The 144,179-nt window shown below is 36.7% G+C and overlaps 3 protein-coding genes across 3 annotated transcripts; 2 read left to right on the top strand and 1 right to left on the bottom strand.

Annotated features, from left to right (window-relative positions):
* The first annotated feature begins 13,587 nt into the window (after nucleotides 1-13,587).
* On the top strand, nucleotides 13,588-15,200 carry LOC139141660 (tripartite motif-containing protein 3-like). Its single transcript, XM_070711247.1, has 2 exons — nucleotides 13,588-13,594; nucleotides 14,467-15,200. The coding sequence occupies exons 1-2, from the start codon at nucleotides 13,588-13,590 to the stop codon at nucleotides 15,198-15,200; spliced, it is 741 nt and encodes a 246-aa protein (XP_070567348.1).
* A 7,608-nt stretch (nucleotides 15,201-22,808) lies between these two features.
* Nucleotides 22,809-115,127, bottom strand: LOC139142821 (syntaxin-binding protein 5-like). Its single transcript, XM_070712985.1, is given in 27 exon segments — nucleotides 22,809-25,649; nucleotides 26,218-26,339; nucleotides 27,122-27,246; nucleotides 27,949-28,153; nucleotides 29,567-29,675; nucleotides 32,174-32,271; nucleotides 33,516-33,653; nucleotides 34,657-34,779; nucleotides 37,243-37,359; nucleotides 38,090-38,131; nucleotides 41,427-41,607; nucleotides 42,182-42,407; nucleotides 43,430-43,749; nucleotides 44,686-44,888; nucleotides 45,432-45,472; nucleotides 46,068-46,135; nucleotides 49,162-49,318; nucleotides 50,885-50,957; nucleotides 52,693-52,847; nucleotides 53,893-53,974; nucleotides 54,900-55,107; nucleotides 60,329-60,392; nucleotides 61,514-61,648; nucleotides 62,405-62,505; nucleotides 62,880-62,961; nucleotides 114,655-114,752; nucleotides 114,849-115,127. Coding segments are annotated over 27 exon segments (3,552 nt in total). The 5' UTR covers nucleotides 114,990-115,127; the 3' UTR covers nucleotides 22,809-25,511.
* A 14,484-nt stretch (nucleotides 115,128-129,611) lies between these two features.
* LOC139142820 (dapdiamide synthesis protein DdaC-like) lies at nucleotides 129,612-143,329 on the top strand. Its single transcript, XM_070712984.1, has 4 exons — nucleotides 129,612-130,286; nucleotides 140,160-140,342; nucleotides 141,997-142,129; nucleotides 142,653-143,329. Exons 1-4 carry the CDS (start codon nucleotides 129,741-129,743, stop codon nucleotides 142,949-142,951), a joined length of 1,161 nt encoding a protein of 386 aa, XP_070569085.1. The 5' UTR covers nucleotides 129,612-129,740; the 3' UTR covers nucleotides 142,952-143,329.
* Nucleotides 143,330-144,179: the final 850 nt, after the last annotated feature.

Genomic DNA, 144,179 nt, shown 5'->3' with positions numbered 1-144,179 from the left:
TTGCATGGATGTGGCTGAGAAGTTTGTGCACTGGCATCTCTGCTACACGAATAAAGTGCGCCGCGTACCGGAGTTCAAATCCAAACCATGCGGGTAAATTTGACATATGGGTTTTGGTTATTTTTCAGCGGGGGGGGGGGGGGGGGGGGGGGTCATCAAAATTCTACGTCTGACAAAGGGGATGGTCATCATTTTTCGCGAAAAATGCAGGGGGGGTCTATATTTTTTTGAACACCGGCGACAAGATTTTGCCGCCCCCCCCCCGGCCGTAAAAAACTGAACGTCCCCTAAAAGAACAGGCTCTTTTCGTTTCATTTCTCCAAAAGGAAAGGATCACTAAATTGGTAAAGTTGGCTCGACCAATGCTACTGTGGTGGCCCACAATAAATTAATACAGAATAATATGTAAGCTGCGTTTGAATGCTATCTTTTTGGCAAGTATATAATTATCTGCATGATCTGTGAATGCACTGCAACATTTACTCTGAATGTGAATATAAATTCCTTCTTATGAAAACAAAGGGGGTTTTAGTCTCTAAAACCTCGTCAAATTTGTATGTGAGGATAGTTGGTAGTGGATATCAGACGTTTTCCTCTCCCGGAAACTTTACTGATATTGAATACGGGAAATAATTATCAAGCTAGGTAACTGTGCAACTTAAATTTTTTGGAGGTCTTACATCCACTACGAAATACATGAGCGAACCACATTTGTTACACAAGTTTGATTCAAGAGGCGTTTTTATTTCAAATGTCATGTTTGGAATATTTCATGTGAGTCAAGTGGCCCAAGCTCTCATGGTTCAGCACACGTCAGTGGTATAGGCAAGTGTATCATGTAAGCTTGCTTGTGTAAGCACTCATATACTGCTAGATGATGGCAATGCTTGTTTTTCCTCTATCAACGTTAGGACCAGCTATTTGTTACTAGTATGATTGAGCTAGTCAAGCAAAGATACATGCAAGGTCAGAATTGCCATGAGGCTGAGAGTCTGACCTGATGCTGTGTTGCAATTGAGCTGCCTCTAAGGATGAAAGAATTAGTCATAATTTGTAGATATATAAACAATAATTTCATAATGCCAGAGCAAACAATGACCTGACGTCTACTGTAAGTTTTATGTTATCACACACAATTCATGGTCATCTCTTCAAGTTAAAAATATAATTCCTGGCACAGCTGATCAGATTGCTGTAATCAATGAATTCAAACTGATTGTATCACAACATAATGACGAAGGGCTTTGCTATGGAATGGTAGTGCTCGGCCTATGTAGAGATAGTCTGTGTGTTAACAATGTTATGTGGCAATCTTGAGTCACTCAATGACACATCACACCAAAAAGCATTCTCCAAACAGATATTGTAGCATAGCATTTATAAGTCTAACCTAGCTAGAGAGTCTCTGAGTAATAAACTGCGGCACCTATTGGAATGGCTGCCAGTCCGACTCCTAACTAGGTTATAATTATCCACACCGTGCCACAATCTCTGTACAGAGAATGACAGCAAAGCTAACATGCATCATGTTTGTAGCAATAAAAGACACTGACATGTAAGGGTATCATAATAGTATTTTATACTTTACACTGCAGCCATCCAATAAAATCTGTACAATGAATTACCTACAAGCTTTCCACCAAACTCTCTTTCTTTTTGTTACAACATACAAAATAAATTACAGATATTGGATACAGATAAAACCAAAAATAAAAGTGACAAGAAAAAAAGGAGCTGTAAAAGTTTGTAAGTAACTAGACAATAGCAGTGGTTCTGAATGTAAGAGCTGGGGAGAGGGTTCATCGGTGTGGGTCACGACTTGTAATGACTTCTAAATGCAAGACAATTTGGTAGAAAGCGAATCATTGGCGACAGCAAAGCGGGCATTGTAAATATGGGTCTCAACACATGATAAAACTTTACAGAGTTGTAATGGTTTTGGTGGGTTTTTTTGTAATCTTGAAGAAGTGTAACAGCATACTTGTATGCAACCCCTCTGTTCTTTATGTTTGCAACGGTCCAAGACAGACATTGTGGTTGCATTCTGAGTTGATTTTCAGCTGCAAATAAGGGATACACCCTTTCTTGTGAGCAGCTGTAATCATTTCTGAAAGACAAAGCAGTAGAGGATTGTGGGTTTTTTCAGCAGAAGATGGATTGATTGACATCTAGTGTTCACAATCTGGGAGATGGTTGTGTCACAGTTCCGACATAGGACTGTTTACACAGTACAGGAGTTGGTTGCGTCACAATCCCTACATGAAAGGACTGTGGTGAAGTTTATCAACCCATTGAAACACTTAAAGGGAATAGTTTAAATCCAAGCCTTTGCAGCCAAGTTTATCATCTGACAAAACGCTTTTCAATTTATTCCTCTCTAGGCAACACAGGACAAATACACATAAATACACGCATACACGCGCACACACATATTTAGAAATGGTAAAAAGCATACAGTACATCGTTGAACACAAAAAACCCAGAGATCCTACTTGAGGGAGAAGTGATCTTCAATTCCAAACTCAAATAAGCTCCAGCCAGGAATGTACAGAAATTGATATCAAATGTCAGTTTGGAAAGTCTCAACTTTTACCAGGACCCAAGGCAGACACTACGCACAAGAAAAGAGAAAAAGAAAGGAAATATTGAAAGAAATTTGTCAGCTACTGCCAAAAATAAACCAAAACACGGGGAAGAAAAACTTTTTTCTAGCATGGTTGTTTTGTTTTGGTGAAAGAAACACTCTTAATCAAAGTACACATTAATTAAAGACCAATACAATGGGCAACAACACTTGCCTTGAGCAAAGAAGGCTACAGAAATGTACAAATAAACAAATGAATTGGTTTTGAAAATTGCTACAAAATGACATATTGCATTGATACACAGTAACCAAGTCATTGATATAAGAGTTGTACTTGGAAATGGTCAAATGAAAGGAAAAGTGACTAAGTCAATGAGTGGTGTTTTCATTTTGCAACTCTCTCAGCTACACTTTTCTTACTTCAGTAAATAACACTATGGCACAAGCTCATACCCTTGGTAGTCGTAATAGACACAAGCGCTAAAACCAGGAAAGTGCCTCTAAACAAACATCACATGTACAATGTAGTCTTTAAGTTAACATGATAGAGGATGTCGTTGTAAGTTTTATGAGATGAGAATGACATAAATGAATTGTGAAAAGTAATCAAAACAAAACATTGCACTCATTTGTTTACACCGATATTCCTTCACCTGTACTTTTGTAAGTTCATGACCTTTGACCTATGGGCATGACCTTTGACCAGATATTTTAAATTCAAAACCTTCATTAACCAAAGTACAGTATAATACAAAGAAAGCATTTTGACCTGTAAAACTCAACCACTACATAATTTACAAATGTAATCTTGGTTGGCTTGCATTTTGTTATTTCTACTTTGATTGTCTTCTTTCTACTTTCACAGATGTTATTCGAAAATCCAAACCATACCGCGAGAGGTAAAGGAATGGTAGAACATGAATTTTACTGATGGAAACGACTAATAACTGAGTTTTTACACCTTAGAGAATGAATTGTAGCTCACGTGTATTGAAAAGAAATCCCTGGATTTGAGGCACCTTATCTGAATTGTTAAAGAATCAGTCTTAACCAGTCGCATCAGTAAACAGTAAGGTAAATTGAACTATTATCTTACAATTTTACACAGACTTAGAGGGTCCTACATGAAAATGATGAGTTGATTAGGGACTTTGTGTCAATTTCATTGCTTCATATTACCAATGACCTAGGGGGCTTCCACAGAAGTTGAAACACAGTAAATATACCGACATGAGGAATACTAGACTTTCATCGCAAATGATAATAGTGTACATGAAAATCTCAAAACTGAAAGTAAGCATGAAACATATACCACCTGTTTTTTTCGTTTCTTTGAAAATTGCAAATGCTAAAGGTTTCTATTTGCAATGGTAGACTAGGCCCTTTAACTACTTCAATTTGTACATTTCAAGAAATCGTATAAGTAAATATATCGTGTAGACTACGCATGACTTCTGGCACATATATACACATAGTATCTGTAGTCATCTAAAGCAATTTAGAATACTTTCTATTTTCACCCAATTGAACAAACATAGACACTTCCTTTTTTTCTTTGCTGAAATTCTCTAGATATTGTCTTATGAACCTTATATCTCTGCATTTTTACAGACATTTTCAATATCAAGACACTCAAACACATGCACGGGGCATTTCTGGTCAGTCTTAGAACACAGAGACTGACTCAGTGAGATTTTACAATATTAAGTATCACCACACAGGTTTCATTTTTTTTGTTTGAAGTTTTTTAAAGATTTTTTCTTCATGCAGAGAATTTCAGCAATTTCTTCTGCCTAGACATTATGTACATATTTAATTGAAATCTGAAGAGAGACAGACATAACATGCTTTTTTGTATCTACAGACAGATATCTTACATTGTAAAACTATGTAGTACACTGTGATACATTGTAACACATTGTAACACACTGTGATACACTGCAATACATTGTACCACATTGTAGCACATTGTAGGCAACTTGTAACATCGGTTGTGATGAAATGCCATATTTGGAAATATGTCAGAATGCTCTTTTTGACCCTACAACCGAAGACAAGTTTACTCCCAAACTCCACAAGTAATAAGAACACATAAACTACAATATTAACTATTGTTCAACTGCTATTCTAGTTTCATAGGCAGAATTGATATAAATATTTGCAAGAACACAAAATTTCATTTTTTAGGATGAATGAGATCACATTCTCTCACATTTTTTCACTGACCCTTGGTGATGTCATCACATGACCACACTAATTTCACGAGACAAACAATTTCGTTGTCTTCAATAGTTGCTAGGATACTGTTTCCTAGGTGACGGTCATCAGAATCAGAGCCGAGTCTCTGCATATATCATGTAAAGTATACCGACGTGGCTGGGCAGACGTACGCACTGCTTGGTAGTGTTGCTTCAAAACTGGTACCACTTTTATCCTTGTATTTCTGCATTATTTGGTGTGCGGCTTGTGAGAAATTTTCAGCGGTAGCCATCATTTGTGCTGTTCTTTCGTCCAGTTCACTCAGCTTCTCCCCTCTTTCATTTCGTGCCTGTAAACATGAACAGATTTATGGTTTTGACTTTATTTCTATCTAAACATTCTTGTTCGATTTTGTTAAAATTAGATGTAATATCCTGATACAGTGACCTTAAAAAGCATACCAAATGAAGTGAAGACTTTAATGCTTTATGACCCCTTGCATTCCATAAGGGTATTGAAAATATGTTTAGAAAACAGTTGTCATATCTATGTCTGTAATGAATGCTACATGATAAACTGTGTTGAGCGGTCTCAGTCAGAAAAATGTAACAACTTAGCCGGCTATTGAACCACTCTTTTTGGGAATGGAGATTTAGCCGAGTGGTTCTGTCTGTGGCCTCTCAGCTAGGCGACTGATGCCGTATGTTGTGGGTTCGAATCCGATTGAAAACTATCCGTATTTTCTACCCTGGGTTGGTAACACTGCTGGTGGACAGAATTGTCCCCGAGGTTATCGTTCGCCAAGTTAAAGCGATGAAATTCGTTTCTTCGCTTCGATAAAGTGTGTATGTGCGATGTATGATAGTGAGCATGCGTGCGTGAGTGCTTCACGAACTCTACAACGTGTTGAGCGGTCTCAGTCAGAAAAATGTAACAACTTAGCCGGCTATTGAACCACTCTTTTTTGGGAGTGGAGATTTAGCCGAGTGGTTCTGTCTGTGGCCTCTCAGCTAGGCGACTGATGCCGTATGTTGTGGGTTCGAATCCGATTGAAAACTATCCGTATTAATACATTATGTTTCCTTGAATTTATTTACATTTGAATAGGTATGTTCCACTTGAATATTATTCATGAGATGTTACTACAAAAGTAAAATGCTGTACAGTTTACTGCCTGCAAGATTTTGATCATGTTTGCTCAATGTTTTAATTATGCATGATAGATGGATATTGTTTGTGCCTCTATGTTCTTTGCAAGTACTGGAATAATGGTGACAATCCATTTTGTGCAAAAGAGCAATTTTTTAAAACTTGTCCTGCCATAAAATTTAGATCCAATTATACACATGTAAGTACATTGTTTTTCTGTGTCCTTATGGTGAGCTTTATGTATCCTGATTTCAAAGTTGTGGATATGTCACTAAATAAGTATATTTCAATTTGTCGAATTTGTGTGAATGACAGCAAAGATCTTACAAGGTCTTGCTTTCTGTTGGCCAATCAAATCTCTTGGTTTGACCAAGTCCATATTATGGTCCAACCTCATTGTTTTTGGTGATAGGGCTATACCACTAGAGTTGGAAATAGGGGTGGGATGATGGAGAAGCCTTCAAATTCATACAATGCTTGCTTTGGCGAGTTCTCTTGTGACACCACCGCTGACAGCCTTGACAGTGTCCTTCTAGAACCCCAGTGCCTGGTATGTGTTTAACGAATTGCTCTTGGATGCCTTGCCACTGGACTCTCCAACTGTCGAGAAAAAGTGATTCATGCCATCAGAACTCATTGAATGAAAAGTTATTGGTAAATGATACACAACACAATGTGTGGAATCACATAACAAGCAATGAAACTGCATCAAGATTTCTTCAATGTCCTGGTCTTTGCTACGTCCTATTGTAATATTATCTCCTCGCTTTCCATTTAAATTTTCTCACTGCCAAATTATGTATCATGGCATTGTTGACTACTGTAAAGCAAAGTTGAACAGCTTCAGAGGAAGGTATGAAGTAGTTACTTGTCTCAACAGTTGACTTGTGTTTGTTGTTGCTGCAGACCTAGGGAGCTTACATCTAATATACCTGTCAGTCTCTATCAAAATGTTGACAAGTATAGGCAGCAAACGTTTCATTTGATGTCGTTTGTATGAAGTAGGAAAGTTTGACAATATCATTTTCATGCTATCTTTATGCTTGCTACATAATATTGGTAATTTCACGCTTAAACTTGGACAACACTCTTGAATAATTTAGATTAGAATCTAAGTTGCATGGGAACCTTAACAGTTTACCCTCCCTCTGCCATAAGTTCTTCAATCACTGAGGCCAAACTTTGTTATAGGAAGCAACAGGTTGTGGCAAATTTTAGTTGCAGCATGGAGGTGAAAACACAGTTTAGATGATCATGCCTATGCGGTGATCAAAGATTCAATCAAACTAACCTACATGAAATGGTGAAACTGATATCATGCAAGCTGGCTTGGACCTTTCCATAAGTTTGGTTTATTGAAAGATAAACGGAAAGAAATAACTGGTTGTTTACTTCAAAACATCTATTTACTTAGTAACCTTTACTTGCAACATGAAATTCTGAATAATGTTGTGATGTGCGGACAGCACAGAAGCATACTGACATTGTCCAAACACATCAGGGTGAAAAGGCATCAGGGTGTGAAAGGTTAATCCAATAGACTAAGTAAACTGTGGTGCTCAACATTAGCTTTATACACTGGTCTGCACACAAATTTACTGTAAAACTATCCTGATCAATGGCCAAGAAATAGGGTCGTTGAATATTAATTCAAAATGTATGAAATTCTGGTTTCTTTAGGGGTGTAACAAGGCAATAGAACAGTGGATGATTATTGCTATGCTGCTGGTATACTTCTCAAACATTTTAGTTATGTTAGATCTTTCTGCCGCCTTTGATACGGTTAATCATGAAATTTTGTTAGAGCATTTGCACTAACGTTTCGGTGTCTCTGGTAATGCTTTGATGTGGTTTAAGTCATATCCTTCCGATCGAAGACAAGCCGTTATTATAAATTCTACCCAGTCGCCCCATTAGCCTCTGGAAAACGGGTTGTACCGCAAGGGTCAGTCCTTGGCCCAATTTTATTTAATGTTTACACATCCCCCCTAGGCAACGTAGTCGCTCGTCATGGTTGTAAATATCATTTTTATGCCGATGACTCAATCTGTACATGTCTTTTCCACGTGAAAATTACCATGTCACTTTAAGTAATCTTGATCCTGTGTTTGTTAGATGTCAGAGCCTGGATATCCTCAAATTTTCTACGCCTTAATGATGATAAAACAGAATTTGTATTCTTCTCTAAGAATTTTGACTTTTTTCAAGTCTTGAGCGAAGTCTCCTAATAGGTGATGCGCTGATTTCAACCCAATGTCAAGCAAAGAGCCTTGATGTCACTCTCGATTCCAGTCTCTCTATAAAAATCTCATGTCAGTCATATTTGTCGCTCTTCCATGTTCCATATTCGACGCATTGCCCTCATTCGTAAGTACCTATCCTGATCTGCCACTAAACAACTTATCCATTCGCTTGTCTCCTCATGTATCGATTCTTGTAATTCTTTGCTGTATGGCTTACCACTGTATTTGATTAATCACATTCAGCATGTTCAAAATGTAGCAGCCAGAGTTACAACTCGGTCAAAGCATTCTGATCATATAACACCATTTCTGCAGGAATAACATTGGCTACATGTACACCAGCGTATCATTTATCCATTTTCTTATTGTAATGTATCTTTCAGCGGCTGTGATCACTTTTTTTTCTGTGGAGTTTGTCGCTTTACAAATAAATTATTATTATTAATTATTATTAATATAGTTTAAAGGTCAGTTCAGGTCACATACATATATGCGCATGCCTGTACACATAGTTATCAGGTTTCTGGCATTGTCAAGTGGTGATTGGGGAGTAACTTTTTGTGCTAAATTTCCAAACTCTGTCTTTTTGATACATCGGAGTGACCCTTGAAGCAGAAAGAGTTCAGGTAAGTTGTTACAACTGTATATTCTGAAGCTTAATTCAAGGTATTTTGGAAAGAGTTCACTGAAGATAGAAATCGCTTTAGAGGTCTGCAATTCTGCAGGGCTTAGTATTATGATAGTACGAAATATTAGTCATCTCCCAACTGAAATATGTAGGACACAGACCCTGGATGCATGTGTGGTGATCCAAAAACATGTGTGCAACATTTAGGCCACGTTTTCTACATTAATATAGAAACTTTAATTATGGGTGTGGCTGCACTGTATGGTAGTTTCAACACCACTGAGAAGTCACTAAGAACACTAAAACATGGTCCATTTAGAAGACTTTTACTATATATGTGTGACTTAATGTATCAATGATTACAGAGAAGGTTGGCAAAACTTAAGGGTGATATTTTAAGCTACAGATGTAAGTGTAAATTACAAGGTATCATGCAGATTTTAATCGATGGACTTCAATACCAGGAAGTAGATCAGCAAAGAATCAAGTGACCTAATGCACACACACACCAATGGAGAAATAGAAAACTAAAGGTTTAAAGGTTATGAAACTAGGCAAAGTAGGAAAAAACAATTAAACCAATAAAAACTCTTAATGGACCATACAGCACTCAAGCAAAAACGATACAGAAATGCCGATAAACCTTTAGCAGGAAACTTTGTTTACTAAAATAAACTGTAAAATATAAATCAGGTACCTGTAACATTGCTTATAATATTGAATTAAAATTTACCTGTAATATTCTTTATGATTGAATTAACATTATCATGTTTTTTTTCAGTGTACTCCTTTGACAAAAGTAGCCATGGCTTCATCATTAGGTATCAGTGAAAAATTGCTGACTGACATTGATGACAAGGTATTGCTATGTCCAATCTGCATGGAACGTTTTAAGTCACCGAAAATACTGCCTTGTTATCACACATTTTGTGAACTTTGTCTCACAAAATGGGTCAAAACAAACAACGGTCAGCTGATATGTCCAACATGTAAGAAATCTTGGCCTTTGCCCTCTGGAGGGGTACCAGCTATTGACAGCAATCGATTTATGAATGACCTTATGTCGGGTATCGGTGATGTCAGTCCTAAAGGTACGGTATGTGAAGGATGTCAGAAAGAGGCCAAGTACTGGTGTGGTGACTGTGGTGGACAGTTCTTCTGTGATGTCTACATAAAAGCTCATAGAGCAATGAAAGTCTGCCAAGATCATGAACCAATGACAATTGCAGAATACAATGCAAAGATGTCAACACAACACTTCAGAATAATTCAACCAAGATTCTGTCAGAATCACCGAAGTACTAAACTGGAATTTTACTGTGATACTTGTCAAGTGCCAATATGTCATAAGTGTATTGTGGTTGACCACACACCACCAGATCATAAGATGTTGTCACTGGAGTCAGCGATGGAGAAGTATATGCCAGAAATGAAAGCACACTCAGAGAAAATTGCGAAGAAAGTTGGTGATTTAAAGTCACGGAAGGACAGAGCACATGGTGTTCGAAAAGACTTGGATGCAAACAGGTCCACAGCAGAACGACACATTAAGAAAATGTATCAAAAGTTGATTGATGAAATGAAGCAACAAGAAATGAAACTACTGGGCAAGTTGATGATATCTACATACCTAAGTGTAAGCAAGTTGATGCAGATATAGAACTTTTGGAACACAGAATTGCCAGTGCAGAAAGTATCCATTCATATCTCAGTCATCTCTTGACTTTTGGAGGAGCTGCAGACATCATGACAGCACAAAGACAGATGAAGGATCAACATCAGCATTATGATGAGATGACAAATCTACCTTGTAGTGACATCGACAGTGATCTGGTTTTCATAGAAAATCCTGACTGTTTACAAATGAATCTTGGCGTTGTTAAAGGTAAGAATTTCACCAAATTATGTACAATTGTTCATTAAAAAAAATTATTTTGAGTCATTCTGCATGTTATTGTTGACTTGAATATTGTTTTTAGACACCCACACACAATAGCATAGAAATATACCGGTATAATGAATATGCATAATATGATACAAATGTGCATCATTGTTGGGAGACCTGGTCCTTGACAATTTAGTGCAGTTCTCATATTTTTTGTTGCGGAACAATTGCACGTGATTAGTGAAGCGCGACTTGAAGGTGTTATATATAAGTGAGGCCGATGTAAATTACCCTCTCCTTCACTAGATTTCAGTTGATACCTTGGCCTTATGACATTTTTGACTTGACAGTCACCTTACAATGGACAAGCATGCCCATTGAAAGGTGACAGTTTGTTTGGTCTCTAGGACCAGGTCTTTGATGTCTTTTGGTCAATTATTGAAAAAGCATTGCGCATTGTGTTACTCTGACATAAGCAAGCGATGTAATCTTTGTATATCAGAGAAGGTAAATATTAAACACACACACACAACATCCATATATATATATATATATATATATATATATATATATATATATATATTATATATATATATATCATATAATATATATATACACACACACAGAAAGTTATAGTTAATAAACACCTGATTTTGAAATCACTGGTTCAATGCCAAAAGCAGAGCTTTATAAAAAAAACCCAAAAATTACTTCAATTACAAACTTAGGTTAATGCATCTTACAAATTTCAGACAGATGAAGCTTCTCCCTATGTCTTTCCACTCATTTAAATGGTTGCGACACATTATATGTTCTACTTGAGTCTTAGATGGTGTTTGAATTTATTATTTTAATAATAATTTTTTTTTGTGGTATCGACACTTTGAAACCATGCGACACAATACATTTGCTCCTGTGGTATGGAAAATTTTCTTCCTCTTTGGGAAGAACCAGATTTCTGGTAATGATGGCTGATTTAGTTTGCCCTACTTTTGTCTAAAACTATGATAAAGGTGAACGTATAGTTAAATGAGGATAATATGATATCATTTGCATGGTTCTAAAATTTATATTCGCAGCTGAAAGTAAGCTTTGACTTGATTGGTTAGAGATGAGTCACGTCAGAAAGAATTAAAACTATGTGTAAACCACGGATATTGGAAGGAACGGAAGAGATGACAATCTGTCTGCATTGTCAAGGAATTAAGAAGTAGCTATCTTTGTATAACGTTTCTCAACAAATATGTCTTCAGGTAAACCAATTAAGTCTGAAGAATTGCAGAGAGATGGAGATAGGATGGAGACAATCACTCACACAAAACCTCAAGTGCAGATGAAAAGGGGAAGTGTGACTGAACAACCCAGTAAAACTATGATGGGAGGACAAGTTGCTGTTAAAAGCAAACAAGCACAGCCTAAACCCCTTGTATCGAAAGCCACACATCATCAGCCGACAAAAGGAGCCCAGCTAACAAAGGCAGTAACAAGGAATACAAATGTCAAATTTGTGGAACATTTATCAGGTTAGTATACCAAGGTTAGTAAATACTGTTATTCAGTACAAGACAGAAGTTTGATATTTTGACCAGATTTTACAATAGAAAACTTAGGTTCAAACCACAGTGGGGAATGCATTACTCAGAAATATCACTTTAAACCGTTACAACTCTGTAGGAATTACGAGAGAACCTTGCCAGAAATTCATTCCTGCAGATTAATTTATGTTTAGCTCGTATGTCATCAAGACATTAATTATGAAAACAGAAACTGAGTCTGATAGGTCAAGGTTCTAATTTAGGACAGAAACTAAAAAACACAGCATGTTCAGCCTTCACAGAAAATCAAAGAAAAACATCAATAATACATGTACATAATACTAGTATTTCTATTCTTAGACTGACATGTTGAAAAAGTCACTGGGTATAGGTATCAAAAATCACAACTTTATATCATTTCCATGGTAAAACGAAATTAAAGTATTAAATAACAAAATTAGTATGGTTTAAAATTTAAGTTGCTCAATTGTCATTTTGATGCAGTTTGATCACAGGGGCTCAGAAGTGGCTATTTAAAGGGGAGTTCACCAAGGATGATTTTTACATATGTTCTAGCTTTGTGGTCACTTACCCCGGAAAAGCTTTTTCGCCATTTATAACTTGCACGATTTTTACAAAAACCGATTGAAATAGTACAGGAAGTTGCCCATGTAATTTGAATCATGGGAAAAAGCGCCAAGCTTGGAGCTTGCATAATGTGATATGGAAGGCACCATTTTCCCATGGGTATGGCATTGTCCACTCACCAATGCTTAAACCAGGCTGTGGGTATTTACATAACTTTTGTTTATACTGAGTATCCTTGCGTAAACGGTGAATCACAAACTGTCCACTGTCAGATTTGTGTTGCTGTTTACTACTGTATTACTGTGAGTGGACAATGTGGGGGCCATACCCATCCGAAGATGGTCCCTTCCATATCACATGATGCAAGCTCCAAGCTTGGGGCTTTTTTCCCATGATTCAAATTACATGGACAACTTCCTGTACTATTTTTATCATTTTCGTAGAAAATCGGGCGAGTTATAAATGGTGAAAATAGCTTTTCTGGGGTAAATGACCACAGAGCTACCACATATGTAAAAATCATCCTTGGTGAACTTCCCCTTTAAGTCAATATTACAGCGTTTTTCTTTCTTTTCCAATGTTACAAATAAATCAGCTGAAGAGCACAACACTTGTGTAGCTGTCTTTTGTCTAGCTTGTATTGGCATGTACAGTACGTCCTCGTAAATGTGACCTTTATAGTTCCGTGACCTGTAGCCATGCCTTATTTCCTGCCCTGCCCTCGCTATGTTTACAGTACTAATTTTAGTACAGTAAACACAGCGACGTCTGTACGCATGGCCAGTAGGCATGGCCAGAGGAATTGGCAAAGAGTCACGGAACTAAAGGTCGTATTTACATATGATCACATTCCCTATTGAGGGCGCACTATACATGCCAATACAAGCTACACAAAAGACAGCTACACAAATGTTGTGCTCTTCAGCTGATTATTTGTAACATTGAAAAAGAAAGAAAAACGCTGTAATATTGATTTAAATAGCCACTTCTGAGCCCCTGTGGTTTGATTTGTATCAATATCTATTCTCAATTTTAAATTGTACATTTCTGAAAACAGTTTGTTACGTGACATTATATCACCATGCCCTGCCTGTTGCATTTTGACTGATCGAGCTGAACAACGTGACTGCATGACCACAAATACACAGTAAAGACATGCCCGTGAATGTGAATAATAAGATTAACAACTCAAAGTATTTTAACTTTACAGCTCGAACGTAAATCATAATCAATCACAAAATAAAATGGAGCACTTGTGGGCCAAGTTGAGATACATTTTTCTGAAAATATCTCCAGATTGTCAATTTTTTACAGCGCCCGTGACAGTGGGTCGCGTATTACTCAGTTCTGGGGCCCAAGTTATGTTCGCTCCGGAAATTTTTCGCAAATTTTGACGGTTTTCTTTGGTTCGTTGATAATATAATGGAAATAACAGACTCCGCTCTGACCATTAACGTTGTTTATGGGCGCGGGCTCGAGGACAGCCAAATTAATGGGCTCGGCAAGCCTCGGCCGTTAATTTTTGGCTTTCCTCTCGCCCTTGCCCATAAATAAACGTTAAAGGTCAGCACGTCGCCCGTTATTTCTACAGTCATCAGTGCCATTCTGTTCTGCTGATGTGCTTTTTTTGACCCTTGACCTTTCTGACCTTACAGGTGGCTGGTCAAAATTTGAATTGGACGGTCAAGGTCCTCAGCCAGGACAGAAGTTCAATGATCCACAAGGCTTAACCTTCCATGATGATAAACTTCTGGTGTGTGACAGACTCAACAACATTGTTCAGATACTGAACCAAGACTACACATGTGAAAAGGCGCTAGGAAGTTTCAGCGGTCAGTTTGCAAAGCCATTCCAGCCACAGTCCGTAGCGGTCTCTGAGGACAACCACTACGTCTTACTTGATAAGAATAATTTGCAAATTGTTGTTTGTGATGAAAATAATAAAGTTATCAGCATAATTACTTTACCTGCAGGCGTAGATCCCTGGTGCATAGCTCTCTTGAAAGGGTTTGTTTTGGTCACTGATGTCAAAGGTCATAGGTTACTCAAGTACACCAGGACTGGTCACTATGTTGGAGACTTTGGTGGTCTTGGGGATAAACAATTCAGCTACCCCTACTTTGTTGCTGTCAACAGTATGGATGTCATCATGGTGTCTGATTGTCACAATTGCTGCATCAAGTGTTTTGATTCTGATTTCAATTACCTGTACCAATACGGTGAGAAAGGTCACGGCGATAGTCAGCTGTACGGCCCAGGCAGCATTGCTGTTGATGGCGCTGACAATGTTTATGTTTGTGATTCCAACAATGCTAGGATTTCGATTTGGAGTCGAGATGGGACGTGGTTTTGTAATCTTTTCCATTGTGAAGTACGTGAGTCTGCCTGAGTACATTGCAGTCAGCCGAGACAGAATCTGTGTTAGAGGGAGAGATGACAAACACATCACAGTATTTTCTAAGTAGATAGAAACACCAAGATGATGTGTATGTCTGCATTTCATCAAAATATTGAATTTTTGTCAAAACTTTAGGCGCGAAGTTAATTTCCGATTATCACTCAAGCGTGACGACAAACGAATCCTAGTTTGCATCATGTTTACAACTCAAAAACCATCAATTTCTCAGGTTTAGAACAATGGTTTTTGAAATGTATTATTCTATGTTGATGTCGCCTCATGTCTAGAGTACACATAAACTCAAATGATGTTGTTTTCCACTTTTTTTGGGGAGTGGAGATTTAGCCGAGCGGTTCTGTCTATGGCCTCTCAGCTAGGCGACTGATGCCGTATGTTGTGGGTTCGAATCCGATTGAAAACTAGCCGTATTTCGATAATTTTCACTTAGAAATTTGGGAACTAAGAGGGGTGGCTCAAAATCAAGCAATGTCTCCGTATTTGGCATGCAAGGCGCCACGTGAAGCCGTTCACCTTTTGAATGAGACACTGTCTCAGTGTCACGTTTGAGCAAACAAATCATATTTGTGACAGCCGCTTCATCTCTTGGCTGTAGTTGTGCACAAATTGAGTCGTTTTGAACAACTTTAAGCGACAAAAATGAATAATTTGATGTGATCAGTGTCTGAAACGCAGTGTACACGCTTTCTCTCTTGTCTACGTCTGTGATTGCATCAATCAATAACAAGGTAAACGGATTCACAACTCCACTAGACCATGGGCAGATCAACAGTTGTGTGTGCAGAATACATTTTAAAGATATACCTGTACATCCAGATATGTCTGATACGATCTGAGAAGTTTCCATTCAGTAGTATTTGATTTCATCATTGAAAATGATAACAATGAAGAAACCGGCACACACCACAGGCTCTTGACTCAATGCAGGCGAACCGCTAGCCGTCACTGATACAATAATTTGTGATTTTTAGCTCATATTTGGTTTTATATATAAATACCAAAAAGAGCTTATATGATGATCAGTGAAAATTGGCGTCTGTATGTTTGTGGGTATGTATGTGCGGATGTATGTCCGTCACACACAAAGGCTCCCATACCGCCAAAGCTACAATCTCAGTATTTGGTGTACAGGTAGATGTAGGGTTGAGATGTGAATTTGTTCAAATGAACACGTCAGTGTCAAAAATATGCATATGATTTAAGAAAAAGGGAAATACTGTAAATGTGCAGGAGTGGTGGCAGTGAACTGAATCAGCCCACACATCTGAATAAGAGGATTTTGAGCTTTACCTAACCTATTTGTATGCAGGGTACCTATTATGTTTGGGAAGTGGTAGCAGTAACTGAAACAGCTAATTGGTCATTTCCTGTCATTGTTTATGAACTGTGACATATTAACAGATCTGCTGAAACCATGGATGTCTATTTTTGTACATCCATGGTTGAAAGATTCTCTGCATGTTGCTAAAGTTGACCTTCAGTACCTAAAGTTTCAGACGTTATTTACTTTTGTCATTCTTAATTTTCTGGTTTGAATATTTCTTGTTGTTTTTCTGGTTGTACTGTGCAGAAATTGTCATAACATCAACGTATAATTTTCCTGCACTGAACAGATAGAAATAACACTTATTGTTGATCTTTGGTAATTACCAATTCTGATTTGAGCGACACCGTATAATTGCGGTATTTTTATTGTATCAGTGATGGCTAGCGGTTCGCCTGCATTGAGTCAAGAGCCTGTGGCACAGACCATGCACCATTTGTCCTTACTCGCCAAGCGCCTCGTGGTTCACTGACCGTGTGATAGATTATACACAAGATGAAAATTCATGTGCAGAGGGCGCTGGTCGTGACAACAATTCAGCCACTGATGCTGTGAAATTTTGCAGCTCCATGATAATGTTTATAGAAGATTTCAGCGAGCGATTTTCCGACTACTTTGAACAGTAGCATTGACCATTTTGTTGAATTTCCCTTGTGTATATGGACTAATTACTTGTTCACAGAGTGTTTATAATTCAACGTTTTTAGATATGAAGTTTTGTCAATTTATCTTGAGATATTAACATCACCGATAAACTAACATATAATAACCCGTCTGAATGACTTGGGGGAATGTAATTCTCTTGTTAAAAACCAGTCATATAAGTTTATCTGAGTGAGTCTTGCTTTGAAATCTGACGAAGCCCTTTGAGGCTGTAACAGTTGTCCGTTTTCTTTTGAAGTTGAAGGCTTTAAGAATACTTTTCCTTCAAATGCAACAAACGCTTGCCTTTTATGAAGTTTCTCTGTTTTAGTCATGTCCTCCTACTGTGCATAGCAATTTCGAAATTTCACTCCTTTTATCACTCCCGATCATTGATCAGTACTTGATTTTTCGAAGGCCTGAAAGCTGTTTTGTGCACAGCGTCCTCAACGTTCAAGTTCTGTAACTACTTTCGTTTTCAATTTCAAGCCCTGTGGGCCTGACGCAATATATATAAAATATATCTTTTTATAAATATTGCCATGAAGCAATTAATAACGCGTACTTCTCATTTTAGGAATATAATATTACGACAAAGAACTATAGAAGAAACTGTAACATTATAACAAGTTTTGATGAATACGATAGGAAATTATGGGACTACGTCACAAAAGGAGAGTTTGTTTTCCTATCTTTGTCAGTCTTCATTAATTTGTGTATATCATGTTATTTTAGCGGACGTTCAGATATCAATGTACGTCCATACAAGAGTCATTATTTACACAAAGGTTCCTTTATTTAGTTTTGACACAAAAGCATTCACTCAATGTTTGATGTATATACACTGTACTATTCTTTGTTGAACTTTCCTGTGACTTTTTTACAAACAGACTATCTCTGTATCTTGATGGCAAAATATTGCCTATTAGAAGCACAAGTGATTTTTGTTCTTTGATTTGTTCATAAGAAGATGGGGAGTTTCAGAGTTGTTTCTGATGTTCTAGACTGTGTCAATCATTGTAAATGAAACCTTGGTGTGTTAATTTTCAGTATGGTTTGACATTCACACCAAACATTCTTACAGGAAGGAAGAAAGTTTGATGTAACTTAATTACTAAACAGTAATGGTTCTACTCTGGAAGAAATGAGACGTACAGTGTTTTACGGACTCAGTCAGTCCAAGAGATCATGTGATGGCGGTACAATCAAACTCATATGTACAACTACTAATTGAAATACGTATAAATCTTTGTTGCATATATTTGTGCTGTAGTAACTCCAAATTATAGGTTTAACCCATTTAGGCAGTTTTGCTGAGAACAATATGAGTGAATGCACGCCTTGTGTGTTAAAATGAAAGTTAATGTTATGGAAAATTCCATTAGATGCTACCTGGATGATTTGACTTCGTAAGATGATACTATACACTATCCTTCCTGGTATACACTATTAAATTTTTGTACTGGAATAATTATTCAAAATTGTTTACTTTAAAGTGAAATAAACTTAGAATGTTCTCAATCTGAGGTGAGGAGATCTTGTCTTCAATAGCGCCCTCATCGGTATGTCAACTGTGAGGGAAAAACAAACATTAACATAACGTAATGTGCACCATAATAACTTTTGTTTTCATGATTATCGCTAAATTGCCATTCCTTGTGTAAGCATTCCGTGTGTAAAACATAATTTATAAATGTATATTTCACGTTTATTTCACGACAAAATTGTAATTTCAAATGATATTACATATCTTGGCTGGTGCAATTGCTGTGAACTGACTATTATTCAACATAGACTATCAAATCCAATCAATCAATCAATCACCAAAGTTTATATAGCGCCAAAAAAAAACAACCAAAAAACCAAAAAAATGGTGTTTGCTCAGCTTAATGGCTAAACCACATGGTATACTCTTAAGAACATGTGCGTTTTCAGCGTTGTACTCAATCCTGGGAGAACTGGGGTGATCGGTGCAAATTTCCTGGTGCGTGTGACTATTCTCACAGCAGCATTTTGAACTTGTTACGTTGAAAGTGGCCTATCATGTTATTGAGAGTCCATGTATAAGTGAATTATAATAGTCAAGTTTGGCCGTCAAAGTTGCATGTATAAAGGTTTGGCAAACTTCATTAGTGAGGCAGGTAGTATAGATCCAATCTGGCAGAGATGGTTGTACGGTAGATTGATTTGCATGAGCTGACTGAACATGTGATATTGTCAAATACCATGCCGATATTGCGAGTAGATGCGACGGGTACGGTTGGAGTAGAATCAATGTAACACTTGGCTGAAGCAAGTGCACAGTTTAACTTGAAGCAAATCAGAAGGACTTCTGTTTTATTGTCGTTGAGCTGAAGTTTATTGTGTCATCCATTATTTGATGCTACAATCAATACATGTTTGGACTGAAGACAAGGCCACAGGAGATGATAAAGCTGGTTGTCGTCTGCATGCATACCATGCTTGTGAATTAAATTTCCTAACAGAGCAATGTAGATGGTGGACAAAAGAGGGCATCGGACAGGGCCTATTCTATTTAGCGAAATGAAAACAAACGAAAGGAGATTGGTTTCATTTCGCCTAAAAGAAAGGGTCACGAAATTGGTAAAGTTGGGACCAATGCTACTGTGGTGGCCCACAATAAATTAATACAGAATAATATGTAAGCTGCGTTTGAATGCTATCTTTTTGGCAAGTAATTATCTGCATGATTTGTGAATGCACTGCAACATTTACTCTGAATGTGAATATAAATTCCTTCTTATGAAAACAGAGGGGGTTTTAGTCTCTAAAACCTCGTCAAATTTGTATGCGAGGATAGTAGTGGATATTAGACGTTTTCCTCTCCTGGAAACTTTTACTGATATTGAATATAGGAAATAATTATCAAGCTAGGTAACTGTGCAACTTAAATTTTTTGGAGGTCTTACATCCACTACGAAATACATGAGCAAACCACATTTGTTACACAAGTTTGATTCAAGAGGCGTTTTTATTTCAAATGTCATGTTTGGAATATTTCATGTGAGTCAAGTGGCCCAAGCTCTCATGGTTCAGCACACGTCAGTGGTATAGGCAAGTGTATCATGTAAGCTTGCTTGTGTAAGCACTCATATACTGCTAGATGATGGCAATGCTTGTTGTTCCTCTATCAACGTTAGGACCAGCTATTTGTTACTAGTATGATTGAGCTAGTCAAGCAAAGATACATGCAAGGTCAGAACTGGCATGAGGCTGAGAGTCTGACCTGATGCTGTGTTGCAATTGAGCTTTCTCTAATGGATTAAAGAATTAGTAAGAATTTGTAGACATGTAAAGAATAATTTTCGTCATGCCAGAGCAAATAAATGCCAGGATTGTAAGTTTTATTTTAATACACACAATTCATGTCATCTCTTCTATTTAGGAGTATGATTCCTGGCTCAGCTGATCATATTGCTATAATCAATGGATTCAAACTGATCGTATCACAACACAACGATGAAGGGCTTTGGGATGGAATGGTATTGCTCTGCCTATGTAGAGATAGTCTGTGTGATTGTAAGGTGGTTGGAAAGGCTAGAGCGTCAGTTATAAATTTCAACAAAACTATTAAAATATAAAAGTAGTCAACATTCTCTGTGGAATAAAAAAAACTAGACTTTTGGGCACAAAGGCATTGCAGAGTTATAGCCTGTTAAAACTTCTGAAAAACTGACCAAATAAGAAGAAGTTGGGGAGTCCTTAGTGTATTAACTATGGTAGAGGTCCCCTAGCTTTTAATAAAATGTTTGAAAAGGGAAAGTCATTATTTGCTGTTTTTCAGGAAAGTTTGACAAGGCGGTGCTGGCATTCAGAGTGAGTGACTGCTATTGTAAATGCATTTTTAGATTCTTTGAGTGTCAAAGAGGTGTCAAAAGTGAGATTAACCGAAAAAAACTGCTCTATGACTTCAAAAGAGGGGTGCAAATATGGCTTGTTTTCAACATTTTTGACAGAATAACAGTTTTCCTACATAATTGTATACCAATTTAATCCAACTTTGAAATGAGATATGGACATTGAATTTTTACAGCCTATTAACAAGGTTACAGATAAGATTTGTACGGCACAATTTTCCTGTATTTGAAGTACTTTTTGAAAAATCACATTTTGAAATTTGAAAGAATTTTTAATAATTTTTTGATATATAAACCCATGTAAAATCATAAAAACAAATTTTATTTACAAATCCTGCCGTACAAATCTTACAATAAATAGTGTCAACATATTATTACTAATTTGGTAATATTAATACTATCCAATTATTATTAAATTCAAATATGTAAAAAAAATATGAAAAATTAAATTTTATATTTACTGGTGTCATATTTCAAAATCAGGCTGCAAATATACAATTTTTATATTCTGTGGAGAAAATATTAACTAAGGGAGTTATCCTTAAAAATTTGTACTAAATATCTTGATTCTAACACTTGCAATTGACATTAACTCTGAGAAAAGAATTGGTGCAAAAATAGCCTTTCCAACCACCTTAACAGTGTTATGTGACAATCTGGAGTTACTCGCCGACACGTCACACATTCCACAAAGTATTACTCCACACAGGAATTGTAGTGCAGCATTGATAATTGTAACCTAGCTAGACAGTCTCTGAGTTGTTTACCGCGGTACCTATTGGAGTGGCTGCCAGTCAGACTCCCTAGCTGGGTTATAATTATTCACGCCGTGCTACAATCTCTGTAAGGAGAATGATAACAAAGCTAACGTGCATCATGTTTGTAGCAATAAAAGACACTGACATGTAAGGGTATCATAATAGTATTTTATACTTTACACTGCAGCCATCCAATAAAATCTGTACAATGAATTACCTACAAGCTTTCCACCAAACTCTCTTTCTCTTTTTGTTACAACATACAAAATAAATTACAGATATTGGATACAGATAAAACCAAAAATAAAAGTGACAAGAAAAAAAGGAGTTGTAAAAGTTTGTAAGTAACTGGACAATGGCAGTGGTTCTGAATGTAAGAGCTGGGGAGAGGGTTCATCGGTGTGGGTCAGGACTTGTAATGACTTCCTAAATGCAAGACAATTTGGTAGAAAGCGAATCATTGGAGACAGCAAAGCGGGCATTGTAAATATGGGTCTTCAACACATGATAAAACTTTACAGAGTTGTAATGGTTTTGTGTGTTTTTTTGTAATCTTGAAGAAGTGTAACAGCATACTTGTATGCAACCCCTGTGTTCTTTTAAGTTTGCAACGGTCCAAGTAGGAAGCTGGTACACAAGAAGAGAGAACAGCAAATGGTAGACATGAACCTGATTCCCCCAACATGATATAAGACAGACATAGTGGTTGCATTCTGAGTTGATTTTCAGCTGCAAATAAGGGATACACCCTTTCTTGTGAGCAGCTGTAATCATTTCTGAAAGACACAGCAGTAGAGGATTGTGGGTTTTTTCAGCAGAAGATGGATTGATTGACATCTAGTGTTCACAATCTGGGAGATGGTTGTGTCACAGTTCCGACATAGGACTGTGTACACAGTACAGGAGTTGGTTGCGTCACAATCCCTACATGAAAGGACTGTGGTGAAGTTTATCAACCCATTGAAACACTTAAAGGGAATAGTTTAAATCCAAGCCTTTGCAGCCAAGTTTATCGACTGACAAAACGCTTTTCAATTTATTCCTCTCTAGGCAACACAGGACAAATACACATAAATACACGCATACACGCGCACACACACATATTTAGAAATGGTAAAAAGCATACAGTACATCGCTGAACACAAAAAACCCAGAGATCCTACTTGAGGAAGAAGTGATCTTCAATTCCAAACTCAAATAAGCTCCAGCCAGGAATGTACAGAAATTGATATCAAATGTCAGTTTGGAAAGTCTCAACTTTTACCAGGACCCAAGGCAAACACTACGCACAAGAAAAGAGAAAAAGAAAGGAAATATTGAAAGAAATTTGTCAGCTACTGCCAAAAATAAACCAAAACACGGGGAGGAAAAACTGTTTTGTAGCGTGGGTTGTTTTGGTGAAAGAAACACTCTTAATCAAAGTACACATTAATTAAAGACCGATACAATGGGCAACAACACTTGCCTTGAGCAAAGAAGGCTACAGAAATGTACAAATAAACAAATGAATTGGTTTTGAAAATTGCTACAAAATGACATATTGCATTGATACACAGTAACCAAGTCATTGATATAAGAGTTGTACTTGGAAATGGTCGAATGAAAGGAAAAGTGACTAAGTCAATGAGTGGTGTTTTCATTTTGCAACTCTCTCAGCTACACTTTCTTACTTCAGTAAATAACACTATGGCACAAGCTCATACCCTTGGTAGTCGTAATAGACACAAGCGCTAAAACCAGGAAAGTGCCTCTAAACAAACATCACATGTACAATGTAGTCTTTTAAGTTAACATGATAGAGGATGTCATTGTAAGTTTTATGAGATGAGAATGACATAAATGAATTGTGAAAAGTAATCAAAACAAAACATTGCACTCATTTGTTTACACCGATACTCCTTCACCTGTACTTTTGTAAGTTCATGACCTTTGACCTATGGGCATGACCTTTGACCAGATATTTTAAATTCAAAACCTTCATTAACCAAAGTACAGTATAATACAAAGAAAGCATTTTGACCTGTAAAACTCAACCACTACATAATTTACAAATGTAATCTTGGTTGGCTTGCATTTTGTTATTTCTACTTTGATTCTCTTCTTTCTACTTTCACAGATGTTATTCGAAAATCCAAATCATACCGCGAGAGGTAAAGCAATGGTAGAACATGAAATTTTACTGATGGAAACGACTAATAACTGGAGTTTTTACACCTTAGAGAATGAATTGTAGCTCACGTGTATTGAAAAGAAATCCCTGGATTTGAGGCACCTTATCTGAATTGTTAAAGAATCAGTCTTAACCAGTCGCATCAGTAAACAGTAAGGTAACTTGAACTATTATCTTACAATTTTACACAGACTTAGAGGGTCCTACATGAAAATGATGAGTTGATTAGGGACTTTGTGTCAATTTCATTGCTTCATATTACCAATGACCTAGGGGGCTTCCACAGAAGTTGAAACACAGTAAATATACTGACATGAGGAATACTAGACTTCCATCGCAAATGATAATAGTGTACATGAAAATCTCAAAACTGAAAGTAAGCATGAAACACATACCACCTGTTTTTTTTCGTTTCTTTGAAAATTTCAAATGCTAAAGGTTTCTATTTGCAATGGTAGACTAGGCCCTTTAACTACTTCAATTTGTACATTTCAAGAAATCGTATAAGTAAATATATCGTGTAGACTACGCATGACTTCTGGCACATATATACACATAGTATCTGTAGTCATCTAAAGCAATTTAGAATACTTTCTATTTTCACCCAATTGAACAAACATAGACACTTCCTTTTTTTCTTTGCTGAAATTCTCTAGATATTGTCTTATGAACCTATACCTCTGCATTTTTACCGACATTTTCAATATCAAGACACTCAAACACATGCACGGGGCATTTCTGGTCAGTCTTAGAACACAGAGACTGACTCAGTGAGATTTTACAATATCAAGTATCACCACACAGGTTTCATATTTTTTTGTTTGAAGTTTTTTAAAGATTTTTTCTTCATGCAGAGAATTTCAGCAATTTCTTCTGCCTAGACATTATGTACATATTTAATTGAAATCTGAAGAGAGACAGACATAACATGCTTTTTTGTATCTAAGACAGATATCATACATTGTAAAACTATGTAGTACACTGTGATACATTGTAACACATTGTAACACACTGTGATACACTGCAATACATTGTACCACATTGTAGCACATTGTAGGCAACTTGTAACATCGGTTGTGATGAAATGCCATATTTGGAAATATTTCAGAATGCTCTTTTTGACCCTACAACCGAAGACAAGTTTACTCCCAAACTCCACAAGTAATAAGAACACATAAATAACTACAATAGTGTAACTATTGTTCAACTGCTATTCTAGTTTCATAGGCAGAATTGATATAAATATTTGCAAGAACACAAAATTTCATTTTTTAGGATGAATGAGATCACATTCTCTCACATTTTTTCACTGACCCTTGGTGATGTCATTACATGACCACACTAATTTCACGAGACAAACAATTTCGTTGTCTTCAAATTCAGTTGCATCAATAGTTGCTAGGATACTGTTTCCTAGGTGACGGTCATCAGAATCAGAGCCGAGTCTCTGCATATATCATGTAAAGTATACCGATGGCTGGGCAGACGTACGCACTGCTTGGTAGAGTTGCTTCAAAACTGGTACCACTTTTTATCCTTGTATTTCTGCATTATTTGGTGTGCGGCTTGTGAGAAATTTTCAGCATTAGCCATCATTTGTGCTGTTCTTTCATCCAGTTCACTCAGCTTCTCCCCCCTTTCATTCAGTGCCTGTAAACATGAACAGATTTATGGTTATGACTTTATTTCCATCTAAACATTTTTTTTCGATTTTGTTAAAGTATTATTCATGAGATGTAATTACTAAAGTAAAATGCTGTACAGTTTACTGCCTACAAGATTTTGATCATGTTTGTTATTTTGCTCAATCTTTTAATTATGTGTAATAAATGGATATTGTTTGTGGCCTCTACGTTGTTTGCAATTACAGGAATACAATGGTGACAATTAAGTTTGTGTTTGACCAAAAAAGTAAATTTTAAACCTTGCCCCATACAACAGAAATTTAGATCCTATGATGAACATGTATGATACTGTTGTTTTGTGTCCCTATGGCACGCTTCATGTATCCTGATTTCAAAGTTGTGGATATGTCAGTAACATATTTCAATTTGTCAATTTTGTTTGAATGACAGCAAAGATCTACAAGGCCTCGCTTCCTGTTGGCCATCACATCTCTTGGTTTGACAGAGTCCAAACTCATTGTTTTTGGTGACAGGGCTATACCACTACAGTTGGAAATGGGGTGTGATGAGTGGAGAAGCCTTCAAATACTTACAATTCTTGCTTTGGCGAGTTCTCCAGCGACACCACCACTGGCAGCCTTGACGCCTTCCAGACCCCCAGTGCCTGGTATGTGTTTAGCAACACTCTTGGATGCCTTGCCACTGGACTCTCCAACTGTTGAGAAAGAAATGATCGATGCCATCAGAACTCACTCAATGAAATCTTTTTGATGAATGATACACCACACCATGTGTAGAATCACATAACAAGCAATCAAACTGCATCAAGATTACTTCCATGTACTTCTCACTGTAGGATTATCAAGTCGCCATCCTCTTAAAATCTCTCATGCTCACTGCCAAATTTTGGTATCATGCCATGTTTACTACTGTAAACTTGAGTTGAATAGCTAGAGGAGAAGGGATGAAGTGTTAGCTTATCTCAAATTGTGTGTTACTGCTGCATGTTTCATTCTTCCTGTAATAACCCGTCACTGTCTCTAAAATGACCAATATGGTGATAAGTATGCAGCAAATGTTTCATGTGACACTGTTTGTATAAAGTAGTAAAGTTTGATAATATCATTGCCACACTACTTTACACTTTCACCATAGTATAAGTAATTTCACAATAAAACTTGAACAACACTTGTTGAATAATTTGGATTGGAATCTAAGTTGCATAGGAACCATGTCAGTTGCCTCCGCCATATCTTACAACAGAGGTTCAACTTTGTTATAGGAAACAGCAGGGTTGCGGCAAATTTTGGTTGTAGCATGGAGGGTGAAAACACAGTTTAGATGGCCATGCCCATGCAGAGATCAAAGATTAACCCAAACTTAACTCTTACATGAAATGATGAAACTGATATCACACAAGCTGTCTTGGACCTTTTCAAAAGTTTGTTCAATTGAAAAAAAATTGTTTGTTTGCTTAAAAAATATCTATTTACTTACAGAGTTCTTCTCTATCTAGTGTGCCTGCACCACCGCCAAACAGCCCTTTGAAGAAACCTTTACTTGGTGCTTCAGGTGTGTCCACTGGCAAGAACAGATCACCTAACATTTCTTGTAAATTCTCACTGAAATCATGACGAGAATTTGACAGTCTTACTCTAGCTTGCTTATACTTTTTATATTTCAAATTAAGTTTGGTGATTTGACAAGGAATACAGAGAATTACAGGAGTGAGTATGGGTAAAATTGTGATGACAGTTTTTCTCAAATTGTCAGACTGTATTTAGTTGACAGTGTGCTAAATTTTTGATAGAATAGGCCAAACCCGGAATTCGAATCAACCACGGTACAAACAAAGCCATGTGCACGAACGCGCTTAGACGTACGTGTATTTCCATACGCGTTAGTACACATGTGGCTTGTTTGTACCGGCATCACGTGATTATTTGGGCGTACTGAGTCTGTAGAACGCATCGCGTCCTTTTTATTCCGGAGTAGAACCATTGCAAATCAAACTATCTTCTGCAATTTTTATTTGGTATGACATGTCACCTGTTGTAATGCTTATCAGCAGTCTGGACAATGATGCTTATTTTTAAAACATCAGAATTTTGATTTATTGGTAGCTGCTTTCAACTTCAATTTCTCATATTTTTTTAAATGACATGGGATCAATGAAACTGTCCGCAAAACTCAAACTAAACTCGGTTAAAAAAAGATTAATCATGTCCACAAAAAAACACTTCTGCATAACATTGTCTTGACCAAACAGAACATGAAACCATTTTTATTCAGTGATGGTGCCACAGCTGACATGAAAACATTACCTGGTCTCTGTGCAGAGTGTTATTCTTTGCATTTCAGTGGAGCTACACAGATACAATGCCTGGCCGTGGTTCGTGAAGCAGAAAGTCCTCGCAATCCGTAGATCCGTCAGCGGTAGATATTCCGTGTCCATCAGTGGCCTCAGACTGGGAATACCGAAGGCCATGATATGACCATTTGCCACATAACAAGCCAGACAATAACTATCTGAAAGACCAAAATAAAATAGGCATACTTCAATCATAAAGTCTTTGTATGGTGTTGGGAAATTTCAGCTCGGACGCCTTCAGTCACTTCAGAATGCTGCAGCTCGCCTTGTCTCGCGTACTCGAAAATTTGATAATATCACACCTGTATTCATCGATCTACACTGGCTGCCGGTTGAAGCTAGAATTAAATTCAAAATCTTGTTGACAACCTTTAAAATAGTTCATCGTGTTGCTCCACTTTATCTCATGGATCTGATTGAGATATACACTCCTGCCAGAGATCTCAGATCGAGTGATTCGTTACGGTTAGTGCCACCGCGGGGAATGTTCAACAAGGCATATGGGCAGAGAGCTTTCTCTGTCTGTGCACCGTCTCTGTGGAACTCATTGCCTCCAGAAATCCGTAATGCTAGTTCCGTTGACTGTTTTAAGCGCATTTTAAAGACCCATCTTTTTGTAAAGTACTATTACTAATGTTTCGGAAGGGTCACCATTTTTACCGTAACCGCTGATGCTTGTTTTTATTTTATATATTTTATTTTAACGTTTTTCTGCTACTTACTCAGTAGAATTTTTAATAATTTTCTTTTTTTGTATTTTGACTGTTTTTTTTACTCTGCAGAAATTTTCATTATTTTTAACCATGTACGTTTTAGCATAATTTTTTTTAGCATAATTTGATGTTTTTACATTTTAAGTTTGTCATGTTTTGCTGGTATTTTTTATCAATTTTAAATGTGTAAAGCGCACTGAGACGTATGTGTAGTGCGCTTTAAAGAAATAAATATTATTATTATTATTATTATATATGACCTTTGACCTCTGATAGTTACAACTTTTCCTTAAGATCTGCCACTTGTGTTAATGTTCATCAAATGCCTGAAGCAAAACATAACAGTATTCATTTACACAAATTATAATATTGAATATTGTTTATGAATGGAAATCCAAAGCCATTGGCTAATTATATATTATATTATTTACAAGATTGTGTTTGTGTAGGCTTATTTTGAAGCTCATTGAATAAGTACATTATTGTGAAATTCAAAACTTAATTTTTCTCCAAAACTGGGTTTACACAGGGATGGCCGCTATTGTGAATTTTCAAATGTCAGTAAAGTTCAGTAATTCATTACTCTAGCTGCAAAATTTGTGCAGTGACCCCTGATTTTTATCTTGATTTTGAAAAAGAACAATTTAAAGGTTCCAAGAGGACAGTTTCAGCCAAAGGTTAAGTCTTCCAGTTTCAAGGCTCAAACAACCTTAAAATCAATATTTTTGAGAATCTTTTTTTGTCACTGATGGTTTCTTTCTAATCACACGGTATTTATCTATCTGGACACTGATGTTGAAGTTATGAAGCATACTTTGTATGGTGGCTCAGATTCTGATGAAATCTGCTTGGACTCACCTCTTCCTGTGAACTTGCTGGGCATGCTAACGACTGCAGCTTTGATGGCGTATGAGGTTTCAGTAACTTTGACTCTGTAGGCACAGGTTTGTGATGGCAGGGAGATTACCTGTTGAGTGAAACAATGATAAACGTTAGCATCAACAGCAATGATGAGTGCAATGAAAAAGAAGTGACATTATTAGTGGTACACTACTTGAAAATTTTGATAAATTTTCATTATTTCTATTATATATGACAAAATGAATTTTCCTATTCTACACTCTGGAGTATGCTGCAATATAAAGTATTAGTCTTGCCAATACATCAGTCATGCCAATACAAAGTATCAGTCATGCCAATGCAAAGTATAAGTCATACCAATACAGAGTATTAGCCGTGCCAATACAAAGTATTAGTCTTGCCAATACAAAGTATCAGTCATGCCAATACAAAGTATCAGTCATGCCAATGCAAAGTATAAGTCATACCAATACAGAGTATTAGCAGTGCCAATACAAAGTATTAGCCTTGCAAATACAAAGTACTAGCTGTGCCAACTACAATACAAATTATTAGCCTTGCCCATACAAACAATTATCATACATGCTATGCCTGTATTGCCATTCTTCTATTGTTCAGACGGTACTGATATGAGCCCATATTTTAACTAGTGAAAATATGGATTATATTTTCACTGTAACCGAACTACTTACAGCGACGCGTACGCGTGACCTTCGCTGTATGACCATCGTTGGTATATGTACATAAAACAGCTGAGCGAATAAGACAAATGACAATCCGAAATGTCATTATGATTATGGTCAAAATTATGTTGTTTGCAGTCACTTTATGGGCATTACACTTAGGCACAAGTACAGTTGTACGAAAATCATACAAACAAACGTATTGAAAATTTGTATAATTTGCCGACACCTGTCAATTCACGGCCGGTCCCGTGGCGGCAGTGTTTTCGTGTCGTCTACGCTGCTGAAGATTACACCAATCCATGGATGTATGATTACACGTAAAGATATCGGTTGACAGAGCATCATGATAGAATCGCTTTACGACAAGTTTCCTGTTGATGAGCTTGAATTACAAGCGGTGAATTACATCGTTTACAGTCATACATTGTAAATGAGCCACGACAATCCAATCGCACGAAAATACTCGCGACAGACAAGGTTGAAGGTGCACATGATATTTGATATTTGTACCTGTCAGTGCACAGGTCATGTTCGTGTCTGGTGGCACCGATGCGGATGCGGTGCGGGTTTCAGATACAATGTACCATCTAGGGGAAGTAAAACTTTCGCTTTGGTTGTTAAAGGAAGTTTAGTTCTATTTAGGCAAGCCAGGAACGAAAATATACGAGCAGACGACGGAAATACCTTTGAAATCTTTTATTCGTACAGCAACAAATATAAATCACGAACGAGTTACGACACTACAGCTTACAGTGTACTCACTTCATGTTTTCACTAATCCGCTTACTGAGATGGTAAATTCGGCATATTTTACGTCTGGGAACATGTATAATTCTTCGAGATAAACTGACTGGTACGGGTATTATATCCACTGTATGTGCATTCATAGATGTCGCGGTGCTGCTTGCTCTGTGCTCTCAGCTGTTCATACTCGAGTTTGAGCGTGGCGCGAGTATTTTGACCCGATTTTGGCGGCCTCATAACTTTCACGCAGGGATGAGATTATGTATCAAAACACGAAAACACACCCATTTTACAAACTCCCGCCTATGTTTTACATCCACTGTCATTTTAAACTAAAAATAAATCTTCTTCAAATTGTGAAAACCTGTGTCAACATCGTAATATTTAAATTGTTTGCTTTAAAAGTGCTCCATAAAACCTCCTTTGAAGTGGAATGGCCCAATAGCGGAATAATATCAAGAAGTGATACGGTTGTCATCACTCCTTAGCAACCAACTTTTTATAGTACAGCCTGGAGGAAGCAAGGTCGATTTCAAGTTGATTTCGTCGCTAATTTCGGAGCGTCTGTAGGAAAACAGTCATAAGCAAAGCATGCATGTATGATAAAGGGGTTATTACACGAAGTTTGGGCGATACCACGTCGTATTCTCGTGATGTGTCCGTATTTTGACTCGTTGCTGCGCAACTCGTCAAAATACGGACACATCACTCGAATACGACGCGGTATCGCCCAAACTTCGTGTAATAACCCCTAATTAGCCATGCCAATAAAAAGTATTAGTCGTGCCAATACAAGTATTAGTCCTGCCAATACAAGTATTAGTTGTGCCAATACAAGTATTAGCCATTCCAATACAACGTATTAGCCATGCCAATACAAAGTATTAGCCATGCCAATACAAAGTATTCAGTACAATATGCAGTGTTATTGTTGACAGGTGAACTCTAGTCTCGCCTTAACTTCCACTGTCAACAACAATGGGACATTACATCCATAGGGATTGCATAGACAAGTTGAACAGAGGGATTTTGACTATTCAGGGAGCAGAACACGAAAACATTACATTTCAGGCATGATGAAATACTGGAAAAACATCAAAAGTTATGGCTAATGGAGCTTCAAATGTAACAATTTAGATACTACCAAGTCTATGATGTTGGAATGTTTTCTTACCTTGGCTTGTTTTTCTGAGCAGATCACAACAAACTGTCTGTCCACTATCTCTGTAGAGGAGGATGGTGACATCTTAGGCCTGGTTGGTGTTTCACGTTCTGTCGTGTCAAAGTTACAAATCATAGGAGTTAGCCCTTGCAATGGAACATGGATCACAAAAGGGCATTGCCAATGACTAAACTACACCCTCTAACCACCTATGGTTTGGCCCAAACCCTTCATCATTGACAGTGATTGTGGACCTCCTCACAGTGCATGGGGTGAACAGTTTAATGAGGAGTATGGTGGGGTCAATAGTGATAAACAGGGCCCACTCACTTGAAATTACCCATAATACATTATGATTTGTAGAAATGGACTTTGCTTCATACTTAAGGTAGCTACATACCTTTTAGACACTTTCAGATTTTTATTTTTTTCTCAGTTGAACACGTCCCAAACCCAATAAAGTATACATTTTCTGAAAGCCCTGATATAGACCTATCCGACCAAGTACAGTACAAGGTCATTATTTGCATAAGAGTCACGTGACAAGCGTTTTGCTTAACCTTCAAAAAACCGGTTTTTCCCGCCTTATGCAAACACGCTGCAAGATTTTCGGTTAGAATTTCTTCATTGACAAGTCTTGACAATATCCTTCAAAACCGTGTCTGCGATTTTTTCCCGGAGGCTCCATTTAATTTATATGGCGTGAGAATTAAAATTCCTTGAAAAGCACCTTCATCTAACACCTTTAAGAGCGCATTAAAAAAAACAAAGGCATATAAAAAAAATCCCAGACACGGTTTTGAAGGATATTGTCAAGGCTTGTCAATGAAGAAATTCCAACCGGAAATCTTGCAGCGTGTTCGCATAAGGCGGGAAAAACCGGTTTTTGGAAGGTTCAGCAAAACGCTTGTCACGTGACTCTTATGCAAATAATGACCGTGTACTGTGCTTGGTCGGATAGCTCTATATCAGGGCTTTCAGAAAATGTATACTTTATTGGGGTTTGGGACGTGTTCAACTGAGAAAAAAATAAAAATCTGAAAGTGTCTAAAAGGTATGTAGCTACCTTAACCTATAGAGTTTCATTAATGTCAGAACATGGTAAGCTCTCTTTATATTCATTGTGCATGGAAAGAACTGGTAAATGATGGTTGTTTGTGGGAAATCGCAGCAATCTAAGAAAAGTTTCCAGTGGTTTGTGGACAGCCTTTACAGAGCAGTTTGAACTAAAATATCATAAAATCCATTTGTACAAATCAAGGAAACTCAGGGGTAATTTATATACGTGGGGGGGGGGGGGGGGGGGAGGGGGGGGGCGAGGGAAGGAGATGGGGAGGGAGAATGGGGAAGTTACTTACTCATCTTTTCTTTGTTGAAGTTTCTTTGGTAAGGTTCATATCTTTCCAGTTGTCAGTCTGTGCAGGTATAAAATTACCACTGAAGTCCAGGAAAGACATACATAATATAGCACCCTTCAGTCGAAGCACAGTACCTGGACACAAACACACAATATGCAAAATCAATATTTATAAACACATACTCTCACCTGAACAAAGTCATAATCTTAAACATTCTTTTGCCATGCCAATTAATAGTAACATTAAAAATACAAATAAGTTTTGATATTTTCACAAAAAATTAGTAAACAAACAAATATGATAACATTTGAAAAGGCATTTTTTGCAAGCATATTTATTTGGTTTCCTATTCTTAGTGTACGCTGGGGAAGTTCCCATGAAATAGCTTGTAAAATAACTTGTGAGTATGTGGAGGGGCAGGCAAATTTCTGTTCTGTGGGATGGTCAAACTTTTGGGGGGGAGGCAAATTTCTATACTTGACACCAGTGGGATGGTTAACGTTACAGGTGGCGAAAATTTCTATACTTACCACAGGCTGAAACTGTTGGATTTTAGTAATGCTTACCACTAAACTTACATTGTAGAGGGATGCCTTGATGAGATACATTCACACACTTACCATATATTAGTGAGGTAAAAGTTTCCAAGTTAACCTATAGTACCTTTGATAAGATACACATGTATACTTATCATGGCCTGCTGAGACTGGTAAGGGAGACTATAATACTTACCACTGGCTGAGACTTGAGACTGGTAAGGTAAACTACAGTACTTCCCACTGGGTGAGACTTGAGACTGGTAAGCTAGACCACGGTACTTACCACTGGGTGATACTTGAGACTGGTGAGGTAGACTATGGTACTTACCATTGGGTGAGACTTGAGACTGGTAAGCTAGACCTAGGTACTTACCACTGGGTGAGACTTGAGACTGGTAAGGTAGACTATGGTACTTACCACTGGGTGAGACTCAAGACTGGTAAGGTAAACTACAGTACTTACCACTGGGTGAGACTTGAGACTGGTAAGCTAGACCACGGTACTTACCACTGGGTGAGATTTGAGACTGGCGAGCTAGACTACTGTACTTACCACGTGTTGAGACTTGAGACTGGTAAGGTAGACTATGGTACTTACCACTGGGTGAGACTATGACTGGTTCATTGCGTCTTTGTTCCTCTGATGATGGTAGTGTAATCATGATAACAAGTACTGAACCCAAACTCGTACCGACCCACAGACACGGCACTGTTGTTAAATCTGAACCAGAGATAAATTTTAACAAAATTAACAGACAGCAAAAACCACTATCTCTTTCAAAGTATCCTGTATATGAGACCTTCTTTTTTATCTTGGGGATTGAAAGCATCTTACAGAACTGCTATGGGATTTCCATCAGAGGACAGAACACGTGGGATTATATTCAAAACTATCAAAAAAATCAAATCATTGTCTGACAGGGCCTCTATTTGATTCCTCTGGAATAAAGTTCTACAGGTTTGTATTCTAGGAATAGCTGTGCATTTGATAAAAAGTTTAGATCTGATATTTATATATATGGCACAGAAAGCACTATTATTTCTTCTTTTAATAAGAGGAACAAATGAGTTAAGGTAGAGACACACATTAGATGATACTTATTTTAAACTCACTTTTTCTCAATAAATTTCAATTTAGGACCCAACACATTATATATTTTCTGTTAGCCCTATATCTCAACATTATGAAAAATATGTTTATTTTCCAAAATCACTGTGTCTGTGTCCATTTCTCTCAAAAATATGCGTTTTTGAGTTTTTTTACCTAAAAAAAATTAGGCGTTCAAGGACTATGGCGACATGAGATCTCTTAACAGAAATCAGCAATTGAGTACTCTGGGGAAAAAACGGTGTCCCAGATTTTTTCTATTCCCTTTTGTTTCAGCACAATAAGGTGTGAAAGTAACAACTCTGGGTTTTTGAATAAATTACCGGGTTTCGTTCACTTCAGCACGACTTTCTCTTGTTCCATAAATTTTACCGAAAATCTGAGACACTGTTTTGCAGATATTTATTGCTACTGTGACCTGGTAAAATCAGACCGATCTGTGCACCCTACTCCAACCTAATTTCTTTTGAAGTTACGCTTGTCAGGCCAAAATCGGAAGACAGATAATCAAAGAATTGTGTAAACACCCCTATACGTACAAAAATCGATCGTTAATATGACTTTCCGGGCGATTTTTATTCATGTTCACGAACTTGCATCAAGCAGGAGACTAGATGTTTTGTATTTTACATCAAATACCCTTCCGAAGATCATAAATGGCGAGAAAATCGGGAGAAACACACACAAACTGTTGAGATGTACGAGTAATGAGGGCGGTTTATTTACATAACAAACACTGCCACGGCTAATCTGTTTTTGCTCAAATTAGAGTCTAAGCTTGTTACCGTAACTGTAAACGGTTGTCAAGATCTATCAATCCGTTTCTCTTCAGTTTAGAAGTATCTTTTACGCCCGTCGGAGGCGAATTGCGATATTTTACGTTTGCGAGAGTCTTAGTGGACCACATCACATCACGGAAGCCATGGCGGTGACTAGTCAAGTTCGTCATTCGGCCCGTGCGCTTGTTGAACTTCCCCTGGAAGATGAAAATTTATGCATATGCATCGCTTGACACGTCCACCAGTTTCATTCACAAATTTGTTCACTTATCACCGACCTTCGCATCGGAATGAGCGTACTGTGGTAGACAGACTCTGTCGCTGACTTTCACGTTGGAGAACTTACTTCGGTGGAGAGAATCTGATAATCAACCAGCTTCCTCGTCGGAAGAAAGACTCATGTCCGACATCTCATCTTCTGCCACGTTGCTATAGTACGACCCTAAGTCAGACAATCTGAGTTTTGTTCTGGTAGCCTGGTCCATGATCTTACTTACTCTCTTCTTACGACCACGCTTACGTTTTACGCGTCTCTGCCTTCCGCTTGTCACCACGGAAGCCATTATTATTAACGTCACGCACACAGGACAGTGGAAAGTATGCGCATGCGCGCCGGACAAGATCAGAAAAATTAACATAATCTGTTGACCTTGCGTCCCTATCCTAACTAATCCGTACACAGTTAAGACAACCGAATATAACAGTACGCGTAGTTTGCAAAAAGTCTATTTTTATTAGTATTTTAAGCATTTCTTTATACAGTATTGTCTCGACATTTTTCCTCATGTAAAGGTCATACGGTACGGACTCCAATTTTGAAATAAAACCAAAATCTCTGTAAAAATGCATTAAACGTGTGTCTATACCTTAAATCTAATATTCTTGATGTATATTGTGTTTCATATTGAAAGTACTCAGACATGTCATTGATGTTAGGCCACAAGGATTAAATTCTTTGTGAGTCAACTCAAATATTGAAAGTGGTTCAAAAACAAATAACGAAAATTTTACAGACACAAGTTTATATTTACTTAAGTGTATCCAATGCATGTAATATGAGTACCTACCTAAGAATGAGAGCAGTAACTTCTTTTTACCCAATAATTTATACAAATATGTGACATTCTGCAAGCATACAGCTGTTGTAGGTGTATTTTAAAATGTGTAAACAAAGATTTGCAGGTAGCAAAGCTGAGTGATGAAGTCATATTCTTAAACATATTTGTTTTCTTGAAAAACTCCAAAGCCTAAAATGGGCGGGAGCACAAAATACAGAATTTGGTTACTTGGGCCTTACCTGTTTTTGTGGTGTAAGACTCTGCAAACGCTAAACAATTGATGGCTTCTTTAGTTTCCCTTTCAAGACTTGACATGCTTGAGCTTCTGGACCTGGTAAATGATCCTTCACCACGGTCTGAAACAAACCAACATTCACAGAAAAATTCACCTCATACTTATCAAAGTCTAATCCATCTGTTAAGCTGTCTGAATTACTACATGTTAGACTATAAATGTTATGGGAAATGCATGAAAACAAATAAAACTTAAAAAAATATTTCAGTACTTTGTGACGGTCAACAAAGGTGTTGTTGAGGTATTTTGGAAAGAGTAAAAATATTTTGAAGGAATGAGTGAGTGAGTTTTTGCAAAGTGTGGTGTTGGTACTTGGGTGAGTGAGAACGTTAAAAAGTGTAGTGGTCGCATGAAGAGAGAAATTAAAGTAGTAATCTGGTCAAATTTTTGGTGAGAGTATTTTTTTTTGGAAGAAAGTGTGTGGGTTCTCCAGTGTAGAGAAAGACAACAAATCAAGAAAATAAGCCCAGGAAAATGGCATGCTGTTAATGTGTGATCTGTTTGAGAAATACGCTGCGACAGCTACAAAAGTACCGGTATATTAAGATGGAGAGGTTTTGGATGTTAGTTGAAACGGCAAGAAGACACGTACAGAGAAGATACTCCACAGGTATTCTTTGAACAGCCATGTAATAACGGTAAAAAAGCTGCCAACACATATGAAATACAGGCTCCTGGGCTGATAAAAGGGAAGTGGGATTGAAAAGGTAAGGTGCACAAATATATATAGATGAGAAATGTGACAGAAGAGAAACTAGAAGGTGTGGGCCACTGAGAGAATACGTATTTACCAGGTATTAACAGAGATGAGCTTCTACTAGCTCCATCTGGGTCTTCAGTTTACAAATATAAAGAGATTGAAGATTATATGTAAATGATATGCAGATGTAAGTATGCGAGTCAGTTACCATGGAAACATTTACCAGGGTAGGGTTAGAGTCGGGAATATACTTGGGGAAACAACATCTACTCTGGGCTGAACACGGAACTGGAGAAAACATAGGAAGTGGTGTAACTCTGACAGGTCACATAGGAGGTTCAAAATCAAAATAACATCTGATTGGTCAAGATGTTTAAATTTGCATAATAGTACTAATGAACATCTGGGTCATTTAAAATATTGGTACCATGCTGTGGAATAATAGAAAAGAAAGTCTGGAAATGAAAGTGATAAGAAAATAGCAAGCTACACATAGTTCATTGATTTATTCTCAAGATGGATATTATACTTTACATATACGTATACATGTACAGAGCTGAAAGATGCACAAGGTATGATTGCAATATTTTTGCTTAAATCAACCAACACTGATGTTGAAAAAGTTAAAGTTGCTGATTGAGTACAAACAGGTGAACTGTCTCCTGGTTGGTTGACTGTACTCAAATTTTTCTTCACAAACTGAATGAAGGAAAAAAATGGCCATGCAGATTCAATTTTTTTTGAAAAGTAAGCAGTTATGACAAAGTGATGGTTTGTATATCAGATGTAATTTTGCTTTGAAATCAGGAAGGGTGGTGAAGTGATTTGACATTCAAATTGATAAGGTGATTAATCATGATGTGGAATGTCAAGGATAGACAATACGACAAATTGAATGGATTATGATGAAAACGAAAAAACTAAAATGAAATGATTTTGTGAAAATACCTTAATGAATATCTGCTATGATAAATCAGTAAACACAAACAGGGAAACACAAACATCAATGGTTCTCAAGCACAGACACAACATGTACCAATGACAAGACCATGTCTTTTAGTATCTCTTTCATCATGAAATGTGAAATACCAGAAGATAAGCTGACTGAAGCATAACAGTCTTGTTGTTCAGTAGAAAAGAAAATTGAAGTCATGCAACTTTTTGATTTTTGAAGCAGTATGATGTACTGCAGGACTTTGCTCTGTGGCAGTGAGTTTCGTTTGCCAAATGGAAAGACCGGCAATGTACTCGAAGAACGTGTATCTCTTTGTGTGTATTCAAGGTAGACAATGTGGTAGGGGAGAGACCAATGGACAAAGTTACATGTAGAAGACATCACAAACAAGTAACACTCTTACTGTAAAAGATCAGTAGTGTAGTATGGTATGCAGTGTTTAACATTCATGGATGAAGGGCAAACCACATGAGGGTGAGATGCATGTTGGAGTCAAAGTCAGGTACATCTGGCGACATACGGAAACTTACAGACAGACAGATAGACAGAAAGAGACAGAAGATGGGAGAAATGAACACACAGGTATCGTGTTAATATTAGTAAACAGCAACAAAATGTTATGAATGCAAGGGACTGATGGAAATGAAATACGAAATCCTACGACTACTGAGCAGGAGGGGAAAAACTGACAAATAAACCCAGCCCAGCCTAATCAAGAGCAAACATAAAAACCAATCAAATAAATGAACAGAATATGACAAATGGTGGTTGTTATGTGTTCTGAGATTGATGGTAGAGGGCGCTGTGTAGTTGCTATGTAGGAGGTGAAAATGGCTAATCAAGTTGGCTGTCATTAACTGATCTCTATTCATTGCTGATATCATGGTTTGTCAACTAGCAGTCATCGTAGTGGGCTTTAAAACAATCTCAAATTTTGCTCTTTGAAGCATAAGAAATATATACTGTAAAAAGTTGATGCAAATTTTCAGATGTGCAATAAGAAGTGTGCATGAAATAAAATTGCAGGCTATTGACAATACAATGCATACTAGTTAACTTAACAGCGCAAATTATATCATTAAGCAATATATACGTCAGTGGCGACATGGTTCTAATTACAGACATGGCTAGATGTAATAGCGTACAAACCCAAAATTCACAAAGATCACAAAATTGCACGTTGAGCCAAAATGGGTGCTATAGAAGTGCATAGAGAAAAGTGCACATATCATTTTTTAGTGCAAGTGTTTGTAAACATCTTGGCAACTTCACAACTATTCACCCTTGCAGGAATGTTGGAATAATTAGCTAGACAGCTGGTCAAACAGCTTTTGGTTTTCCAAAGATAGGAATTCCGAGTAGCAGTGATGGCTACGGTTTGTTTGGTAAAAAATTTCCTGTGTTCCTGTACTACCTTATTATCAGACAGATCTATCATGATTATCTATCTGCATAAACTCACAAAAAAAAAATCCTCAAAAATTACATTTTCCTTTCTTTCATAATCTTCATGGTTGTTATATAAAATTTGTTGCAGTCACCAAATTAGATAGTGAAGGTTCTTGGTAAGTTATTAAAATAGAGTTTAGGACTATTTCATTCAAATTTTGAATAAATAAGGAAAAGTGAAATGCATACCCATAAAAATCTGATGAAACAACTTTAGAAGTCGCTGGTTTGCTAACCCTTTCACTGCAATGGTTTGACCCAAACCAATTGGTTTCCATAGCAAAGTTGGATCATTACACAAGGAAATTGGGGTGAAAGGGATCGACTTGACCATTTGAAGCCAATCATCATGGCCTAACAACCATGTAATAGTGAGAGAGTGTTACACTTTTATACCTTCCTGATTGGTTGGACAAGGTGTTAAGAAAAGGTTCCTAACAGGCGTGGTCCGCAGACTGGCAATGTCATCGTCTAATTTACTATGGTGTTGACATTCTAAAGAGGAGCTACAATTATAGACTATGGGGAGATATCAGTAGAACCCTGAACTCATTGATTAAGTAGTGCGTTATGATAACTGCCATAATAATGATAATTGATAAATTAAATTGTGACATTATGACTATTTCTGCACATGATTCAAAAACTGACACTAGTAAACAAACTGGGGCACTTTTAAAATATGCCTCACTTGTTCAAATATCCGCAGGAAAAAATTCAAAGTTTGACTTAGAAAATCTAGGAAAATGTTTCTGTATATTATGTACATGTACATTTGTACATGTATCACATGTATAGGAAGGGCATCTTTGTGACTGTCAAACTATTTTAGAATTGCCATCAACGGAGATTTGCTATTGGTACCTATCGAAGTACTCTGTAATACTATCAGTTTAATACATAGGAATACAGCTCTATGTCACTTAATGTCAGCATTGAGTAGAAGTGTAAGCTGCCAAGACGTGTTGTGTGATTAAACATCGAGAGAAACAATGCCATGGATTTTGATAAGGTAACTACTGACTGATGAAACCACCCATACATCCCACGTCGCTACCTTCGCCATTACCACCTTCTGAAGCAGTAGATTCCCCTTTCTTTAATTTTCTGGTCCCTTGTGACTTACTCCTCTTAAGCTGTGCATCGTTGGGCCTCTTGTCTTTCTTGGAGTTGTTTCCTGTTGGACTCAGACAAACTCCATTTTGCTGAAATGTCAAAAAATAGCAAAACATTTCCCTTTACGTTTCAGTATTTAATTGACACTTTCTTTGAGACTGAGCAAAGTTTCACAAGTGAAACTGTGTTACTATGCAACATAAGCATTTCAGACTGGAAATGCAGTTTGAGTAAACAAAAACCAAACACATATCAATAGCACTCCCAACAGTCCATATACAGGTAGTCAATTGAATACATGAATGATAGAATGGCTGAATTTAACTCCATTTTACTTGAATGCTAAAAAATCAAAACATTTCTCCCCACACATCAGTCCATAATTGGTAAATTCTTCAAGGACAAAGTCTGAACAAAGCTCTACAACTAAATCCATTACTGAGTGACTCAAGCATTTCCAACTGGAAACGCAATTTGACTACACGAAGGCCAACCGAACAAAACACAACAGCGCCCCCAACAGTCCATTAACAGGTAATGAACTGACTGCAGGAACAATGTATGGCTGAATACTGGTAGATTGCTGGGAAAATTTGGCAATAACCTTTCCATATTGGTCAGTATCAATTGAATATTCAAGTTACAAGTGACCTTTACACAAACCTGTTCTGAGTTAGAGTTTCCAGGTGGTGATCGACATCTCTCAGGTTCAGTAGTGCCTTGTTCAACGATATCTCCAAGTCCTTGTGGTTTGTTTCTCTTCGGCGATCTGGGTGTCCTTTGATAAGGATCTGCTGAACCGTACAAATCCGGGGTGCCCATGTTCAGTAGGCAAGTTTTCTGTATGTAGTCTACGATTGCGAGTCCATTGGCTGTACCAATGGCAAGGCTGCCGAATAGATGGAAAGTCACAATAAATGTCAAAATCATTTCACATGTTCAATATCATAGCGTATCTTTTATGAGATCATAGTTATAAAAAATTAGCATAAAAATCAAGTAACCAAAAAGATTAATGACATTGATGTGATATTTATTGTAATATCACGCTGATTCAACAAAAATACCGCAATTATACAGTGTCGCTCAAATTTGATCAGAATTGGTATATACCAGTATGGGTTACCAATGATCAACAATAAATGTTGTTTCTATCTGTTCAGTGGAGGAAAATTCTACGTTGATGTTATGACAATGATTTCTGCACAGTACAACCAGAAAAACAACAAGAAATATTTAAACCAGAAAAACAAGAATGACAAAAGTAATTAAGGTCTGAAACTTTAGGTACTGGAGGTCAACTTTAGCAACATGCATAGCAGAAACAAGCCCCTCTTAGTTTGAGTATAGACGGTCTTCCCCCCCTCTACTGACTATGGTTTCATCAGGTCTGTTAATATGTAACAGTTCATAAACAATGACAGGAAATGACTCAAGATCAGTGGAGTTGGCCTGTTTCTTACTGGCATGCCATCACTCCTGCACATTTGCAGGATTTCACTTTTTCTTACCTCATTTGCACATTTTTGACACTGATGTGTTCATTTGAACAAATTCACATCTCAACCCCTGCATCTACCTGTACACCAAATACTGAGATGGTAGCTCTGGTGGTATGGGAGCCTTTGTGTGTGACGGACATACATCCGCACATACATACCCACAAATATACAGACATACAGACGCCACCGACTCATCATATAAGCTCTTTTTGGTATTTATATAAAAAACCAAATATGAGCTAAAAATCACAATCATTGTGTATGTCTTGGATATGGATGGATATGGACCTGTTTACGGAGAACTACGGTGAACGGATTAACTGCTGATAAGGAAAAATTAGAGTGAGACTGAGGCAGAAGAGAGTGAGAATCAGATTTGAGTTTTGAATAACATGATAAAATCACTTACAGTCCATATGATGAATTAGGTTCCACAGCTGTGACTACTGGAGGTGGCTCGCCGTCCACCCACAGGAACTGGCAGATCACTTCCGGCTGATATCCCGATGGGAACTTCAGTGCTGACGTCCGCACCTTGATGTTGGGCATGTTATCCTTGACGCCTTCTCCGGAGCTGCTGCTCATGTGGGTTGTGGATCCGGATCCAATGGCAGGGACGCTGCTGGTGCTGCTGGTGGTACTTGAATTCCGTCCTAGTGGTGTTGGTGGTAGCTCACAATCTGGCGATTCCAACTCCTCTGCTTCGTATACTATAGAGATCTCAATGGACTGACGGATACAAAAAATACTGTCAATGATGGTGAAGCTACTTCAGTTTAACTATAAATATATAAACAACTATTCAATAATATAATGTGTCAAAGCACTGTTCAACGTTAAAAAGTTCTATTGTACCATGATTGGTATGCATTGTTGAGTTTGTCTCAAGCAAATAAACTTTGACTAAACAAGAACAGAAAAATTTCACTTCAAAGCAACACTTGCAAAAGACTTACTGCTACGTTGGTAGAAAAATTTGCTTTTGGACCCATTTCTTCCAGCTGTCTCTCCAACCCCCCCCAAGGTTTGCAACTTAGTGTAAGGCATAGTAATGGATGCTTGCATTATCACAAAGCCCATCACTTTACTAATAACACCTCAGTGTACTATGGTGTGTGGGACAAAAACAATGCTATGCTATAAGCGAACCTTTTGAACTGTGAACTGAGGTATATTGGAAAATAAAAGTCAACTCAAAAGTTTTACAGAAGTACTTTATCAGATGGAAGTGGGTTGGGACTGATTGTAATAGCTCACTTGGTACTGTTGTACTTTGAAGTGAAAGATGAAGAGATTAAATTTGATGTAATAAGTGATAGCATGAGGGCGTTGAGCATGAATGTATAGCAATTTCAACAAAGAAATATATTAGATTTAAATCATTATCCAAATTTTGAGGAATGTGTTCAACAGATAACATAGGTTGTGATAGTGTAAACCTTTTCAATATTTGCTATGGCTGATGCCGTTTGTCTATGTAGCCTCCCAACAACCCAGGATGTGCAACTGATATTACTTTTATAGTTCAATCAGTGGGCGTTATCACCCGGTAAAAGGTAGCTGACATTTCTACAGTGATAAAGTAGACAGATAATTGGCCAGCTTGGATCAAGTGACTGTGACACGTTTAATTGTCAATTTGGATCACATGACTCTAATACTTACAGCTAATTGGTCAATTTGGATCTCCTGTTTGCTAAATCGGTACAATATAACATGTCCACTAGCACCAGCAACAGCGATAACACGACTATCGAGACACATTTCAATGAGTTGAATTGCATATGGATCTTCCTCTCCATCAAGACTCTTGCTCTTCTTGTCAAACACTTTGGCAGTCTTTAGTTTGTACAGGATTTGCAAAGACACTGCGGGTGAAATATTTTGTGGAAAGGTTTAGTGGAAATTTCGGCAGTGTTTATTTTTCCTTGAATTTGCCAAGATATTGATATCTACAGATTTTTGAAGAAAAAATGAGCAAAAAATGCCACAATTGGTGGCTGTTGGGGTCTCTAAAATCGTGAAAAGCTGGGGGAAGTTAAGACTTCACCGAAAACATACAAGAGCAACAGACAGGGACATAAAGGGTCAAAATACTCTTTCCTGGATGTCTTCCTAAATTTGTTCATTTTCTTAATTTGTTTAACACAATTTATTTCAAGCAACCACACAGTCCATTGCTCAAGAAATGCACAATTTCACGACACTGTTCCCTCTGGGAAGCTAAAAATAGCTACTCCTTAGTTTTGATAGGCAACCCAGAACACCTTGCAACCCAATTTCCGTTTTGAAGTAGGCGATGCAATCTGTACACTGCCACTGTGAGATCTTCAGATTAAACAATGATAATCCAGTCACAAATGAGCACAAGTTTTGACAAATTATCCAGTCGGTAAAATACTTCAACGTACCAGCTGATGCATCCCAGAACTTGAGCGAACCATCTGCATGTCTGTTGAAATAAAAATAGTTTGGTGATTAAGCATCTTCCTGAGTGGTGGTAGTCAGTGGAGAGCCCAGAGACCTGATGACTGGTCTACGTAAATTGGTTATCATGTGGGATTATTGGGGTTAAAGGTCAGTGAATGCTGTGACATGGGGAAAACTTAAAAAAAAACTAATTATCAATGCCAGATGAGAAATAGAATAACAACGTGGCCATCAGAGATTCCACACACATCGGTGAGACTTGAATACTGTATATGCATTTCAGGTTCATAAGTCTTCCCTTGCCTGAATTCAGTGGTCTCTGTTTTAGACTCATAATTTGACCTCTAAAATAATTTTTTATTGAAAATACAGTATTTCAAATATTTTTGTAAGTGTCCATGACATCAAGAGTATTAGAGATTATTTGACTAATCTACCAGACAACTGATGAGATGATCTCGTTCTACAAACTGGAGTTTCTGCCATTGTCTGTTTGCAAGCTTCACACATGTACCTAATGGTTTTACCATGTACTAATATACCGATTATTTCCAATAAAAGTTTTAAGATATAGCAGTGTTCAATGAAGGCTGTTAGCGTTTGCATTTTTCACCTACCCAGTAATGATAATTTCGGGATAGCTGTTTCCTCCACTGCCCCACTCTCCACCTTTCACTGGCCATTCCTGAAGTCAAATAAATATTAAAATTCAATAAACAGCTTTTCCAAATCTTATCTACCATACAACTTTTAAAGTTATACTCAAACTATCCTAAAAGGAACTTAAACTTTACTCTTTCATGATCAAGAGCAAGGTCATTCTGTACAGCCTGGTGTTGCAGAATCAATATCCTAAAATTTACCAATATTGGAATGTTAAAACAGCCGCTATACCCTGTGTTAACTCTACGGGGAAATATTATATTTTCATAAAAACAAGGCAGTAAGAGGAAAAACCAAAAAAAACACACACACACAACCCTCCCCCCCCAAAAAAACCCCCAAAAAACTAAAAAAGCATCAGTGTGGGGCATGCTACTGCTCTCAAGCCTTTACTGTTGACGGACACTAAACGAACCCTAAATCTATCAAGTGTCTTAACTATACAAATAAACTACCTTGCCATATTACAGCATAAAGACAAGTGAGTAAAAACTTCATTTACTGTACAGGTTTCAACATTGGCTTACACAAAAAGTAGACATACAAACTATTATGAGGATTTGTGTCTGAATATCCGTCCCCAAGGAGCGTTCAAAGTCAAAATATTGCAGTGATGTTTATGGAATTGTCACTACACAATTTCATTATTGGATAGCTGAAGTGGGACCTTTTATAGTTTATCACTCTTGAACTGTAGAATTTTGTCAATGATGCACTGAATGCAGATACTTCAGTTCACTTCTCAGATTCAAACCAAACCAATTTGTTTAAAATTCACCACAAAGCAGTCTTGACCTTTGACCCGAGTGCTCAGATGCAATCTGTGAATACAATGTGTTGTCTCTGAACTCAACAGGCCACACAAGTGTACGCTGATTATTGAACATTTGTGAGTTCACCTGGCGGTCAGCTCTCAAGACAGTCTCCACAATGTGGATGATGAAGGATAATCACCTAATAGCTTGTCAGTTCTCAAAACGAGACAACAACTCTGTGCGTCAATAATGCATCAGTTCGTTTTTTCTCACTCATCAACTGTTTTCTGTTTGGCTTGTTGTGGAATGAATGAAACATGAAAGGAGTGGTACCTTTGATAATACTGACTACACGTTTTATTAATTTATCAATCCTGGCTCTTTTTGGTTCTGTAGTATACTGAGGACTTCTTAAAGTTGAAATATACCATTTTTACTCAGCATAATAAACCACACTGAGTATCTGTCCTTTCAATATGCTGGTAACTTTTGTTTTTAAAATGCACCCCTCCCGGCTCATAATGGACGAAAGCAAACTTTGCACGACATAATGTACGAGGCGAAGCCGAGTACATTATGGAGTGCAAAGTTTGCTTGAGTCCATTATGGGCCGGGAGGGGTGCATTATTGCTATTATTTTATAGTTTTGGCAATGCCAGTGAATTTGTAGTTGTAGAAAACGAATAAAAAAGGAAATTTTAACTGAGTTTGAAGCCAGTGAGCGTCGTCCAGCATGATCGGCCCTGACTCTGTACATATTACATGCACTCCACACTGCACAGTGCACTGCACTGAACACGCACGTTCAGCACAAAAAATGACCAGCACTTTCACGGTTCATTTTGAATTGAAAAACGATGTATTTTCGAGGGAAATGAAAAGTAACTGCATCCCTACCGTCTATATCAAACTTGAAACATCACCTTTAAATATCATGCCATTCAAAAATCGACACGGTGAAATGCCAGAGATGAAGAAAACGGAATGTTCATGCATCGACATCAGCATGATCAGCGAGCTGCATGCCATGGTATCAGCTGATCAATACGATCATTATTATGTCGCTAGTAGTACAGCATTCATTGCAAACGATATCAACAGAGTTCAACATTGTTATTCAAATGTTTATATTTCAATAATAACTGTGTCTATAAATTTAATTTTAAATTGCTCCTTGAGAGGAGCCATTTTATTTCGGCGAACGACAGAACTTGACGTAAACGGGTGCTTGAAAGGTACAGTTGACAAACATACTAGAGGGTTTCGGTACCGTCGCGATATCGAGAACAAGGCAAGGTAAAATCACAGACATGGAGAAAAAAACGATGAATGAAAGTTGTCTCCGATTACAGTCAGTGCATCAGAATTAGGTTTCCGAGATGTTAGATCAACGGAGAGTCCACAGTCGTCATGATTGTTGGTAGCTGACCTTGGACCGAGACTTTGAATGGCTCCATAGTAATTTTCGTAGACACTTCCGGTCAAGGTTGATGACAGCAAAAATGTAATAAATCGTACAGTAAGACATTATTATCAATATTGTGAACCATTGTCAAGATTTATAGTTTTGTGTATTACATGGTTTATCCGATATTTCCCTCCTTTGAAATGCGCAGTCCTTTTTTCGTTTTCAAAAGAAAACTTGCTCGCTGTGGGCCGCAATGCCGAATAATGGAATACATTATCAGTAATAATGTATGGATATGACGTCACAAAATTCACTGGTATTGACAAAGCTATAATATAATTTATCATAAATGAAAACAAGACAAAGGATAAAATTCAATATTTCAAAATATTTCAGATTTGTGTTGATATGAAAATGTTAGTTAACACTTTTGTGATATCTCTACATTACAACCTAGGTAGTACTTTCGTTATAAATCTTTGCCATTCCACATACATCTTTACCATTCTACTTACTAAATCTTTACCATTCTTCATACTAAATCTTTGCCATTCGACATAAATAGACACTTTTAAATTTCACTTCCATTGTTTGCCCGATTCTTCTGTTAGCAGTTTTCATACTAACAGATGCTAATGATCAGCATCGCAGAACGCCTGCTTTGAGTTGATTGACTCGATAGTTTCACAAATATGGATATATGAATCAAAGTATACCTCTTTCACCATCAGGATTTGGCCTGAACCCTTTTTTTTCAATGGCAAGTATGGATCTTGTGGGAGTGAATATATATGGAGTAACTTCTTATCATTTTGTAACAGGATTATCTCTGAATCTAAGAATGAATAGTTTGACCTTTCAACAAACTGTGAGATGGAGGCATACCTTTTTACTGTAGCCTTGTCTTTTCTTCTGTTGGCTACTAGATCCCACAGAGTAAAATGCCGGGATGATATCTGGTGGACAATCGGCGTAATATTGAACGCACGTCACAGGAGATTCATGCAGATCCATTGGATATGGATTCTCAAAACACGGAAATCTGGGAACAAGAGAAATTATCATTGACGACATAATCTTGGCTGGTAATTTGACCTCAGTTCAATTGCAGTCCACATCTTACACAAAATGTTGTGTGCTTTACATATGTGCATGATTGTGTACCTTGCACAAAAACTCAAAAGTATTGAGCTTTGGACGTGCAAAATGTAAGAAATAATGCTTGTTTGGCAGCCTCTGTATTACAGTGATTCTCAAGTTTGACAGTGGACAGACAGACTGACGGACGGACATACATACACACATACAGATATACCATACATACTTGTATACATACATACATATGTACATGCATATACTATGATCAACAAATAGACATGCAGACATAAATACTGACAGACAGACTCTGGACAGAATATCATCACATAAGCTACAAATGTCATAGAGTTGTGACAAATGAGAGCTAAAAGCTTGATACACAAATGTACACGGATAGTGCTACCATTCCAGGGTGTCTTGTTAGTTAGTGGCTCTAGATACCACAGTACAGGGACAAAATGATGGACGCACTGGTGGCCATGTTAGAGTTTTACAGACAAATCAGAGAGCACCGGAAGGATTAACTACAAGTATTATGCTTGAGTGAAAATTGAGAGAAGGGTAAAGCGAGAGCATGTTGGAGAATGAGCTGGATACAGATGGAAAACAAATGAAAGGATGGATTATATACATACAGCGATGGATGGACAATGAATGCAATGTATGAGTGAAGAAATGTTAACATGTACATATTATTCACACAAACATACATAAAAACACAATGACAGACATGCAAATAAGTATGAGCACACACATAAACAGACAGATATAGTACATATATAGTTCATTTCTATCACTTTCAGCCATGATACCGACAACACACGCACTGACAAAATGTAAGTAAACTATTCATACTGCCAATTGAAGAAATCTACAGATGTAATCTGTGTGCTACATTAAATTGCATAAAACAGTTACCAATATAAACTAAACATATGAAGTTAATAAAAAGATTATAATCAGGCAGAGATGGTGAATGAGTACATCAGATTTTTGAAAGTTATTACGATATCATTCAATGGATTGGAAATATGTATTCTGTCACCATGATCTTTTTGGGGCAGAAATATTGCACATGATACTGTTGTTAAATGGTTAATGCATGGACTTCTTATGGATCATTTCCTTATTTCAGCTACATACATATTGGGGGTGGGGGGAAGGAGGAACGAGAAAGAGGGTTAAATCATGAATTATGATGGGCCTTAATGAATTCTTGATCCAGAGATCTTTGTGTTTTCCAAGACAACAAATCACAGTTGAGATATGTCTACTAACTAGATATATTGTTAATGGTACCATGCTAATCTTATTCATTTAACTGATGTAACACACATTGTGGTTTTGAAATTCTGACAATACTGTGTTCTTTAACCCTTTCACAAACATTGGTTTGGCCCAAACCCATTGTTATCAATGATGATTGTAGGCCTGTTTAATGGGTATTAGGGGTGAGCAGGTTTAAGCGAAATAGAGGTGAGGGGAAAGATTAGATGAAAAGTCTGGTTACCCTGGAGATGTGAGGTCCACCACCACCATGTCATTTTCCAACAGCACTATAATAGCATATGGTTCCTGGATGTCTGGAAAACAAAGAAAGACACAATTCATAACTGATTCCGTTTAACAGATTTCCCTCTCCTGGGCTTTGCTTTGCCAGCCATACTGTTACTCATGTTATTGTCACTTAGATAATAACCAAAGAACAAGTGCCACATTCGACCTACATATATGAAAAGATGGTCAACACAAAAAGAATTCTATTGAAATAATTCATATACACTGTATAGGGTGAATGGGTCTGGGATAGCAAACATATGATTCCTATAAATTCACTTTTCTTTTGATATCAAGAGTTACATAGGTCTTTCTAAAAGTTTGATTTAACTATTACAATTTTGGTAAAACTTATGTCTAGAGAGGTACAGGTACATGTGTATTTCATAATTTTTGCCCCCAAACGGCTTTTATATAATTTATGAATATTAATATGTCTTGGATGATTTTAATTTTTTTAGATGATTTCAATTTTGGCATTTTCCCAACTTCACGGATTCACTTCCAAATAACTATCATGCATGTAGGTTTTGGGTTTAAGTGTATGAGTGACAACCCATATCATGACAACATTATCAAATGTTGAGTTCAGCTGCACCGCTCCAAAGTGCCAATCCAAGAATAGAATTCGGAAAAGAAAAATCTTGCATTAGATCAAAAGATTACCATTAATTATGTAATCTGACATTACGGAAACTACATTCACTGCTTGTCCTTTACTTGATTTTTCACTAAAACGCTTCACAAAATCAATTCACTACATGATGACTCTGTGTGGGCGGTTTCACTTCTTTATTGGTTTTACATCTTAAGGGAGGTGGGTGCATTAAATCTGATTAAATTTTCTTCCTTCAGACATCCGCAGTAAAGAGAAATGCTTAAAAAAAAACAGCTACGCCACAATTAATCATTTCACAGTATTCCAAAATGACAGTCAGAAAGGAAAAACATAAATGAAAGTGGCAAATTACTGAGAATGTGTACTTTATCATCTTTTTTCATGTACTTTAGGAGGAAACCACAAACTATACATTCAAAATATGAATGTACTAATTTTACACATTTATAAAGAATTTCTGAAATGGTTAATTGACACCTCATGACCTCACAAGTGTACTTTTGTTTTGAACGAACAAAAACCAGTAAAGGGAAAAAATTTGCATTTTCTCAGAAGTGAAACAATGTCAGTCCACACACGTCCTTGACCTAGGCTACTTGATAAATATGCATAGCACAAATTTGCTTTGAATTTAAATTCTTAAGTGGTGTGTACTTGACAGTTTGCTCCATATGAAATGTAACATTTCAGGAGTCTGTTGCCAAAGAGACATTGGAATTTAAAATGTTACTCAAATGTACAATTAATGTTTGTGGGCGTGTGCACAGGTATGGTAACTTGCACCTGGCTATTTGTGAAAATGAAATCTGCATGATTGTGTACACCTATTGGAGCATGTACATAAATGGCACATTCATATAAGCATTCATTCATTGACTGTTTGAAGTAAAACACGGTCAAGCGACCTATGCAAAATGCTTTCTCACAAGCTGTAAATCCTACTTTCTCACAAGCTGTAAACCAAGAGAAGGTAATGGGTATTCCCAGGCCATTTTGGTATAAGCTAGACTTGTTATACCTATGCAATCGATTCACACAACTGTAGACATTTCACAGTATTCCCTCATAGTTTGACAGACATGTTTCCCTACCTTAGCAAAAACATTTAATAAAATATTAACATCAGTAAAAGACATACTTACCACTCGGCCATGGCGTTTCACAGAGACACAGGAAATCCATGATAGGATGTTCCATTTCTAACACAGTTGTATTTTTACCCTGCATGATAGTGAGACTTGGCTGCTTGGCCGCCTTGTCGTAGGTTAAACCACCAGAGAAGATAATGTACGGCTCCCTGAAAATCCAAATTTAACACCATCAGGTTTGGTGTTAATAGTTATTGCAGAACAGTTACAAGGATGGATGTGAAATCATAAGATCATAAATAGGTGATTATAAGTATCTTTATAGTGGATTCTCTTGGGCAATTGTCCAGGACCAGGGTAGCGTATAGGTTTTAAGTTTGCTTTATATACATGATAAAAGTGGATAAACGTGGACAGTGTATGCTGGACAAGAGTCAGACTAGTTTGGTTTGGGTAGGGAGGGGAGTTTAAGTCCGATGTAATAGTTGTGCCGTCCTATGACATGGTCCAAGCTGGATGAAGGCCTGAATGTCATTCTGCCACCATATGCAAAACACATAGGTCAGAGAGGATGTTACCACGGTAATTGTATAAGCTATGGGCCAGGCTCTCAAACCAAATGGCTAAGTGTGGACATCGACCAGATCTATATTCCAAAGATGATCATCTTAGCATATGCTAAGTACTAGAAAGATTTTTTGCTAATTTTCTGGTCTGCGCTCTGGAGGAACAGAAAATGTAGAGTATTTTGCTGATCAACAATCTGTAACAATACTTTTGTCAACAATATCATCAATGACTGACATAAATCTGCACTTGGATTGGCAATTTTCATGACCCCGCTTGACCTTACATCCTGGTACTTTTATTTTTATGAATCAAACACTTTGATTAAACATCCACATCAGTCATTAGTCTTCACTGAATTCTGCATCGAATTCCACTGTCTCTCAATTTCAAGTGAAAAGAAAATTTTTCACAGGACAAAATGTTGAATTTTAAATAGTGTATATATCATAGACAAAAGAATAAAGGGTCATTTGGGGTCATGAAAATTGCCAATTGAATACTCTATTATTATACTGAATAATAGAACCTGATACATTTCTAGTATAGCAGCCAATGGAGAATTACTGATACACAGACTATGTATCAAAATTCAAAATTTGCCCATTTCCATTATATGCAGGCACATTTCCATATCTGGAGATAAGAAATACCTGGGCATTGATTGATGAGAAAGGTTGTACTTACGCTCCCTTGCATGATTTCCACTCCACTTTAGAGATGGGAGCGCAGGGATCAATTCTGGCTCCTTTCATAATGGGTGGCTTTGCTGCAATAAACGTATGCCAAAACGTGTTAATGTGGAACAGAATGTAAAATGCTTCTCTGAGAAGACACCAGTGTTTTGGATATATCTGCCACACATAAACTTATTAATACATGTGTACATTATTACGATCAGAATTACATCCATCCATCCACTCATACATACACATATGCATGCATTTATAAATACACCGTTATACATACATATACATGAATATATACTGTAGATGCATGTATTGGCTGTCATACAGATACACACACTCAGATGGCATTGTGAAGAAAAACACAACTGTTAGTTGGTTGGCAACTGCTGGTTAATATGCCCAGGGCCTTGTTCATTTTGTGGCACATTGGCATAAGTATGACTTCTTGGGTTTCACTAGGCTATGCTACCTTTCACAGACCTGACATTGGTTTATGTTCAAATAACTTTATTTTGATTACTTTGTCACTCAAAGGTGCACTGAGCATAACATTACTATTTTTTGTTTAACTTTTAACTTCTACTGGGCATTTCAAAATTAATATATATTGAAAATTCTCCTTACCATTTACCTTATATCTTCATATTGATGGCCCAGTGCAAGAGGGGCATATCTTCCATGCTTTAACACAGGGGATAGCCCCTCTTGCAATGGGCCATCAATATGTTCTTAAATATATTACAACCACATCTGCTCACCACAAAGATGGCAAGTCTGCAGTCTTCACAAATGAGTATGTTGGTGTGCATCTGGCAGCACACCATGTGAGGAACTACACTAGAAATTGAAAAGACACATCTGATGTGTAGTCTGCCATTTTCAGGCACAGGGACACTGCACTAAATTTGTTGTTGCAACCTTCTCTATAGCTAGCTGTTTCAGCACCGCATATTGCCACTTCAGAACCAACACATTCTTATCATTCTGCAGAAATTGTTTACTCACCATGGGGATACATAATATTAACTGGCTTATTAGCATTTTTCATGTTCCATAATGTGAGACTGCCATCCGTATGACTGCATAAAAATTGTTTGCCTTCACAGTTCCAGGCTATTGACCTCACAGGGGCCTGACAGCAGTATCTGTACTCTGCAGCTTTGGTCCGCAAATCCCATAATACTATTGCCCCTGATTCAAAACCAATTAATAACTGCAAGACAGGAAGACAAACACACATTAGTGTCATTTGTGTGTAAAAAAAACCCATTTCAACCGTTAACATCACGTAAGTTTGATCAGCATGGCAATGCTAATTTCTGTAAAGGTTAGAACCTTTCATCCCTCTGCTGGTTCAATTGATGGTAAACATAAAATCTATGAACAAAGTTTCCAGGCATAGCGTGTGCTACCAAGCCTGAGGCAGAATCATATTAAAGCCCTGATTTTTTGACCACAAAATATTACAATTCTTAATGAGCTACTGACTGTTCTGGCTTATTTTTTAACTTGCAAGGTAGACCATTTTTTCACTGTCTAGTTTTTTGTGAAAATCAAAAATTCAATTTTTCTCCATACTATACCGCAACAAAGGAAATAGCAGCCATTATGAATTCAAAATAATCAAACATTTAAAGTTATTTGCCTTTCTCACTCAAAATTTTGCACATTGACCCTACTTTTTTATACCAAAAAAAAAATCATTTACAGAAAATAATGCAAAATTTCATTGAGCTGAGAAGTACAAGATAAAAACTTTGATTTTTGAGGTACGGATCACCTTAACATGTTAATCACCAGATTTTTTTATTGTGCCTTGTGAGACCATTAACAAAAAAGATTTCAGAGCCTTCTCAGTTGATTCAAAAGAGTGCCGTTCGTGTTAATACCAATTTTATTTTGTGCACACATCTGAAACATGGCCATTCAAATCTTTTTCATGGTAGTTATCTGTCTTAGGGAGCCCTTTTCAACAAACATAGGGAAATATACCCCCTGGAATCATGAGGAATTGTAATATGGCTCTAATATGTACAGAGGATTCTTCAGTGTTTGTTCATAAAAAAATTTGCATTACTGGTGCACAAAATTGGCCGAGGGGAACCCCTGGTTAAGTCCTTAGGCTCTCAGTCAGTTGCTGTTCTCAACAGAAAATTTTAGAAAATCATAATGTCAGCAAAATGTCAGGCCATAATCCCCTTGCCACATCTGTTGATAACACTGAAGATCAACATTATTAAGAAAAACATCAACTGCAAATAATTATCTGTCATAAATCACTCGTCCACATTTTGTGACAGAACTGAAGTGAATAGATTGTAAATCTGTTTGTCCCGGACTGACTGTTTAATCATTTAAGCTCAGAGATGGACCAGAGGAGATGACAAAACAAAGCAGTTAAGGTTATTTATTAATTTGCCACAGGATCCAATATTTGTTTTTAAATAATTTATTTACAAATTTACCGTCTGTCGTGTAAGTGCAAAGAACAGATATTAATCTCCTCATTTCACCTTATTCAATTCTTGTGTAAAAATATATCATTTTATTTCATCATTATAATTCTTTGAAATACGCGAAAGAGGATACCATTCTACCCGGTATTATCAAAAACACACAAAGGGACTGACCCTTTGGTATTTTCACTTACGGTGTTTGTGCAAATTTGACAGTACTGATATATTCAAAAAAGTGTAGAGAGAATTTAAGGATAATGAACCTGGTCATTTTTCTGATCACTTGCTGTACCACAATCTAAGTCATATTCTGCTGTTACTCTTAATTACTATCTATTCTGCATATGTGGTGTACGGATTCTGTGATATTGCATATGTGATGTGTGATTTCTGTGACACTACATATGTGGTATGTGATTTCTGTGATATTGCAAAGATAAACGTGGTATATGGTTCCTGTGATATTGCATATGTGGTGTATGGTTTCTGTGATATGGCATATGTGGTGTGTGATTTCTGTGATATTGCATGTGTGTGGTTTCTGTGATATAGCATGTGGTGTATGGATTCTGTGATATTGCATATGTGATGTGTGATTTCTGTGACACTGCATATGTGGTATGTGGTTTCTGTAATATTGCATATATATGGTATGTGGTTTCTGTGATATTGCATATATGGTATGTGGTTTCTGTGATATTGCATATGTGGTGTATGGTTTCAGTGATATGGCATATGGGGTTTCTGTGATATGGCATATGTGTGGTTTCTGTGATATGATACATGTGTTATGTGGTTTCTGTGATATCGCTTTATTCAAAGTAATTTTCCTTATCCTCGGAAGCTACCACTAGCATTTGAAAACTGTCAAACATGAGCAAATCTCCCAGAAATGATCACAAAACATAACTTGGCCTTAGTTCAAAACTAAAATACAAAATGCTACTGCCAAAAAGACTGGGTACTATAAAACTGCTGGGAATTACAAAAGAATTGTGTATTGTTACTCCTAATAGACCTACCCACTAAAAATATGATACACTCATTTGAGAATTAATTTGTTTGTGTTACTGTATCACTACTTTAAAACTTGCCTGTCACAACTCATTCAGGGGTAGAACAACCAGCTTAAATACCTTGTCAGATTTAAATAATCCTCTATCAATCCTATTTGGATTTCTAAAAACATTTTAAATATGCATTTACTAAAATGTTGATTACCTGGATGGCATATGGTAAAATCACTAGCGCAACCTGCGGCAATGTCTGTGTTCTGAGATTTCTCTGTTAATGTAGTGGATGGATATCCACATGTGTATTTCAGTGTACTAAAAACTGCCCCTTCAAGGCTAAGTTACATACAAGGCATAGTGTGCCAAATAGATAGATCTGCCAACTCAAAATATTAAAATGTTTCTTGGAACATATCTTGTGTGGGCCCATTTTAAAACTTCTTGAAAAATGTACGCTTTCGCACTCTCATTTTTTGGACCATCACTGTACAAACTTCATTTTTTCCGTAGAGTTAAGAAGGACAATGCCTACCATTTTGACTTGCGTATACCGATAGATTTAAGAAGATTTGCCTTTCTAATCAATACAATTTACCCAGTAATCTGATTTTTATCTTTTTATAATGCATAAGAATAATGTTTAAATTTTCACAAGCTAAGTATTTGCAAAAGTTTGAAATATTCCATTTTTGAAATGCATGTTATTACATTAATATGCCTGCTTATAGATGTGCGTACATGGATACTTTACTGTACTCATATTGAACGTCAAGGCATATATTACATTTAACAGCTACCCTGCAGACATAGAAAACCAAGTGACATATGGTGAGTTTTCATACTTTTGAATATATTCCTAGGAACTGATACTGACATGAGAATATTACTGTATTCATCCCATCCTTTAAATTTATCTGTCCAGTCAATGGGGAAAAGTTCTCGTGGACCTAACTGACATAACAGAATTTAATCAGCTAAAACACAACTGTACAGAGTTTGAATACAGTGGCACGCACACAGAGATCTGACCGGCCTTGTTTCCAGGTCTCATCAAACCTAATACCAGGTAATTCACCTCAGTTCACCCGGCCTTGCTGTGACACAGATGGTGGACGGGTCTACCATTACTGTACAGATCAGTTATACATGTATGTGTCTGCCACAAACAGCTACCCCCATTACAAGACCTAATCCAAACAGTGTCAGTCCATACCAGCATTTCATCAACTTTATCATTATAAATAATACTCAAACAACAAATGACACACAGTTTTATGTACAGTATATATTATTTATATGTTATGCTGTGTTCTGCACAAAATGTTGCCAGTATTTTTGGTTTGTGTGTAGCGAATCTATGTAGTGTGTTTTGGAAAATCCCTACTCAGTATCTGAATAAGTTTAGCTCTCATATGACACAAAAGAAGCATGCACAATGAAATAAGTCAATGGACATACAAAAGATATTATCTCCTCTTAAATAAAGTAATAATCTTAGAGATTTTATATAGAAGACAGGGCCTAAGAGCACTGAAATATTTGTATCATGACTCATATTGACTTTGAAGGATGTTAATTTTGCTATTTATGCATTCAGTTGTATGGAATGTTTATCTTGATCAAAATAAACAAGTTTACTTCTTGCAATGGAGTTACAAATCTAATTTACATAGGCCGTCTTTGTTTGAATCTGACTCTTCTTAAATTACAAGGAAATTGCTATTTATGTGTGAATGTTATATAATTAGAAGCGATGCTTTTGCAGTCAACAGAAAATTTAATTAAACCTTAAAGAAAGCATTCACTTGATCAACTTTCCAATGTTCTGCAATATTGACATGTTCTGTGGCCTGGGGTGATTGTACTTCGTGATCTACACTAACCCACAGATGACTTTTCTATGCTCTCAGTGGTGACAAAAAGATGGTACACGTAAAGCCATCTACCTTGCCAAAGGTATTCATTGCATGAGAAAATGTTCTGGAAACAAAATCTTACCGAATATTTCAAAACACTGATGCTTGTATCAAGTTGGCTATTAACCCTTTGAGTGCTAAAGTCGATTTTTGCTGCCTCTATACAACATAACGCCAACAATGTCTTTCACATGTAGACAAATTTTTTCTGATTTTTCTCAAAGTTTTGGTCAAAAAGTATAGCCCATGAAAATTTATGTCTATTAAGTCCAAAATCAAGGAAAAAATTACAGAAAAATTCATAAAATTTGGCAAAATGTTGCCCTGATATTTTAGGGAGAAAATTACAGTGCTCAAAGGGTTAAAGTAGAATTTGTAAAACATTCAGTGGACAATAGTAATTCTTGAATTTTGTTTATTGTAAAGAACAGTCAACTGACTTACAACATTACTACAATTAATTTTAGAAATTTGACATAATTTGTTAAAGCTGAAATTAAAACGGACCATGGCATAAACAAATCGTGTTTGTAAACAGGCAGAGCAATATAAATATCATCATAAATATTTATGTACACATAATTATACCACAGTAATATGATTTCTGTTTTGTACTGTCTCCCAACAAAGATTGCAGTTGCCTGTGAGCTTAATACATTGCAGAGTAGGCTGACTGAATGGGGCATATATGAGTAACATAACATGTAGGCCTGGTTAAGATGAGCAATTTAATGTAATGAACTGACTGACGATAAACGAAATTGAGATATCCTATAATATTGTGAACATTAATATTTTTCCATAAAACACCCACACATTATAAAGTGGTATATTGCAGATGTCCACCCTGCTGAACGCCTGATGAGTACCACCTTTTTTGCCAAGCCCTGATTTTGCGCGTACATTAAGTGCACAGATTTGTGCAGTGAGCACAAAACACGAAATCTGACAGTGGGAACACAGCTGGTTGGACGCAGCTCTAATCACATCATAATCATCAGCAATGCTTTGATGCTAGGAGATATCATTTGAAAAACAGAGCAGATTACCTTATTAGGGTCAAGGGGATTATCACTGAGATGTACGACGGGACCAGGATGTGTCTTCCTGGATCTGAAAATTGATGACGGAAAAAAAACAGGAAAAGTTAGGATGAATAGTCAATGTTGTTTAATGGTTAGCCTGCAGCATAAACACTGAAGGAAAGTCTGTAATATAATTAGATGACTATTTTGATGACTCTAGCAACGAATTTTTCATCATTTTGTTTTGCAAACTACAGAGATGATATACACACCTATATCATATGATAGAAAAGAACTTCAGAATTGTACATAGAACGGAGAAAGGAAGAAAGTTGTTTAGGTAGGATGCATCTTGGGAATAGTTTTTTGGACACTCAAATTTTTACAATACTACTCCGGTCTGCTTCTTGTTGTGAATTAAATTTTTGATTTCCACACAAATGAGATGGTGAAAGCTTCATTAACTCTTCAAACTTCAAATGCAATTAGATAGCTAGATGGTATTTTGAAAACTGCAGCAACCTATGTTTTATTTTGAAGCTTTGACAAGTAAAATGATGCTTTTACTCTTGTTTAATGAAAATCAAAAATTTAATTTTTCCTCATAGAGTTAATACACATTGTAGCGGCCATTTTGGAGTTCACACGTTAGTATATATTGATTGATTTTGAAAGATATTGATTACAAAAGAGAACAGTTTCCGTGATGAAAGTCTGAGCAAACGTTACAGCTATTTTGAGGCGTGCATTTCCTTTAAATGCTAAAGATTGCTGCCTTATTTTCCTTACACTTAATGAAAGCTTCACACACTTGTAATCAAATGATACACAGTTTTAACAATATACCGTACATCGTCAGCGAACATTTTTGTAACAACAATACATGATTTTGAAGAGGACGGTAGAGTTTTTCAAACATCTCAGTGCAACCATGCATCTACCTCAGGATGTACATAAAGTTTTTAATACTTGGCAACGAATACCCACTTGTCAACTGCCTTCAAGTCAAATTCTGAGTACCAATAAAAGAAGTGCTGTGATTTATTGTACAAATTGGGTTCAAGGACTCAATCAATCAATATTATCTGACAGAAGAGCATTATGGCTTGTTAAACTACACAACATTCAAAACTTGAACAATATTACTCCATTGTCCGTGCTCTAAATCAATCTGTCTTGAAGTTCAAGGGTTGTTAGGTCGATACTTACAGTTCAATGGCTTTGTTCCAATTAATAACATAACCTGATAGAATGAAGCATTCTATGTTAACTATGTGAATATTTCCTCTCTCTGTTCCTATGTACAACCATTTGCTTTGAAATGGTAAGTGGCAAAAGGTAATTCTGAAAAAAATAACACAATGCACCATCATCAGAATCATCCCCTTTCTGTACCAAATTTTGGTATGTTCCTGGTTTCCATTGTAACGTTGGACTTTTACAAAGGCAAAATGGGGTAAACAAGACTGAACGTTTTAGACATACATGTAACATGTATAACCGGTAAAGAACCAGTAATTCGGATAATAATGTCATGTGAATGTGAATCTATTCTTGAAAGAGAAATGCTCCTACTTATTTGATGAAAGGCTTAATACTAGTATTCATCCTCTGATATATACATATAACTAGGAATAAAAAAAGTCATGTAATTTACATCTAGACAATTACAAACATGAATGTTGCACATGTCTACATATAATGTGTCAAATAAGAAACCATGAGAGGAACTTTTTTCTTCTGTTGAGTCTACACAATAATAGTCATGTCAACAGTTCACAGTCTACTGTAACAGCTTGATTTGAAATTCAGTAACTTTGACAGCAAGACTTCCATGGCAATATAACATGTCTTAACAAAAGTAGAGGACAGGATATTAGCCAGAGACGTGTGACAATTTACGATGGAGAGTAAAACTATGACATGACACGGTAGTGACAACAAACCTTTGTTGTTAGCAACATCTCATGCATGCTGGGCCAACTGGAATTCACTAAAATTCCTTGTGTGTATATTGACACCGCTGTAACTTGAATATCAATATTGTGTATGTTCACAGATATCATTGTTCCGTATTCAAATGTAGTAAAGAGAACCTACCTTTCCCTATTAAATTTGAGTGAATGCAGTATTGCTGGCTTTTTCTGTCTCAAGTTCCACAAATGTAGACTGTCGTCTGCACACACACTTACTAAAGCACCCTGTGGTTGAAAAATTATATATATCAGATTTGATGAACATTTTGACAGTTGACATCAGAAAGAAAAGAAAAACATGTTTAACAGTTGAGACCTTGTCTTTTCATTCTGTATTTTGTCATTATCTTCAAGCACTTGTCTTGGGTCAACTCACTTCTGTATCATAGCAATAATAGTCCTACTAAATACACATGCACATGAACTAAGAACCAGTATAGCTACAATGTACCTTGAATATTACACTAAAGAATTTCATATGATCAGATAAAAAGATACAACGTCGCATGTTTCAGTCTGTGTAACACTGGAATACCTGTAAACTCAACTAGTCCAACAGACCAGATAAAACATGACATTTTCCCCTTGTGGTCACTCACCTCATTGACAAGGAATATAAGTTGTATGACTGCTACATCTTCATCGTGTCTCACATGACAATCAACTCCTGGTTGTCCAAATCTGAAGTTTTCTTGTTAAGGAAACACTGGTACTTACAAGTATGTAAGAAAACAGTTACTTGGCTCACTGAAAAAATGAGTAACCATGCTTTCACAGTGCAAAAAGGTGGGAAAGTTCCTAGTTAACACTGGTTGCTCTGAACACCCTTTGACCTTTGACCCTTTTCAGGTTTCATCGTTCAAAGTCAGCATAAAAATCATGGTGTCTGGGTGATTGATAAGACACACACTGCTGTGATACACACTATCACCATCAGGTCAAGTGGGTTAAAATCACTGTTATTTTATATATCTTAGCAAGGCATATTGGTGAAAGTCATGTTTGAAAATAATAATTTGGGGTAAAATATTTAAAATAAACCAAAGGCTATTGATGAAAGTCATGATTGAAATCAGTTTTTTTTTGGTCAGGTATTAACATTTACAAATGACTATGGATGCATATGAATCCCTTCAAACTTTAAAAGTCAGTTTTAATAAATTGTATGGGACATGTTGTACCTGTACTTTGTCTGTTTTAACTGATGTGACCTGAAAGTGACAGATATGCACTGGGCAGGAAGCAGGCAATCATGCTGATTCCCTCACTGTAACATGTTTTCACCTACATGAACAATAATCCTCACTTTTTATGAGTTGGAACAACACCTGCTGAGATGATTGAAGTCGATTAGATCGTAAAGCACAGAAAAAGAGAGAAATCCGATATTAAAATGCTTTTTGAGAATGGAAGTGGGGTCAAAATAAGTTCACACAATTCATACTGACTTTATCCACTTGTAACTATATCCTTCTTGATCTGTGGGGTGTTTGCTATACACATATCTCATATTATACTTGTAGCTCACCGGAGTCCAGGTGTATTGAAAGTTCCCAATAACCAATTTATAATTCATAACTTTTGAAGCCAAGTGAAACATTAAGTAATCCATTAACATTGCAGTTTAATTTTCGTAGTTTGCTTTTCAAGGAAAAAATAATAAAAAGCAAAAGAGTGTTCTATGGACAATGTACTTCATCTGTAATAAAGTGATTCTCATCCCAACACCCTAGCTCATGACCCTGATATGAAAAGTTGATGCAGCAGAAAGTTTGAATTGCCCTGAGAGTAGTGCAGTCAACCCAGGCAGTACAATAAAATGCATTTTGTTTGAAGGCGAGATACAAAAGGTTGCCATAAATTTAGAGCCTGAGGAAAAATATGCATCTGTGTTTATATTGCTTTAGTCTTAGAATCGGCCAAAGTGGCAAATCTAAACAGTGTAAACCAGACACATGCGATATAAACATACATAAAGGCACTGGCAAGAGTTTGACTCACACTTTGAAGAGTCTGTAGATACTTTACTAACATTAAGATTCCACTAAGTTCTGTGTTTTGCCTGGTTTTATGACTTACTGATAGTGCACAGGGATTAGCACCTAATCCAGACTGCCTAATCCAGTAGGCTGACCAGCAGCTAATCAGAAGATACTGTACATTACCATTGGTTATCAGATTTCAGCATTGGTGTTTAAAAAAATTAAAAGATTGGTCTTATGAGGGAACATAAAAGAAATGGACCATTTACAGACAAACAGAAACTTGTGAGAGAGGTGTGGGCAATCCTAAACTTCTGATTAGCATCCTCATGATTTCCGCAAGATATGCTATCCGTGACAAAGCCTGGAATTAAAGACTGGTGTTTGGTGTATTAAGTGCTTCCTGCTCCAAATCAGAAACATTTCCATTTGGAAAAGTTCCAACCAATACTGCTTAAGAATAAGAGGAAGATTGCCAGTGACACAGGGCACTCAATTCTATTTGATGGATTCGATGAACTCACTCTATAAATACACATACTACTACCAGTACAGCTAGATATGCCTCTAGTTGCTACACTTTTGTCTTTATTCTCTTTTTTGCATTTTTGTGAAACCTTTCTATATATGGTTCAGAATCCTTAATAATTTACAATTACATGTACCTTGTTTTTGAGATTGCTGCATACATAATTTCTATTTTCTATTTCTTCCAGCCATCATCCAGCTGGCAGAAGCTCAATTACAAGGTGATATATACAGATTACTGCTCACTGAGGGAGGAGAAATAAAGTGCCTTGCTCACTGACAAAACAAAGGTCATGCTTGGGACTCAAATTCACCATGCACTATCCTGGTCATACTGAAACCTCAAACCCACTATCCTCCAAACCCAGTACCCAAGTCACATTAAGTCTTCAACTCACCATCCTTTGATACCGGTATGTGTCAAACATTGATCCTTGCTTCTGTTAAGTTTACCTAGACATACATGTACCCACTCATCTTACTCTGAAACTGTACCCTTTCCTTTTAAAAACAAATTCCATTGAAAACTTAAGGTGTTGGAAAGGCTAGAGCGTCAGTTATAAATTTCAACAAAACTATTAAAATATAAAAGTAGTCAACATTCTCTGTGGAATAAAAAAAACTAGACATTTGGGCACAAAAGCATTGCAGAGTTATAGCCTGTTAAAACTTCTGAAAAACTGACCAAATAAGAAGAAGTTGGGGAGTCCTTAGTGTATCACTATGGTAGAGGTCCCCTAGCTTTTAATAAAATGTTTGAAAAGGGAAAGTCATTATTTGCTGTTTTTCAGGAAAGTTTGACAAGGTGCTGCTGGCATTCAGAGTGAGTGACTGCTATTGTAAATGCATTTTTAGATTCTTTGACTGTCAAAGAGGTGTCAAAAGTGAGATTGACCAAAAAAACTGCTCTTTGACTTCAAAAGAGGGGTGCAAATATGGCTTGTTTTCAACATTTTTGACTGAATAACAGTTTTCCTACATAATTGTATACCAATTTAATCCAACTTTGAAATGAGATATGGACATGGAATTTTTACAGTCTATTAACAAGGTTACAGATAAGATTTGTACGGCACAATTTTCCTGTATTTGAAGTACTTTTTGTAAAATTACATTTTGAAATTTGAAAGAATTTTTAATAATTTTTTGATATATAAACCCATGTAAAATCATAAAAACAAATTTTATTTACAAATCCTGCCGTACAAATCTTACAATAAATAGTGTCAACATATTTATAACTAATTTGGTAAAATTAATACTATCAAATTATTATGAAATTCAAATATGTGAAAAAAATATGAAAAATTAAATTTTAAATTTACTGGTGTCATATTTCAAAATCATGGCTGCAAATATACAATTTTTATATTCTTTGGAGAAAGCATTAACTAAGGGAGTTATCCTGAAAATTTGAACTAAATATCTTGATTCTAACACTTGAAACTTGACATTAACTCTGAGAAAAGAATTGGTGCAAAAATAGCCTTTCCAACCACCTTAACATACATCAAAACCATGCCCTCCATCAAAATAGCTGCCAAATATCAACATTAATCCGATTTTCTTCAGATATTGTTGTAGACATTAATTAAAACATCAAAGAATGAAAAAGACACCTTTAGTCACCATTTTCACCAATTCTGTTTTCTATTTGAGATGTCCATTACAATGATTGGCATTTTGAAAAATGTTGAAAGAGAGGTCAACAACACAAGACATACATGTATATTCAGCCATACTCAAAGATAAATCACACAAAGGAAGGGATGACATAATTTCTCGTGTTTATGAGATACATATGCTAATGAGAGTAGCCAGTCCAGTAAACTGGAAATATTAGCATACATGACAGCTTAGCTACACTTACTACTCATATCACATACTGACATTTACAAGCATTGCATTCATTGGTATTTGTGATAAGGTAATTTAATTTTTCTTGACATGCAAACAGCACAGAAATCAAGGTCTCTACAAAAACATGCCATATCAAACCTTGACCTCATCCCTGACATACACACCTTACATGTTATTCTCATCTACGGTAGCAGCCATGATCTTTCCACTGCAATGTCCTGACAAGCCACAAAGCCTCTTTTCAGACACCAACAAAGCCCTGATGAAGCCCAAACTGCATCCCAGGCACAGCCTGTTCCAGTGTGTCATTGTTGGAGGCGACTACTCTTTACACTGAATTTTGTTCTGTACACAAAGTGATGTCAGGTGTTGTGAAAAGACTGAGCAAACACCATTCAAAATGAAACAAAGACTCACAAGTCCTGTCCAGATGAGGCAAATATTCTTATATATAAAACTAAAAGGGCAATTTCTTTATTTTCCAATATAAAGCAGTGTTTCAGCCAGCGTGCGGCATTGCGACATTTGACGCAATTTTTTTTGTTTTGTCCCGATAAAATAACCGTTGTGGGTCACCATGACGCAATCTGAGCAGGCCATATTTTTGTGGCTATTGAATTTTTAGACAGTGCCTCCTGGGCAGAAAACTACAGCTAAACAATAAAATGCTGTAAGATGTTGAAACAGTTTACCCTCCTTCCTACAAAGTTGCAATGTATTGAAACAGTTTACTCTCCTTTCTACAAAGTTACAAATTCCCTGGTACGTAAAACAAACATTGTTGCTGTTCGATACTACTAGTACAATACATCACCGGTGTACAACGTCGGTGAATACACTGACAGTCTGTGAGGCTTGGTTTTGCATAGATGAGTGCCGCGTACCGGTCGTCCTTGAGTTCAAGTTTTACCTACATTGCTTGCATCAAAATTTGGCCTGCAGCTACTCAGTTTGATAGTAAAAACCATAATTTCTACGGAAACTTTCACAATCAGAGTCATTGTACAAGTGAAAAGGAGACAAAACTCAGGTTTTCTGAAAGGTCAAATCTGGGTCATTTCACGTGATGTCATGAATGAAGACCCCTAAGTACACAATTATGGTTCAAAAGAAACCACCTAGGGAGGGCAATAGGTACAATCTTATGTAAAAGAGAAATTTCTCGGTGCCTTCCAATTTACATGGCATTTAGCTTGACTGTCAGTTTTAAATTCTACTTTATTAAGAGTCATGGCAAATGGAGATTGTCAACAGTACTTGCAGTAAGCATATTCATTTTCAAATCTTCACATTTGAGAGCTGCAATTTTGCATGGTAACTTAACATCAAAGCAACAATTCAAAAGTAGAGCTATTAAAATTGTCCATTTGGCATATTCAAACTGCTATAACTTATACAAGAAATGGTGTGATTCTGAATGATTTTAATATTTCTGCAGATTCTACCACTTTCATGATATAATAATGAACATCACTAGACATTTCTTGAAAATATAAATGAAAATATTTCTGGGCTAAAATGTTATCATAATCTTTGAAACAATGATTACTCTAAAACATTGGAAATTAAATGAACAATATCATTGTGTATTGTTTTACAGGATTTGGGTTTGGCCAAACCATTTTTGTCTCAAGAAAAATACTTATGCTTAAGATGCTATTGAGCCTGCTTGATCACAACTATGACACAACACCAGGGCCATAAACACCACAAGAATTGTATCTACATTGCCACTATGCTACCCAATGCTTTCTTCTGCATGGAAAATTTTTATCTGTGTGGCTCACAAAATTTTCGTCATGACTTACAAACTGCATAAATTTGCCACATTAGGAGCTTGTATCAAGTTGTCATTCTGTGAACACTGACAGAATGCTACAGAAATATACACTTCACATTGCCACCTAATTTTATTTCTGGTGGTAAAAGTTTACCACCAGAAATGAAAAAATATACCTATCACTTTAATGTCATAAAAACACAGATAATTAATGCAATAAAAGCTGAACAAATATTTCTTTAATGTAAAATACAAAACATCTTGATTTGAAAAATGAAGAACTCCTGAATACCAAGAAAGTTGTTGCCACACTTGAGATCATAAACTGCCTAAAATTTGTTCAAAGTGGCTACAAGATTTTTGATTTGGCTAATGAGTTGGCTAATCATCTTGGTGACTTAGGGGGAGCCCTACAGTTTATGTGCATACCACGTGGTAGCAGTAAACTTAATGATACTGCAAGTTTCATGTTGGCACAATTTTGCACAACACCATTGGCCTACTATATATACTCACCGTTAATGCACTCACCTGACTTGCCTATTGAACACCAAATACAGTACCAGGTCATAATGACACATAATGACACTGTACTGTTGTTTTATTGAAATACATTACATGTCCCCCAAAAATTTAATTTGTCCCCCATTCAGAACTACCATGGGTCACTGTGTCCCCATGCAAGCAAAAGCTGGCTGAAACACTGTAAAGCTGTGTTAATCTGTAAGCATTAGATTGTTCCTCTTAATAGCCAGCAGAGCTTGCCAGTCACATACCCAGGCTGTTGTACTTAGCCCATGTACCACATTACATAACTGAATAACAATATTCGTTTTAGCTTAATGAAGTGAAAATTTAAACTCTGCTTAACAAAATGACAGTTATATTCTAATTATTCAATACCAAGTTGTTGAATAATGCATGACCATCTTGCTGGGCATACTTTATTGTTTTTATTGGTACTTAATACGTCATGTTCATTTCTCTGGACCCTGAGAATTTCAGATTGTTTCATTTCAATATTGATTTGCCATGAAAGAAGGGGAAATGATTGCCATGGTGAAATTCAATGTTCACTCTCTGCAATAATTTGCGCAATCTATTGTCAGTAATGGCGATGCTTCTGGTAAGACAATTACAAGACCTACGTACCATTGTTTGATCATTCCAGATTGTTGTAGACCGAAATAATAATTGTTCTAGTTTTTCAGCATTTACATAGACTGTCAACTCCTTTTTGTTAAGCTTGCGAGGGTTTGAACGTAGCCACATTTAATGGCCAAAATTTTATTACATACACTGAGAATATTGCTGTTCCCTGTTTGAAAAGCATTCACAAGCATTGAGGAATCTTGGTTAAATAATGGTGAATAATATCTAGTAACATAAACTAGCTTAAAACCCCAAAGCTAAACAATAGCCTACTCATCATGGACATGGATCAAACTGTTTCAGTGAAACGTATTACAAAACAGAAATATTGGGTGACAGTGTTACACATATTCCTAATACCGGTATAATACGACCAATAATCATGTTTTTATTCATTCTAAACCAATATTCAAGCCTAGTAAAATCCATCTGTGCATAATTACAGTTCCTGATGTATATGCACATATGACACTGTGATAACGTGGCACAGCATAATAATTCTAACCATTTGATTAAGATGTTGTTTGATCTGATTAGTTCTACTAGGTCTCTGTTACACTTCAGAATCTTGGCAACCAAGTCATTTTCTATCAGGGCCAACGTACTTTTGTAGCATTTCATTTGCATTCATCATTTCCTTGCAGATCAACGTAAATCCACGCCTCACTGACACATATATTTTCATGAATGCGTGCACTTTCCAATTGTTGCGCAGCCCTTGAAGTATTCAAAAATACGACAAATCCATGGTCATAACCTTCCATGGATAGGCCAGCTGCAATCTTCACAAAAGATTCCTCAAAGCCCTTGAAAGCTTCCTCAAAACACAAATGTACACTATACATCAAACAGTCACAGGTCTAACCATTTTGAAAGTGAGCAACTGACCTTTCACAGAGAAAATACTACTAGACAATGTGTTCTATGAATATAAGAAATTAAGTATTATAACTTACAAGTAAATCTAAAGAAGAAGGCTTTGTACACAAACTTGTGTAACAAACAATAATAGGTAGATCACTTGATCAATGACATGAATGGTTATGATGTATGATCAGAAGGAAAATGACAGCTGATTTGCAAAGAACCCGTAATGTGTATGACGTACCATATTTCATTGGCATATCATGAAATCGCATGTATGGACAATGAAACATTGACAGTTGTAACAAAAGGCATTATTACAGTATTTTGTGCATCTTAAATTACACTGATGTTATCACATCTAATTCTGAATCAGAGGAAACAAGTCATCGTAGATGACACAGTCCCCACTTGTTAATGGGTACTTTGATTACAGGTCCTCAGAGAGGATAAAGTCCTCTTCATTAGGTCTGTGATAAAAAATACTTTTAAATAAAATTGCTTGATACATGTCTGAGTTGTAGTTCAGGACATGAAAAAATCATAATAAAATGGCCACACAGTGGCCGTATTGGATCGTATCACAAAACAAATAAATGTGCATATGTAGACATAGGTCAATGTCCTTGTAGCAAATTTGATTAAAATTGGTTGAGATATGCCTGAGCTGTGGCTTGTACATGAAAAAATCATAACAAAATGGCCGCACAGCAGCCATATTGGATTGTATCACAAAACAAATTAATGTACATATGTATGACATTGGTCAATCTCCTTGTACCAACTTTGAATAAATTCGCTTGATACATGTCTGAGTTATGGTTCTGGATATGAAAAAATGTAATAAAATGGCCACACGGCGGCCATATTGGATCGTATCACAAAACAAATCAATGTGCATGTGTATGACACAGGTCAATGTCCTTTTACCAAGTTTGAATAAAATCAGTTGAGTTATGCCTGAGTTATGGCTCTGTACATGAAAAAATCGTAACAAAATGGCCGCACAGCGGCCATATTGGATCGTATCACAAAAAAAAATTGATGTGTATAGTTATGACATTGGTCAATGTCCTTGTACCAAGTTTGAATAAAATCTGTTGAAACGTGCCTGAGTAATGGCTCTGTACATGAAAAAATCGTAACAAAATGGCCGCACGGCGGCCATATTGGATCGTATCACAAAAAAAATTGATGTGTATAGTTATGACATTGGTCAATGTCCTTGTACCAAGTTTGAATAAAATCTGTTGAAACATGCCTGAGTAATGGCTCTGTACATGAAAAAATCGTAACAAAATGGCCGCACGGCGGCCATATTGGATCGTATCACAAAAAAAATTGACGTGCATATCTATGACATTGGTCAATGTCCTTGTACCAACTTTGAATAAAATCAGTTGAAACATGCCTGAGTTATGGCTCTGTACATGAAAAAATAGTAATAAAATGGCCGCCTGGCAGCCATATTGGATTGTATCACAAAACGAATCGACGTGCATCTGTATGACATATGAAGTAATCCTTGTACCAAGTTTGAATGAAATCGCTTCAGGCATCTCTGAGATATCTGCGTGAACGGACGGACGCATGGACGGACGCACGCACGGACGCACGCACGGACATGACCAAACCTATAAGTCCCCCCGGACGGTGTCCGTGGGGACTAACTAGGACACAGGACCCTGGCATTTTATATTTGTATCTGAAGATACATAGATTGGCAGAATTCTTGGCCTTGAAATGAATTTAGTTAGTGTGTTTGAAACACTCTGTAATGGCTTGGTTGTACAAACTTAGTAACGATCAACTTATCAAACAAACAAACAAATAAATGAGCTCTCTTTGTAGCATCTGACATTACTCCTATTAAAGGCATTTTATGTTTGTGTAAATGTACTGTATGACCTTAAAGAGATACAGAAAGGAAATTTGTGATGTTACCATCACCATTTTTGTAATTAAATACACATAAAAACAAAATTAGTATATTAGTTTCTGAAATGCATATATATATATATATATATATATATATATATATATATATATATATATATATATATATATATATATATATATATATATATATATTTTATTCAAACAATGCATATATGCATAGATTTACATCATTCCATATTAAGTAGCTAAACTGGTATGCATATATGTACATACTGGGCCAGATTGTCAAATAATTGGTCCATTACATAGTACGGCACTTGGCAAGTGAACTAAGGAGCTTAATGCGCAGCTTTGGTAGACACACACATGATCCGCCCACGCACATCTCTGACATGCTTGCTACCTTGTCATAAACATTAATACATTGTGGCATTCCCACTTGCATCTGCTATAGACAGTGTTCCCATTGGAACTAATCAATAAATCTGTGATAGTGCTGCAGGTTGAAACATTCATTGCTAGCTTCTCACAAAATATTAGAATTCTATAGAAAATATATTTGATGACCCTAATTGATTGGTTTTTCTGAGTACTTTCAGTGGCATGTACTTTTCCTATGAAACCTTCTGACCCTGTTTTTTTTTGTTGCACTGCACTGCACTGCACTGATTCTGTTTCTGATATATGATAGTTTTTACCATCATTGCTACCATTAATTATATGAAATGTCTGTTTTTAATCATTCATTGAAAAATAAAGGACCAAAGCACTGAAATGGTATTATGCATATAGCATATTAACATTCAATAATCTTAATGTTTTCGTCTGATCAGAGCAAAATCTTATTTGCCCATTTTCAAACATTAAATTATGATTAAAACACATAGTCTACGTGTTTTAAAAGACTGTTTACTCTTGCCCTTTATTATGCAAAATGGCATTTGTTTTTATACATTGCCATTTCCATGATAAAAATGGTTTAAATTCTGAACCTTGGAGACTTATTAAATTTCACAGGTAAATTAACCATTGCTACGGAACACTTTTATTTACTGATTCATTCCCGGCATGGCTGTGGTAAAGGCAAACCGAAATGAACCACATTTAATTCCGTTTTCAGTTTTATATTGCTCCTCATCTGGCAAAGTCAATCACCCAATGAAATGTCATTTAACTTACACTGCAAAGCCATCACATGGCGAGTAGGAAATTACTTTAAAAGGGCAAAGGTGATTTTGTCTGATATTACACCCCTAACGATTCTGTGATATGACGATTTTGGCATTTTCTCTGCGCAATCAAGTTGAACTGTCAGTCAACGACAAAACATTGCAGCATTAGAACGATCCTGGGTTCAAATTTCCAGCAAGAACAGTAATCTTATTTTCTTACGAGACTTCTAGAAATCAATAATTTGAAACAGGCCCCCTAGGATAATGGTATTTTGTAATATGGTTACTAGTATGCAGTATGGTGCACCCATGACTCTCCTTAACACAGTCTTGCACTTTAATTTGTTGCGATAATAATATCAAAACCGTAATTTTCATAAATTTTTAGTAAAGATTTTTGAACACAAATATTGGCTTATTGTATATGGATTCAAAAATTGTTATCTGTGTTTTATTTAAATTAAAGGACAACACTGATGTGATGTAATCTAGAATACAGAACACAACTCAACAAAACCATCAAATATGAAGGAATAAATAAATAGTTGGTCCAAAAAAGTACGATATAATGGATGAAAACTTTGCTACCATTGTATCCATGACCTGTACACAGAAAATGACCTAAATAATATTTTGACATCAGTCGATATGATCGCTGACATCCATGTATTGCACAGCCTTTGTAGGCCAAATCGATTCCATTCAATACAAGTATGGATTGAGAATATGTAATACACTATCTCATCTGCTCTACTTCTACAGAACTCTATTGTACACCATCAGGTCATGGTAGCAACCTCTTGCTGCAATATTCAGTTTATACATGGGATGTAAAAAAAAAGATTTTATCAGAGCTGGGTCTGTGATTTGATCAACGCTGTAACTGCTCAATAGCTGGAAAAGCTGTCAGGCAAGTTGGTAAATTGCAATCGGGACAACTAATTATGCAAGGGAGTGATTATTATCCAAACTAGCAGGAAGAATGAAACAATAAAATTTATAAAGTTCTAAGCAGAACAGCAAGTAACTGGTTGCCAGATAGTAACTGGTTGCCAGATAGTAACTGGTTGCCAGATAGTAACTGGTTGCCAGATAGTAATAAAAGGTTCAAACAGCATGTAGTGTTAGTCACAGGAGTACCCACACAAACAGTCATTGCATTACAGATGCTAAAAGGATCAATTGTTCACTGAGGTCACAAACTCATTTTATTGATGCAAATATGATTTTCTTGAACTCTTACTGGCCATGAAAAATATAAACCTTTCCTGTTGATGTTAGCATTAATTTGGATTATTATGCTGGAATGAAAATGTATGTCACTAGAGTTTTTGATGATGTGATAATTTTCAAACAGAATTTCAGAACATATTTTTTTTGATTCTGGAGGTTGAATTTTTTCATTTAAACTTAAGCCAAGATTTTTTCTTCAATAACATGCAATACCATAAAATCTCTAAGGAAAAAGTGTTGACTCAATTTCACTGCCAACAAAACAAGTTTAATAGCAAGTGTAGATAATTTTCATCAAAATTAGGAGTACAACAACAATGATAAGGCAATCAGCAAGTGGAGGGCGAATATGGTACATCATAGTGTTCTTTTTCTGGAACCACTAAGTCCATGTCAATTTTCAGATGACAAATCACATTCATTTGATGAAATTACAGGCTTCAGCTTAAAATATTATCTACAATATTTACAAACATAAGTTAATATATTACTTAAATTATAATTTTCAATAAATAAATAAAATACAATTAAATAATGATAAAAATAAAAAGTAATAATCATCATCGTTATCATTATTATCATCATCATCAGACTAAACAACTTTACATATGATTAACTAGTTAAATCCTGGCTTTTGACAAAGGCAAGGTTGACAGGAATGTACGTTAAAGAGTAACACGGTAGCCTTACGCCATCTTGTTCAGAATAAAACAGTCTACATTTAACGGATATACTATGAATGAGATAAAGACAATGCTATTTAGCGGAAAAAGCTGGGAGAGTCTATTTTTAATGAAAGTGGATGGATGTAAGGTGCAGAGTAAAGACATGAAGGCAGCCTTGCTTGTGATGTGAATGTTGTCAAGTTAGACTATACCTCGACATCACGTATTTGAATATGCTGTAATACAATCAATGCTGGAGGAGGCTCACCTAGGTAGTTTGCAGACACTTGGCTGTTCTGCCCTGACAAAGGTAGAATTATCATCCGCCAACAAGACTTGTAGTTGGCCTGTTCTAATTACATTGATCAATTAGTGAATATCTAGCTGACCTCTGTCTGACTGTACTGCACGGATATTTGTTTTAGTGCATTAATACACGTAAATATCATTTATTTTGTTATTTAAATACGGATCTGATCGCTAAAAGAACAATATAGCAAAGAAGTCTTATACAACACTGATTTACAAGTCATGTTGGGGCTGTATAATTTTCTACGTTCATTTAGATACAACTAGTATTTCAATTTTAATAACTGTAAACAACTGTATGAAATTTTCCTTACCAACTGTAAAATTGTATATATTGCCAAAAAACAATTTAACTATCTATATAAAAATAGTATCCCACTAAAGCATGGTGGAATGATTTAAGTTTGATAAAATTTATTGTATCTGGCCTGTTTCCCACTGTTGATCGAGCAAAGACAGACTATTGAGTCAGCATATATAGAGTGACAGGTGGAAAGGACTAGTTTATGATAATGCTCCATTTTCACCTCAAGGCATTTTTTTTGTCAGAACTGCCCTTAAATGTCAGATCTCTGGTTGGTCGACATGACCTACACAGAGTCCCCTTATTCTAATCACAGAAAATCATGCTTCTCAGTCAGTGAGGCTGTCTGAAAGATTACTATATAGGCAAACAGAAGCACAACGAATGGAAGTGGCTTTCTGTTTGATGGATTGGATGAGTATGAGGTAAAGTACAGATGAGTGTGTCTTGCGAGCCAGGGCTTTGGTGATATTTATGCCATTCCAGCGGAACAAAAGAGGAAACACACTTTCCAATATCACCGTAAATCTCAATATGAGACACTGTATATGATTCATCTTGACTTTGTGGGAAATGAATTGAAATGAATGATAATATTTGTGACATTATTTTGTAAAAATAGAACAACCATACAACCATTAAGCCTATATAAATACAGAAATTAGGACAATTCTTTCCCCACTATTTCAATGCATTTTGCTTTCAGACAGATTTCCTAGCCTTCCAAGTTTTCCCTATAAATAGAACAATTCTGCAATTTAAAAGACATCAAGAAATACGTCACATGTTACACATGGCTTTATACATTCAGCTCCAGTGCCATCCTAAATCTATGTGAAATAGACCTTGACAAACTGAAAGCCATCAAATGAAATGTTATTTAAATATTCAAAGCTCCTTAAAATCCTCCCCAGCATCAGGGCTGAAGTGGAATTGAAGTCATTACATTGTACACATCATTATGTGAATGGGAAAAGAAGAACATTCCAGCATGTCACAAGTTCAATGTGATGTATTTAATACGCAACATAGGAATTAATGAGAATAACAATCTATCAACCTTGAGAAAATACTAAACAAATAAAAAGTCGATAACTCAACTCTGATGGTTATAATTTAGATTGAAATCATGAGTTTGCTACAGATGTGGCTGTGCGTGCCATATTGCTGCAAACAATCAGGCAACATCAGTTGTATCAATTAGTATGGATGACCTATATGTCAGAGGGTTATCAGCAGCACTGACAAGAATCACAATGCACGGTAATAGGTCACAGAATATTGGTTACATCAACTATCAGAGCAGTGAACAATCGCAGAATATCAATGGCACATCTCTATTAAGTATTTACTGTGGTGTCAAAACCATGGGGGTAGATCAGAATACCTGCAATTTTATTTTTAATCACTGATCACAAAAACTGTTATGAAATATTTGAGGTAGAAAAGCTTCATAATTTTTTCATAGGGTCATTAAATATCAATGAAAGGGACATTATTGTGTATCAGACACAAAAGGTCAGGAAATATTAGCGGGGACACTGTATCATTAACCTAAAGGTCATCAAATATACATGAAAGTCGCATTACCTTCTATAAAATCCCACAAGGTCAGGAAATACCGGCAATTTATCATTAACCTTAAGGTCATATGGTAAAGCTGCATGTACCCAAGGAAACAAAGTTCTTGATCAAAACAGCAGTATTATCAGGGGTACATAACTTTTAGTCCCGTCATGAATCACGAATCGCCAAGGTTCACATTTTAATACAGAACTTTAATGAGGTGTACACTGCCATCATATTTTTTGGTATTATCATAATATATGTCCAAAATGATTTGATCTATTGTATGTGCACTATGACATAGTTGTTCCATATGATTAGCCAGTGCAATATTTTTCTGACTGAAGAAGGATGGCTTGGTGGGGATTCAATTCAATAAAGCTATTTTCTAAAACTACTTACATTAAAATTTGTGTTACAATATCTTTAAATGTCTTCTCAGAAAAATACCCTTTTGTACCGAAACAAGTAAAAAGAAACATCTTTATTTTTGTCATTTTTGTACATAAAGTGATACAGTTGATAAATAGACAAATATTATGTTGCAGATGTCATTACATGTATCGATGCAAGATATGCACACACTACCGTAGTTGTGTATCTGTACACATTGATGCACAGACATAGGTGGAGACACACAGACAATTCATATGATTTTTTTATCCTGCATTTATGGACTGGATTTTGATATGAAATAAGAATTACATAATTTTTAACGAGACGATCACCCAGAAAAATGGAGCGGCTGGGGTTTGAGCAAATCAAAATTATGTTCGGGAGATCCTGATAATGTAATGTTTAGTGGAAATGACTCAGGAGAAATTCAATCAAGATATGTGCACTGGAGACAATGTGATGGGTTCTGACAGCTGTCATCCCGCTGTATCCATGGTGACCAAATGATTTATTTTTATTTGTGGTCACACAGTAAAACACTGAATTTGTAAATTGTTCAATGACTTTGAGAGAAAATTCATTATCATTTTTACAAATATGCCATTGATAAATCAAAAGTATAGCATCACAAGAGTTCATGGAACCGTTGGTGGGGAAAAAAGTTCGGAGCATGAATTTTTGACCTTGTTATATGTACATCCTGAAATGTACCCAGAAGGGTTACGTTTTGTTGAAGAAACTGAAGGAAAGTTGACACAAAACACAAATATGTGGGTTGAATTTGCATGCTTTTTACTATTTACCAAGACAGTGACTGACAGCGTTGAAAGTGGTTGATTACGGAGGGATAAATTTCAGATTAAGATTGACAACCTGGACTGATGATGCAGCTCATGCTGCCATCTCCAATTGGATTCCTCTGGAAACATCCATTGGGAAATATATAAATATCTAATACTTCTACCAAAATCTGGGGCGAGATGGCAATAATCTGATTCCAAAAATATGTAAACTTACAACATATATATACAGATGGGAAATTTCTGTATTTACATGTAATTATTAATATATCTCTGATGTATTTACTGACATCAGTTTTCAACATTTTCATCAATGTACTTATAAAAATGGTCTTCGTTGCAGTAGACGTTCTGTTCTCAAAAATATAAATGATGTATTTTTCATAGTACGTATGAAAATTGAAGAAGTAAGAAAGTGACCTTTGACAAAAGTACAGGAGTGATATTAATCTATCTGATTCATTCATCAATAGTTAGCAGCATGTGATACCTAAACCGTGCCTCACAGAGATCCAGATTGCATGTATGTATGCCGTGTACAATAACTATTAATAATTCAGGCTTGGTCATATGTACTGATGTGAGTATAGAAATTGAACTCCACATCCCACGAGAGGTGTACAACTTGAAAGATGGCATGACCCACATTTCATGGGTCACTTAGCAGTACATACTCAGCCAAAATAACTGAAAAATCGCCAATCATTGAAAGTATAAGTATACAAATAAACTTTTTTGGTTATCCCTTTTGAGCTAAATGTTTTTTTAGTTCCTCATATTTCATTTTCATATGCAATCTGATTGTTTAACATTATCAGTCTTTTCATACTTTCAGATAAATTAATAATATATAATAAGCATTCTTAAAAGTTTGCAACACTACAATGATTTCGTTTCATGAAAATAAAATAATGATGGAGAAAAATTTCAAAACAGACTAAAAAAAGGAAATAAAATGCATATAAGCTAATGATGACAATAAATGTGTTTTACATTCTGGTAAATAATATTCTCATTATCAGTCTTCCAGTGCTAATCAAAATCAAATGTTTGTAATTAACCACTGCATTCCTCCATGTAGTTGCTCCAAACAGAAAGTTGGGTAAACTTTCTCTGTTCCATGCATGAGTTATTTCCTAATACTTTGGTCAAATCCCTCAAAATGTGATAGTGTTTTTTAGCATAACATTGATAATGACAGTGAACTATATCAGTCAACCTTTAATCCATGATTTCAAAAGAACTTGTTGAAAAGTTTTGGGGCAAATATCCATCTTTGCATAGTAATTATAGAATTCAGCCATCGGAAAGAACCTTATTCTGAGCAAAGACAAACAGCACACTCTAACAGCTTTCAAGAGACAGTTGATTTCAACTGGTAACTTCAACACAAATCCAATTATTGCAGTGTGTGTGGAAACACGATTCTTGTCAACCCAGCAAATAATATATTCACATTGCTGCAACACTGGATCTGTCACCAGCAGAGCTTATTCAATGGTTTTATCAAAGTTCAGGGATTGTTGTCTGAAATGAATAAATCTGTCAATGTATATCAGAATCCTGGATGATTTGGATGAAAAATAATGACTGCACGACAGGCTTCATCATAATTTTGAATATAAATTTCTCAATTGGGGTCGAAGTTTTTGTTAATAAATCAACCCTTGCCACAGCTCTCTCTTATATCAGCTTCATTTGAATGTGGAGTTTTTCGAACCTTGACTGGAATGTGGGCCAACCACATAGTGTTAGCAAACACACTAGTAAAGAACAGCTGTAAACCAGTTGTGGTTATTAAGGTAAATTATTGCAGAGCCGCAACCACTTACTGTTTAATACTCATGACGTAATCCAAAATCATTTTTATTTGACATTTTCAGCATCAATGCTGTTGCAGAAACCCAGCTTCTTCTTTGCAATTCAGTATTAAAATTGCTTATAAACCAATGTGGAATATGGCATGAAAGCTTTTCTTCTTTTTTTTTATTTATATTTCAATGAAACCATTCCAGTTTTGAAGTTTGCCTTCTTCACATCTACTGTATGACCAAAATTTAACTTAAATATGACAACAGTCTGGTGGAGCATGTACTTGCGCAATTTGCAATTGCTCAATGATGTGTTCCACATACTGAGTATATCTTTTCTGACTTTTACACCAACTCAATTTTTTTCTGGGTATTTATACATGTATAAAGAGACGCCAATGGCTAACCATTGATGGAAAATCTTTCAGTGTTTAATATTGTAAATTCAATACTTAGGAAAAACAAACCAAAGCTCCAAAGCTAAAACATCAGATGAAAAATTCATTTATGAATTACAATGTGATATAATTTTCACATAATGAAATGAAGAAAAAATATCTGAGGCGACAAGCAAAGGTATCATATCAGAAGATGATAAGCAAAGATATTGCATTTTTGAAGCTCAAGAATCCTAATGTAAAGGTCAAGACCAATGATATGATGTCATCATAAACAGTGGATACTTGATATTGCAGTTGTACTCACATAAAGTTACCCTGAATCTGTAAATTTGCATATCTATACATATGTGGAAAAGCAGGTGTGTCAATTGGCCAATATAGTGTTGATGGCAAAATTGTTTTTGTATGTCCATGCTAGTGAAAATCAGTGATTGGCTGCTATAGATACAGGGAACAGATTTCCTTTAATGCTCTGAGCACCTAGTCTTTTTCATAATATGTTAAACCCAGAATTTGAATATACTGAGGTACAAACAAAAGTACGGGGCAAATACAAATGTAGGTGTATTTCCATACTCGGTCGGACGTGTGGGTTTTGTTTGTATCACCATCATGTGATCTCCTGATACCGAGTCTGTAGAACACCATGTGTCCTGTTTATTCTGGAGAAAAACTGTTGGGAAATGAGACAAGAATTTCACCATGGACCAAAGACAAACTGCAAAATCTATGCACAGAGACGCACTTGACCACATTGACTGTGAAGTAGTAGAAGAAGAGATACCCTTTACTAGGATTTATTTACCGGTATTTTATTTTTTATTCAGAAATATGGAATTCTCAGACATATATGAAACTTGGCACCTTTTTACTATAATACCGGTATATCAACATACAACACAGACACACTGCTTATTTACAAGGAGTTGACAAAACAAAATCTGCCAAATTAATTTGTGGCTACGCTATAAAGCAATTACTAACATGTATAGAACATTATTCAGCAGAAAAATCACTTACTACTCAAATTAGGTTAATGTAAAGTAATAATATCTATGAGTATAGCCATTACTACATGATTTCATCTTTTTTTTTTGGAGGTGTTCTAGAATTTCTTTGAAGATGTTTTTGCCTGTAGAATTTCTGGAAACTTTGCAAATGAGAACATTTTGAATAGCACGATAAAACTTATCAAATGACAAATAGCTCCTGAAGAAGAGCCAAAATGAAATCTCCCTTCATAAATGTCTTCTTTATGGAACTAATTGGTTCCAGAGAATTCAAAGGAATTGTGTAACTGGGTTTAACCTGACAAGTTCCTGGAACTGGTGTCAAAGAAACATGCCTTTTCTTGTTCACTAGCTAAAAATAATTTTTTGTCACAATGCTCTTGAGAGAGATCTAAGTGGACACAAACCATAGGTCGATAGTATAAATATATTTCCATGAAACTGACATACCCATGTGCATTGCATAGATACAATGTATGCCAGTATATGTAAGAGTGCATACCAGAACTGACAGAAACAACACCATCATAGGTACAGCATCACACAAAGGTCCCCTCTGGTTAATGACTTGGGTTATGCAAAACTTTTCGGCAACTTTCATATCTTTGCCAAGTTGAGCCAACTACTTCAAAACACCATGAAGAATGTTTCAATATGATTTTGCGTGTAGATGTGAAACATTTTATGACTCTTGGATACAACCTTCACATTAGTTTTGCTGTTTACTGCAGAATAAATTAGCATATATATGAATTCCCTATATTGTACATGCTGTTCATCTGTCATGATGATGTCAACATTTCAATGTTTGAAAAACTTCTCATTGTCATTTTGAAATTTTGTAGTGGTACTTTTTTTGGTGAGGCTTTAGTAAGTGTATTTCACAAGACAAAGCTGGCACTAGATTTTTTGAGTGCATTGTGACTGCCTCTGTCATCAGCTTAAACATATTTGATCTTATAGATATAAGTGTACTCATATTGCATTCATATAAAAATAGCAATTTTATATAAATGACAAAGACTAAATGGGTGAACTCCCCTACTTTCCCTTTTTCTTAGATCTTAACCTTTTTCCCGAAGGGGCTGTAGTTCATAACTGCCAGGTCAAATTTAGCTGAAACTGTGAAATTTCAGAGATGAACTTGCAGTACAAATTACCTCCTAGTATAAGTTCCCTTCAATCTGAAAAGTTATCAATTCATTAATAGCCAGAATATGTGACGTTTATTTTTGAAATGTCTAAACTATGTTTCTGTCAGTTTCTTGAAACTACCGTAAATTTTTGATATTTTGAAGATACTGAACAAAATTTTAAGGCTATTGTAGGGGCTATTTTAAACACTAACCGTGTAGTACCTTGTTTTCAGAGTTTGTCATCTTTTGTTGCAGTAGATGGTAAGATGCAGTGCAGGGGGAAAACCGGATATTCGGTTACCATGGCTACAATTTCAGGGTTAAAAATATGAGGAAATTTGTGGCAAAGATATCTATTGAACGAAAAGTCATACAACAACCGAATTTTTTCTGTAGCATTCAGATGTATATGTATTACAATATGAACCTAAATCTATGACTGTATAAGATGTCAATATAAATTAAATCATAGTCATCTCGGTAAGATTGAAAAATTAATAAATTTCACAACTTTCCGTCAAGTTTCTACTATGACATGATTGGATGACCTTGTTTTTTGAGGTTTATTTTGTAAAGTATTTAATTTCACATATGTTGGCTGATTTTCATTGCATTCCAACCATTCTTTCAAGAGTTATTACTGCCACAAGAAACGAATGCAGTACAAAACACAATTGTTAGGAGTATTGGATTGAAATGTTTACAACATAAAGGTGATACTCATACTTCATGCAAAGTTTACGACCTCAGAATAGGGTATTGCACAAGTTTAAATTGTCAGTTAGAATTCTATTTACAAAAGCCTGGTTGTAATTGCTTTCTAAGTGAAAAATGAACTGTTAATTATCAAAAAAACATTGATTTTATAATCAGCATGATAATGAAATTCATGTGAGATTCTTTACTTGTTATGTATATGGACACCATAACGTCTAATATGGTTTGTTTTCTGGTTTAATTGCTATACCTGAATGAAAATCTTCATATGCCTTACAGTAATATCCACACAAAATATAAACAGAATCATTTGTTGCTAATTTCTTCCCGATTACTCATTAATCTGGCTTTTTGAGACTGCAATTAGTCTCAAACTCACAATTTCCACAACACCATATTTTTACCTCTGAAAAAGCTGCTTCAATAAGCAAGCAAATGGTCACTACTTCATACATGATGCCATAACTCAACAAAGTTTTTAGGCAACCATAAATAGCGATTTACCTGTTTTGAATATATAATTTGACTAAATAAAATTGACCAGGGGTCAGTGGGAAAAAAACGCGATTTTTCTCGATTTTAGTTAATATTGTTTGAAGAATGATATAGCTTATTTGAAAGTATACATGTCGAGGGTGACAATGAAGGACAAAAATAAAATTTGATTTTTTGAGCATTTTGACCGACATTAGCCCAGACGATGGCCTTAACTCATGAAAAAATATAAAATCATATGACAACCTGACATGACACATTTTTCAAGTTAGATTTGAACTCTCAAGTCACAAACTTGACCATGACCATTGGCATTTAGTTACAATTAAGGATTGTTGTTTCTGTCCGATGGCCTCTCACTCACTCAAATCATAATGCCTACAGTATCTCCGTTAAACTGATGCTCTTTCCTTGGCTTTGATGATATCATTGCTCTTCTAACCATCAGCACAGATGATAACTTGCCCACCAGAATCAGGTTCATTTTCTTTCAGACCCATGATCATAGGATATCACGTCTAGTCAAATGACTAGCCTCACTTTCTGCTTCTACTTCTGATATTTTATGAATGATCAACACTAATTTTGTGGTAATTGGCGAATAATGTTGTACATTTAAGTCGAAATATCTTTAATAGTTGACAAATTTTTAAGTATCTTTGTTACATGTATGTGTTTTTCAACCATGTTTCTATGGTATACATCTTGAAGTGTGTCAAAATACCAAGTATTTATTATCAACCACACCCATGCATCTGTTTCACTTTCAATTGACAATTGACAACAGACTTTATCTACACTGTAATACAAACTCTCATCCTAACAAGGGATTCCCCTTGTGATGTCATTATGGTAACAAAGGTTAACGGTGATGACATAGGTCAGAATCCAAAGGTCAATGGTAGGTCAAGAAGAACAAGGGATGCTCCTCCTGATGTCAAAGTTTATAGGTGATGACAAAGATCAGAATTCAAAGGTCAATGATATGTCATGCAGAATGGACTAGTCAGAGACAGTATATCTTGAGCTAAATTGATGACCAACCAGTTCCGTTAGATGTGAGAAAATTTCAAACATTATTACAGTATGTACTGATATAGGGCTAATACAAAGATATTTCCAGAAATTCTAAAATTGATTCAAAGTGTTCAGAAATGTAACAAGCTCAAAGGAGACAACTTTCTGAGTGCAAAGGTCATGATTGGCCATCTCATCAGCATCAGATTTCACAAGTTATCATTTCTAAACTATCGTTTTCCCACATTCATTACAAAGGGATTATTAATAAATGGACTGCATTCCACCAGACTTAATTATACATAAAATGAAAAACACTAAAGCACAATGTACAATTTTTGTATCTAGCATTTCAAAAATTAAATCAGATTGTAATTCATCAATAACATCAAGAAATATAATCTAGTAATATAAGTAATATCATTGTTACCATCTACAAAGGTAATAATGCAATCCATGACAAACTATGCTGCATCATAAAATCCTATTAAATGATATCCCCATAGAGTTTATGAGAATATATGGTACAAACTTTAAATTTTTGATCACGAATAAGCCAAATTAAAAATTCCCTTCTAGACAGTTACATATTGAAACATTTCTCATCATGATTAACATGATTAAACTGTCACGAGTTCATTGCAATTTGTACTGTTTTGACAATCATTACATGTACCTAGCAGGTGGCAGAGAGAGAGAGAGAGAGAGAGAGAGAGAGAGAGAGAGAGAGAGAGAGAGAGCATAAATATAGAAATATTAAATATCTGTATGCCAAATGGAGGCCACTGTAAAATGACATCTGTCTCATGGCAACCAGGGTGTGACCAAACAACTCGGACCCTGGCAATCAGAGTGAAACCACAGTCCTGTTGCAGTGGGTGTAAAACCAGACCTGGCAGCCAGAGTATACATGTAGGAGGATGCTAGGACACTTGAAACGTGTCATGTGATCATATGAGGACAGCAATACAGTCACTGCCCCTACGGCATGTGTACAATATGAAGTAGTTGACCTTGGCAACTGAACACCACTGAATGGCTTAGAGCATACCACAAAGCTGTAGTAAGGCAATAGTGAAAACGTCAGTATATTTGCCATGGCCAATAGTATCAGGTACATGTATGCATTACCAATCACTTGAGATGAAGATTCTGGTGATGTGGAATTTAAGATAGAGAACTTCCAACCTGTGTATTACATGTCATTCTGGAGAGAGTTGGGACCTCTTTATGCTACAGTGTGTAGTGTACAATTTGAAGTATATGACTATTTTTAATTGATAATGATTCATTATTGCCAGATTTGCATACCAAAACAATAATCAATAGTACACTTTGCATAAATTAATACTATTATTAAATGTACATTGTTTGACATATGCTTCAAGCATCAATACAATCTGCCTAGGTAAGGGTTTCATAAAGTGTAAGTTGTGAACTTAGGGTCAGTTTTATTTTAAGAATTTTGGAAAATTTCTTTACACTAGCAATACACAAGTTACTGTTATAAGTAAAAAACATGGGAACTTTCTGGAGTTCGAGATGTGCCAATGTACATGTAGCATACAAAGAACACTTGTCTCATTGGAAAACAGGCATCAAGGAGACAAACTATGGGACTATGAGATTCCTTGGTGTACAATCAAACTTCAATACCAAACAGCAATCAGTATCTAAACCAACGGCCGTCACAGAATAACTAGAACAGGGGAGGTGAAAAATAGCATTTGTATACTGTATATGGCACACTCATCTACTACTGGTACAGCATTACAACCTGACAACCTATGACCCTATGAATTGATATTTGTGTATTCAGTTTTCCTACAACCAAAGGTAATTCAGATCACATCCTCTGTTTATTAACTTGCCGCTGAAAATTCCATGCAAAGAAAACAGAATTGACTGACAGAATACAAATTCTTTTCTTTCCCATCATGCTTTGACCTTTTCATTCTGAAATGGCATACAGACCACCTGTTCCAGCTTTCAATGTAAAATCCGTTCGGATAAATTACGCAAACAGCCACCAGAGGTGTGCAGACAGGGATAAATTCACGGAGAAATATACAGAAAGAGAAATATTAACGGTAATTTTGTTAGATGCATTGTGATTAGAGTTTTGAAAGAGCATAATGTGAGTCCGTGTTTGTTGATATTAGTATGAAAAGACCAAATTGTAATGCTGGTACATGCTAGTCGTATAATGCTTGGATTTAATTGCATCGCAAAATCAACTGAACGTACTGTGATGAGTCACAAAGCAGAGGTGGACATGTTATGTTTGAAAGCTATCTATAGTAGAACAGCCTCGTTTCAGTGTGTTGATCTTAAACAATCGATGACATACATGTACATGTATGATCTTTTTTTTTGCATTTTCATTTCCACTGTTTTGGAACTTCCAATACAGTAACTCTTCTACATATATTTACTAAAACTGTCACCTTAAGTATTATATTATAATCAATTTTCCTATCACCATTGTCATTTCTGTGCAATAAAATTAGTTAGAACCACTGCCACACAAATCAGCTCAGAACAAACAAATCAATTCTTGTCATGTTTTCCAATTTCCACACTGTCCATTACAACACTATCATACAGTTAAATGTAGATCAAAATGCAGTTACACAATGAACATCATATTCCAAATTCAAGGTTGATTTTTCATCCCATATTTTATTTCTGGCTTTTCAGTTGTTTATGTGCAGAGCTAAATCAGTTCTGTTTCTCTACAAATGTAAGGAAAGCACTCCAGAAAATTAGTCACTGATAAATGGTATGCAAATCAGAGCACTCTAACAAAACTACATTCTTCATTTGATTTTTGACAAGGGACTTTTAAAGACGTAAATAAATAGAATTTACTTTTAAACTATTGTTACATATAGCTTAAACTCAGACAAATACAGAATAATGTTTGGCAAGTAAGATTGATGTAAAAGATTAAATCCATTGTATAGATTTTCATGAAAAGGAAGGCTATGTTTTTTCTGATCTTTTCTGACTTCTTTTTTAATCATTTATCTTTCATTGCTGCAGAAATGAGGATGAGTGACCTCAATACTGTGTTTATCGCTGCATCAGCTGTCATCCCAAATGTGCCTACATCTCATAATCATTTGTCATGTTTTGATAAGGAAGATAGGAAACTGTAATTGTGGAGGTGATAAGATAAATCTTCTCTGTGATTGATGTTAGCTTATGTACAGTGATTTCTCTGTTTGCAGAACTGAAAACATTTCTAATGAGAATCCAGTGAAAGTTCTAATGATCTGTTGATGTAAATTGACTAACAAAATTGTCATTTCCTTGAATTTTAATATTTTCAATGAAGACCTTTGTCCTTGGTGAGATATGACCATGGTGAGGGGCCTTGCAAAATGTGTAGAACTTGCTGTTAGCCAGAACTTTGGCAAACTGGCTGTTTAGTTAACATTATTGGACTGCTACTGCAGCAATGGGCCATGGAACATGAATATTGAATCCCTCTGAACTAAGACTATGGCAACAGGCTGTACATGTATATACTTCACTGGACTGTTACCATGGCGATGGGTGCATATATGTACCTATAGCTGATTTCTGACTGTTGTATTACCATACATGATGTAAAGTATGAACTATACTGGACTCAATGCAACCATGACATTGGGCCATACATGTAGTACAGAGTAATGTGTATGCCTTGTGGTGAAGGATCAAGGCAAAGGGGCTGTATAGTTTATCTGGACTGTCGCCATGGCAATGGCAATGGGCTATATGTACATCTTCCTGTGCTGGGACTGTGGCAAATGTATGTATCGGTATGTGAATCACTGGACTACAACCACAGCAGTAGGTGATATCCATGTAGTATTGGTCTTTCTGGACCAGAACCATGCACACGCGTGCACACGCATACTTTTCACTTATCTCAAATGGAGAAGCGAAAGGATCATATACATGCATGTAATTCTTTTCACTAAATTATTGGCCAGCATACATATTTTGGCTTGTCTTGCATGCGAGTGCATCTGGGATTTGTGTTTGCTGGACCACTGCACACCAATGCCTCTAGTGTTTTTGCTAAAGTCGGGGAACCCTGGTAAAATAACAGGGAGGGTAACATTTTAATTATCCGCTTAACCCGCAACAAAAACACTGGCTAAACATACAACAGATGACAACACTCCATAGACATCGCTGGTCCCTTGATTTTTGCAACAATATCTTAATCTTCTAATATAATGTAACCCTTATCACAACCGGTAAAGCAAGTCTTAGCATGAACATGGCACTATCTTCCCATGGAATTAATCTTTCACTATTTGCAGTGATAAATCCAGCAGCATCACTGGCAGACCTAGATCAGATATTGACTGCAAATGTAGCGCTGTACCGATTACTTCAAACATCTTACTATTGACGCATGGCAAAAAAACCTTGACAAAAAATCAATCTCTCTCTTACGCAAAAGCATAAAAAAAAGTATTGAACGAGATACACATCATGCAAACCTAAATTTCAAAGTTCAGTTTCCAGATGGTATCAGGTATCTGGTGACATATTTGTACAACTTGCAACGGTAGTACAAACTGAACTGTGATGGCCTGTTTTACAGTAATTGCCTATTGAACGCTCAAATACACAAAGTCTTTCAGGTGGTATTGAACCTTTTGCAAAATTTTTTGAGATGTCGATGATGACTGACATGGGTGAATAGAAGGTGAATCATTAGCAAAATGGCAGTGATTAAACTAGAACAAGATTTCATTGTTTCGAATTGGAATGTTTTATTTCAACAAACAATCACAAATATAATTGAAGAGTGAAACTTATGTGACTTTGTACATGACAGGAAATGGTGAGTTTGTGATAATTACAGAAGAGTTGCTTTTGCAAAGTTAATGGTGTCTTTTACTCTTATCATGGATGTGAAACGGCGATAGCATCAGTATATAATTTTTATCTTTTTTTAATAATTCAACATGAACATGAATTATCAGCAACACTGTTTATATCAAATCTAACAACTACACCATTATCTGAATTATTGCATCATATCAAGAAACAGTAACAACACCAGTCAGCAAAAAACAACACAATTGCGTCTACGTTAGAGTGTGCCTTGAAAATGGAAGACTTAAACTTTTGCCCAAACTTTGTTTGAGGAAACTTTCAAACTCTCTTTCAAAATCATGCATAAAAATCAGGGGCTATCGTGTAAATTTGGTACTATGGAAACAAATTACCTTTAAAGTTAACAATATTTGAAATTCAAAATGGCGACCAATAAATTCCTGTGTAAACTCTATGCGGTAAAACTTAATTTCCTATTTCCACAAGAAATACGACAGTGAAGAGTTTACTTACTCCAAGAACTTTCAAAATGAGCCTGCGAGAGCGGTGGATCAAAAAGTGTTGTAAAAATTTGAGTGCTAATTTCTGTCCCCGAGGCAAATTCTATCTTAACAGAAAATTGAAATCAGAATGAACTTGGAAATTTAATCACCATTCAACACAGCAATGAAATTTACATTAATTTAATCAATGAGTATTATTTAACTAAACAGCTGACAAATTTCTAGTACTTTTTTGGCCAGAACAGATGAGGTAACATACATCAGACAAGCGTCAGACATGAACTCAGCTACAAGTTACTATATACTGCAGAAATTATAATCAATATCATTGTTGCAGGTACTGTACCGGTACCCAGATGTGTGATAGAATCAACATATTTCTCTCCATGACATGATGTCAGTGAATAGAATGATAGTACAGTTTATAATAAATTCATATCAAAATTTTTGAAATTAATAATCCACAACCCATTAACAGAGAATTCAGAATGGAACAGACTGGTTCAGCAACTATACTCAACATAAAACAGGAGACTGCATCTGCTCATTTAGGTTCTTTAATCACAGCCATTTTCAGTTTCCTAAAATGGGCCTCCCACAATATTCAGAACAGAATTTTGGGTGTGCAGTAACGACTAAAACTACCAATGACACCCTCCAGCAAGAAATTTATTGTTTTGCTTAAACTGAATAGCAGGGAAATTAAAATAAAACAGCAATCACCTCAAACATTAATAAATATTATCAAAGTGATCTGATGGTAAATATATATTTGTATGCTAGCAAGTGTGAAGTTCATCTTAATCATAAAATTTGATATTTCCTACCTTCTAATGCATTTTAATAAATTGCATGGCAAGGACAATGTGATCTAGAGGTATTGTCTACCAAGGAAATTCTGGTATTAAACTTCACGGCAAATTTCAATAACCAAGTAGACATCAATAAAAGCTGTGTGTACACACACATAGCATCCACTTGGGTGGGATGACAGGCCACATCAACCGATGTTTGGACTGGTTTGCTCATAATGGCACTTAGCAGAGTTCCACATGGGCATGACTATGTCAATAAGATTTAAAGGAATTATAAGTCTTGGTAAATTAACAATTTTGAATAATCCATACCCGGTAGTGTTTAGTCAACTGAACGATGATGTGTTCCAAGAACGCCTATTTTGAAGAGCAGGATTGGATTGCCATGATTTGCTTGTCACATGATCTGCGACATTTAGCTTTAATCTCTCTGTACACTACTGTCAGTTTCTGGAAGAGTCTGTTCACTACATATACCTGCGATGGATTTGCTATTGGCCTAAAGAAGCCATTACAAATCACATCAATGAAAGTGTAGTTTGAAAAACTGCATGTGAACTTTGACCATGCCAGTCAAAAAAAGATTCAAATAATATTTATGACTGTCTTGTATTTTTTGGTTTTACTGATTGTAGTGTCAAGGTTTCAGGTAAAATCTGTCAGTGTTTAAATGTCACGCCTGATGATAGGTTTCCTGCATTTTTGGAATTACTGAGGGTTTACCGCCATTCTTCCCATAAATTTCACAGAGTTCATGCCAAAAGGATGACAGGTCATATCCTGTATGCATTCTACTTTCAGTCCTACTTTCACAGGTTGTGTCACAGATTTAGAATATTAAAGTCAGAATTAATATTGACAGATTGGCTTGAAATATCCTAAATCTTCAGTTTTGCTGAGGGAATGCACAGTATGACCAGTTTTGCTGATCTACCACTTGTTGGGGTTCATTTTAAAGCTCTTTGTGTAAGAAAACTTTTCAGCGGCTTAGTTTTTCTAAATTCGTAAATTTTATTTTCTCAATGGAGTTAACACAGGGATGGCGGCCATTTTGAATTTTAAATAATGGTAAATCTTGAGTTATTTGTTTCCCTAGTACCAAAATTAGCACAGTGAACCCCAATTTTTATTCTTGATTTTGAAAGAGATTGGTTGAAAGATTCATCAAGGAAAGTTTGAGCAAAAGTTTAAGTCTTTCACTTTCGAGGCGTGAACTACCTTAAATCTAAGGAAAGATGGTTTCGGCATTCCTGTCATAATCTGTCAGTGTTCATGTTGTAAGACAGGCATTCAGATGTTCCCCCCAACACCCTGTAAACATGTCCACAATCACCATTGATAACAATGGGTTTGGGCCAAACCACAGAGTTTGAAATGTTATTAAGCATCCTGTATTTTCAGCATTGCTGAAGATGATGTCACCATCTTCCACATAAATCTCTCAGACTCTACGTCACCAAGCTTAACACGATATATCCTCTGTTCTGGGGAACCAAGGTCAGCATGTTTTCCATAAACTAGAGCCTGTGCACTGAAAACAGGATATCGCAGGAACGTACCTGTGCACACCTGACGTACACAGTGGGTAATAATATGACATCACAAATGTTTACTGAACAGCGTAGGTGGGTAAACACTCACCGAGACAAGGCTCAAGGTTCAACCGATTTACATACAGTGACATCTGAAATGAAAGAAAATTTCTCAAGTCTGTCTCGACTACCTTCATGTGGAAGAAATCTTGAAAGTGCAATACTAAATCCTTTTGATCTACTGTTTTACTTAACATTTGTTGTGCATACAACAATGAAAGAAATGACATCACTAAATAAGTCAATACACCACTATTTCTCTCTTTTCTGTATCAATTAGACAATTACTACGCTTAGCAACAGATGAGTCAGGATATTGCCAACATCCTGTCTTGCATTGTCTTTTCGCCTACACGGCTCTTTTCTGTCATTGCCAGCAAACAAACCATCAAAATCCAATTTTGCAATATCTTGATGACAGTGCAGGTTATTGAAAATGCCAGTCACACCATAGTAGATATACATGCAGTGTGTGATTCACAGTAAACACACGTAGTCTCCATCATCTCTGTTGTCAGGCATTTAACAATTACAAAGACAGTCATTAGTAATAATATACCTCAAAAGTGAAATACTCAAAACTTTTGCTCAAACTTTCCCCGATGAAACATACAACCATCTTCCATACAAATCAAGAATGAAAAATACGGACCAGTTACAGCTGGCTACTTGAAAGTAAATTTGTGCCAACAGAATGCCAAAAGTTACAGCTTATTGGCCTTTAAAAGTGAGTATTATTCAAGCCAGGTGGCATGCAAAGTTTTATGATAAAGTATTCAGAAATCATCTGAGATGGTCTTGTCATGGATTGTGACAGAACATGACAATTACTACCATACAGGTTATTAGGCTTCCTTGACAAGCTATACCGGTAGCTTGTATGCAAATACAAGGATATCAAAATAAAGATATTATTATATATGTATAGGGGGACTCTACAAGAGGGCTGAGGCAGTGCCAATGTAAAAGGATGGAACACAATGTTATTGATAAATCGTGATCTTGGCATCTACCGGTAGTCACCATGATGGTATTTCAATGGGTTTGTGTGATGGTGCTTCAATGGGTGTGGGTGATGATAGTGATAGTCTTCAATGGGTTTTGTGTGATGGTCTTTCAATGGGTTTGGGTGATGGTATTTCAATGGGTTTGGGTGATGGTATTTCAATGGTTTGGGATGGTTGTGGGCATTTCAATGAGTTTGGGTGATGGCATTCCAATGGTTTGGGTGATGGTGCTTCAATGGGTTTGGGTGATGGTATTTCAATGGGCTTGGGTGATGGCATTCAATGGGGTTGGGTGATGATGGCATTCAATGGGTATGGGTGATGGCATTTCAATGGGTGTGGGTGATGGCATTTCAATTGGGTTTGGTGATGGCATTTCAATGGGTTTGGGTGATGGCATTTCAATGGGTTTGGGTGATGGCATTTCAATGGGTATGGGTGATGGCATTTCAATGGGTTTGGGTGATGGCATTTCAATGGGTTTGGTATTTCAATGGGTTCAGGGTGATGGCATTTTAATGGGTTCACATGATGGCATTTCTATGGGTGAGGGTTCAGGTGGTGGCATTGGGCAATGCATTTCTGTAGATACACGTAGCAATGAAGTTATATAAGGGACACCAGACTGGCAATGGCTTCAATACATTACCATAAATTTCATCAATCTATGTACACTTCCAGATATCAATTTTAGTGGTCAAGGTCAAATTAACCACTTTATTGTACCTGAGTCATCCAAAACTGACTACTCAAAGTTCATTCTGTACTTGGTGTTATTTCAACACTGACAATGGCAATACATATTGATCGTTAAATCTTGTCAAACCACTGACTCAATGAATTGAAGATTTTGAGCCAATGAAAATTTTTGATGACAACGCAAACTCTAAGGCCAAATGAACACAGATGTAGCAACTTGTTCAGGTGTGAGGTATATACATGTATTCTTTCGCAGTGTCATTGATGAGCGGACCTCACTGTAGGGTCAAAGGTCATTTTCAGTACAGTGATATCACAGACCCTGTACCCTGTAGGGGTTGAGTGGACATCAAGTAGTGTTGTTGAAAATGGCACTATCACTACATGTCAAAAAATAAACATATAAATACATAAATAATGAGTAATGTGAAAAATATTAATACACAAGAAAATAAATAAACAATATATCAAACACTGTTATAATAAAATATACTTACTTAAAATACGAACCTGGTGGATTTATCACCTAATTCACTCACTGTATTTTACATGTTGGCTGCATTCATTTAATATTCTTTGACATTTCATCTTTTATGATATACAGTTGGGTTATTTCAAAACATGAACAATTTGCTCCCAGGGCAAATGCGGCACAGAACCACATCCAGGTAAGAAACACACCACGCTGATATCTAAGAGTGAACCTCCTATAGACATGGAATTTAACAGAAACACATAACACACGTTATATTATACCTTGATGTATTTGTTTCATGTACTTTTGTCACACAGTCTTGCACACTCTTTGTAATCTTTGACTGATCCTAACACGGCAATATGAATACCTCCAGCTACCTATGCACATACATGAGAATATGAATACCAGTATGTATTCATGGTTGACATTTACACAACAATAATACCAATACAATGAGACATAAGTTAATACTTGATGGAACAGGTAAGCTGTTAAAAATATGAAGAAATTCAAATATGTATTTTCTCCACAAATGAATAGGAAGTCGTGAATAATCTGCCCTTCAGGGAAATGCACATATAAAATATTTTTACTCAACTTGAATATACATGTATTTCTCAAATTATCTCTTTCATCACCAAAGTTTGGTTTATCCCATATTTTACAATGAGTGGATAGACCTACATTTTGTGAAATAGGGTGAAAGGAATGAACCAACAATCATATTATAGGTTCATGTCAAAGAAAAAAGACGCACCATCTCAGTGCTTAAGGACAACTTGGGTATATCCTCCCCACGGTAGAAATTCAATTTTGCAATGGAAACGGCAGAGGAAAACAACACTAAATCTTGCCATGTAGGACCCAGTAGAGTAAGATGACTTAAGATAAAATGTGTTTTGATAACAGATATACAGACTCTCAAATTTTAACAGTACTTTACTGGGCTACCGCGTGTGGGGGCTAATTTTAAAGCTCTTGCAGTATAAAAGAAAAATATTCACCAACTTTATTTTTCAAAAAGCAAGAATTCTATTTTGCCCTTCAGGGTTAGCACAAGGATGACAGCCATTTTGAATTTTAAATATTGGTCAATAGCAAGTAATTTGTTTCTCTAGAACCAGGTGACCCTGATTTTTATTTTTGATATAGGAAGAGAATGGTTGAAAGTTTCATTGAGGAAAGTAAAGCAAAAGTTTAAGTCTTTCACTTTCAGGACGCATACTACCTTAATCTGTATACTATGGATAAACTGTGTTATAAAATTTCATGAATAACAGTGGTTGTACCGGTATACGTAAGTTCACCACCAGATCCATCTCAGCCTCTATCAACTACACAAGTTATAGCAATTTAATAATAGTGGCAGTTTAATCATGCACTTTTAATTGCATTCTCTGAACAATATTACATCATGGGTCACCAAGTAGTCTTTTAAACTCTTTAGGTAATTTAGTATTTAAAATTAGCATATCTATTTATTTATTAAATTATTCGTAAGTTTTTTTAACCAACAGAACATATCCTTGATTTTTTGCATGGTGCGGCCAAAAGGTGGTTTATTTTTCACGTGCAAGAATAGAAAGACGAATACCTAATGTTTTCCTTGTTTGTTTGTTTTTTATCTAATTTCATCATTTATGACGGCAATGAATCAACAAAACTTTTTGGCAAAACCTGCACAGATTTAACAGAATACCAGTCACTTTCTTTGAACTTTTTAACCACAGTGAATTCAGCGAGAGGACTGTACAGTGTACCAACTGTGCTGCCACGGTATATCCACATACCAGCATGCTGCTGGTCATCCCAACTAAAGTTTGAGAAGAAAATGTCAACCACAGCGAAGTCTCCATACTAAGATTAAAATCACAGATTACGGACCGGTAAGTGACTGCAGTACCCTTTGACTTTCATTAACTGTGGTTTTTCATAAAGTTCAGCCAGACTCAACACAAATCTTAATAGCCTCCTAATTTCAAAAACAACTTTCCATCAGTTGAAAACATCCTTATTATGGTAATTATTTAACACCACCACTGTGTCGACTAGACATGCTGGAAATGTCAGGTTGGGACAGGCCAGCATCTAATTGCATTTCGTCGTCAGATAGGAGGACCTTTGACATTTGAAGTGAATTGGCATTTCTTAAGAAGCCAAACAGCTAGCATACAAATACTTCTAATCACAGACTGATTTCTACCGACTTTTGACATAAATCAATAAGACTTAGTTAAGGTGGCATATACATTGGTGTCAGAAAGAAGTTGTTTGTGAGATAGTGGGTGGAAAAGACAAATAGTTATTGTGGGTATGGGTTTTAATACGTCATATGGTGTTCTGTTGGTTTCCAGTGTGGAAAGTGGTTTAATTTTAGGCTTTGTTGAGAATATTGATCCAATTTTCAGGGAAAGCAGAAAGTTTAACTGATGTAGGAATTATTTTCATGCCTGCTTAAGTAATCTCTTGGTGACAAAGGATAAAAATAGCGTCAATGACACTGTAGCTCCCATCCTGGACTATTTAGTGTTTGTTCTCTGGTCAGATATTTGAACATGTGTGAAAGGGATAAAGTGCATGAAGTGAAAATACTTAAATGAAATGTACTGGAGACAGTGAAATATGTTTAATGTAATTATTCAGAATATAAAATGAAAAAATATACAGAATTAGATATATCGAATACTGTGATACAACCATTAACTCAACAAGTCATTTACAATGACATAGTCCCCACTTGTAATAGGAGTATTAGTCTTGATGGGGCAGGAAAATGTGGTCATTAAGAAGTATCACTGGAGTGTATATGTTGGGATCTATGGGCGCATACGTCTATGTCGTTGTTCCCAATTTGAAACACATGAGGCATGTCTAAGTTATGGTTCTAAATCGGGAAAAAAGATCAGACCTCTAGCAGTATTGGCAGCGAAGAAATACATATGCGCATTATAAATGAGGTACAAGATGTGACATCTTAAGGTCTAATATCCTATCAAAATTGGAGGGTATAGAACTTGTGGTTACTGAAATATGCATATATATGTATAATCAAGGTCAAAGGTCATCGAGGTCACATGACATTTTGAAAAAAAAAATTATATTGCTAATTAATCCCTATATGCCAAAAAATCAGATCTCTAGCTCTATTCGCTTGCCCAGAATTAGATGTGTACATAATTAATGAGGTAAAGCGTGTGTTGTCATAAGGTCTCCTATCCTACTAAATACAAAGGACATAGCACTTGTGGTTACTTATTTATTGACATAAACATATATTTTAGGTAAAAGGTCATCGAGGTCACATGACATTTGGTCAAAAAATTTCTCTCCTATAGTTATCCCTATATACCAAAAATCAGACATCCAGCTCTATTGGCTCTCTCAGAATGAGATATGCGCATAATTATTGAGGTACAGTATGTGGCGTCATAAGGTGTCCAATCATAAGAAACATGAAAGGTGTAGCACTTGTGGTTACAGAGTTATGGAAAAATATGTATATTTGAGGTCAAAGGTCACCGAGGTCACGTGACATTTTGTCAAAAAATTGTTTTGCTAAGTTATCCCTATATACCAAAAATCAGACCTCTAGCTCTATTGGCTCGCTCAAAATTAGATATGCACATAATTAATGAGGTACAATATGTGGCGTCATAAGGTGTCCCATCATACCATACATGAAGGGTGTAGCACTTGTGGTTACTGAGTTTATAATAATGGTTTATTTCCTTTTCGAAAATGTGTGAAAAGCACACTCACAAGACAGTTACATGGAGAAAGTGTTGATAAGTGTAGGAAAAACGAGAGTGAAAAAATAGTTGTCTTGCAACTAATCGGGTCACTCCCGAATACCTGGTAATTTGACACATTCACTGTATGGGGCTGAAATTTATCAATGAATCACATGGAAAATGCGGATCAAAAATTTGATGGACAAAGTTATGGACAAATATGTATATTTAGGTCAAAGGTCACCGAGGTCACGTGACATTTTGTCAAAAAAATTGTATTGCTAAGTTATCCCTATATACCAAAAATCAGACCTCTAGCTCTATTGGCTCGCTCAAAATTAGATATGTGCATAATTAATGAAGGTAAAATATGTGGCGTCATAAGCTGTCCCATCATACCATACATGAAGGCTGTAGCACTTGTGGTTACTGAGTTATGGACAAATATGTTATTTAGGTCAAAGGTCACCGAGGTCATGTGACATTTTGTCAAAAAATTGTATTGCTAAGTTATCCCTATATTACCAAAAATCAGACCTCTAGCTCTATTGGCTCGCTCAAAATTAGATATGCACATAATTAATGAGGTACAATATGTGGCGTCATAAGGTGTCCCATCATACCATACATGAAGGCTGTAGCACTTGTGGTTACTGAGTTATGGACAAATATGTATATTTGAGGTCAAAGGTCACCGAGGTCACGTGACATTTTGTCAAAAAAATTGTATTGCTAAGTTATCCCTATATACCAAAATCAGACCTCTAGCTCTATTGGCTCGCTCAAAATTAGATATGTGCATAATTAATGAGGTACAAATCCGAGATATATGCGTGAACGGATGGACTCACGGATGGACGAACAGACGGACATGACCCAATCTATAAGCTCACTGGACTTCATCCGTGGGACTAAAAATTGTGTCACTGCATCCTTTTTGCAATATGAATACGATGAGAAACTAAATTTTATTTTTCGTGGCCTTATACATGGGAGTCTATGGAGATCTGCCTTATACATGGGAGTCTATGGACGTGTAAACTAAAAATATGCAAATTCACCACGATTTGCCCAAATTTGGGAAAGGTCACTCCTATGCACTTCCATACCAAGTTTCAAATCAATCGGACTTGTGGTTTCAGAGCAGGAGATTTTTTGACCAAAAATGGGAGAAAATTACAAAAAAATTCATGAAAAATAGCAAGTCCAAGATACTGACCCAAGATGTGCACAATCATTTCATGTCAGCCCAAAGTACTTACATGCTAATTTTTCATGTAATCTGCTCAGTGGTTATTGAGTTTTTTCAATTTGACTGTTTTTACATTTTTTCACTTAATTTGCATATTTTTGGCAATGACAACTTCATTTGAACAAAATCTCATCTACAGCCCATCATCCATGTACACACCAATATCAAGATGAAATGTACAGCGGTTTTGGAGTTTTTGATGTTGACGGACAGACATACAGACATACAGACATACAGACATACAGACACACAGACATACAGACATACATACATACAGACATTTCCCTAGCCTATAAGAATAGCTTCCATTGCCATATATACATATGGCTATGGGAGCTAAAAAATGGTTGGTCACCAACTTTACTTAATAGTAAGAATTTTCATTTGCAACATAGGGAAAGCAGAACTCTTTATCACTATTTGGCAAATACAAACTCATACAACATATTACGCCTTTCACAAGTACAGGCAGAAGTTAAAATTTAATATTGTAGTTCCTAACCTTTTATTCTGATATGTAAACTGCTTTTGTTTCTCTTGACAGCAATAACAAAATACATGTATTAAAGTTCAGCTGTGTTTACAAGAGAAAGGACAATGCAGATAGAGCTGGCATACACGGTGGGATTGTTTAGTGGAGCTTGGCTGCAATGTTGTAGGATTATACAGGAATATTGTAAGGGTATAAGATGTGATATTCGGTTGCTCCTTTGGTTGCAAAAGGTGGGTGTAGGGTTGCTCTCTGGGGTCAAGACATGGGTGTAGAATTGCTCCCTGGGTTCAAGCGGTGAATGTAGCATCCCCCTGGGTTCAAGAGTTGGGTGCAGGATTGCTCCCTGGGTTTCACAGTGGGTGAAGGATGGCTCCTCAGGTTCAGGAGGCTTGGCAAAAGGTTTAATATTGAATATGTTAAATTGTGAAGGAAAGCTTGGGAATGAGAGGAACACAATGCCGGTACACCATGGGAATGATGGGGTAAAGCATGAGAACAACTCAACTACCACCTGAGTAAATGATGGGACTATGGGGTAATATGGGATGAAAGTTTGTACAACACTGGCAAAGAGTACCAGGGGGGGGGGGGGGGGGGGTATGATTGATGGCAGTGCATAGCACAAGATGAATAATCTGCAAAGCCTGGACACAAGATGTGATTGCTGGGTAGTGCATGGACCCAAGATGTGATTGCAAGGTAGTGCATGGACCCAAGATGTGATTGCAAGGTAGTGCATGGACACAAGATGTGATTGCTGGGTAGTGCATGGACCCAAGATGTGATTGCAAGGTAGTGCATGGACCCAAGATGTGATTGCAAGGTAGTGCATGGACACAAGATGTGATTGCAAGGTAGTGCATGGACACAAGATGTGATTGCTGGGTAGTGCATGGACCCAAGATGTGATTGCAAGGTAGTGCATGGACACAAGATGTGATTGCAAGGTAGTGCATGGACACAAGATGTGATTGCTGGGTAGTGCATGGACCCAAGATGTGATTGCAAGGTAGTGCATGGACACAAGATGTGATTGCAGGTAGTGCATGGACCCAAGATGTGATTGCAAGGTAGTGCATGGACACAAGATGTGATTGCAAGGTAGTGCATGGACACAAGATGTGATTGCAAGGTAGTGCATGGACCCAAGATGTGATTGCAAGGTAGTGCATGGACACAAGATGTGATTGCTGGGTAGTGCATGGACCCAAGATGTGATTGCAAGGTAGTGCATGGACACAAGATGTGATTGCTGGACAGGGCATGGACACAAGATGAACACGCCATACTGATAGGTCCTGTGTGTGAGAAGCAAGATTAATTGAAAATGTAAAAAAATCTGATTGAGAAGGGCACTTGAGACAGACAGACAATAAAATACGGCTAAAAGAGTTAAACGTCTGCAGATAATTGAGGATTAGGAATTTACATATTTTGAGACCTTGTCCCTAAATTTATGCTTGATGTTAATATGTTATATCTGTCACAGTGCAATGGTTGAGTCATTTCATGTACACAGCCTAAAGCAAGTACGAGCATTTTAACACATTAGGAAATGTACTGATCTTTCAAATGCTGTCTTTTTTCCAACATCAAATGTCAAATCGACAAGCTGTGTACTGTGTGCAAACATTACCATAAGGCCAGAATTTCAACCACAATTAGAGAAATCCCTTCTCTCTTGCTTAGCATGCCGCAGTCTCATCACTATATTCATCACATGCATTAGACAGACAAATCTTACTTGTGTTTTTATTTGCAATCCAATATGCAGAAAAGTAATTGGATGTTTCGCCTAACAATTAGGGCATGAGCAGAATAACTTTCGCCTTCTGGGGCACACCAGTGACATATCAAGAGTCAAGCGTTGTACCGCCATTGAAAGCACACATTAAATTACCAGGATTCTCTATCCTCAAAGAGTATGCAAATAAGTGATCAGGTAGATGAGTTCTCACGTGCTACAAAGTACAGGTACATGTAAGCTGACATCTTATCAGACAGATGAGAACAAGACTTTCATATCAATGTCATACCCAAAATATCAATGTCTTCTTGGGTTGATTTTCACAAAAGAAATGAACTTTTCATAAATTTACCACAGTATCACATAATGCTGTGCTACCTTCAAAGATTGAGGTGGGGGTAAAATACTTAAAATGACAATGGATGACACTGATGTCAAGAAAACAAATACGGTGTTATAACAGTCAGACACCATAATTATTTCCAAAGACATCTCCTTCCACTACAAAAATTCATATATATTCAATGAAACTCACTAGTTAATGTGAAGTACTTTTTCATAATATGGAATGAACATTTTATTCTTTTTGCATGTAAGGCATAAAATTCTGATTTGAAGATGTTTCTCTTCCCATCTACAGCGCAGGCATTCTTTAACCCATTTCACCAATATGGCAGAACTGCATTGTGTTACAGTAAAATGCTACAGTCGGACCTTCCAACTAGGCAACAGGGTGAAAGGGTAAACATAAATGTCATACTGTCAAAAAATTGGATTATGGCTGTCTTTGATTTGAGCTCTTGATGTCTATTGATTACACACAGATGACATGCTTGGGAAAAGTTCACCACAGCACAGATAGGGTACCTTTTCTATGTCTCCTGGGTACGTCAGTGGTAAAATGTAGAACACTGAATTGCTGAATACTAACACACAAATGGATCACAGAAGTAATACGAACTCTGGGTAAACAATGTGTGTACATTTATTGAGATTGAGTGCGTAAAAGTGCAACAGGCCTAGGTCAGGGTGTTCTTCAGGGTCTAATGCACTGTACTTCTCGGAAACTCAGAAATACGCCAGTCAATATTTCCTTGACATACATGCAAGTTGATTTTCAATTCACACAAAGACATACTTGTTCGTATCTGTCTGGCAAGAACACTTGGTTAAACAATTCAAAGTATGATTATGACAATACAATGAAGGAATTATTACTTTGTGAAAAATGTTGTCGACCACAATTGACTTTGGAGTTGATATCTGATGATGAAGAAAACTCTATGATTTATCAAACAAGACACATTAATGATTAAACACAGTGCTATTATTCTTACCAAACCACCTTCACTCTGAAGTTTTATATTATCATTGCTAACAATTTCGTTTGGGTGGTGTCCGTTTTTATGATATTACAAAGTAAAGATGGAATTGTGAAAAAACTGAAATAATCACATCTATGTATCAGCCTTGATCTTCACATCTCACTTTTGTTCTGCTTTTATTAAAATATAAGATGACTTGACTTTCTTTGAGGTTGCTGATGACACAAACGCATGTACAAGTTCATGAATTATTTTTAGAGAGACTTTTTTTCATAAAATTTTATACAGGAAAGGAAATTATGCTGTCAGACTATTCCACCTAATCTGATTATCTATGGAAATTTCTTGCGTAGCATGCTACATGTATCCAAGTCATATTACTGTAATATGTCAATTTTTTTAGATATTTTATGGCACATCTGATCACAGCTTTCTGATCCATTATTCAGATAAAAGTGATTACCAAAGATATTCACCAAGACACCAGTAACGTGATAAATATCATATATACCATCAGGAATCCTGATTTTTGTAATAACACCCATAAAAAGTAAGCTTCCATGAGAACCAAAAGATTAATTTCTTGATAAATATCAAAAACAAAAAACCTTCAGTGAAATGTGGTGGCCATGACCTCTTTCCTGGAGATGTAACAAGATTTGTACTTCACCAGAAGACATTTTATTTGTCTCCATGACGACAACATCTGCACAGTTATAATTTGGCAGAGTGAAGTCTTCTCTGATTGTATATGAGGACTCCCATCACCTTGGCAACCGCTTTCAGAGGGGCTGTTACATATATGCTGAAGGGAATCTTGACACTCTTTAGATTAAACAAGGAAAGCTTCCAATATCTGGTAAAATCACGGGTAAATGTGTCACTGAATGTATTGGGAGAAAAATATAATATTATCAAATCAAGGCCCCAGAACAGTAAATGAAATGCTGTGATTTCCACTTTAATAACAAAGGTACCGCAAGGTATGAAATCAATTCTGTCCACCGTTATGCAACAGAAAATTAAAAGGATTAATTTTGCAGGATTGCCAGACATCAGCATTATAAATGCAAACAGATTGACTGGCACCAGGCTCAAAGACACAGAGATTTTAAGAATATTGACTGTAGGGATAATGATAATTTATTTTTTGGCATAACCTTTCTTAAAAGTGTACGTCACATGTACAGTAAAAGTACAAACACACAGATCCAATTTCATTACTACTGTCACAAGATCAAGATTGGTAATACTGACAACTTGGATTTGAATACCTATTTCATATAATTCACTTTCAAAATGGCGACGATCAATAAATAATTCATGTAAGAGGAGATTAAGTCTGTCAGTCCATTTCAAAAAGGTGAAAACATTTGGTCAAAGTGGTGTGCAGAACCACTCCCCAGATCAAAATCTGCAATGCCCACCTACAATGTACTGTCATCTCATCAAAGCAATTGTGTTGGAATGGGATTTTTTGACGGAGAAAAAGGGAAAAAAAGCCGATGCGGGGATATTCTAACGGTTGAGCAGATGTGAAAGTCATGACACAGTATCTAATTTGAAAGATACCATTGTTATGCAGCAAGTCTGTCATCCTGCTCCCACGATGATCAGCTAGTCACTTTACAAGTGCTGACAGTCTGTACGAACAGGCTTTACTATAATCTGACTCCGTTGGCATTTGGAAAAGATGAAGTCTGGGCCCACATTAGGGGATTTTTTTTTCCCGAATGGCAATTTCCAAAATATCCTGCCTCTCTCTTTGACTGAAATACCGCCTTTTGAAAACGTAAGTAGGAATCCCGTAAAATCACATTTTATCTAACAGATGTCGGTCATGTGATCTTTGGTTTTGAACAGCGATATTGATAATATCTCTGGGCGGATGACAAAAACTTTTAACATTTAAAAGTTATGATGGCAATCTATGCACCATCTTAGATGCCGAGTAATGCCCTGTAGCTACAATAGCGATGCAATCCTACCAGCTGTACACTTGTGCGCAGAATTCAAATACAAAGAGGCAAAATATCTGTGTGCATCACACAACAAAGTGTCAAGCATTTTATTTTTTATTTGATCATTGAAGTTTCGGCAGAGACCAAGGTTTCCGAAAAATCAGATTGCTGGTGAATAGTCAAAATCTCTCCAAAACATACAATTTGGTAACAGGCTCGTAATCTGTGTGCCATGCATTACTGATAGCTGATTGGCTAGAATCAGAAGTAATTTGCATAACGCATCATTCTGTTTGTGAACTATATAAGGGGTGTCAACTGCAGAGAAATATTAATGGATATGATCTATGTGAATGAAGCAATGAAAAAAATATGATTACATGTAATTAACGAGTGATCACCATGCAAATACGGATTCCTTGTAGAAAGGAAGAGACTCACAAAGTCAGTGTCATATTAATTTATTATTATGTATTGGTGACAATTGATTGAGCTGACGGTGTAATCAAAGCAACGGCAACCACTCTTTTGACTTGCCTTACAAAAGGTTTATCAAACAGCGCTGGAATAGGCAAATGCAGCGATCTTATATATGTTTGATGAGAACTCATTCACGATGATATGGCACATTGTGAACTTGGAAGTCTTGCATAATTGATAAGATAGAGCTTGATACTCATTCAGAGTAGCACAATAAAACTGGCAAGAGTCCATGCAAACATTGGCACTTGGATATTAATCAATAAATCATGAACGGTGCAACACACATTAGCAATGAAACTGAACAACTTCATTACAGGGACAAAGTTGCTATCTTATGACAGTATTTTCATGTAAATAGAAAATGAATTTTCTCACCCTCGTCAGGTAGACATGTACACTGATAAATGTAAATTAGATATAGTTCCACACGGTCACTGGCATAAAATCAGCTGAAATATTCAAATAATGTTAACACATGAAACATAACTGTGTCCTACTTTACATGATGTACAGTATTTTGAGATTTGCAGTTTAGTGGTTGGTTTATGCTGGCGAATACCAGAAACTTATCTGATGATTTTTAGCCCCTTTGTATGAGGTTCAAATACGTCTGTGAAAAATAATTTACTACATTGTTTATCATCAAGTTGAAGTGATAATATAGTGAAAGTTCACCCTAAAATTTATTCCAATCCTATTGCATGCAGTGAAAATATCCAACACATGTACACCATGGGCTTTGACAAATATACCCACAGTGGCTACCTCATAAAGGTATCTGTCATTGCCGCTATCCTCCATGTGATGTAGCCATTCAAGCTAACCATGAACCCAGTGGACTTTTCAACACAAGTTACATTGCATAAATATCCAGTGTGGCTATCCTACAAACATTGTGTACCCTGTGAGAGTGATGCTACATCCCAAACACGATGTACCCAGTGTGGCTATCCAACACAAATAATGTCGCCATTGAAGATTTCCTACACATCAGTATATGTACCAATAAGGCTATCCTATGATATACCACATAAACATGAGGCTTTCCAACATATGTACATGTACCCAGTGTGGCTATCTCACCATCATGATGTACCCAATAAGTAGGGATTTTACATGAAATTGATAGACAGCTACAATAATGATAAATTATATATCAAACGAAGCTCTCTTCAAGACCAATTGATTGCATTTTGTTTGATGAAAATCGGTTCAGTACGTGCAGAGATATGTCCTCGTGAATTTGAAAAAAAATCGGCTTCCTATTTAGAAATTATGCCATGGTAGACACCTGTAGTTATCATAACAACCAGGTGACCCCATATTGAACATTGTTTGAGGAAACTAGAATTGCAATTTCTAGTGCTTTTTGCAATAACTCAAGCATTTCTTATTGAAAATTGATGAAATTTTTTGTGGATATTGCTGATGAAATGTTCAATTGTTTTTAATTTTTATAAATGAAAAATATTATTTAGAATGCTGTTTAATAGGTAACAAATAACAATACCTGTAAACAATCATATACCTATGACATTGATCACTGTATGCATTATGTATTGTGAAAATCAACAGAAATATGATCATATTCCATCATATATTACTTTGCATATATGCAAAAAAGTTATTTAGATTTATGTTTACAAGGTAAACAAATAAACAACAATACCTGTAAACAATCAAATGATACCTGTGACATTTTAGAACTTGATTTGAATTTAACAAAATATTTTTTATATTTTTTTTATTTGAACTTCGGAAATTTTTTTTAATTTTTTTGTGTGTGATTACAACTTTTATTAAATGATTATGAAATATGTCTGATTAATGTAGATTTTAAGTTTAACAATTACAAAGAACTTTTCCAAAAAGTCAAAAAACTTCGTTCTCAACCCTTTGTCTATGCCGTAAAACAGCAACACGCATTTATAGAATGAACAACTGCATTAAAACTGGATGCAAAATTACGCTGCCCCGGAAATACCATAGACCCTCGAAGTCAGCGGTCCGAAATACAAACCAGTATAAAAACCAACTTTTCCAAAGTCCGGAACACCATCAATGAGGAAAGAACAAATTAATAATCTACGGCCTGTTCTTCAGAGAGAACCAAAATAGTCCCCTTCTCGGGAATATAAAAGATCGAACTAAAATGTCAGTTAGTATCGGCAAAGTGCGGTGCACGTGAGCAGTTCAGTAAAGTATCGGCGCCGCAAAGTGTCGTGCACGTGCGTATGCCTACACTGCAGTGCTGGCTTGACAACTTCTCAGTGTCTATCGAAAAATATCACCCGGAAGTAAAACTACTTCGAACAAGATAACGTTTGAAAGGGTAAAGTATAGAAATATATATCTCTAGATCCTTGCGTTTGATAAGAAATCAGACAAATCTAGCTGCAAAATCGTGAACGTCGGAACTCAGCTTAGACCTCCTGACACAGAACATGCGGCGAAGCGCTGATTACTTGTATGTGATTCCTGGGAGTGCCCGGATGTAAAGTTGGGGTGAAACCATACTCGCTAAAAAGGGCCTTAAGCATCATTTTTCGCATCGTCAGACTCGTAATTATTGCAGAATTACAATTAATATTTATCATAAAATTAATTTTGGGGCCGAACGTTTAAGGAAATCAAGATTTTCTTTCAAAAAAACACAAACGAAACACAAAGTTTGATCACAGATTGAGTTTTTCTCGGCCGATTTTAACGTTCGCCCCCTCAAAATGAAGCCCATGATCTCTACTTTCGTACCAACCCCTAAAAAATAGTGATGCGATCGGAATAAGTCATGCGGAGAGCCTATCAAAGAGGTATATATTCGATCTCCTTCGCGGGACATTTGAGATCACGGCACAACGCTCATAATGGACGCCAAAATCGCCGGTACGCGTGAGTTTGTAGTCGTGCTGCTTTGCCATTTATCGTAGTACAAAAGTGAAATTTCCCAAAATAAGTTAAAATAATAATCTTCAACACTACTGTTTCATTTTCTCTGATTATTTGGTCTATTTAAGAATTAACACGAAAGTTCGGACTAGACCTGTATCGAACGCGTACGTTCAACACAAATGTCACGTGACCTAAAATCCCTACAATAAGGCTGCCCTGTTCATTATGTGTATACATGTAGAGCAGCTAATCTATACATCTACTTGATGTGGTTATACCATACATGATATACATGTACCTACTGAAGTTATCTCAAATACATATTCAGTGGGGTGCCCCCAGATATAGGTATGCATAGGTGTGTGCATTGTGTATCACATAAAACTGTCTAAAGCTAATATCATAATAGCAGATTAATCAGAACCTACCGGTAAATCCCATAAGTACAGTGACTGGGACTAATTTTTCTGACCACATCTCTGTAATAGGGAACTACAAGTACAATATGTATATGTATACCTGTACTAAAAGTATAGGCCTATACTTGACACAGATAGACATACAGTACGCGTATAAATGCATAAGAACATGTATATAGACAATAGAGTTATAGGTGAATGTACAATACATACAACAGAACACGTACTGCTGCAACTCTCTGAGGTCAGATAATAAGTCATGTTCAATTTTCATCTTCTGATCCAAAGTCAACCCAGTTGGCAGCAATTATGCAATACATACATAAATTTCATAATTTATGATCCATACAGCAGAGTTCTTGCTCTGTTGAAATTACTTCGTATCCGAGTCTGTAGCTGAATGTTTCTCATGGGTCTACATCCAATTGCGTCAGACACTCCTACAAGCTAGTTTTAAATACTTGAAGTATGAAGAAAGGAGTAAGTAAACCGTGACTTCTCCCTGGTGACATCTATGTGTACTTCCTGTACACAAATGTCACAAGCCAGCTGCTGAGAAATTTGTCTGATCAAAACCTACAAAAATTTCTAACATTAAAGGTATCTGTCACCTGTTCCAATTTTGCCACAGTTACCATGGAAAGAGAAAATCTAACCAATCACAGATTTTAAGCGGGTGGCCGCTTTTTAAAAACAGCGCCCCACATAGGTATTTTGAATACCAAGGAACACCCCTTTGACCATATATGGGCAATATTAGATTACAGGTGACTGTATACCTTTAAATAATATGTCTCTTTTCATCTCTCATGAGAGAGAGAGAGAGAGAGAGAGAGAGAGAGAGAGAGAGAGAGGAGAGAGAGAGAGAGAGAGAAGAGGTTGAAGGAGGACAGAGACCTTTTCTTGTTTGACTAAGTTCATTTTAAATAACATCAAAAGGCGTAATTCCATTTAACTGATGTTTCATTCTGATAAATGATGATATTCTGTATGGAGGCCAGGTTGTTCCTTCATTCTTTGCATCACAATCTTTTTCCTTCCAGAATTAATTTCTTGAACAATTTATCTTAACACATCAGGCTTGTCGAGGACAAATAGACACAGTTGTACACTCAACCAAATGGCTGTAGAACCTTATCTAGCAGGCATGACACTGAATGAAATTATATCACTTGGATTGTATCTGAGGGATAACAGTATCAAGAAAACCTACATGTAGCATATCCTCTTTCAAAACATCATAACATGTGTTTTGTGCGTGTTTGCATACATGTATCTTTTACTTTGGAATCTGCAGTATGATTATACCATGATATCTGTTGAAACAAAACAACCTAACCAGGATCAGTCTATGAGAATATACCGTAACTACTCTTTACTAATCTACCTGTCAGAAGATGAAACTGAAAAAAGTTGTAGAAATTCTACCGGTGAAGTCAAAACGACTCTGACAGATGACTACAGCAATCTTTCCAACTCCGGTGAATGCTTAGCAACAGACGTCTCCAGAAATATGCAAGTGTGCTAACAGAAATGCTGTATCATGCTAACACATGGGTCACAGTACTAACATATCTGAATATGAAACATTAATTCAAGACACATCACTCACTTTAATTATGTAGATTAGATACTTTGCAGATTTTTATTTTTTGGTATTCATCTCTGATAACAGTTCATGGTAAGTGAGACTCAGCCAAATGAATGAATATTTTTTTGGAAAAAAATGTGATTTTTACAATCTGTTAAAAGCTGTCTGTTGTTCACATATTTGTTGTTTAGTTTTGGTACTATACTTCAATACAATTATCAAAATTTACATATTTTTATTGATGACCTATTTGACCTCATATACTGGCAAGAATTCGGTCTTTTTTTTCCAGAATTCTAAATACTGAAATATCATCCTGTATAACACTGGTAAAAATGTCTTATGTTGTGCCATTTGCTGAATATATACTGATGATTATGACGACATCATTCCTGTATGTTGAAGCCTGACATTCCTGATAAATTATCATAACATCCTGCTGGATGTATTTTTATGGTACATTAGTATTAGTGATTCATTTTGCTCACACTGACTCCATTTCAATCAAGAATTTATAATCAATACCATTTCACATCAATTAGGCCTACCTTTTCTTTCAACCATGTCCTGTATGTAATTTTAGCAATTCTTGTGGCTTTTCTATGCAGGGTTTTTAACAAGTCTAAATCTAAACTTTTGGATTTTGATGCCCCCCCCCCCACCCAAATATGGAATGATTTGGCAAACTAGTCATGAAAACTTCAAATTGAATATCATATTTAGCAGAATATTTCATTTTCTGTGCGAGGTAAAAGAACAAAATCCATTGTGAACACGGTAGTTTTGAAAATCTATGGATTAAAATCTGCTTGATGTTTGACAGAAGACCTTGCTAACCATGATGTGTATGGCTGTTACAGCAAACCAGCCATGGCTCATTATGTATGCAAAGGTTACATATCAGTGCCAGTCTAACAGAAGAATACATAATATGCAGCACAACAAGAATGTTACATTAAATATTTTCGTTTGACATTTTCCAATTTCTGGAGTTAATTTCCATTCATGCAAAACTTAGCTGCAACAACATTTTAGGAAGGAGGAATTTGCACTTAAAAATTGAAAATTATATTTGAAATTGGAGAAAAATCACAAACAATCTGCATGCGTGCTTAAAACTGGAATCTGAATTAAAAATCAATATATGTTTGACTGCAGAGAGCAAATACTAGAATACTATAAACATAATGATATAGTAAACATTATGCGTACAATGAAATGGTCATTAACTGTGGAGTCTATGGTTATAGAAATAAATTCCTTGTGGCTGCATTTCAGCAAAAGAATCTGTAAAATTTTTATACTTTTAAGTGGGCACCGAATTGTAAATTGCTTGATATTTTAGTGAATGAAAACAATTTAACTGAGCTGAGATCACACTTTTTAAGTCAAACCTGTCACGTAAGAGATATTTGTGCAAATACACCGGGTTGCTTTTCGGTGAATAATACTACTGTTACCTGTTATGGGAGCCTGAAATCTAGGTGAAAAGCTTTACCATGGCTGTCAATCAAGCTGCATGATGGGAAATCGATGTGATATTTCACAGCAAAATTAAACGAGCTACGACATAATGATGAAATGGCACGGAACAGACATTGTGTGCAATATACTTTAGACAATGAAAGCATTTTGGAAGTGTTACGGGAAACCCCCCTAAAAAATAATTGACTGAAGAGAAAGATAATCAGTATCCAAAAACAGAATGAGCTCATCTCTCTAGGTAAATATAATTAAAAATTCATTACATGTAACTGGTCATGCAAATCATGAGTTTATCACAAGTAACATGCAACATGTTAGACAACTGAGCATTCAAAAAACTACTTAAAATTTTGAGACACTGCCTTGCTTGGAATCATGATATGATGGGTATTCTTTCACGTTTTTTTTTTAAATTGACAACGCTGTCCAATTTTTTTAAAGGAATTGTATTTTAAGTAGTGAAAACACCATTTTATATTAAACATGTGAAAGAACTCAAGGATTAATTTTCCTGTACAAAAACAATGACACTGGCATACAATCATCAATAAAAATTAAAACCCTATCAAAATAGTGAGTAAAATGTTCCAGCAAAAATTACATTCAAGTTGGCAAGATATATTCAAATCGATCTGAATATTTCATTTAAAATGACCTACATCTCTTGAAATATATTTCCAATCCACTTTCAGAGGAAGATTGGCTCTATTCACATGAATCTTAGATTTTGCTGATTACAAACTGTTCCTGGTCACACTTCATTTAATTACAACATGACAGATTTGTAAATGCAAGCAATTTATCAGCCAGATAGTATCTATTTGAACCACCCACAAATCCTGAAAAAATACACACTGACACAATAAGCCTACAGATGTACCCTTCAACAATAAAAATTACCTGCACTGAGACTGGAATACCTTGACTCCTAAAACAATCAAATGTCACATTCTGTAGCTCTGGGACAGAGCATTTGAAAGGCAGGAGAACTGCATCAAAATTTCAAAGACGGAAACAGTACTGAACACTGTCACACAGAATTGATGACCAATGTCAACAGACAACCCAAAACGTTCTGCTCAAATAATACTTTATTAACCAGCAATCACCAAATGTCAACTGCCGTAATTAATAAAAGCATCAATGAACAATAACACATAAATCCTGTTATAACATCCCCTGAGTAACTGGTAATTTTATATCCTCTTATTGTAACGTTTTCCATTTTTTTAATAACAGACAAATCTCAGATCCCAGAACCACACTCCGGGATGTTGGAAATCCACCTTGGGGACCTGGGGAAGCCAAATGCTCCTTGAAAATATTTAATCCAGAATGCATGTTATATATTTATTTTAATGTCAGGACCCACCTTTTATTTACACATCAACAATCAATCGAGTCCGATGTTCATTATGTAGGGTGATCTTTACATCTTTCATGCACTCCTATTAATATAATATGCATATGACGTCAGTACATCTTATGACATACACCTCGCTTGCACTGCTGTGTATATTTGTACAAAGTGGGCTGTTCCCCAGGCAAGGCAGCCACCCACAACAAAACCCGCATGTAAGCTCTTCGCCGGGCTCCTGTGTTTAAATTTTTCATTCGAAAATAAAAAAAAACGCGGAAACGACATTTTTTCCATGATAGCTTCATGTCTGTAGGGCAATATTTCGAAGGCGCACACCATTTACATAATTGACAAGATCTGAGAGCATCCCTTGAACTGCATCGTCAGTACGAGGGGACGATGTACGTAGTGATACCCATCCCTGCAAATGCAATATTTTCCCACAATTTTGCATGAGATTAAAACAAGTGTGCACCTGATACAAATGCATAATGTGATAGAGAAAACCTTATTTTTTACCTGATATCGGACCGATCTGTCTCGCCGCAAAACCAATCAGTTGACAAATAATCATTTTGAATGAATGAAGATTTTAAGGATACATTCGTAATGATCCGTTTTTGCTGCCAATGACCAGTATATTCTGCACCGGATCGTATGCCATTGCTGTTGGTTCAAATGGGAATCCATGGCGAACGACCTATGACAACAAAATGTACATAATGCTCGATAACAACCCGAATATCGTTGTCGCGAAAGAAAAATAAAAAATCGCCATTTATTTATGAGTACTCACCTTGCTCACTGTGAAGTCTTCCGAAGTTAGCGTTTCAACGATTTCTGTTTCTGTCTTCGGAGCTGGGTTCGAGCCCGATCGTAACCCGTCCAGCACTCTCCCTATACTCGCAAATTTCTTCATCGTCGCTTTTGCCGACATGTCTGGTTAGTTTTCCTCAAGAACAAGCCATTTTGGTTGAAGCGACCACATAATGTCCGTGTCTTTCCGCATCACAGTCAACGTATAGCAGCTCGAGATAGCAGGGACAGAATCTGGAAAATACACGCAAAGCATTATGGGTGTAGTTCCCGGATATTAACCTCTATGGCGACCTCTCCCTTCTAACGTGACATATGTATGCTGTACCGTAGGAATCTTGAAGAAGGCTGATCATATGACCAGAAATTTGACTTTTACGATACAATATTTGAAAGTAGATTAAATACATAAAAAGGATGGATTACTTTCATTAAGAATGGATCTGTTAAATTGTGCGCTTGGGAATATACATAAGTTAGGCCTACATGTGTACCATCATTACTCATATCTGCACTTTAAATTTATGAATATAATGGTTTCTTTCTTTATAATTGCGTATATTGTAGATAAACGAGAGTATGCAAGAATATGATAAGATTTATGGATGTTTCAATATCCTATTTTTGGACAAACCACATTGATTTTACGCAGTTCATATTGTTTTATGAAAAAAAATCAGCCAATAAAAATAATGGAAGCTGATTGTGACCGGAACAATGCCATTTTCCTTCGGCATAAATTTTTTGTAAGTTTTCTCTACAAATTAATTTCAGACGTATGACTGAAAAAGTGGGTTGCTAACCAAGCAATGAAAATTTGCATTGCTATATTGACAGGGAGGCTAAGAAAAACTGCTGAGTCAGCATGATTGTTTCACAAGCGCTTTGTGACTAAGATAGAAATAGCCTTACCATTTTTTGTTGGTTGAAAGTGTGCAGGTAACTCCACTCGTAGGATACAATTTAAAAACACTCCTCCTAACATGTCTTTTTTGAAAGTTTCAAAGAAATGATCATATTACGATGAGGTTTTCTTACATTTCTACATATAAATCGTTGGAATTGGCCAATACTGTACCACGCATCGATAGACCTCTACTTTGAATCTAGATTTAATTTTACTACCCAAAATTCAGATATTGACTCGCTTTAGAATTTCTTCGGAACCGTTTAAACTAAACTTATGTTTCTGATCTTTTGAACTCAACTTTAATAACAGAAATGCGATGTGCACCATGCAAGGCCGAGCGTTAAATCAGGACCCTCTCTCTCTGTCTCTCTCTCTCTCTCTCTCTCTCTCTCTCTCTCTCTGTCTCTCTGTCTGTCTCTCTCTCTCTCTCTCTTCTTTAACCAGTATTTAAGGGTTAAGAGAAAGACAAATCGTTAACTTTTGCCCGGTAAGAGACACGAATTATCTTACATGGGCTTAATTATCATTATTATACAGATCAAAATTAAACAAGTCAATGAACACACTGCACCGTCATTTCGACATCATGATGAATACTGTTATAGGTGTCATCAATCTGCAAACGAACGTAGACAGATCATCGTAAAATATTTCGAACCATGTGCTGAACTTTGTCGGAGATTCTGTAAAATCCGCTTCGTCAGGACTCTCTCAACAACGGATGGATACACCCGTAAAGGTTTGTCTCAAAATCAAACACAGGAAGTGCAAACACAGGAAGTGAGTGCAAATTTTAATGGAGTTTTATTTTCTATTAACCGAGAGGGCATGTTTATCTTTTTATATTGGGTCTTTCAGTGACCTTATCATATCGTGAGGAAATCGAAGCCTAATGCCCCACCCTATGAACTTTTTAATACCCGTATGTGTGTAAAATGCATATTTTCTGAGCATAACATCCATTATAAATGCGTGTGATGTTATGGCGTTTTACGTACAGTCAATATGGAAAATGAATTTTACAGGGACAAAGCTCAAACATGTAGTGTTACATTATTATTCTTACCCCGATGAATGATTTTGAACTGCAAAGTACTAGCTTTGGCGTGACGATGCATTGCGTTGTAGTGTTGTTGAAAATGGATTATACTCCCTACTAAAATATTCATTTGTCAACAATAACATTTGCAATGTCATATGAGCACAACATTTCTACTAACGACATGTCTACATGTATGATGGAGACACTTTTAATGGACTTTAATATTTCAAAACTCAAATGGCTGAAGTGGCACCGAGTGTCACCAGTTCATTTGACTGGACGGTGACGACACGTTTCCTGTATGTCATTTTATATATTATATATTAGTTTATTCGGTAATATAGGCCACCGGCCTTTTTTACAATACAGGAAAAATAAACACAGACAAACTAGGGGCTTACACAAAGACTTGTTTGACAACAAAACAACATATTTCTTGAAAAGTATATTTACAGTAAATTCTCTCTTCGTCTGAAACTGTAAAAAATATACTTTGATAGTTTCAAAATTGTACGATGACACGGAGAATTCATCAGATTTATAAATTTCCTAAGAGATGGTATTTCATAATAATATGGTGAAAGAAAACGTTTTCTCAAATCAGTGTACACAGGACACACCAAACAGAAGTGAAACTCATTTTCAATCTGATTCATATCACATAATTGGCATAGCCTGTCTTCCCTTGGTATGTTCTCGAATCGACCACTTTCAATGCAAAGATTATGGTTTGAAACTCTAAGTTTACAAAGTGCTCTTCTAAATCTATCAATATTCACAACACTTAAATATTTCTCGAAAACAAGGTTATTTTTATACAATCGATAAGTATCCAACTTGGAGACAGTATCAAGATTTATTTCCATTGCTGGGAACCAATATCGATCAGAGTTTCTTTGTTTGAATTCAGAAAGAAAAGTAACCTCATTGCCTACGGTTTGCAATACCCAAACAATACCAAAACCAAAGCTGAATAAAAGGTCTTTAAACATTTTTAGCCCAGCAACAGTACCCCTTTTCTGCCATATCAAATTGATAATTATAACATTGTTTAAGATATGTATCATTGTCACTACGTAATGTCATTTTATGGCAAATGTATAATCTAACTCAATTTCAAGAGTTGTGTTCGATTCCTCGGAATGAATAAGCAATTAAGGTACCGGTAGAACGCACCTCGGTAAAGACATTCGGACTCTCAAACTTTTACAATTCTCTTCTGATATACTACATGTGGGGGTTCATTTTAAAGCTCTTGGTGAAAAAAACTTTTCACCGGCTTAGTTTTTCGAAATTTGACAATTTCATTTTTCTCCAGAGAGATAACACAGGGATGGAGGCTATTTTGAATGTCACACATCCGTAAATCTTGAGTTATTTTTTTCTCTATCAAAATTTGCCCCCGAATTTATTCTTCATTTGGAACACAATGATTTAAAGATTTCTTGAGGAAAGTGAGAGTAAAAGTTTAAGTCTTTCACTTTAAGTCTTTCACTTTCGAGGTGCATACTACCTTAAGCGGACACGCAGGGTCTAACATTAAACTATAAGCCAATCCAAAGCTCTATGTCCAGTAATTCCGAATTCGAACTTCTTGTATGTTTTGCACCAAGTGGTATTACCAAATGTTTTATTAACTAGCGCCGACTAAAAGTAGAACCATATATTAGGAAACGATGGTTATTAAAATATTTATATAAATGTTTAGAAGTCTTGTCAGTATTTTTGTATTTTTTGTTAATAATTTTCTTTCCTTTAATTTAACCTGTTTCGTATACGCTAAGACAGAGAATGTCTCACAGAATCCAGTTTCTGACGTCAGAGATATTAAAATCAAGATTTCTAAATATAACATCATTTCTTTATTCTAAGAAAGGCTATGTGTGTGAGACAGAAATCTGTATAAAATTGATATCGGCGACTGTGGTCCCGAACTTTTTTCATCCCGTAAACATGCTGAAATATCCAGTATTCTAGTATTAGGTTCGTTCCAGTTCGATTGGGTATTGCTGAATATGTGAAGCTCTAGTTAGAATTATTTTTTTATTGATACACGGAACAAAAATATTTATAATCTTGCACACATAGAGGCATACGTTGAAACGCATTTCTCGTGTTTCATTTGATGACAGTAATTCAGCCATGAATCATGCTGCACTGTATGTGTGCAGCTACTGATGATTATATTAATAATGATGATGGCAGTGATAATGACAGTGATGATAATGACGGTAATGATGATGACAATGATGATGGTAGTGATGATGATGATGTCGATGATGCTGCTGCTGCTGCTGCTGCTGCTGCTGCTGATGATGATGTCGATGATGACGACGACGACAAAATCTAAAACTTCAAGTTATGAAAAGTGTATACCGGGAGGAATTTTATAAAGGAAGGAAATATCTACCGCATTCTAATTCTTCACACCGTGAAAATAAACTTTCTACAGTCTCTGTCAATGAATGAATTTAACCTTTCGGCTCGAATATATTTGGATGTCGATAATTTGCTCCAGTCGGTATCTCATGGTAAGAGAAACAATTCAAAATAAAAGCTAACTCTGTTTGGCAGAACGAAACTGGCTTAGGGAATCTACTACTTCTATTAACATGGCTATCAAAAACGAAAGAATCCGTTTAGTATTTCGAGGCAAACTCTGCTCTGTGTTTGTCATTGAGCTCCACATGATACTCTGCAGTCGATAAGGAGTCATTCAGTTCCTCTGAAATGAATTGGTTCGACAACGATTCAAAGTGGCGCATCGAGGACAAAATATGTCACTTTGGATTTTAGAAGCTTTGAGTTTCTCTTTTTTCTTTTATTAGTGAAGGCACTAACTATCTCGATACATGAAGCATGATGAAAGTTATTTGATCAGCTATAGGCCAGTAATGTCCCAGTACATGTGCCATAAGGTCGACCACAAAGGTCTTAACACGTGACGATATACAAACTTGAAACGAGTGCGCTGACACTTTCACCTGTTGACAAAAGGTAATCCATGTCAATTCCAAGGCACCCGATATATTCCACACAGTGTTTGGATGGTGACACCAATGAACAAAGCCAACATTTTGATGGAATTCTTCAGGTTGCTACCAAAACATAAATCGATATTTTTACAGGGATTAAAAGATAAAACTTACTACTTATTAGCCTTCAATAAAATAATTTACTTCAGCACCTTAGCCAGCAACGAGAAGATATGAATCAGGTACAGTAAGGAGTAGTTTATATACGCTGAAGACTGCATTTCGTACACGTTAAGGTAGAACGCGACTCTCAAATTTCTTCTGATCTACCATTTGTTGGGCTTATTTTAAAGCTCTTGGAGAATAAAAAAATTTCATATTTTTTCCGAAAATTCAATATTTAATTTTCTCCATAGAGTTAACACAGAGATGGCGGCCATTTTGAATTTCAAATATCGCAAAATGTTTGGCAATATGTTTCGCTAGTTCCAAACTTTGCACGGTGACATCCAAGTTTCATTGTTATTTGGTGAGAGAATGTTTTAAAGTTTCATTTAGGAAAGTTTGAGCAAAATTTGTCTTTCACTCTCGAACGAGCCAATTGACTGAATTATGATTCGATGTAAATACCATCCCACTTTCTTATTTTACTTTCAACAACGCCCGAGTTTTATGAAACGCATAGGCCTACGACATGAACCATCGAACTAACCTTTTCTTCGCACCGAACACGTCAAGTTTTTCGAATAATATACGATCAACCGTTTCGAACACAGGTTGTCAATCTATCAAAACCGTACCAATTCACACCCATTTATTCATATTTCAAATCAATTGAGCCAGTCAGGTGGATCAGACAAGTGTAAGGAGAACATCAAGGTAGGCAAAAAAGATTGAAATATATCCAAGATGCGGTTGTTGCTGCAGAAAATCACCAACCGGATCAAATTTACATGTAATACCTTGAAAGCATTCAAACTGATACTGGCCAATGATGGCCTTCAAGTGTCCTACCATAAGATGCACCGATACACTGCGGTATGTATGACTGCTAAGAAGTTACACTCAAGGAATGCGAGGAGAATGACAAATTTCCGGGTTGAAAGGGTGTTTTGAGTAGGTGGAAAAGCAATTTCAAAAGATAACAAAGGTTCAACACCACACAAATACGTACAGTACTGCTGTAAAGTTTGTTCCAGAGTCTGAACTTTATATATATTAGCTTTATACTTCATAAAATAAAGATATCCCAAATTTTAAAGGTAGGAGCACTCTAGCAGGGACGTCATATGTTCACGTAGTAGATTTGACCATTAATCTAATAATTACAAACTATTTTATTACATATATTACCAGAGAACTTTGTAATGTGTTTCGAGAAAAAGAAATTTATGAATTTTTACGAACAAGAATGACTCTACTGAAAGGTGTTTTCTCCTCAAGCGTGGATGCAATCAATATAACGATACCAGTGAACCGTTTGGCCGTATAGAGGTACAAAGCTGATATCACCACCTGATTCGAAGCAAACATGGAAACTTGGCACACTGTATTTTGTGGTTATGGAACTAAAACGTACTTAAAACACACACGGATGAAATAAATAATAAACTCTAATAAGCTGCTATTGTGATTTGATAACTCTCTCTCTCTCTCTCTCTCTCTCTCTCTCTCTCTCTCTGCTTTTTCTCAATTCTAACAAAAAAATCCTTTATTTCCTGCTCAAACTCGTACTCTCGCTCTCGCTCTCTCTCTCCATAAGCCTAAATCAGTTTCCCCCACCACAGTCGTTTCATACATTACTTTGGAGAAAGATTTGTGTACGGTGGGCATTTATTATACTTTATTTCAAGAGGCTAGTCTGAGTTACAAAAATATTGTAATTTACATCAGAGCCCTCACACAGGGCATTATTATAATGTAAGAGAATAAATATAATCACTGGAAATGAGTACTTATCGATACAATCCAGAAACAAATTTTCAAATAAAGCGTATGACAAGGGAAAAACTAATTAATCTAGAAAAGAACCTTCATTCATATATTTGTCGTAAAGAAAATTATACAACTTAGCTTTAAACTGTGGCAAACTCTCAATGTTTCTAATAGAAAGAGGAATATCATTCCAAATGGTAGTTCAACAACAAATGGTTTTAGTTTGCTGTAAATAAAAAGATTATTTACATTTTTCTGACATGAGTAAATTGTCCATTCAAAGATAGTGTAAGCTTTTTCTTCATTGAACTTCACAGAAAGTTCAAGTTATTTAGTTAACTTAGTTAGTTGCACGATAAATAAATACCTTTAACCAGTACTTGTCTTAAACATCTTCATCAAGCGAGGGGAAGGATGTATTTTACCGTAGAACCACATGACATCACAGATATTTTGTATCCATAAAGTGTTTTTTTCAGATATTCTTGATACTGAGGACCACATAACCGACATAGTGAGTGTTATATGCAAAAGTGAGATTTGTAATTTTTAAAGCGTTTGACTTGAAGCTTTTAATCGTACATAGAGTACTCTTTACAAATTTTCAACACACTATTTATACACCAGTACGCTAGTAAATTGTTCCCGTAATTTGGATTTTTTAATGATCTTCTTTTCATCTTCAGTTTTCCAAAGGAGCAACAATTATGAGACTGTTTCATCTGTTTCCTCAATTCATCTTTTGTGATAGTGACCAAAGCCTCATGTGGTTTTCCATGTTCAAGAGAAGATAACCATTAAAACCCCAACAACATATCCCTTATTAGGTAGTATGCGCCTTGAAAGTAAATGACTAAAACTATCGCTCAATTTTCCCTCAAGGATTATTTCAACCATTCACTTTCAAAATCAAGAATAAAAATCTGGGGTCACCGTACAAATTTTGGTGCTATAGAAACAAACTACCCAAGATTTACCGATATTTGACATCTATAATGGCAACCATACTTAACTCTATAGAGAAAAATAAAAGTTTTGATTTTCAAAAACTAAGACGGTGAAAGTTTTTCTTACTCAAAGGGCTTCAAAATGAACCCTCCACAAGTGGTAGATCAGGGAAGAATTGAAAAAGATTGAGAGTCCAAATATCTAGCGCATGCCATTTTAATGAAAACAGCTCAAGGTACTTTTGGCTTTGAACCACATTCTCCACATTACTAAGTTTGGAAACAGTAGATTTCATGGGAAATTCAAAGTATTTGTTTGTCCAAGTTGAGGAAATCATGTTTATGAAACTCGGATTGGCAAAATAAAGGGATATTGTAGTTGGTTCGTTAGTTAGCAATTTACATTAAATATGTACGCCATGTAGAGTACATGCAGGGTCAATTTAGTATTTCTCGATCGGATCTATTTCGGTTTAAGGTAGAAGGCGCCGCATGGACAGCTATTTGGACTCAAATTTTCAGAAAACGTTTCTGACCTACAACTTACGGAGGCTCATTTTAAAGTTCTTGGAGTAATAAAACTTTTAACCATCTTAGTTTTTCCCTACAGAGTAAACACATTGATTGCAGTCATTTCGAATTTCAAATCTTGAGAAATCCCGGGTAATTTGTTTCTCTGGTACTAAACCTTACACGGTGGCCCTTGATTTTTATTCTTGATCTGGTTGAATGGTTTGAAAGTTTCTTTGAGGAAAGTTTGAGTAAAAGTTTGTGAATACTACCTTTAACTCGATACCGATGGATTCAAATCGCTGGGCAATGTGTAATAAATGATGTGTGTGTGTGTGTGTGTGTGTGTGTGTGTGTGTGTGTGTGTGTGTGTGTCTGTGCCTATGTTAAAAATGTGTGCGTGATCATGTCATAACTACTTGTGTAAAGACAAATAAATTGATTGTGTTTTGAAGTGGTGCATCTATACTCCGAATGTTGTAAAAAAATCGGACATTTACAGGATTTATACACAAGATACTGCCGAATGTTCCCGAGTACCCGAGTATGGATTTTGACGATCGTCGCTACAAAGGCCCCTTTCTAATTTCAAAATTCCACTCTGTAATCTTGTTCAAAATCGAACAAAGTCAGCCAAACTAAACAGAAAAAAACCTCAAAAAGAGCTTGACTAGATTCACGTTTATCCATGTGTGTTTTTACGCAGTAGTGGTGAACAGAGAGAGAGAGAGAGAGAGAGAGAGAGTCCACGTGACGTTCATTCGTGTTTTCCCTGGGTTTAGTCCTAAAACTGCTGCCAACATGCGTGCATACATATAACATCGCCGGGAACCTTAAAATGTGAGGAAGTTCATGTGTTTACACCGCTTCGGTATAGCTTTAATAACTCGAAAGAGATGACGCATTTTCCAGGTCTTTACGGGACTTAGGGATTGCCATATTTTTGTCAACATCACGCACAAAACAAAGATGTGAAAGAGCAATCGCATCGAGAGGCAGAGCGTTTGTTCTGTGGATCGAAGTTTACTCTCAATGCACACGTTACTATATACGCACTACCTGCCTCCCCCTTGTATGGTGTCCAATCTATGTACAAATTACTACTTTCTTTATACTATTCTGAATTCAATTTTACATGTGAACTTTGGAAATCTCATGCTACATATTCTCATAGAGGTCGCTCTAACATGAAAATTCTGCTGGTCCCCTGCCCAATTTCTACCGCTGGCTGCGCTGCTTACGAAAATAGGGTCAGAGTCTTGTCCCAAGACAAGAAATGTGACCTTTTAATCTAGCAATTCTCTAACGGTTCATAAACTCAGAACCCCCGTAAAGTATACATTTTCTGAAAGCCTACATATATGGGAACATTTTGGTAACCACAGTGTCACCATTATTTACATAACTATCACGTGACAAGATAATTTGCATAACCTTTCAAAAGTCGGTTTTCCCTATGTTTTGTCTCAATACTTCAAAATATCTGACTCAAACTTGCTGGAATGCAAGCTGTCACTATGCTCTTTCAAAGTCGACGTCTGTCTCAGATTTTTATATCTTGCTTAGTTTTTTTGGAGCACAATTTTAAAGAAATCAACTATTGTAAAATTCACTGCTCTGGAAGTTTTTCTGGCATAAAAACTGTTTAAGAAGGTTTAAAAAAATTCTGAGACACACTTTTGAAGACCTGTAGGATAGCTTGCACTCACACGAATTTCAGCCACATATCTCAAAGCATTGAAACAAAACATAGGGAAAACCGATTTTTGAAAGGTTATGCAAATTACCTGTCACGTGATAGTTATGTAAACAATGGTGACACTATGGTAACCAAAATGTTCCCCTATATCTAGGCTTTCCGAAAATATACAATTTACAGGGGTTCTGAGCTTATTAAACACTAGAGAATTGTTAGTTTAAAATGGTCAATTTCTTGTCTTGTAACCTTAAACTTGGTTCAAATCTGTGATTTATGAACATGTGAGTGGGGTAAATGCTGTGATTTGTATTCTTTTTTTTAAAAATGAAACCTGTGAGTGGGGTGAACGCCATGACAGGGGTGAATTCCATGCGTGTGGTGAAGGGTCTATGGGTAAAGGCTATACAGGGGAGTTTCACCGGGAAATATTATAGGGACATAAGCTGTATGGAAGACCGGTCACGACATGCGACATGCGAGTTTTTAAAACTGCGATCTGCGGTAAGGGTTAGGGTTAGGGTAGGGGTTAGGGTCAGGGTTAGGTTTTCTCTGGTAAAAGGCCTTACTTCGCTCCAAACCCTGGAGATTAGGCCAAGGGAGGGAAAAATTGTAACGGCATAACTTAGGGTTAGTTAGCGTTAGGGGTTAGGGTTAGGGTTAGGTCGCAGATCACAGTTTAAAGACGCAGGTCGTATGTCGCAGGTCGTGACCGGTCTTCCCTACATATCGGAGTCCTAACGTGGCCGCTATTTCTCCCAGGGTGTATCCATTGTAGGAGTATGCAGAAATAAGCTCGTCTCTACCTCTGTAATCCATCGTTAGGAGGAGAACGAAATGACATGTATGCAAACGCCATATTAGTTTTGCAACTCGCATGTCGCAGTTTAAGAACTCCCAGGTCGCAGTTAAAAAAAACTCGCATGTCGCATGTCGTGACCGGTCTTCCATAGTAACTTGTGGCCAACTTTTCAGTATTCTACTTCTGTATATCAACTATCGTGTCTAACCCTAATCCGAATGCCATGCTGAAATTTCCAGTATTCTTGTTGTCAACACAGCTTTGATGTGTGAAATGATCAGTTATCAAGTTGTTTACAAATGAATTCTAGTCAAGACTTGAATACAGTTCTCAAAAATAACAATGGGGATTATACTCATATAAGTTGTGTTGATACGCTAGATACTTGGCATTACATTCCAGGTTAGGGATTCGATGCAGAAAGTGTAGGGAAACCACAAAACAAAAGTTCTGAAAAAATAGCCAAAAGTTATAGCTTTTACAGCTTTAATCCGACAGACACTAACTCACTGCTGCGCAGACCCAACGGTAACCCGTTCGATCGCTAGATAGGAAAACCTGACCTGAGCTGCCAAATTTCAAAAGGCTTGTATGAAAAAGAAGAGACACAAGAAAAACTGCTGCAAATTATCTTATTTAAAAAAAAATTCACCGAGCATGTGTCAACTCTTGATAAAGAAAATTATACGCAATATTGACGAACTTATTGACTGAAGCCCGTCGCCTTTTCGTTTTAGTCGTAAGTAGGATTTTGTAGCACGCTGTGATCAACCATACGCTTTCAAAGACATGTAGTCTGTTTCATTAGGTGCAAGGGGAATGGACACCTGAACAGTAGAAAACCACAGAAAATTCAGAGTGAAAACGAATTTCTGTTGTTTTCTGCTTTAATTGTTCATTCACTACTTGCATCTGATGAAGGAGACTTCACGCCTTTGAAAGCTTATGCTCCAGTTACATTTAGTTGATCGTAGCGCGCTACCAAAGCCTAGATTTCATTATTGATCAAGAAAATTAATAAAGTTTGGTTATTTGTTGTTTACAACAATGAAATACGTGCATTCATCGTAGTTTTACATTCCGTATTCGAATGGAGTTTCACAGGAACATTACGTATGAATAATCATCAAGATACAATCTTCCTAGAATATCAAATTTCGAGTTAATGCGTTCTCTAGCGACTGAAATTATATACTTCAATTTCTTACCTATCGTAACATATTTAACAACTGTGCAGAAACTGTATGTTTGTATATATATATATATATATATATATATATATATATGTATGTATGTATGTATGTATGTATGTATGTAAGCATATATCACCAATTATTAATTTTAAGTAGAAAGTAATAAGATATAAACACAATAAGTTACAAACATAGGTGTATAGTAACATAACCTTATTATTCTTTTTACACATACTGGCGTCTTACCTAGTAGTTTCGGTATCAGAAGACGCGGAGTCCAATAACTTTGACGCGAAGTCCAATAATTAAGTTTATTAGGTGATATTGAACGCTAGCAAGATAATATATTTTACATTTTTCTCAAAATAATGTACATCTGAACATTAAGTACTTCACGCAGTGAATGATGGTCCATCGAAAACCTGTCAGTTTGAAATGCTGCCTCTGAACTACAAATTCTACCACATGCACTGCGCTGCATTAGTAAGGCAGCCCGAAGGGATATACCTGCAAGGTTTCGTCTTCTTAGGTTTTGTTTTCTCGGTGAAGATAATTTATCAAACCAAAAAAATATTGTTACTGGCACTCCGTTATCATTGGGCAATTTGAGTTAATTAGCATAATCAAAATGGCCTGCTAAGTATACAGAGAGAGGATTCTAATAGTCTATTATATTTGTGATTTCGCTTTCATTGTTTTCAATGATTTTTGAGGCGAGGCGAACATGGATGGGTTACGTAACCGCTTCACGCCTTAAACAATACCCGTTGCCACTCTATCTATCTTTCTCTATGCTCTTGAGTAGTATAGTGAACAATTACATGCGTTTCGAAGATTGGCATATGATTACTATCTATTCGTTACATAAGAGAATTCCTTTGATTGACGCTTGTGTCATCAGGTGTTGAATGCGTATATATTGGTGTAATGTCTTTTGTCTGAGTCTCGGTCGAAACTCCACGATGTCCACACAAGTATATTTTATGTATATATTCTCTTAATCCTGCAATGCAGTGTTATAGGTCTTGATATATGCAAAAGCATACAAGGGACACCGTTGCCCAGGTTCAGTCTACGGCGAGAGCTACTACAAAGTGTATATACACCTGTACACTGTGTAGTAACTCCACAGGGGGAAGAAATAAGTCCCCTGGGGTGGGGAGGGAGGGTTTTTTGTGCAACGGTTTACCTTATTGATTTTATTAATTTTGACTGTGATATTTCAAATAAAGAGTTCAACTCCACACCGTCTGACTGCTTTATATATTACCGACAAGTCCTTATCTCCTCTCCAACATGTGCATACACCACTATAATTGCTCCGAAAACATTGCAAACTTGCTAATCCGCTGTCCGTATCAGCGGATTAATTGTTTAAGTCAACACCACAGCCGTCACTCACGTAGTAAATGGTGGAGGTTCTTTTGGAATACCGGTAGGTGAGAACTTCATTCGGTATGGATAGTCGCTGATGTATTAGCGGGGAGGCCGGGCAAACGAGACGGTCACGGTCGATGACGGTGTGCTACGTTTACGATAGACACTAGATGTACGGTGACGATGGTGGCATCGAATAATATGGATAGTGTATAATATATGTAATACTGGCATACACGTGGCCCTGCGTACGATGCTGTGTGTTCCGCTACAGCTAAATAGCCCCGCTCACCACAGCCCTGCAAAGACCCGTACGTAGAGTTGGTGACTTCAAATCCATTTTGGACTTGACGTAAAAAGCCAAATTACTGCCGAAATTCAGCGTTCTTGGGCCCAAGTCGTATCCCTGCCTACCTCAGCTACTCGATCGCTTCCAAAAATGCCAGTCTTTTATTCTTTTTTCGTAATAACCGTCGGTGTCGGCAACTCTCTCGCTAGCCCTGCGTACGTACGCAGTGTACGCTGTGTGTTAGGAACGCACACAGGGAATGCACAGCGTACACTGCGTACGTACGCAGGGCTAGCGAGAGAGTTGCCGACATCGACGGTTATTTACGAAAAAAGAATAAAAGACTGGCATTTTTGGAAGCGATCGAGTAGCTGAGGTAGGCAGGGATACGACTTGGGCCCAAGAACGCTGAATTTCGGCAGTAATTTGGCTTTTTACGTCAAGTCCAAAAATGGATTTGAAGTCACCAACTCTACGTACGGGTCTTTGCAGGGCTGTGGTGAGCGGGGCTATTTAGCTGTAGCGGAACACACTGCATCGTACGCAGGGCTAGCACTACACGATGACATCAATCTATATTGAGCTCCCTGCAGCGGTGTTCGTTCGGTTGATGCTGTCCGAGCCTTGCTACAAGCACAGTCGTTTGGTGGGCTATTCAGCTCTGGGACTATTCGCCCATAGACGAGTGTACAGAAGCGAGAAACACCTCAAGTTGAGGTGTTTCTCGCTTCTGTACACTCGTCTATGGGTTGAATAGTCCCAGAGCTGAATAGCCCACCAACGACTGTGCTACAAGGAGAAAAAAATTCTCCTTGTCTGTGACTGAAGAAGCTACCACCTCGATTGACAAGAAGGTTTGTCACGTGTGTAGATGCAGAGGCAGCGGGACTACGACTACGGGATCGATAGATCATGGATAGATCGAGCCGAAAAGCGATCTGTTTAGCAGACTACCCAGCTAAGGAGCGCCTGTGATTGAGAGCTCTATCTATGTCAGAGGGCAGATGTCATTGACATCGCCCTGCGTACGTCTGTGTGTTCCTGGCGTTGTACGGCCTCCCAAGGTCGTATAACGCCGGGAACACACAGACCTGCACGCACGGCTACCATTGGCAGTGAATATTATTATCCATTGAATTGAGACCAGCGCTTCAGTGGCGCTTCGATATTGCGCTACAGCGAGCAACGCAATCGCTATGGCGTTAGTTTCGGTTGTTTTCCGTAATGTTTCGATTCCGTCGCGTATGGTATATTTCTCACGATGCTACTCCACCAGTTCAAGAGACAGTACCAAATTCAAGTACACTCCTCGGGTTGACATTCCACCCCAAACTACAGCATTGTTAGCTGGGCGGAGATGGCTACCAGGAGCTCTTCGACCGGGGAGCAAGTTTCCTGATTACATAGCGAGTCCAGGAGACAACTTTCCAGCGTTGTACAGCGTGAAGCTTTCGGCGACAAGCTCGACATCAATCAGTGATTTCGCGAAGGATGCCCGCGAAATCATTGAACGCGAGTTACACATCCATGGTGCTCTCCTCTTCCGAGGACTGCCCTTGCAAAGTGGTGATGACTTTTCGAAGTTCATGCAAGGAATGGGTTACACCTTGACAGGGTATGAAGGTGGATTTGCTGTAAGGAATGAAGTCTTTCAAGATGTACTGACAGCCAGTGATGACTCGCCTGAATATACCATCGAGCCTCACAGCGAAATGTCGTATTTGGAACATTACCCAGCAAAGGTAAGACCAGACAAAATATGGTGTGCAGGAGTAACGAATTGTAGTTGGGTTTACTTTTTAATATTGAAGGGGGGGGGGGGGGGGTTCCATGTGCTACAGTGAAGGCTACCTGGCATAGCTATGGTTGTTATGTGAAGTGGAGAACTTGAATCCATCGTATCGGTCACGCAACGTAACAAACAAGGATTTTATTTAGTCTTTGTTTTTACACCCGTGCCATTGCTCATTTGTTTGTTAATATGTTAATTTTTGTTGATATATTAATGCATGCTCATTTTCCTACTATTTTTGCGTTTTTAAAATAAAGTGAGTGCCATAATGGATAAAACTTCCTCGAAGATTAATTTTTTAGTGGTAAGAAGTGCAAATATTGAGATCATATGTTTCTTATTGATACCCGTACAGCTATAATTATTTGAAAGTGTCTTAAGGCGGTTATCAATGCACTGTTGTGACATAATCAAATTGATATACACCGTACATAGTCCGTCCGCAATCTTTTTATACCTGGCGATATTGAGTAAGGTGTCCACTGTCGGTGCAAACTCGGTGAGTAATACGATGTCACCGTAGCTATTCATATTTTGTGTTTTGTCTTCGTATGGTGTGGATGAGTCGAGTAAATGCATAGAGCTTTGCTCGATACCCCAGTTTGACTACGACGCGACTAGCTGTGGGTCCATAGCTGTGGTGTTTTCAGACGGGATTTCTGCCTTTTACGGGGCTGGTTTTTGACTTTTACGATTTTAACCCCGCCACCACAAACCAGCCCGTAAAGGCAGAAATCCGTCTGAAAACACCACAGCTATGGACCCACAGCTACTATGGTACATATGTTGACCTAAAGTATGTTCCTGAGGTCAGGGACATATCCCTGACCTCAGAGGCGTATTTGAGGTCTTTACAAACGTCCACGGTGGTAGTTTACAACACACTAGCTTCTACAGTCGTCTTCTATTGTTGTGAATGTGTTGTTATGAATACCCGTCGCTCGCTAGTATTTAATTACGCCTCCTCAATGATACCCGTAAATTTAGAATTTGACATGTTAGTGGAAGATGTGCAGCTTATGGAAATGAGGTCAAAGGTTACGTTTTAAAGGGGCGATAAATTATTTTTGGGGTAAGAGTTAGAAAATGGTGGCTTGGAAACTTTGGGGAAATGATTGAAGAGAAGGGTCCCAATTTTCACTATCTGCTCTCCACGCCCTCTTATTTAGATAATTAGGATGAACAGATCACTTTTAAACGACTCAGAACAAACTGAAATGACATAGAAATTCAGTAAAAATGTGTTTCGATGCCGCCCAACTTACAAACTGAAGGTAAACCTTGAGCCACAGGACTGCAGCAAATTATTAATGAACACGAACGCCGTAGATGAATAGGAGAAGTCGACCACTTGTGAGCTCGACCGCTGAGTCTGAGTTTTCGGCAAGTTTCGGGGTTTGGCAAGTCAGAGCAGTAGGTACGTACATTTAATCCTAACAACACGAAGACGATGGCCACACAGTACAACATGCATATATCGTGGTTTACTTTCGATGAAAGCAACTGTAAACATACGAACAACGCCCTTTTACCTCTCGATAGCATGCCGGCGATCCGCAGAAACTTGCAGTTTCTGAATGGTACCTATACCACAGTCGCCTGTTTTTCTGAAATTCCGCTCTGCGTCAACGCACACGTATGTAGATATGCCTCAGGCATATACATACACACGTTTATGGAGCGCTTAGGCGCCTATACAATAAAGATGAGAGAAAGTTGGGAACAAACATACCAAAACTGGCATATGGGCCTATGACATGCCCTATACAACCAAACGTAAAATCACTCTTTGGGTATTGAAATTAGTCTACGTCACTGTCTTGCATTGCGTATCGCCCCCTTGTCCAGATGAAACGCAAGTAAAAGTTACGGGTGGGCGTGTACCCCTAGCCCAACTTGTTCGACTTTTTTCGGCTTTTCGAAGTTGAGCCGACGACTTATCTTAATACGGGCAAACAGTCTTTCACACCTTCGCAATCTCATGTCCGTAAGTGTGTGAGGCAAGGGCTTCCTTTGCTCAGAACGTACACCCAGCGCGCAGCGCACGAGAGAACATCGTGAGCTTTAGTGCCTAAATGTTTTAGTTTGCTATACTACAGTGACATGGTCTTTTCAGGAGATTACCAACGGTCACATGCGGCGTACGGCCGATCGCCTCGCCGATCGAGTAAATTAAAATGACTGAAATTAAAATGACTTGTCAGGCTATCTGATTAGGTGTACTATGCTTTCGTGCCAAATATGGGAAATTTCATCGGGAAACATTTGCGCGCCAGGACGCTTCCCGTCTCTACACAATTTTGAATATGGTGAAGACGGCGATTCAAAATGGCGAGCCGACAATGCGGCGACAAGCTTTCTTTGTTTTTCTTCGGCAAAACATGTACAAAATAGGCCTAACGCATCACTTTTTGCAGGATTCGTTTGCTCCGAAAATGCACTGGAACATGAGTCGATTGCATCATTTGTCTCGTGCTCCAAGGAAATGATAGTTCTGTCAAAGGTCAACGTCCAACACAGATACACTCAGAGTGATAGTTTTCGGATAGGGTACTGAATTTCGCCCAACCAAAGCCGTTTCATAAATAACGAGCACTACGAATTCTTATTACCATACCTTTTGTGTTTATCGTCAAAGTATTAACACGACGGAAGTGGAATATAGGGATTAGCAAAATTTTTGATCGGACTGCAACGATTGCAGTAATCGGACGTCGTATTTGGAAAGCAAGTAGGGGCTAAATGTTGATAATTTGAAACTTCAAAACCCCATTTTCATTTTCGATGTGTTCAAAAAACTGAATGTGAATATTTCGTGATAATTAGTTACCTTTAATAGACGACATAACCATATTTCGACGTGTTTGGCGCTTACCTACCGGACATATGGGCTGTCTCCAATTGCTTTCGGCACCTTTTATCGTATGGTCTGGCTAACTTCGCCAAATTTGTATACCCGAAATAGCTTCTACTAAACATACTATCCAAAACGGGACAGCAGTGTCACTTCACTTAATATGAGGTCACACAACTTGTTAAACGCTATCATTACGGAGCGAAGTGAGTCCGACGAACAGCATGTGATTAAATGTCCGAAAACTGAGGTCGTCCGAAAACTGCACACTGAGTGTACTGTACTGCAGCTACAACTTGCAATTCATTGAATCGAAATACTAAGGCGCAGGATTGCTCCACTTTTTAGCTACTATTGACTATAGTCTATAGAAGCTATTGGGATGGGTATCCGTCCGGCGTCCGTCGTCAGTCTGTATGTATGTATGTATGTATGTATGTATGTATGTATGTATGTATGTATGTCCGTTTGTGAGGCGTCCGTCCACTCAAATATCTTGAGAACCGCAGTACTTACTGATTTGATATTTCTTGTGTAGATTAAAAATATGATTTTGAGAAACTGTTTTTTTCAATTTTTTGATATTGTTGAAAATAGGCAAATTAATGCCAAAAAAGGCGTTTTTGGTAAAGAATCTTCTTCTTCATAACCGCTGGTCAGACAGCTTCGTTATTTGGTATACAGGTCCCTAGGGATAACCCAACTTAGATTTGTTAGAATTGTGATGAAATATGCAAATGTGTATTTTTAAGGAATTTTTTTGTCATTTTTGGTCAAAATTTGACTTACATTGTATGTAATTCTTGTACTGTATAAACCCTATCAATTCACCCAGAAAGAAATAATTAATATGATTTTAAATAATCGAATTAATTAGGAAATCATCAAAGCCAAAATAATTTTAGTGTAGCATTATCAGAAAGTTCAACTTTTTTTGACAGTTCATAGTGAAATGCTTACCATCTTGGAGGATTAAAACATGTAAAGGCAACTTTCCTGAATCCCAACTTTGACATATTCTGAACCGTCATTTATTGTGCCCTGTATGTTATCTAATAGTTTGTCATGATAGGGTGGTCAAATAAATAGAGATAGAGAAAGTTCTAATTTCCATTTATGGTTGACTTGGTAAGGATAAAATAAAATTACTTTTTGAGGAAAAAAATAGAGTGGTCAATTAAAAGAGTGGTCAAAGTGATAGGGTTTTTATGGTAAAGCTGGGCTGTAAGATTCCTCATGTGCTATTTATAGCAATTATGCAATCTGTGTAAACAGTGCAATGAAAGTGTTACATGATTCCTTATAATGCTTTTGATGACCTTGAACTTCTTAAGTTTCAAACATTTGTCTCTTCAGTGTGCTTTCTCTGATTACGTACAGTCTCAACTTATTCAACAGAACTTACTTACAATGTCAATTTGAAAGTTAAAATGTGCTTGGTTAATAGGATGAAAATACTTATAAAGATAAGCAGCTTAAGATTCTTTATAACCCGACAGATATGCTGTCTTTTCATGACGTAAATCTTGATTTAAGCAAGTCTTGTTTACTTTAATTAGAATGTAATTAACTCTCGTTTGTTAGCTACTATAGACTAATATAGTCTATAGAAGCTATTGGGATGGGTATCCGTCCAGCATCCACCGTCAGTCTGTATGTATGTCTGTGTGTATGTATGTATGTATGTATGTCCGTTTGTGAGGCGTCCGTCCACTCAAATATCTTGAGAACTGCAGTATTTACTGATTTGATATTTGTTGTGTGGATAAAATATATGATTTTGAGAAACTATTTTTATTAGCTCATATTTGGTTTTGTATATAAATACCAAAAAGAGCTTATATGATGAGCTTATATGATGGCGTCTGTATGTCTGTATATTTGTGGGTATGTATGTGCGGATGTATTCCGTCACACCATGGTCACACTAACTAAGGCTCCCATACCGCCAGAGCTACCATCTCAGTATTTGGTGTACAGGTAGATGCAGGGGTTGAGATGTGAATTTGTTCAAATGAACACATCAGTGTCAAAAATGTGCAAATGAGGTTCAGTGTCAAAAATGTGCAAATGAGGTAAGAAAAAGTGAAATCCTGCAAATGTGCAGGAGTGATGGCATGCCAGCAAGAAGCAGGCCAACTCCACTGATCTTGAGTCATTTCCTGTCATTGTTTATGAACTGTTACATATTAACAGACCTGCTGAAACCATAGACAGTAGAGGGGGGAAGACTGTCTATACTCAAACTAAGAGGGGCTTGTTTCTGCTATGCATGTTGCTAAAGTTGACCTCCAGTACCTAAAGTTTCAGACCTTAATTACTTTTGTCATTCTTGTTTTTCTGGTTTAAATATTTCTTGTTGTTTTTCTGGTTGTACTGTGCAGAAATCATTGTCATAACATCAACGTAGAATTCTCCTCCACTGAACAGATAGAAGCAACATTTATTGTTGATCATTGGTAACCCATACTGGTATATACCAATTCTGATCAAATTTCAGCGACACCGTATAATTGCGGTATTTTTAATTTTGTGATATTGTTGAAAATATGCAAAATAGCGCCATAAAAGGCGTTTTTGATAAAAATCTTCTTCAACCACTGGTCAGACAGCTTTGTTACTTGGTGTACAGGTTTCTAGGGATAACCCAACTTAGATTTGTTAAAATTGTGATGAAATATGCAAATCTGTATATTTATAGATTTTTCCCCCCATTTTTGGTCAGGCCATCCTGAAATGAGCTATCAAAGATATCCACCTTCTTTATCAATACATGTGTCACAAAAAGTTATCTACATAACACAGCAGAGCTCTGTCGACTGTTGAGTCGCTTGTTTTTTCAAAACCACTGGTCAGACAGCTTTAATATTTGGTTTACAAGTCCCTAGGATGACCTTAGTGAGATAATTTCATACAATCAGGAAATACTTAATTTTGTATCCATGTCTATAGTAGCTTCAGGGACTTTGGCCCTATGTTTATGAAATAAATTCAACCTTGAAATTTCAAGCCGAGACTGATACTGTCTTATTTCATACAAAGAAATGAAACGTAGCCTCATCGTACTTTAAAATCTGTCCCGAGCATTCCATTGCTTTCAATGCACTTGCGCTTTGTCCTTCAGAGTCAGAATCTGACTCTGATTTGGAACCACACGTGTTGGATGCCTGGGGTTGCCTATGCGCCTTCACGCTACTTCCCCTCGAAATCACTTTCTGAATTCTGGTCAACCATAGCCGCTCGAGGGTCCTCGCTGGAAGCAACTGCAGCTGGACCGCCGGTGTGGCTTCCTTGCCAGTGTTTACTGGGCGTCTGTGAGCACTGTTTATATAGCTGACTTTGTTTGTAGTCTAATTTATGCAAGGACCGCTAAATACACTTTCGTGACAATAGCCTGGGACAAATGACGTCAATTTTACCTGTTGGTCAATATGCAAATACCGCTGCCTGGCTCGGGTGCGAAGAGAACCCCTGATCACCAGGCATGAAAAAGGAGTCAAATTTCGCCCTTCGCGCACATCTTTCCGAACGGACACAATATGCAATCCATAGACAGGTCCCCTAGCTGAGTTTTTGGAGGGAAAAAATAAAAACTTTGGAAATAATGTCATTTGCCCTTTTTTAAAGAATTTTATATTCACAAGATTACGCAATCATATGCTACCCCTATTGTAACAAGTCGCCGACAACTCCTGGCCGAAGTTTACTGGCCGAGATGCCGATGCGGGCACTGGCCAAGCTCACAAATGGCCGACATCTCTGAAATCGAATGATTTAACCATTATTATAATATAATATAGAGCTCAGTCCTTGGTGTCGCGCCAGAGGTTAAAAATATAAATTTTATTTCCGAAGGTCAGTGCACAGTCGACGCTTACATGGTCAATGATAGCATTTATTCACCACAGGGAAGAATATAGATATGAACTGAAAATGCTCACGTGTTTCAGGATGTGTTGCAATTGTCTGTGAATTTAAACTTTTGCCACATGTTTTCAACTTCATTGAAAGTGTTATGATTAATATCATGAACAATATTCAGCACAGATTAATTCTAAAGTTATTAAGTATATAAATATGTAATCAGCTGAAATAAAAGTAATTAATTTCTTTGACTGCTGTCATTGTATCACCATTTTATAAAGCAAGTGTAATTACCGTTTGCCAAGTCCTTCAAGCTATTATGCCAAACTATGAAAGGTCATTAGATATACGAATTATAAATTAGCTGACATGAAAATGGAAAATATCTTCCTCTTATACAACATAATTGTTTCATCGATATTCATAGCAAGTTTCATATACCTTTTTAAGAGTCCTTCCAGTCTTATATCCCTAAGCTACTTAAGCCAATTCCTAATTTGCATATTTATGAAATTTCCTAATTATTGTATATATCTGAGTTGACTTGATCAAAATTGACGAAACTTGCTCTATACATTGAAGGAACTATGATGACAAGAAGTCGGTTTAGATTTTTTGGAACATCAAATTACTAACTTGCATATTCAACGAACTTTCTTTAGTAGAAGTATATATCTGAATTGGCTTTATCAAAGTTGACAAAATATGCTATGTACATCAAAGATGCTACGATATAACATTATTAAAGTCATTAATTTTAGCATTTTTATTTCGCTACTTACTAGTTTGCATAAACGTATTTAACTTCCTAATTAGGGAAGTATATTAGGATTGACCAATTTGCATATTTAATAACTTTACCAAATAGGGATATAAGACCGGAAGGACTCTCAAAGCAGTTGATGAAACTTGCTATGTATATTGATGAGACAATTATAATGTATAAGTGAAAGACATTTTGCATATTTATGTCAGCTAATTTATAATTTGTATATCTAATGAGCTTTCAGTTTGGCATTTATAGCTTGAAGGACTTGACCAAAGGCAATTACACATGCTATATAAAGTGGTGATGCAATGACAGCAGTCAAAGAAATTCAGTATTTTTAGTTCAACTGATTACATATTTATATACTCAGTGACCTTTGGAATTACTCTGTGGTAAATATTGTTCATGATGTTGATCATAACACTTTCAAGTAAGTAGCAAACACATGGCAAAAATTTGAATTCATATACAACTACAATATATACTGAAACAAGTGAGCATTTTCAGCTCATATCTGGTTTTATCAGCATCCTTCCTAATCGGTCACTATAGAGGTTTAGTGTTACAGAAATGATAGTGTGTCTACAATCGTTGTTTCTTCAATGCCAATTTTTCTTCAAAGTGTTGGTTATACATACCTCAAATGAGAATCGGCCATCAGCGATGCTAATGAACGTTGTCTAATGCGTAAAGAGGGTGCAAAATTCGTTGTAACCTTAGTGGGCTGCCAACATCAGAAAACGGTAGCCCGGGAAAAGAACTGGTAGCCCGTGTGACTACCGCTGATTTCGAGCCCTGCAGTGTTACATAATTCTCTGTATGTAGGTCTGTTCCTCACGTATGGAAAACTATTGGGATTAGGTTTTACCTTTTTCAACCCAGAAAAACACCGTGTGCCTTCCTATATACTCATCTGACACAATAAGTATTGCCACAGTCGAGATAGAGGGATTGTGCTGTGGCAATCAGACACTGCCAGGCAGCTAATTTATGGCCGATAAGGTGAGTTTATACCATGGCTTCGTGAATAAGTAATGTAGGGTGGAGGGGGCTTGAAAACTTTTAAGGTATCACCGGGGACAGGTAAACTTATCGGATAATATTTTGGTCAATTCACAAACGGATACGGTATATTTCCAGGTGCTTTATTGGAGTTTGATCTTAAAGGCTCTGGCCGCCATCTAAGAATCTGCCATGTATTCTTACTGCAGTTTAAGGCAAATGTAAAATAATGTCATAGGCGGAAGGGGCTGGAGAGAAAATACCGGCGGCGATTTTTCGAAGGTGGTTCGTCTTTTTTTCGCTCAATCATATTTGAAGGGTCATGAAATTTCACGCATGCCTTTGAGGCAGGGTACAATGTCTTGGAGCGCAACTATAAGAAGGCAAGATGTGACAAATACGGTCCAAGTGTCGGCTTTAGGGTCAAACATGTGAAAACAATTCCCGTTGTAATTATAAATATAGCGCTCGTAGCAATGAACAGTGAGGCCCCTATGAATCTCAGACTCACGAGTGCCACTAATACAATAAGTGTACAGCAATTATGTCAGGTCAACAACTTTAACGGAAAATAGACCCAAGTTCGATTAGCCGGCAATAACCTTACAGTTATCTTCCTAATTTCCGGAGCAGCCAACGAACAATGCACTTTTAAAGGGGTCCTTATTATGATAAGATATACTGTGCATGGCAAGGAATGTGAACTGACTAATTTTACGTCCAGAGTGTAATTAATTAGGTGTTCATAATTTGCCCTGCAACTGAAAATTTTTCGACTCACCCTCCCGCACGCAAACTTCATTTTTACCCTCTCCCCGCATATTTTGCCTCTATCTCCCCATTGTGAATTTTTGAAACTCCCTTGCTCTGTGGCGAAAAAACATCGATCTTTCCTGCCCTCGGAACCATTTCCCCATGGAATTTTATCATTCCCCTGCAGACATTAAGCTCTCTTGCCTTGTGATGGAAACAACCTGTCGATTTCCCCCATATTTAATGTTATAAATAGGCTCAATTTTCATTTCGGCAAAATATTGTCTCACGGACCTTCGAGGTTCCAGGCAGGGTCCCTGTGGTAATGTTGCGGTTAGTTTATTGTAATGTTGACTGCCGTTTGACAAAACATGGAAACTGTACGCTGAGCAAAAGTGATAACGTGGCTCGCATGCACAATTACAGAATATTTTAACCGTTATTAAAAAAGAATCGCTGAGGACAGTTATTAAAATAACACTGGAAATACGGCATTTATTCCTACTGAAGTTGTAATCTAAGATAACTCTCTGTTTAAAAAGTTCAATATCATATGTGATCATTCTCTCTTTCGATGACAGATTTTCTTCTTTTGTGACGTACCTCCTCTTCCCGACCATGGAGGCGAGAGTGTCATCGCAGACGGTAGAAAGATCTTACCAAAACTGGATCCAGGGCTCGTAGACAAATTGAGAAGAGTTGGGGTAAGGTACTGTAGACATCATCCCACAGCGAAGCCCGGTGCATATCTTCCCTGGCAACAGGTAAGTCTAACAATATTTTCAACCAACTTCGTAAGGCTAAATCAGAGCCATGAATTTGTTTGCAACCACGTCGATAGACCACTTCTAGAATCTCAAAGCGCATCTCGTTCCTGTATCATCGGTGCTGTGAAATTCTACCAAGTCTATAGACTGACCTTCAGTCGCTTTGCTTTTCTCGGGTGCATGTACTGGCTGGCTAAGTGGGCCTAAGTGTTCAGCCGACGATGCTCACAATAGTCTATCACTTAATGTGACAGTCTGCTGAAAATTTATTCCTTCAGTGTATTCTATTTTGATGTTTATATGCCCACAGACTTGTAGCAAGTCTACCAAGTCCCGAACAGTGGAGAATAAACAAGCCGTAAATTACGACCGACGTCACACTCGACGACTTTCGAATGCCACCCCCCGTTTTGTATTCGATAACTTTCGTACGCGAATTTAATAACATTCAATATCAAATGTTTGTCAATCTCGCCCCTTTTAGTCCATATTACAACACGGCAAAGTTCTCCTACGACGCTAGTTAGTGAACATCAGCCGACAATGAGAACTCGGTGATCAAATAAAATAATCACATCATACCCATCCTAAATCCAATAACACTAGGTCAACATTCGTAATACATAGTCAATTGTTGTAAACATAGACACAAAACAGCACAGAACAGACAGCAAAGCGCCTATACACACAACACAGTCAAAATCGCGAAAGAAAGATATATGGACCTCTTGCAAAGACCAAGAAGTGATGTCACTTGCTTCGAAAATAGTAAGCGCATGCTGCTCCACAGAGAGACCAAATTCATGAGATGGCTGGTCGATTTACTTTAAGCGGAGTCACGACAGTTAGAGGTCATCAAATAATTGACAATTTCTGGCAAACACGTCGTAAGCTTCAATCGGTCTCTCTCCCTTGAAGGCGCCAACGAGCTCTGCTCGTTCGATAATATTATTGAAGGGTTCATGCCAGTAAAAATAGTTCAAAGCTGTTTCAGAATTCGAGGTAGAGAAGATTTCGAGGAGAGGTGAACAGCACCAGACCTGTCAATTGAATCAATATGACACAAACATCTGATTACAATGCGCAAGTCATTGTGCACAGCCAGTGTTTATGGAAGTAAAGAGGATCCCTTATTGACATTATCGGTTTCACGGCAAAAATAAAGACTATATGATAAACAAGTAACTTTAAAGTAATTGAAAAATCAAGTTCATTATTTATTCAATAACTAGGGGTATAGACAGTATAGATCGACTGGTGTTGCTTGAAGAAACTATTTTGCCAGGTTGCTGAATCCAGCAAATATGTGCACGTGTCAACGTGGATCTGGCGTATAGTTTTGTTCATATTGGTCACAACTATACTCCATTTCAGTTGTGAGAACATTGGTGTACATAATATACCGCTTTATAGGTGTTCAGGGCTGCATATACATCTCTGTTGGTGCCGATAAACTGTTTCAGGGTCTCAAAGTTTTTCCTCGGACACTTGTACCATTATATGGGGCTTTTCAATTCGCCTCTGAAATCCTTTCAAATACTTTACTCACAATTAAAAACACCGAAATCTTTTTTTTTGAGTAATCATGCCTTCGAGAACTATGTGTCGTGCCATGTGATAGTATCATTGCCTGATCTTGTTTCTAATCCAGGTATTTTTTACTGAAGACAAGGCAGATGTTGACAAGTACATGAATGAGCATGGAAGGGCTTATCGTTGGGAGCCAGATGGCGCCCTCACCTACTGGTACAATCTTCCGGCTTTTATTACTCATCCGAAAACAGGTGACATATAAAGTTATTTGTACGCTTGCCAAGAGACTCAGAGAATACTTTTTATTTTAAAAGCTCTGACAATGCTGCTATCCAGTCGTTTTATTGACTTGTGATCATGATTGTCGAAATTAACAGAAATGTGCCGCCACTATCACAATGTACTCCACAAGTTGTTCCGGTTTGCCACAGGAAGACATAAGGCTTATCTCGATGGAGAAGTGTTTTGCATGGGAAAGACAATTTCTATTTTTTTCACAGATAGCCACCATCTGAAGACACGTCCGTGTCGAAAAAATTACACAGCTAAATTACGGACTACATAGAATTTATCAATGTCTAATGATCACGTCGTGATATGCTGTTTTGGGAACTCTCGGGAAGGTTCCATTGATGTGTACGCACTCTCTAGAATGATCTGTATCAAACCTTGATATGTCTATACATATCATGAACTTCCTTAGACTTCCATGTTTTCAAAGAATCTTTTCTTGCTGTCCGAAATTTACTCAGTTTTCGAACATAATTATTGCAGGGCAAGAGGTCTGGTTTAATCAACTGAGTGGTCATCATGCAAGTTATTTAAAGGATCATCCGCTTTGGGTTGATGTGAACATACCTGACGAAAGGTATCCGATCCACACGTATTATGGCGATGGAAGTGACGCAGAGGAAGAGGTGTTGCAGCACATTCGCGAAGTATTGTGGAAAGTATCGGTTGGATTTCAGATGCAAAGAGGCGACGTCATAGCACTTGATAACGTGCTTGCACTTCATGCGCGTTTGGGATTTAAAGGAAATAGAAGGTTATTGGTCAGCCTTTCCCTGGACTAGAAAGTAGACAAATTTATAAACGTTGTAAAGTTAAAGCATTCGCCAATTTTGATTTTCTCGGAGAGCACTGCAATGATTGGATTGGAAAACATTTCTCAGGAAGGAAAATAGCTTCACTTTTTAGGTGCATCAATGAAATCGGAAAATATCTTGTCATTTTTACTTTTGTAAAATATGTCATCTTATCAATGCATCGTGCAATAATTGTGCATGCTGCTTTCTCATACTGACTTCTCATAGCTAAAAAAGTGAACGACCCGGCCTTTGTTATTCTTTTAATATAACTATTGCAGTATAATCATGATTATGCGTTGCGAAACAAACGTTCAATTTGCAAACATCCAGATGTCTTTGATATGTATCTCTGATATACTAACTATACTGTTTGTTTAACTGATTAATGGGGTTATTTTTATTGCCATATGTGCTTATTTTCAATTCTTTTCAAATTTAATATTTATAAGCGTTTTAAGTTATATTAACCAATCCCATTTGACCAGTTGGTCACACTAGTTTGGTAAATAAACCATTATTATTATTGTACTTGGGCCTCAGCCCAAGTACATTTGTTTTCATTCCGTGGGAAAAAACTCTGTAAGGTATAACCATTCCTGGCTGAGACCAGGGAGGGCAAAATGTCTTGGCTTCATCTTTCTTGGCATAATAAATGGCGTAATGATGTTAACTGAATGGAAGTGCTGCTCTCAGCCAGTCTTGAATAAGTGAGATGTGAATATTAATGCTTCTCTATCTGAGTTTTTGCCACAAAATCTTCTGAATATAATCAAAATGTGCATCGAAATGCAACAATTAATGCACCCTCCGTTTCCTAGGCGATGGCACGACCCTTGCTACACCTACTGGACGAGCCAAAGTGGGAGGGGTAATTTCAGTTTGGTCGAACAAGAGGGCTCGAGACCAGAATTTAACATTTAAACTTGAAACATGTTTAATCGCTGACAAGATGTGGACTAGTGTTAATCGAAGTAAAATTGTGAAAAGGAAAGGTTTTATATCCCGGACACAATGAAAAACATTACGACTGAAAACTGTACCCCCAGTTGAGAATAGTAATGCCCACAGCGATGGAGAACACTTATCCTTGAGCTGAGAAAACCAACCATCATTTCGAAATAGAGCTGCAGATTCGAGAAGCTCGTTCAAAATAGCTAGGTACACCCCATATGGGGTGGTTTCGAGTTTTGAGGGCAAATTTCGCCTCCTTCAT

The sequence above is a fragment of the Ptychodera flava genome, chromosome 10 (genome assembly GCF_041260155.1).
Source record: "Ptychodera flava strain L36383 chromosome 10, AS_Pfla_20210202, whole genome shotgun sequence".
In the NCBI taxonomy this organism is placed as follows: Eukaryota; Metazoa; Hemichordata; class Enteropneusta; family Ptychoderidae; genus Ptychodera; species Ptychodera flava.
The sequence above is the reverse complement of the archived record's forward strand: the minus strand, read 5'-3'. Positions and strand labels throughout refer to the sequence as shown.

Bases quoted from the DNA above. Each gene is read 5' to 3' on its own strand.
- LOC139142820 (XM_070712984.1), top strand. From the start codon at position 129,741: ATGGCGTTAGTTTCGGTTGTTTTCCGTAATGTTTCGATTCCGTCGCGT. The intron at 140,343-141,996 runs GTAAGTCTAACA...TTTCTAATCCAG, and splicing joins CATATCTTCCCTGGCAACAG to GTATTTTTTACTGAAGACAA. The intron at 142,130-142,652 runs GTGACATATAAA...TAATTATTGCAG, and splicing joins TATTACTCATCCGAAAACAG to GGCAAGAGGTCTGGTTTAAT.